The sequence below is a fragment of the Lynx canadensis genome, chromosome B1 (genome assembly GCF_007474595.2).
Source record: "Lynx canadensis isolate LIC74 chromosome B1, mLynCan4.pri.v2, whole genome shotgun sequence".
NCBI classification, from domain to species: Eukaryota; Metazoa; Chordata; class Mammalia; order Carnivora; family Felidae; genus Lynx; species Lynx canadensis.
In genome coordinates this window covers 109,970,483-110,114,661 of record NC_044306.2, presented here as the reverse complement: position 1 = coordinate 110,114,661, position 144,179 = coordinate 109,970,483, and the positions used below count along the sequence as shown (strand labels likewise).

The 144,179-nt window shown below is 37.4% G+C and overlaps 1 protein-coding gene and 1 pseudogene across 1 annotated transcript; both read right to left on the bottom strand.

The window, feature by feature from the left end:
* Positions 1–37,473: 37,473 nt before the first annotated feature.
* Positions 37,474–124,493, bottom strand: ARSJ (arylsulfatase family member J). The gene is made up of 2 exons (XM_030313179.2): positions 123,133–124,493; positions 37,474–39,576 (listed from the first exon to the last, which is right to left on the bottom strand). Exons 1-2 carry the CDS (start codon positions 123,528–123,530, stop codon positions 38,151–38,153), a joined length of 1,824 nt encoding a protein of 607 aa, XP_030169039.1. The 5' UTR covers positions 123,531–124,493; the 3' UTR covers positions 37,474–38,150.
* Positions 124,494–126,928: 2,435 nt separating this feature from the next.
* On the bottom strand, positions 126,929–127,279 carry LOC116738040 (annotated as a pseudogene).
* Positions 127,280–144,179: the final 16,900 nt, after the last annotated feature.

Sequence of the window (144,179 nt, the reverse complement as noted above, 5' to 3'; positions counted from 1 at the left end):
GGCTTCTGTGTTTTATTGATGTTCATTCTGTCCTGTTCACTCCTTTCCATCTTATATGTATAGTTAACTAAATAATAATACACATTTATCTATTAAGTTCTTCATAAACACAAAACATTTATTACTCCTATTTTTACCCCAAATGCCTGGCACAGAGCCTGACACATAGTAAGAACTCAAATATGTATTGATTTGAGCTAACCTGGTTAATATTTGCTCATCTCTCCAGGCATATTGGTGTGCTATTGTTTAAAGTCTCAGATAAAAAATGGCCACAGGATATCTCTTAATTCTATTTTACAGCTCTTAAGTAGAGGATTTGTAAATTTGATCATGAAGATATTGAAGCAAATAGCAATAGTAGAAAAAAATGTTCTTTTCCTGCTATTATTGTGTTAAAGTAATCATGCAGTAGGAGGAAAAAGGCAGATTTATGAAAGGAAATGAAAATATTTAATATGTTCATTAATGTCTATAGAATTTAAATTGTTAACATTAAATGGAATCTGATTGTGTAAAAAGTGGAATCAGCTACTTCTTAGATGTCAAGGTTTACTAACAGCTGGTGTAGGTACCAGTACAATTTTATTCAATAGATGAATGTGAATGCATGAATGTGAAGGGAAGGTATTGCATTTTGTTCTCTATTCCATCTACCCGAGTGAAACAAGTTCCCAGAAACAGAATACCGGTGTTGAAATTAAGTCTACATGCAAGAGCTAAGTCTCCTTGTGAGCTGCTAGCTGGTTCTATCCATCCTGAGCCTATTTCCAAACCAGGCCTCTATGTCTCCTGGGGAACAGTCTCCAGAGCAGGCCCCGGGATTAGCAGCATTATGGAGACTAGACTCCCACTGTAGCTCTACCTCACACTGTTCTCTCTAGTGAGGTAGTTTTTAACTGCTATGAGCTATTCACTAATGTATTCATTTATCTACTATTTGTCAAGCCCTGTATAGTATGATTGACATTATGCTATGGACCTTAACAAATTCAAAACAATACGTAAGGCATTTTCTATGGTACTAGAGATATGATAATAAATTTACTTGCTTAGTGTTTTCCAATGGACAAGATAATGTATGCATCTAACTTTCATTAGCCAACATTGCCAGGGTAGAGGTGGCATTTTACAGATGAGGAAAGTAAGACTTAGACCATTTAAAGGATGTGTCCTAGGGGTGTCTGTGTGGCTCAGTCGGTTAAATGCCGTACTTGATTTCGGATTAGGTCTTGATCTCACAGTTCGTAGATTGAGTCCTGAATGAAGCTCTGCGCTGACAGCACGGAGCCTGCTTGGGATTCTCTCTCTCTCTGTCTCTCTCTGCCCCTCTCCTGCTTGTTCTCTCTCTCTCTCAAAATAAATAAATAAACTTAAAAAAAATTAAAAAATAAAGGATGTATGCTAGGTAGCAGGCCAGCTGGTGCCAAATATGCGTTCAAATTCAGGTAGCCTAACTGTATTTAGAGCATGTTTTCTGTACACAAGGCACAGAACCTAGCAATAGCTGGTGCTCAATAATATCCATTGATTTGAAAACAAGAACACAATTACTAAAATTTGAGGATGTTTATAACACTGAGTGAATGTTACAAAATAAATGTGTCTCTGGATCCCAGCTATGGAATTTGAGATCTGTAACATGGCAAGATAGTCTATCAGGCCTCAGAAAAGGAATATGGGGAAAGTGTCTGTGGGCCAACGGTGTCCTTACAAGTCTTTGCTTTGTTTTAACACTTAAAAAAAAAAATGCAGTTAGTTGAGTTAAAAATATAGTTAGTCCCCTTATCACTTATCATCTTTTGTTGCTACTTTTTCTTCCTTTTGTTCACATGTTATTTTGCCTACTTTCCTTGATAATTTTTGGTCTTAGTTCCAAAAGGAAAGAGAATTAACATTTAAAAAAAAATAGGGGCGCCTGGGTGGCGCAGTCGGTTAAGCGTCCGACTTCAGCCAGGTCACGATCTCGCGGTCCGTGAGTTCAAGCTCCGCGTTAGGCTCTGGGCTGACGGCTCAGAGCCTGGAGCCTGTTTCCGATTCTGTGTCTCCCTCTCTCTCTGCCCCTCCCCCGTTCATGCTCTGTCTCTCTCTGTCCCAAAAATAAATAAACGTTGAAAAAAAAAAATTAAAAAAAAAAAAAAAAGAAGATGCAAGATGTAAAATTTCTTCAGATGCTTCTTACCTCAGTGGCTATCCATGTCTTGTGTGAAGAAATCAGGTCTGTGGGAGACCATGTTCTTAAGTATTTTTGATTGGATGAGCTATTCACAATATAGACATTTAAGAAAGTAATAGTGTTAAATGCAACACATATATTTGCATTACACAAAGTTTAAAATTAAAATTTCTCTAGTTTAGTTTTAGTCTTAGGTTTTGAAATGTCATTTTCCCTGGAGAGGTAGAAATGGCATCTTGAAGGGAAATTACTTCACAGAAGCTATGTAACTTAATTGGATTTAGTCCTAATAATGTGTGACATGAAAAGGTTAATTTGAAACGTTGAGAAGCAGTGAATTCCTTGGATGATTTACCAAATATTAGCTTTACTTTACAAATTATTGTGCCATACTGTCTTTCTTGCCCAAGGGTCATCTGGTACTGAAGCTCAGGCTGTTGGGGATAAAATAATGAAAGGAAACAATTTCACATAAAAAGGAACAAAATTCCACATTCAAATGCCTGTTAAACATAAATTAAACTGCTATTTTGCATATTTTTTCATTACTTTCTGGTTTTAGTATATACCCTCTGTTTCAGAGCATTTTTAAAATTCAATGCCCTGAACATACATACTTTAGTTAGTAATCCGATAAAAACCAGAATAATTAGATTTAACATGCTAAGAACACTTTTAACTTGCTTTTTTCATTGTAGTGAATTCTTTTTTGATTTAGCTTTTTGGATTATTCCTACATGTGGTTTTGAAATACTTCCTTTAGTACATTTAGCCATATATTCTGGAGCCAATAAAATAAACTGAGAAATGTTGAATACTCCTGGTCAGAATTTAGATATGTTTTAGTGGTATTAAAATAAAATAAAATAACTACCTTTGATGTTAGACTTATTAGAATTGTTACACAATTCACCAGTTATCTTCCCAGTAGTAAGTCATCTCAAAATTAAAATAGTTTCAAGGCCAAAACTTCAATATCATTATATTAATTAATTCACCTGTCAAATACTGATTAAATAAATCTTAGGTAGTCACAAAAGCACACAGTTTTATACTGATTATCAGCATAAAACTCTACTAATAGCTACAGTGAATATTAGCAGTACCAGATAGGAGACTGTAGATACATATGTACATAATATTATATACATAGATTTAGCAGTATCAGATGGGTTAGTGCTTTCTGTATTGCAAGAATTTTCTTCAGAATATTCACAAATTCAAACCAATTTCTTTAACAAAATACATTCCTTCACAACTATTTAAAATAGTAAAGAATGTGAGCTCTTGACTCCTGTGAAGTACAAAGGGAAAATAGTTACAGGTTTCAGAGACTCAGCTCTTACCTGGAAAAGCCGAGATGATGGATTGCTTAGAGCAATAACACACCGGTATTATTATTAGTTAGTGAGCCTGCAAAATGTAAACACAGGCTTCAACTCTGCCATCTGTGTAATTATGGGCAGCTCCATTAACATAGATAAAGGGGGCATAACACTGTAATAATTATGTTTAATAATGCTTTTTAGTTATAGAATGATCACCATTGAAGACCATAGCAGCATCTACCGAGTGATAAAGAAAGATGGAAACCAGAAGCTCTGAGAATGCATAAGAAAAAGATGAAACTGAAATGTGCTCAGAAATACTTTTCATACTGACCTTGTAAACCACAATATGGTTTATATTTCTTCTCAGAACTGTAGCGTTTCCAAAAGGCAGTTCTATCGCCATTGGAATCACCTACTATGCAGGTGACCTCGTAAGGCAGCATCAGCTGATGGAATGTCTGGCTTTGTTCACTTAGAGATGTTTTAAAATTTCACCAGTTTGGGTGAACTTTGCCATCCTTTAGCAACTACTTCTCTCCTGTTCACATTTTCCTAGATTAAATGAGGCTAAAGACTTTAAAAATAGGTGCTTTTTTTCTCATCTGGTTTGGATTGACTGTGTAAAGTGAAAAACAATTTAAGCATGCATTATACATGCATTTGGCTACTAATGTGTGAAGCAAAGGCTTCATCTTTTATTTATAATTTGTTGTGATGAAAGGCCTGATTCAAAATACAAATATAGCCACAGAGCCACTGTTCAAAAATGATATCTGATTTTTTATGACATTTTGTTTCTATAAAAGAGGGCTGGTGTCATTTAAGAAATCTTCTTTTTCCTTTTTTTACATACTGAAGCCTAGGGAAAAATCTATTTCGTTTAATGGTCAACCTTAGTTATTATTTATATTCTTTTTGACTGTCTATGCTCCCTCTGGTGGATAATATTACATAAGAAAATTTTCCATTTATTTACCCTTTTATCTCCTCTAGGCCCTATATATCCAACACAGTAATATTATACCTGACTAATCTAAAACTCTGCACCTAAGTGATACATTCTATCATGTTCCTTTTATTACACAGCACTGTAACAGTGTAGAATTTCCCCACCATAATTTTTGAAAGCTAAATGAATGATAGCACAATTAACTATGTGTTAAATATCTATAATTAATGGCAATAACAAAAAGTTTTTTATGCTCATGAGACAATTTACGTGTCATGGGCATGCCAGAGTCTTTCATTATGAATACGTAGGATATATTTGTTCCATTGTAAACAATAAAATAGTACAATTAATTTTATTATATCACCTCATTATTTTTGAGTATGCTGAAAGCACTTTGAAAATTATACAACATTTAGCCACTAGTACTAGACAAAAAAGGAAGGACCTGGCTTTTCTGTTTAACGCACTTCTTAATTTTAAATAAAGCATATTAAAAAAAAAAAACTATTGGATTTGAGCCCTAAAGTTACCAGAGTATACTTGCTCAGAATTCCACAATTTCATAAGTAAATGTCACTATTTTTAGAAAACAATGTTTTATTCCTGGTCCCCCTCTACCAACCTTGCAAAAGATTCTTCAAAAAAAGACCTCCAATATAACCTTGTTTTCGCTTGAATAGAATGAGCAAGATAACAAGCACAAATCTAAGAATTATTAGTCATAGAATAAAAGTCATTAATTATAAAATTAATCTAGAGCAGTAATTTTCATGGGATTTTCAGAGCCCAGTTCTGAAAATCCCACTCTCCCCACCTGAACACATGGACACCTGATTCGAGCACCAGGAGTCTAGAGCAGGGAGTCCATTTTTTCCTCCCTCCAGATTATTATATATACAAATTGTCAACTGGAGTTGTTAAAGACTTTGCATACATATTGAAAACTAGACATGTAAACAACAGTAAATTGCTGTCTATACTCTTCAATCTCTAAATTACATTTTGGAATTAAGCTTTTATGTTATGTTATTTTTTTAAGTTTTTATTTTTATTTATTTTGAGAAAGACAGAGACAGCACCAGTAGGGGAGGGACAGAGAGAGGGAGACAGAAACTATCAAGCAGGCTCGTGCTGCCAGCACAGAGTCCAGTGCAGAGCTCAAACTCACTAAACCGTGATATCATGACCTGAGCCAAGACCAAGAGTTGGGTTTAACCGACTGAGGTGCCCCTGGGATTAAGATTTCAAATGATGAATGCATTTACACAACCCTAGATGTTACTTGACAATGAAGGCAAAATATTTGATATATTCTGCCCATTATTCTCCATATTGATCAACCCAAATATTGATCAGCTTAAACTTTGCATCCAGCCCTGAAAGCCTTAGTTTCATTTAGGTCACTATTCCACTATTTCTCTTCCCATTCCCATAATTAACCCATTGCTGAACATAACAAAGAGAAGTTGTTCTGAATTTGTTTTTAAGAATTTCCTGTGATTAGAGAGGTGTGATGATCCTGCATGTAAGCAGTAGAAAAAAAGAGTTCTTGATAAAGCCTCCAGGCTTCCTGCTACTTTTTCACTGCCCAATTGTTCCCTATAATGAGTCCCTTCAGTTCAGCTGTACTCCTAATATTTTTGTTGTACAAAATCATAACACTTTGGCTGGAGGTTGATAAAGTTCAGTGGATGGAAATATCGTGCATCTAAATGAACATATTCTTCTTAGCTCATTTTCCATCGGTATGTCTCGGGCTACATATTTCAACATTCATTTCTCCATTCATCAGATATTTCATGATTATCTAATCTTTGAGACTCTGTGCTGGGATTACAAAGACCAAAAAAAAAAAAAAAAAAAAAAAGGCAGGGGGAGTGGACAGGGAGATTTTCCTCATGAAAAGTCTGAATAGTGATATGGGAGGCATAATTACAATGGGATTAGAACTTCAAACAAGCATGGGCTTCTGAAGTTGGAAAATGACCTAACTGTAGCACAGATTAGCATCCAGAAAAGGGCAACTCACTAAATATTAGTTGAATGAATAAATATATCATGATACTTTTCTGGAATTCTAGCCAATGTATATAAGACATTAAGTTGAAAAAGTAATACTTTTTTTTTTTTTTTTTGCAGTGACTGATACAATAATGTTTACTTGCTGGCGATATAGTATATACCAAGAATACTCAAGAAAATAATTTGAGGATGCTTAGTATGCAAAGAATAACTCATTAAGGAGATCAGGTATGTGAAAGATTTGAAAACCAACAGCTTTCCAGTATGATAATGATCACTTACAAGATATAATGAAAGAAAAATACATCATCCCAAATAGTAACAAAATACTATCAAGGGACATACCTTAAGAAGAAATATCATAATTCACATCAATTAAATTATAAAACTTTACTGGAAAAATGTTCTGATGTGTAGAGACATAAAATTTTTCTTATAAGAATATTTTAAAGATGTCAGTTCTTCCCAGATTAATTTATATACTTTTGTTCTAGGTGAAAATAACAGCAGGATCATTTTAGGACCTTGAAATAAAGATTTAAATATTTATTTGGAATGATAAAAAACTGAGAGAAGCTAATTTTTTTTCTTTTTTCTTTTTAAGAGAGGAAAAATTGAAAACTAAAAAAAAATTTGTCTAGATTTTTAACATGTATTACAAAACTAGAAATAAAGTCATTTATTACTTTAAGAATCAATAGATAAAAAACAAAGAATTGATAAATAATTTAATCAGACCATAGTACATATGTGTGTTGTGAGTATATGTACATACAACAATATATGATATTTTAGGATTTACATATACATATGGATATGGATGGATAAATTCTTCAGTATATGGTGTTGAGAAATGGCCTTTCTTTGGGGGGGAAGTATTAACTTAAACTTTCTCATTGCATCATATACAAAGTAAAACCCAAGTGAATCAAAAGTTAAGCATAAAAAATTCTAAATAGTATAATTTAAAAGAAAATTTAAATATTTAACATATCCAGATGAGGAAGGAATATCTAAGGATATTATGCAAAAGAAAATACAAATAAAATAATTGATAAATTTCAAAGTAAAAAGTTGTAAAGCTGTTGTATGAGAAAAACATCCAAAAGGCAAATGGGAAACTAGGAAAATATAATAAATTATATCAAGAAATTAACATGCTTTGTTATACAAAGACTTTTAATGATAAATGAAAAACATTTTCGTTCCAATAGAAAAACTGGAAAGGATGTGGGCAATTCCTACCTGAAACTATACAAATGGCCAATAAATATACTTTATAAAATATCAAACTCATTAATAAAAAATTCAAGTAAAAATAAGTTGTCATAAGTTTTTAAATTTAATTTTTTTTTTTTTTTTGAGAGAGAGTAAGTGCATGCAAGAAGGGCAGAGAGAGAGGGAGAGAGAGAGAGAATCCCAAACAGGTTCCACACAGTCATTACAGAGCACAATGTGGGGCTTGAACTCACGAACTATAAGATCATGACCTGAGCTGAGACGAACAGTCAGTTAACTTTTCTGACTGAGCCATCCAGGTGCCCCTGTCGTAAGTTTTTTAAATGCTGAAATACATAATGGTGCTGAATATATGCTTAGACTGTTTTATATGCTGCTGGTCACAGTCTAAATGGAAATAACATTTCTTGCAAACAGTTTCTATATTTATTCAAATACCTTTATTTTACATGATTTAATGGGGAAAAATATAAACAGCCTAGATATCCAATTATAAGGGAATGTATATATAACTTTCTGGCATCTATATAATGGAACATTATACCATTAGTAAGAAATTAGCTTTTAAAAAAGAGCATTTATTATTATTTTCTGAATCAGAAGTAACAATAATATTATGGAAAATCAGAAAATACTGAAAAAAATAACAACAAAAAAAGATTACCTGTAGCCAAACTACACACAGAAAACTTTGTGTGCAATTTTTTTCTAGCTTTACTTAAACTGTATATACCATATATTTAACTTTGAATCAATCTTTTTAAAAATTATTTTACCTGAGGTGATTGTGTGTGTGAGTGTGGGTGTGTTTGTGTGTGTGTGTGTGTTGCAGAGAAAGCAAGAGTAACAGCTAGAGAGAATGAGAAAGCTAGAAGGGAGGGGGGAGAGAGAGAGAGAATGAGAATTCCTTGAAAAAAAAGATTTTAGGAGACACATTGTTGACTTATTGCCCTTTGACCTACTACAGTTTTATTTTAAGTTTATTTATGTATTTATTTATTTAATCTCTATACCCAATGTGGGGCTTGAACTCATAACCCTGAGATAAAGAGTCACATGCTCTTTTGACTAAGCCAGCCAGGCAACCCTACTACAGCTTTTTTAAAAATAGTAACTGGGGGCACCTGGGTGACTCAGTTAGTTGAGTTTAGGCTTAGGTCATGGTCTCGTGTGGGTTTGAGCCCTGCGTTGGGCTCTGTGCTGACAGCTCAGAGCCTGGAGCCTGCTTCAGATTCTGTGTCTCCCTCTCTCTGCCCCTCCCCCACTCACATTCTGTCTCTGTCTCTCTAAAAAAAATGAATAAACTTAAATTTTTTTTTAAATAGTGACTGAAATAGGAGTACCTACATGTCATGGATTATTTGCAATGATGGCCACTAACAATTCCTTCCCTCTATATGTATGCCCCTCCTTCCATCAAGAGCCCCAAAATTTTCTTCTACCCTTAAATCTGGACTGGTTCTATGATTTGCTTTGGCCAGTAGACTGTGTGAAAGTAATGTTTGACTTCTGGACCTAGGTCTCAATAAACTTTGCAGCTTCTGTTTCTTCATTCTTTTGGAAGCTAGCCATCATGTAGAGAATTCCAAATGTCCTGGGGCGCCTGGGTGGCTCAGTCGGTTGGGCGTCCAACTTCAGCTCAAGTCATGATCTCGTGGTCCTTGAGTTCAAGCCCAGCGTCAGGCTCTGTGCTGACAGCTCAGAGCCTGGAGCCTGTTTCAGATTCTGTGTCTCCCTCTCTCTCTGACCTTCCCCCATTCATGCTCTGTCTCTCTCTGTCTCAAAAATGAATAAACGTTAAAAAAAAAAAAAATAAGAATTCCAAATGTCTAACTAGGAAAAGTTTATGGGGAGAGACAGAAGGGTCCTGGAGGAATTATAAAGAGAAGAGAGGCCAAGTCAATCCCCAGTCATTCTAGCCACCCCAGCTGAGTGACAAATTTCTAGATGAGGCCATCTTGGAAACTTTCTAGCCCCAGTGGAGTTGTCCCAGATAAGATCACTCAGAGCAGGGACTAGCTCTCCCTATGGAAACTCATCATATGGCAGTTGTCTGCCATTGTGTTGGTGTTGTAGCCTTTATATATTGGGATGATTTGTTATGCAGTAGTAAGTTAATTGAAATGCTATATGAAACAGATCTAGCTAATGGTGAGAGAGGCTTCTGAGACACAAAGCCTGTGGGCATGTCCCTCTTTCTTTTCCCTTTTCTTGTTCTTTCCTGACACGTGGCAGCTACAGATGTGGCAGCCACCATATGACGGCAAGGTGACAAACATGAGGATGAAGTTCTGTGTACTAGGAACGGCAAGAGCAACTATGCCTGTCTCACATCTGCCTATCCCTGGAATTCTTGTAGGTGGATAAGCACTTACATGTTTTGAATGCTAAGCTTATTTGTTAGGTTTGCTGTCCCTTCCAGCTGAATGTAATTCATCCTGACTCTGCAGAGTTTTAAATTTTTGGTAAAATTTCAAGACATAAAAAAATTACTTATTATATAATTGTATGTGGCAGAATCAGGTTTCAAACATGATTGTCTTAACAATAAGAAAATTCTATCATCTATCTATCTATCTATCTATCTATCTATCATCTACCTATTATCTATGTATCTACCTATCTATCCATCTATCCATGCCTCTATGTCTATCCATCCATCAGTTATTTATCACGAATGAATAAATGAATAAAAATTGAAATGCAATGCATCAAATGTCACTTACAACTTTTGTAATTAGTGGTGCATTCACTTAATCACTTAATTCAACTCACTGAGCGTTGTTTTCTCCAGCCATAAAACAGAACCAAGCAGTGTATCTATTTTGCAGTGTTGTTGGGAGGTAGAGAGAATGTATGTAAGATGCTTAGATTTGTGCTCATTCTAAATAAGTGCTGAAGAAATGTCAGCTAGAATTGTTTCTATTAAGTTTTCATTTTTATTTATATATGTTTTGCTTCTTTAATTTTCTACAATGAGAATAGTTGGTTTTATAATCAGAGAACAAAACAAAGCAAAAAGAGTCATGTAGACAAATCTCTGGATGGTACTTATACAGTATTAAGCTCCAAAACAAATAGAAAGTTCTATGGAGCAGAGGTTGAGTTTCAAAGTTTTGTGGCTTAGAAATAAGGTCTGCTAGAATCATTTAATCCACTACCTGAAATATTTATTGGTATTATCTAAATATTTTGTTTAATATCGAATGCAAAAATGAATCTTTATGGCTACATGGATCTTTATGTTATGCTCCTCTACCTATCCTTGACTAAACTGGTGTACTTGCAAATTGCCACAAAACCCCACCCAGTAAAGCCTGTAATGTTTCTAGATGGGTGGTTCACAAAACATCAAGTTGAACTTGTCTGAGATTTTTCTGAACATATGGCAAAGAGGTGGGAGCTAACACTTTTAGTTACTTATACTCACTGGATTTGCCTAGACTGATATTTCTGGAACTTTAATATTACTCAAAATAAAGTAGAGAAAACAGCACAAGGAATTTGATTATTTCTGACTGGTGGTTGATCCCCAGTGTTGATGGAAATCTGGCAATTATACCAGGAGAGACTGATGGCTTTGGATGCTTGGATTTTAAGTGATTTCATCACTCGAAGGTGGATGTTCCAATTTCAGGTCTGCTACTGTCTGGCTTCCTATTATTATCACATTGTCCTGGTTTTTTTTAATGTGTAAAATGGGGTTATAATGCCAAACTTTTCCTTGTTTCTCTCTCTTTCAGGGTATTTCAGGTTTTGAAATTCTTTAAGGTGAAGTAACAGTGCATATATCCAGATAAAATAATAATATGTAACTAAGAAAATCACTGCAGAGGAAATACTGAAATGAGAAATAAAATGAAACTAGAAGGGAGTAGTAAAATGTTTGCCAAGAGATACTGTGCAATGGTTGGATATGAGCCATGATTTTGACTCTGTGTTCTCTAGCATCCAACAAAAAAGAAAAACAATATGGGTTACACAATTCAGAGGGTCAATAAGGTAGAGCTGACCATATCAATAGCCATACGAAACCAAAAACAAAAGAGTTGCTCTAGGGACACTATGCTCCTGGGAACTTCTTAACAGTTTCGTAAAGTAATTTCTTTTTTTTTCTTTTCTTTCTCTTTCTTTCTTTCTTTCTTTCTTTCTCTTTCTTTCTTTCTTTCTTTCTTTCCTTCCTTCCTTCCTTCCTTCCTTCCATTCTTTCTATTCTTTCTTTCCTTCCATTCTTTCTCTTTCTTTCTTTCTTTCTTTCTTTCTTTCTTTCTTTCTTTCTTTCTGTGTGAGAGAGAGTCAGAGAAAGAGAGGGAGAGAGAGAATCCTAAACAGACTCCACCCTCAGTTGGGAGCCAGACTCGGGGCTTGATCTCACGACCGTGAGATCATGACTTGAGCCAAAATCAAGAGGCGGATGCTTAACCAACTGAGCCACTCAGGGGTCCCCTTGGGGCAATTTCTTATAAAAATTCCTCAAAATAGACCAATGAGAGAACATCAAAGTATAGTTTTTGTATGATCAATCTAGATAGTACAAGAACACTACAAATTCAGCTACAAGTTTTCTGATGATCTGATTTCATCCAGGGATTCACACTGAAGCACTTCAAGAGACATGGAAGGATTGCACAACTTTTAAGCAGTCTTCAGTCAGTCATGTTTCTTTCAAATGAGCCTTTGTTAGGAACTGAATTGCAGTTGCATGTGTTGCCAGTTACATTTCAAATTAATTGCCAGTTAAGTTTCAGTGGAGCTGGCAAGCAGAATGACATTCTCCTGTGACAGAGGAGCCTAACAAGGTAGATGCCAGAGCAGAATCCCCCTACCTCTTCATGCAGGTGGGCTGGGCCAGGATTCTCCTCTTGAACAGGAGCCATGAAATGAGGTTGTTCAACAAAACAGAAAAAAAAAATTAAAATAAAATAATAAGTGGAAAAACAGACATTTAAAGTAGACAAAGTCTAAAAACAAAAGAAGCAGAAATAGAATATAATTTTAGGGTAAGAGAATTTATTCCAAGGACAAAATATTAACTTCAAAATCTAGAAAAATCAATTGAGAAAACTAAATAAACTTGAAAATAAACAGATTCAAGATAAGGAGCTAGGTCTAAAAAGTAAAAAGTTAAGAGAGATTATCAAGACTAAAAGAAGTTTTTAAGTATATAAAATAAAGTTAAATTTTTATTAAAAATGTAAAGATAAAATTTTAAGTTAAAGGAAAATAAGAGCCAGAAAATCTAAAATATAAAAACAAAATAGAAAAAAAAAATTGGGACTACACATCATATAAGTTATTAGCAAAATAAGTTTTAGGTCAGTGTTGAGGTGATGAACCACAAAAATCAATTTGTAGTAAAGGCAGAAAACTAACCCATGCAATAGGTGGAGTAGGAAGAGTGCCTCATAAGGAAAAGTTTTAATTGCAGGTGACTTAAGAGTCAACTCATGGGAAGGGCTCCTGGGTGGCTCCGCAGGTTGAATTCCTGGTTCCTAAGTGTGAGCCCCACCCACATTCAGCTAGGAGCCCTCTTCAGACCCTCTGTCTCCCTCTCTGCCCCTCCCCCACTTGCACTCTCTCTCAAAAAAAAAAAAAAATTAAAAAAAAAAAAGAGCTCATGAGGAAGGATGTCTTTCCTCAAAGAGCAGAGCTACGCAAATTCCTTAGCCTGTTTTTAGTAAAGGACCTCACTTCTGTTAGAAACTTTCACAATTATAAACAAAATTGGGACAAACATTTGTGTATCTATATCTCTACACTTGTTTTCTTTTTTATAATTTTTTAAGGAAAAAATTCTGAAAGTTTAGGTGACTAAAGAATATACACATTAAAATTTTTTTTTCATGATATATAATGTCAACTTGTCCTCCTGCGGCTGGTAGCAATTTATAGTTAAACAGTGCAAAAACTATCTTTTTTACTTCCACTTTGTCTAACCCTGGTATTACCACACTGTTTACTTTGCTAATCTGAAAGTTGAAAAATATCTTGTTTTAAATTGTGCATCTTTGATTGTCATTGAGATTGAACCAAATTCTTCTGAAAGGAAAATTTGTTTATTGAGAACTCTTTCTTCTGTCAGCTCATCTTGATATAAATAGACTAGAATACTATAATTCTCACAAGGCAGAAAACTTAATTGGCAAATGACTTTAGAATAGACACTAACTACAAAACGTGTTTGTTCATATCCCTTTTGTTAAACAGGCCTTTCCCGAGCTTCCTGCTTACTAGTTAGCTCTCAAATCTGGCTTGATTCCCAAGAAAATGGAAATAATGATTAATTAATGACAATAGTTGCTTGTCATTCCCAACATTATTTGGTAAAAAAAAAAAAAAAAAAAAGTGCTGAAATGACTCTTAGGAGCTTTCAGGTAGTTTAATTAAAATAAGAAATCAAACAATAAATTAAACCAAAACTGCCCTGTGGAACACTCAAGAATAGTTGTCTCATAACAGAGCTGTCTTATCAACTTTTTGTATTTTTTAGTATTATCTGAACTTGAAATTAAAATAAAGTAACATAAAATTAATGTGATATTTAAATTGCAGAAATATCCTATGTAATTCAAATTTCATTTATTTCCTGAATACAGTTTACGGACTACATTATTTATATCATTACTACATTACTACACTATTATATCATTATTTAATGTGTATGGAATCTTCATTGGTTGGCTTTTAAAAATGTTTTCTTACTGCCCATTTAGAAGATATTGAATATTCAGAAGATAGAGTCAATGGCTTCTATGTTCTAAGGTGAGTGAACAGGAAAATTCCATCTGCTTATTAAGAAATATTGACATCTTTTACAAAAATAGTTTCAATATTGAAAAGGAAGACAGATGTTCTCATATTTTAAAATGAGATTTCAGATGGCAACGTATGAAACTACAGGAAAGGACTTAAATTTCTCAGGGAAAATAAAAATTACAAAACATTTAGTCAAAAAATTCAAGTAGATTACACTTTCATGGCAATTGCTCAAAATGTAAATCAAGGATAAATCAAAGACTTTACTTTCAGCAAAATATTTCACTGTTGGAGCAGAGAAACCCATCCCAGGATCAAATGCCTGAAATAATGAATTAATGTGAAAATGTTTTAAAAATCATTGCTGATGTGGGAGTAAATTAAGAAAAACCATCAGAGGGCAAAATCAACAACAGCAAAAAATACCCCACATATCCAGAACTGTGAGCAAGCACTGAACTCAGTGTTTGCCTGGAGAGCACCTGCTGGTTGCTAGTAACCTTGAGCCTGGATTTTTTTTTTTAATTTTATGTTTGTTTATTTATTTATTTTGAGAGAGAGAGAGAGAGAGCGCGCACGAGTGCTCACAAGTAGGGAAGCAGCAGAGAGAAGAGACAGAATCCCAAGCGGGCCCTGCGCCATCAGCGCAGAGCCTGACGTGGGGCTCAAACTCAGGAACTTCGAGATCATGACCTGAGCTGAGATCAAGAATCAGACGCTTAACTGACTAAGCCACCCAGGTGCCCCAAATCCGGTGTACCCACACAGGCTGGAGGCAAACCATGGGCCTGAATTTCATAGAAGTCTGAGTCAGAGATAACCTCAAAAACCTGAGAGCCTAGTCCCCAGAGGACAATACCCTCAGTGATCGAACTGGAGAGGAAATCCTCTTACAGAGGAAGATGTCAAGAATACTTGCCCATCTAGCCTTGGGTGTTATATTTGTTTGTTTGCTTGTTTTAATATTTTATAATACTTCATCATCTTGGAGTCTTGCTGATCCCACAGACTTCCCATCCCAGAGCTACCTAATTCCTAGAGCAAATGACTTGCCCATGAGCATGCCTTTCATACGCAAGTCAATTAATCCTGAGTCCATAACCTCAACCACCTCTTTTATGTAACTGTCACACACCAAACCAAGATTCCCCCCGCCTTAAACGACCCCAAGACCAGGTATTCAACAATGAGGGACCACCCTTATAGTTCAGTGCCCACCAAAATGATTCAAACTATGTAATCTTAAGCTTGCTCAACCTGCCTACCCAGTCTTACTCCTTCCTTCTTGTAAAAATCAGGATAAAGCCTCTGCTCATGCTTTTCCCTTGCTCTTTCTGCTTCCTCACCAACCCTGGTGACTCCCCACATGGCTCTGTGTGGCACAGCATGGCCCATTCTCTGGGGAATTATCAGTAATAAAGTCCTTCTTCAAGGCAATGATCTCCATGTCTGTCATCTTACCATACCTGATTAAAATAAACCCTAAGTACACATTAAAACACATTAGCTTTGCATGGAACAGAATTAAAAACAAATATAAAAACGACAAAAATCTTTTAAGAGTTTCTAACCAGAACATTTAACATACATGGATCTGGAGCATGAATTCACACTACTGTGTGGCTTTAAAACCCAAGCCAATAATTAACTTAAAATGGTTCTGGATTTTTAGTGGCCCCAAGAGCCTGACAAAAGAAAACACAGATGTGCTATATGGAAAGGAACTTTAAAAACAGCTTTCAAACATTTCTCAGAGTTCCAATCAATATCACCTCCCAATGAAATGTCATTAAAAACATGAAGAAATAAGACATAAGCAAAGTTACCCCCCCAAAAAAAACCAAAAACCTTATGAACCTTAAACAACCTGATTGATGGATAACACATTACACAGTTGAAGAAAAAATTACTCAATGGAAGGTTGATGCAAAGAAATTATCCAGGATCAGCAAGGAGAGCAAAGGACATGAAAATATGAAAGAGAGGACAGAGGGAAGAATTCTCAGATACTCCTAATGATAGTTTCAAAAAAATAAAGTACAAAGGATGGTGAAAATGATATATTTAAAGAGATAATTGCCATTTCAGACTTTATGAAAGCACCAATACACCAGTATCAAATTTAGAAAAAATGAATCCAGGGGCTCCTGTGTGGCTCAGTGTGTTAAGCTTCCAAATTCGCTTCAGGTCATGATCTTGCAGTTCGAATCATGAGTTTGAGCCCCACATAGGGCTCTGTGCTGACAGCTCAGAGCCTGGAGCCTGCTTTGGATTCTGTGTCCTCTCTCTCTGTCCCTCCCCTATTTGCATTCTTTCTCTCTCTCTCTCAAAAATAAACATTTAAAAAAATAAAAAGAAAATTCAATGAATCCCAAGGAGGTAAATAAAAACAAATACACCCCTACACACAGGGAAATGAAAACATTAATGAAAAGAGTTATTGAAAGCATCAGAAAGTAGAACTGAGTAATCACAAAGGAAGAACAATTAGATTAAAATTAGATTTCTCAACAGCTGAAAATGAAACCAGAAAACAATGTAATAATATATTCTAAGTACTAAAAGAAAATAATTGTTGCCGTAGAATTATATATTAAACAGAACTTTCTTTCACAAAGGAGATGTACATAGGTATTTCACATAAGAAAAAGAATACAAGAGACTGGTTATTGATAGTCTTATCTATTTTAGAATGTAAATCTTGCAATCAGTTTAAGCTCTCCTTTCCCCAGAGTCCAGTCTAGTGGCTTGGGACTTGTGCTTAATGGTGGGAATGGAGCAAACTCTCTCACGACCTTGTCCTTTTTCAAGCTCTTAGTCCTCTCGTGTGGAGGCAGAGAGGGAAAAGACTCAAAATGTCTTTCCATGTGCAACTATGGATAATTGGCCGATGTTTATTAGTTGAAAATGCTCTTCTATGCTCTTTGCTATGGTTATTTGTTCTTCCCTTTCTGTCAGTTGTAGCTACTTCTCTGTGGTAGGCATCCAAATGTTTGTTTTCTAATGGGCAGGTGTTCATTGGTTCTATGAAGAGCCCTAATGGATTCTTGCCCTTTATGGCGCCATGGCTTGGAAGAGTCAGCTGAGGCTGAACCACTAACTATGCCCATTTTGGCTGTGGGGATTTCACTTTATTACCTCTTGCAATTGGGGTTACTGTTCTAGTTGGTAGCTCTCTTGAAGAGTACTAGCAAAATCACTCAGTTTCTAACTTACACCCATTGTGCTTGTGGGAAACAGATATCCTTGCCAAACCATATGGTGGGAATACAGACAGTGCCCTCCCTGTAAGTTGTCTCTCCTCATCTCTCTTGCCTCTCTCTTCTCTTATCAGTAGCTTTCAGTTTAGGGCAGCAAGTACCCTGCTGGTTCTGTAGCTTAGAAAATTTTACCAAGGATGATCAGTAGTTGCAACGTAGTGGAAGAGGTGGTGGTTCTGACATCCTCAACCATGGAGGATCAGAAAGAATATTTTGAATGTTCTTCCTCACCTACAGGAGGAGTATGGGAAGCTGCTCCACAAACTCTCATTCTCTTCACAGATGACTTCTAGCCTTCCTTCTTCGTGTATAGTTTAGGGGAAGTGGAGACGTGGATGGTTCCAGCTGTGTTGAAATAGTGCCTTTCAGAAATCCTCTCTTCAGAGTGGTTGGTCCCACAGCTGGTAGTTTTTGATTTTGGAATTTGAAATTACTTGATATCAGAATGTGCTTCTGGGCACCAATTCTGGGAAAACAAGAAAATACACTTGCGTTACTTGGTGTCAGACTATATAGACCCTTAGGCATTAATTCTCCGACAGTAAGAAAGTTTTCCATTGGTACGCTACCGCATCAGGTTATAATATAATTTATCATCAAAGATAAAAATTGACCTCTGCATAAATGTTACCCAAACACCATTGAAGACCATTGAATTCTCTACACTATATGTAAAAAGTAATGTTTGTAATAAAACAATCAAGTTTTAAAATATGGACAACTGTGGTTGTTGGAGACAACATCAAACCGTAAATAGCATTAGAAATAAACAATGAAGGTAAAGTATGTAAAATATAGGTATGAATAGCAAAGGCTAACTTTGGTTAGCCTAATTGTCCAAAATGAATAGTACATAGAGCCACTCAACATGAGAACTTTAGGGGGCTAATTTCCTATATAAATTCAATTTCATAATTTTGAAACTTATTCTGAGTCCTAAACTACATTGGACTTGGAAGAAAAATTCATTCTCTATTCTCATTTCCATTCCATTTCTCAATCAGCTTAGTAAAATGATAATATAATTTTTGAGTGACTATGCAAAATATTTTAATCTAGTCTTCTAAAAATTAGTACAAGAAAAAGGCAAGTTCTTTTCACACAGAATATTCAGTTAAAAGTATAAGTTAGTGAAAAACTACTTCAAGTCCTTGCCTTCTCATCTGATGGCCAAATATTAGTGGGATTTGTTTTCTATTTGATGTTTATTTCTTTAAGAACTCTTACTGATTTCATACTAACAGTTAATTTCAGGTTTTGTCCTTCAAGAATGACATATCATTGAACTATTCAAATCCCTGTCACATCCAACATCTTTAAAAACCATTACAGTTTTGTTTTTTTTTTTTTAGAAAACAATCAAACAAAAAATATAAAGAATCCTACCTTAGAAGTATACAATAATCTGGGGCACTTGCGTGGCTCAGTGGATTGAGTATCTACTTTGGCTCAGGTCGAGATCTTATGATTCCTGGGCCTACACCAGGCTCTGTGCTGACAGCTCAGAGCCTGGAACCTGCTTCAGATTCTGTGTCTCCCTCTGCCCCTCCCCTGCTCGTGCTCTGTCTCTGTCTCTCAAAAATAAATAAACATTAAAAAAAAATCCTTAAAAAAAAGTATGACAATAATCTTATCCATTGATAAACTAATTAATAAGCAAAAAAGTAGTTATAATAAAATGAAGATAGATTTTGATGTAATGCTCAGCATATACCTATGAATGAATTTAACAATACTGTAGTTGATGTAAATAAGAGAAACATCAGCTCTTGGAAACACAGCTAAAGTTTATGAATCAACTCTTGTCTGATGCAATACCTTAAGCTCTTGAGGGAGATTTGATCACAAACATCTGCATCATACAAATGGCTGCCATCTGAATGAAATTTGGTAATAACAGTCTGTCCCTAAAGTTTCCATATGACATTAAAACAAAGGGCAATACTTTTCATAAATCCACAAAGCCACATCCTGAAAAAAGATGTAATTTTTAAAGGTTTTACTTTATGGAGTATACATTCAGGATGTATTTCTGGAACTTCATTTTGGAAATATCCATTACATTATATATTATTCAAATGAAAACATACATGAAAATTCTTTCAAGTTAGTTTAAGCTTTCCCATTTCCACTGGATATTTGGCCAGATAATTGATGTGATGGAAGCCTAGATTTTAACCAGTAGGAGGTGGTTAAAACACAAGGGCTTAATTGTTCTTATTGTGAGATGTGAATTATAGTCACAAAAGTTTGGATTGTCTTCTGAGATCTTGGTTCCTTCATTTACCAGTTCTGTTTTTTGTTTTTGTTTTTGTTTTTAAGTAATGAATTGATTAGTATAAGAAAGTATAGGCCCCCTGACCTCTTTCCCAGGTCACCTATTTCAAAGTCCTATCATTCATAGAAAGGAACTAACTCCAGTTAAAGTTCCTGAAGTTGCATTGTTCAGTTTTTAATATACAAGAGGAAAAAGCAGAATTCTTTATTGGCAAACATTATTGTTACCGATTGTCCATTCTTTTCTAGCAAACTCCAGTAGTTGCATATGATTTGTTTCATTATGCTAAGAAAAATCAGTTAAAAATTTCACTTTTGTAAGCTATTTTACCCTTTCCAATTTCCCTACTTTTGAAAAAGCTAAAATAGCAAACCTTTATGTTATTTGTGAACATACTTCTCTAATCCAATATTCAATGTGCATTAATAATGTAAGCAGATGCTTCTTGGGTCTTCTGGTGTCACCCTTTCTGCTTCTTGTAATCACATGGGATAGTCTAATGTATGATCTAACGTCGACATATGGCTTCTAATATTCTTCCCTAAAAGTAATGAGGGCTCCTTGAAGTATAGCTGACTCCACTTCAAATCAGGAAAATAAGAATGGACTTAGAAAATATCTTGATGTTATCAAAAATAAAAATGCTTTCAGAAATATCTGAGGTAGTATGAAAAAAGATAAAGAGGCTAGTTTGTGAGAGGGCTTACAGGGGCCCATTATATCGATTTTAACATTAAAAAGGAGAAAAAATGATGGCAGTCAATTTGAACATGTTAGTATCTTAAAGGAGACATGATTTCGTGATGAAACTAAAAGTACGCAAGTTAAAAAGTGATTGTAATGCTCATGTAGGTTTCCAGTATAGGTTTTTAAAATATAGATTTTAAAGTTTCTGTCTCTTCATTTTTTCTAATGGAGATGAAATATTTGAGAGAAACATATGTAAAAGATGGAAAAAATCTTGTTTTTAATGTGGTGAAATGTATTTGAATTAATTAATAAAAATGAATGTCAGTGAATCAAAGGAAAGATCAACACCTTGTGAAAAACAGGCAAAATTAGAAGGGGGAAACTGCAGAATGCTTACATTTTAATCACACAAAAGTGAGGCCAGACAAGGATGCAGAGGGAATTTGACAAGGTAGTGTAGGTTTTAAGGAAACAATTGTGCATTTAGGTTGCCCTTGGCAACAGGAGTGTCTTATTATGCTAAGACATATTGACTATGAAGTAAATCATAATTAGAGTGGCCCTATCTCCCTTGGAGATAGGTTTGGAAAAGAATTTGGGACAGGTTTATGCCATTGACAAAAGATGAAGGCATAAGAGAGAAAATTTGAGTGATGTTCTAAAGAGAGAAGTTGAGCCCAGTTAGTATACCCACTGGGAAGGAACATGGGACTGGAGAACAGCTGGAGCTCATTTTTCTGGGTGCCTAAGGAAGGTGGCTTTGGACCCAAAGTGTTGTAGCAGTTTGGGCTGTGGGCAAATCTCCTGGCTGTCATTAACTCACAGAGTCTGAATATGTCCCTCCCATTTACTGATTCCCCTTCTGTTATATTTCTTTCAATAACAGGAAACACAGGTAGACTTCTGTGTCTGCCATATTCCACTGAAGGCAGCATTAATTGCTAGAAAGTTCTTGCTTATATTGACCTGACATTTACCTCTCTAATTTCATCTGTTGACCTAGGTTTGCTTTAAAGTCACCTAAGGCAGTTTAAAAAACATTTTATTTTTGGGGCGCCTGGGTGGCGCAGTCGGTTGAGCGTCCGACTTCAGCCAGGTCACGATCTCGCGGTCCGTGAGTTCGAGCCCCGCGTCGGGCTCTGGGCTGATGGCTCAGAGCCTGGAGCCTGTTTCCAATTCTGTGTCTTCCTCTCTCTCTGCCCCTCCCCCGTTCATGCTCTGTCTCTCTCTGTCCCAAAAATAAATAAACGTTGAAAAAAAAAATTAAAAAAAAAAAAAAAAAAATTTTATTTTTTTTATTTTAAATTATTTTTTTTACGTTTATTTATTTTTGAGACAGAGAGAGAGCATGAACGGGAGAGGGTCAGAGAGAGAGGGAGACACAGAATCTGAAACAGGCTCCAGGCTCTGAGCTGTCAGCACAGAGCCCGATGCGGGGCTCGAACTCACGGACTGCGAGATCATGACCTGAGCCGAAGTCGGATGCCCAACTGACTGAGCCACCCAGGCGCCCCTAAAAAACATTTTAATCTATTCCCGAGCTTTAATTAAACTTAAGCTAATTCCTCTTACGTGTTTAACAATGATATATGTTTAAAGATACTTCTTAGTAATTATACCTCTATTATTAACCATAATAAATCATAGTATATGTCTATTATCAGTAGTAATAGTAATATTGCATTATTATTTGTAATTATGCACACATCACTTTATATTTTTATAAACAAATAACAATAGCAGCATCCCCTGGCTGTGAATCTTTCCAGAAGAGGAGGTGTGAGGTATTGAGAGAAGATTGGTTGAACTCATCATTTGATTGATTTCAGGCTTTTTATCGTTTGTTGCTGTTAACCACCTACAGCCAAAGGATGATGTGAGACTCAGTTGAGACTGAAAAGTCATGTGTCAAGCTCAAGGGAATCAGTGGCATCTAGTTTCAAACATTATGATTTGTGAAAAATCAATTTCGCCTTTTGCTGTCTTGCTTTGATTTAGTCCAACTTTCTTTTTGTAGAAAAATAAGTACAACGTGGCTGGTTGAAGAGAACAATTTTCCTACAAAGTTCTCATTTTTCTTATCTTGGAAGAAAGGAATAAATAAAAGATCTGGATTTAAGTGGTAAATTTTTTTTTTCTCTGTAGAGGATATACACCTAGCAATACGAAGCCTCTAGCTACCTATTTTTCTTCCACTTCTATATCAAGTTTGGTTGTCTGGCTCAGAGAAATATCAATATTGGTTGTCTCGCCCAGAGAAAGCGGGTAAAAGGAAATGAAATGAAGTTATTGATATTTTTATAAAACAGTCACTCTCTCTTTTTTCACACACAATTATAGGAAGTTCATTCAGGAATACTGTTCATTTTTGACTCCTGGAGAATTTTAAAAATGACACATGCTGTGAATGTGAGGTGAGAATGGAGTGAATGGATATAGTCCGGCAAATTTGACCCTATTGCTCATTATTTATAAGGTACACTTGTATCTTCAAGTATACTTCAAGGTTCTCAAAAGAGAGAGTAAATAGTAACAATAATAGCACATTTCCTAAGATAAAGAGATGTTAGTACATTTGAACAATAGTTGAAATCCATGTGTTTAAATTCCTTCATTCCTTAAAGTTGAGATAATAAATAGACTTTGGAAGTCAGATTTCAGAAATGTATATTTTGCATGTAAATAGTGTACATGATACTTTTTAGTATGAGAGAAAAGGCAAGCAATGACAGGAAAATGTCCAAGGATCTACTTGGCAGTATTTCATGAGCAATGTACAGCATCCAAATCAGCTAATGAAATGCTTCAGCTCAGTAACTGGCTGCTTACAAAGACATTTTAAGATAAATGTCAAGAGAAAGATGCTGTAAAGGGCAAATAAATTATGGAGTAAATTAGCATTAACAAGTTATGAGAAAATTAGAACATTTTCATTTTGACAAAAAAAAAAAAAACCCAAGATATATGTAAGAATTGTAAAGGAAACAGAATAATTCATGGTAGAAAAAATTGGTCAAATGATGTTTAGAGGGAAAAGGAGGAATATAATGTGTTAATAACCTGAAGTTTATTGCAACTATAACTTTGTTTTTAATAGAAATGGGTCAAATTTAGAGATTGAATTAGGTAGCTCATAAAATAGCTATTGTTTTGTTAATTTATCAGTGAACCTAAGACAATTTAGAATAATTCAAAGTATATTTTGCTAAAATTATCCTACAACCCAGCATAAGTTCAGTAATTGACAAGTTCATCAATGCTGAAGGTTAGTAGAATATAATTTAATAAACTTTCTTGCTTGAACAGATTAATGCAGTTTAATAGAAAATGGTGATTCATTTTATTGTTCAGAAGTATTTAAAATTAAATCATACATCAATTTTATTTACAAAATGATCATATACATAAAAATATTGACAATTCAGGCAAACAGAAAATGATACGAATACTAATAATTCACAATCGAATCCACTTAAAATTAATTAACATCCTGTCAGTACACATGCCTTTCTCCACCAGGAAATATAACAAGACAAATTTTTGAGTTGCAAATACATTTTCTTATTTAACAGCCAATAATAGTTGTAATTAGTTCTGGGAACCATAATCAAGCAAACATGTGATTATAATTAAACATACAAATAGATAAACAAAGATACTTAAGAATCTGGTAACAGTAAATAAAGTTCTCTATTGTTGAAATATGATCATTTTATTTGACTGTAGGTAAAATACAAATTTGAGGCCAATAGTCTTTTTCACTTTTAGATTAGGATGGAACATAGGTGGCTATTTGGAACAATTGATCCTCATATGACAATTTGCTCAAAGACTGAAAGATAGGTGCACAGAACTAACAGGAGTTGATGTTGAATCCCAACAAGTAAGTTTCTTTAGTTTTTTTGTTGTTATTGTTTATTCATTTTTTGAGAGAGAGAGAGAGAGAGTGTGTGTGTGTGTGTGTGTGTGTGTGTGTGTGTGTGTGCAAGTGCTAGAGGAACAGAGAGAAGGGGACAGAGGATCTGAAGGGAGCTCTGTGCTGACAGAGGACCCTGATGTGGGCTAGAAGTCACGACACTGGGATCAGGACCTGAGTTGAAGGAGGACGTTCAAACGATTGAGCCACCCAGGTGCCCCAAGTTTCTTCAGTTTTAAACAGGTTATATTTCCTGAAAGGTGGAGAAGGAAAGGTAAATGTGAGGAAGAGAAAAGAGCCAAAGAGGAGTGGGGGATAGACAAACAGGCAGAGGAAGTGGGGGTGGGGTGGAGTGGAGCAGGGCTGGGAAATGCAACAGTCACTGAAAACATGAGAACAATAGAGGGGGATTCAAGGGGAATTAACATCTTCTCAGTAGAGTATCATTTAATCAGAGAGCCATATGCATGGCTCTTTATTTCAAATTTCTATTTAGTAGTAATTTTGATTAGAATTGAATTTGATCTGTGATTATTAAACATGAATCAGTTGAGAATAAAGTACATATATGGATACAATTGCACTTGTCACTCAATATGATTCTTCACATTGCCCTAGTTTTATGACTTAATTTTAAAGGATTTGGATTTGAATAATTAAAAATAATAAAATTAGTTACCGCTTCAATCAGTTGAAAGAAACCTGTTAGCACGACACCTGGTGGCAGTCATCTATAATGTAACAGGTGTGATCTTTATTTAGGTCCCACTTAATCTCTGCATGCTGGTTAACACGGTAAAAAAAAAAAGTGATCAAAATATTCAGTGAGTATATTAGGCCTTTTTTTGTTGTTGTTCTGCATTCAGTGTTAAATGTATACCACGGTGTGCAAGACAAGTTTCATCCCTGGATTTGAGTAAATATCTGGGAGTAGAATTGCTGTGTCATAGGTAGGGTGAGTACAGTAGACAAGCCTATTATATATACCTATTAGAGGGAAAGAAAGAGAGAGAGCAGATATATGTAGTAGACTCTACATATATAGTGGACTTTGGTAGTGGTGGGATTGGTGAGAAGTACAACAAATACATAAAAGTACACAAACCATAAGAGTAGCTTAATAAATTTGTAGAAAGTGAACATACTCCCATAAGCAGCATCAAGTTAAAAAATATTAATGGAACCCCAGAAACTCTACTTATGCCCCTTCCAGTAATCAACCAACACGCCCCCCTCGATGAAATATCATTTCATAATATGGATGCGACATTGATTTAATCAGAAAAATATATCTTGGTCTTCCTTCAAGCTTATGAATGGAGCTCCTCAAACCCTTATTTTTTCCAAAGTGATAAAAGCCATAAGAACATCTTGTGTTGTAATATCTAGTTCTTGTCCCTGGCTTCTGAAATAGCTCCAGAGCCATAAGGTGAAAGGAGCATTGCTTGTGGTTCATAATAGGTCCCTCTCAACCACACCTGAATTTATGCTAATGAGGTGATTTTTGGAAAGCGCCTAAGGATTAGGGCTGGTTGGGTGTTGGGGGACCCAACCATATTATTAGTGGAACTTTCAGCCCCACCTCCCTACCTCTAGGGAGAGGTGATGGGTTGGAAGTTTACTTAATCACTAATGGCCAATGATTTAATCCATCATGTTTATGTAATAAAGCCTACATTAAAAAACAAAAATCAAATAAAAAATACCTAACCTACAGGACTCAGAGAGCTTCTGGGATGCTGAACACGTGAAGGTGCTGGAGGTATGGTTTACCCAGAGAAAGCATGCAAGCTTCATGCCCTTCCCCACACTCTGCCCTCTGAGTATCTTTTCTGTGTGGCTGTTTTTGAATTGCTCTCTTTTATAGTAAACCAGTAATCTAGTAAGAAAATTGTTTTCCCGAGTTCTGTAAGCTATTCCAGTAAAGTATCAAAACTCTAAGAGGGAGTCATGGGGATCCCCCATTGTTTGCCCCCAGTCAGTAGTACAGGAGGCCTGGATCTGATTAGAGTCAGAAGTGGGGGAAGGGCAGTCCTGTGGGAGAGAGCCCTCAGCCTGTGGAATCTGTGCTAACTCCAGGCAGTTTGTGTCAGACCTGAGTTAAATTGGAGGATACCCAGTTGGTGTTCGCCAATTGCTTGGTGTGGAAAATCCCACATATCTGGTGTCAGAAGCATTGGTAAGAGTAGAAGAAGGGAAGTGTTCTCTTTTTGTGGGTATACCATAATTTATTCATTCTATTGTTGATGGATATTTAGGGTGTTTAGTGTTGACCTACTATAAATAATGTTATATCCCTTTGTATGACTTTTGATGACCATATATAAACATTTCTCTTGGGTATATACCCAGGAGTGAGATTTCTGGGTCATAAGGATATATATGTGTTCAACTTTCATTGATATGATCAAAGCTTTTTCTAACACAGTTGCATAAATGTATACTCCCATGAACACTCTCACCTCATTGTTCTAGATATTCACCAACATTTGGTTTTGTCTTTTTCATTTTAGCCTTTTTTGTGGGTGTGTAATGGTATAGAATTATGATTTTGTATTTCCCTAATGCCTAACGATTTTGAGCACACTTTTAAATCTTTATTGGCTATTTGAGTGTGTCATCTTTTGTGAGGGACCTTTTCTTTTTTCTTATTGAGCTCATTATCTATTCTGGATACTGATCTTTTGTTAAGTTATATTTGTTATAAATAATCCTCCTGATGTATGTCTTGCATTTAATAGCTTTATTGAGGAATAATTCACATACCCACAATTTGTCCATGGTAAGTGTGATGTAGGCAGGCCAGCTCCGAGGACCCAGAGGGGGTCCCACAGGACCAGCCAAGGGGGTCCTTGGCTTCTCACAGGATAGAAATCCAAAGTGGAGCTGAGAGGAAGTGAAAGCAGAGTTTATTGAAGATACAGGGAGAGCAGATAGAGCATCCGGGACACTTGGAAAGGACAGACTCTGTCTTTGCTTGTTGTCTGGGGTTTTTAATGAGGATGGCAGTCTGGTGTACGTGTCCTCCCGGGAACTGGTCAAAACAAGGTGTTCTCCGTGTCACTTATGCCCTGGAGCCAGTGTTGCAGGATTTTTATCTCAATACCCGGGATTCCTGGTCTTGCCACTTTGAAGATTGAAGACATGGCCATAAAATAAAAAGAGCAGCAGGCAAAAGTTTATTAGAGTATACATTAGAAAGGAGGAATAGTAGGAAAGGTCTCTTTATAGAGAGAGGACATTCAAAAGTGAACGCCCACCAACAACAGCCAAGGTCCTTGTTTTATAAAGTTCTGGCAGCCACATACACCCCCTCTTCCTTCCCCCTTGTTCCTTCTCAGGTTCTATCTTTATTGACTGGATAACTCTAGGTTCTGGGTTGTCCATTCCTGATTGGCTCATTTCCATCATATGAGGGGTGGTCTATGGCCATACTTAGGTCTTTTGTCAAATTCCTGAGGGAAAACTGAGGGGGGGGGAAGGTGGGGTAGGTTACATTCTTAAGAGGAACCTTACCCTGAGGGGGTTTGCTGCGGTCAGACACTCCCAGCATTGTTGCAAAATATGTCTTTTTCCCCACCCAGGGACCTCCAGACCTATCCTCTCCCACTCTGCCTATTGTATCCTATTTTTTCCTATCACACCAGGGGTCTTCGTGTCAAGGTGTCTGTAGTGAGTGGTCTTGGAAAAATGGCCTGGTCCAGTCACTCCTGAGATGCTATCTATTGTGCTGGAAGACTCCAAAGAAATCATGAATTCCTTGGCCTTTATAAGGAGACACATTAAAGCATGTGTAAGGCAGGGATGCAGGTCCTAGGAGGAAGAGACGCGGCAAAAAAAGTCTTTCATGGGGTCCCTTTAGTTTCCCCATCTCAAGTATACAGTTCAGTGATTTAAAAAAAAATTTTTTTTAATGTTTATTTATTTGAGAGAGAGAGAGAGAGGGAAGGAGAGGCAGGAGAGGCACAGAGAGAGAGAGAAAGGGAGACACAGAATCCGAAGCAGGCTCCAGGCTCTGAGCTGTCAGCACAGAGCCCGATGCGGGGCTCGAACCCACAAACCGTGAGATCATGACCTGAACTGAAGTCAGACACTTAACCGACTGAGGCACCCAGGGGCCCCACTGAGTTTTAGTACATTATGAGTTGTGAAATTATCCCCACAATTCAACTTCTTTATTACAATTTTTCAGTTTAATTTTTAAAAATACAAGAGACATTTATTTAAAGTAGTACATTTGCAGCTCAAATATTTCTAAATTGTACATTTCAGGTCTACCCAACTTCTTAAAAATATTTGAGGAGAGCTGCAACCACAGATTTCAGCTCCATGATTATTCCTTTGCCCATTCCTCCCTCTCTTTGCCAAGTGACTTCTTTCAGATAGGGTTCAAGATAGAATTTACCCTGTTCATATTTTGTCCACTGTTCTTTCCTTTATTATTATTACTTAAAAAAAATTTTAATGTTCTTTTATTTTTGAGAGAGAGAGAGAGAGTGAGCGGGGGACAGGCAGGGAGAGAGGGAGACACAGAATCCAAAGCAGGCTCCAGGCTCTGAGCTGTCAGCACAGAGCCTGAACCCATGAACCGCCAGATCATGACCTGAGCTGAAGTCAGACACTTAAATGACTGATCCACCCAGACTCCCCTTATTATTATTACTTTTAACGTTTATTCATTTTAGAGAGACAGAGAGAGACAGAGCACGAGTGGGGGAGGGGCAGAGAGAGAAACAGAATCCGAAGCAGGTTCCAGGCTCTGAGCTGTCAGCACAGAGCCTGACATGGGGCCTGAATCCAGGAACCATGAGATCAGGACCTGAGCCAAAGTCGGATGCTCAACTGACTGAGCCACCCAGGTGCCCCTGTCCACTGCTCTTTAGGTAAAATCTGCTTGCTGCCTTGCATTCGGGTCCACTGTTCTCTTAATGCGAAACACCTGTTGTTATACAGGTTCTCAGGAAGCCTTATGGCCTCTTTCACATCATCATGCTCACATATGGTAACACAACCCCAGTTTATTAAACCCTGCAGCACTGTAACACCATTTTCATATACCCCCCAGCCACCGGCTTGATGCTGCAACAGCAGCCCTGCTCCCCATTTTGACCCAAGACCCCACAATTCAGTTTAAAATCCTTCCCTCACCCCAGAAGATTCCCTTCTACCTAGTTGTGGTCAATCCTGCTCCAACATTCAGACACAGGAAACCACTGACCCTTGTCAAGAAGTGGATATTTTCATGGTTCTGCAGGGTTAGAGCTTTCTGAGAAAACGTTACTGGCACCTGAGTTAAAGGACAAGCCTGGAAGTTAAAGGGAATTAGATAGACCTTGAACCATCTGTTCTCATTCAAAGGGTATTAAACTTACCTCTTCCAGAGCCAAATGCTTCACCTTCTGTGGTGCTGACTTCCCTCTCCCTTTTGGAGAGAATTTATTTACATTTACATTCCAAAGGGCTGTAAAGACTGTGCAGCAAGGGTTTCTCTCTTTTCTCCAGAGGGGAGGAGGGAAGGGGAGATAATCCTATTTCTACATAAAACCCCGATTCTTAATCTCAGGTTTCCTGAGATACAACTCCTGGACATGGGGTCCCAACCATGTGGCTATTACTAGGTCACCTCTGAGAAATTGGTGGTGCCATTGTGGTAAATAATAACAATGACTCTGATCTCTGCTCCAGCAAATTCATGGTTTCTTTCAGGACAGTGATGAACAAATATAGACAGCAACAATGTATCAATTTTGCTGACAAGGATGAGATCCCATTTGAAACATAGTTTTCTGGAAGAGACACAGGAGACCCTCATAGGCTGACTCATGGGATTTGAGAGATATCAAAAGAAACTGTAGCTGACAGGTTGAAAGGATTGGAAGACCTTGTTGGCTGAGGACTGGGAGGTAAGATTGGAACTAGCAGCCCAAATAGTGCCGTGGGCTTTTTTTCTCTCTTACAGGCAAGGGAAGAAAGGGCCCAGGAATCCTTAAAATTGCTCTGTGGGTGGGTTGACAATGTTAGACGTTTCTGCTGCTTTCTCCTCCAGGTTAGATGAGAAAGAAGAGGAATATTCCCAAAGTTGGTCCTTGGGTAGGCCAAAAACAGTAGAAATTATTTTGTTTATTGCTCTCTCCCTCAGTGGGAGGAGAAAGCATTAATTAGTTACCAAAACTGAAGCAAGGTTTGGGGCACAGCGGCTGCTAAGGTGCTCAGATCTGAAGGGAGATGCATCTCACTTATTCCTATGCAAACACTTTGCTTCCTCCACATCCCTCACTCCCCTTCTGCTATGATCTCTGCTGCCTAAAGGTTTAAGGGTAGGCTCAGGACTTCCTGTCTCCAGGGGATGGGGGTAGCTACACACTCATCTCTTTAAGCTGGGGACTTTTAGGAGGGGAAGAATTAAGATGTTAATCATCTGTTGGACACAGGTGTCTATGTGCCTAGTTCTGTGGCAGGAAATGGGAGTCAGGGATGGATAATAAAGGTGCTAAAAGTGTAAAATGGGGAGCCATGGTTGTACGTAAGAGGACAGAAAGAAACAGCCCAACCACAGCCCAGATGCTCAGAAGTGCGCAGGCATTGAGCCAAAGAAAGAAATAAGGGCGAAACCTCTCCACTTATCCACTTACCTAGTCTAACTGTCACTGCAGCCACTTCTTCCAGCTGGGAAATAATAGCTTATCTTGGCAGCTGTCACTGTAGTTTTTGAAATGCTAAGTTAACTCTTAGGGCTTTAAGCAAAACCTGAAGAAAAGAAAAACAAATTTAATAAAAGACTGTATATTTTATTTGTACATGTACTTGGGCACCTTCACGAGAAAATGAAGACCCAAAGCAGTAGCTGGAGCTGAATGCTATGTGCTAGGTTGGACAAAGGGTAAGAAATCGTGAGAACGTGACAAAACACAGGGGTTTGGGCTAGGGCAGTTAATTGTGGAAAAGTGACTAGAAAGATGAGGATCAGTTTAACAAGTTTGTACAGAATTCTCCCAGCCTCCACTCCCCTTCTCTGGTGACGAAAATGTTTTCCTTCCTTCTGGTACAGGGAGGGCACTTTTCACATGGGAGTTTTATCTCCTGCTTTCTAGAAGAAAATGGAAGGCCGGAGGGCCCTTCTTGCATCTGCTGCTTTTAATGTGACTTTAACTCACTCAAAATAATCAGTATGCCAATGCAGCAAATTTTGGGGTAACATACGCTGAAACCCGAAATTTTGTTGCCGAATTAAGTCTGACTGCAGAGTAGAAATTAACATGGATGTTATATGCTTGTAATTTCCTACCTCCCAGGGGCTAGAGTGGATTGATACTCAAATCATGAAAAGCTACAAATAAAGAAATGTTAGTGGGACATGTATTAGAATGAGTCTCCATGACTGATGAATTATGTTACCATTCTTGCTGAAAAGGATCCTCTGGAAGGTCTGGTGAAGAAGACATGAGAAATTACAGTTTCACATGCTATATAAAATTAAGGTTTTGTTTTTGTTAACCTTAATTATATAAAAAAAATTCTCATAGTTGTTTAGGATTCAGAAGTTCAGTCGAAAGTATCTGCCAGTCATTCACAACTCTGAAGGCTGAAGAACATTAATTCTTTAAAGTATTGTTTCTCGAGAGATTAATATGTCATATTGAAAATTGGTTGTGGATTTTTATTCTGAAAGACGGATTTTACTTTTATTTGATTAAGAAGATGCTCCCCACTTAAAATTATCAGCTAAAGAATTCCTGCAAAGAGTGAATACGTAGACATTTCTATTAAGCCTATGTTATTTTCTCGTTCTTTTTCAGTTTGGGGGATTAATTTTACACAACATTGCATAAGCCAATTGACCAAGAACATTATAGGATTGCAGCAAACTTGAGAGAAAGGAAATCTCAAGTCAGAGACATGAAATGGAAGGTTAGGTAATATTTGTCTGCCTAACTCCCAAGGACATTTTGGCATCCTGTGTTTAATAATCCCATATCTAGCCAATAAATCAATAGACTTCATAGGGATGCTACAATCTAGCTTAAGAAAAATATATCTTTAAAGAAGAATTCCTGGGAGCCTGGTGGCGCAGTCAGTTAAGCAGCTGAATTCAGCTTAGGTCACGATCACACGGTTCATGAGTTCGAGTGCCGCATCCGGTAAACTTGAGCCCCTCATCCAGTTAGCACTAGTCCTCCATGTGGTGAACATGAGCCCTGCTTTAGGTGAACATGAGCCCCGCTTCAGGTGAGTCCCATTTTTCTCTCTCTCTGCCCCTCGCTCACTTGCACCCTTTCTCAAAAAAAAAAAAAAAAAAAAGTCCTGCTCTGCCAAATTGGAGAGCTTTGTAATGGAATACCCAAGGATATGAGCTATAGTCCATGTGGCTTCATAATTCTATGAAGACACAGGCTTGTTTGCTATATATATTTTTTCTTTCATAATTTGCTACAAAAAATTATTCACGATTTAAGCTCCCACCTCTCCTTTCTGAAAACTCTCATTTTAACTAATGTATCTATAATATTCAAAGTGTGTTAGAATAATAGTGTTCTGCCCTGTTAGGTAATAAAGATTATGTAGATAAAATTTGCTCTCAATTTTGTGTGACTTTTGCTTGGTTTTTGCTGTAATACTCTGTTTTTATAACTGTACGTTATTAGAGTTACTTTTTTTATAGTGCTGGAAATGTCTGTATTTCACATCACTACTATTATTATAAGAAAAGGTATTAGGGAGGATTAGTTCTATTTTCAGCAGTGAAAGCTCTCTATAAAGAAATGCAAAACGGAAACCTAAGCAAATGTAGCTGAACATATGGATATATGTGATTATTTTATTTATTCATTCAAAAGATATATATTGAATGCTGACTATGAGGTGGACATTGTTTTATATACGGGTGGTACAGATGTAAATAGAGCAGACATAAACCACTTTTCTTAAGAAGCTTATACTCTAGTGGGAAGAAACAGAGAATAAAGAAAATATGTTAGTAAAATATGAAATATGTTAAAGAGTGATAAGTGCTACAGAAAGAGATTAGGAAGAAGGGTGGGGGAGATGAGGATGTTTGGTTAGTTGATTTATGGCTGTGTCTCCTAGGAGATGTACATGACCTGAAGGCAGGGGCTCTGTCTGATGATGCTTGTCATCATACCCTCGCAGGTATCATTACATGTGGCACTTGGCAAATCTTGAAAGAATGGGTGGGTAAACTCAGCATTGAGTGAACCCTCCCCTTATCTTGATCTACTTTTTTTTCTTCACATCACTTTATATAATACAGCAATCCCAAGACCCCAGGTGGATGCCTGAAACCACAGATAATGTCTAACCCTATATTCTACGTTTTTTGCTATACATACATACCTATGATAAAACTTAATTTATAAATGAAACACAGAGATTAACAGCAATCTGTAATAACAAAATAGAACAATTATAACAGTAACTGTAATAAAAGTTGTGTGAATAAGGGTCTCTCTCTCAAATATCTTACTGTATTTTACTCAGCCTTCTTGTGATGACGTGAGATGAAAAAATCCCAAAGTGATGAAATGAAGTGAGGTGAATGACCTGAGCATTGGGATGGCAAACCATTGACCTGATGATACGGAAGAAGAAGTATCATCTGCTTCCGGGCTGCAGTGGACCGTGAGTAAATGAAACCGTGGAAAGCAAAACTGAGGCTAAGGAGGGGTGGGGGGTGGAGGGAGGGGATTTTGTGTATAAGTTTTGTTCATTATTTATTGTCTGCCTAACTTGGCAAGAGCATAACCTGCACAAAGGTAAGAATTTTTACCTGACAGAATTTTACCTGACAGGTAGTAGGATATGATAAATATTTGTTGCATGAACGTGCACATTTGGATAAGTGATTTTCCCTAAGAGGGAACAATGAAGTTATTAGCTTATGACATAAGAATTTTGTTTGCTTCTTTTGCAAAGCCAACTTACTTCTGCCAACAACACATATTCTGATAGCTACTGACAAATTCACAATTTGCTCAAGCACCTTATGAATTAAATGCTAAAGAAGCTAATCCTGATGCCAAACTCATGTACCTTGGAATATCAAATGCCAAAATACATTAACTGTATACTTATTCAGTGGTCAATGGCATGCCGTTTTCTCTATTTCTGAAGATCTTCAAAAAGATTTTCAAGAAACTGTAACAGTCGCTCAATTTTTTGAAAAGTGAGGTAAGAGTATGTAAATATACATGAAACATCTCCTTTAGTAGACTGGACAGATGTGGGGTGGAAGTTTTCACTGGAAAGGTACCACAAGGTTTTGTTGCTTTGTTGCTTTTTTATTCCAATAAAATGTTTATATCCTTTCTCATCCAAGGCACATAGCCATAGCCACAAAGTATTTTCTGACAAAGCTAGTGGGAAACAGGACTTTCTTTTGTTCTCCTAATGAAAGGATCAGAGGTTTTTTTAATTTGTTTTTAATGTTTATTTATTTTGAGAGAGAGACAGAGCATGAATGGGGAAGGGGCAGAGAGACAGGGAGACACAGAATCTGAAGCAGGCTCCAGGCTCTGAGCTGTCAGCACAGAGCCTGAGGAGGGGCTCAAACTCACAAACCATGAAATCATGACCAGAGCCTAAGTTGGATGCTTCACAGACTGAGCCACCCAGGGGCCCCGGGATCAGAGGCTTTAAAGAGTTGCAATTTACAGTTGGAAGAGCCACAGATGGCCCTAGAAATTCAACCTGAGAATCGCAGTTTAGGAGATTGACACCTGAGACTAAATACCCAGTATTAACAGAGTTTGAATGATTAGGACATGAAAGTCAAGTGTACAGTATTTTCCTTCCTGGACATCTTGAAATACCTAGTGATTTGCTGACAGCATTTTGGAAAGATTTTTGTTCATTATTTATAGATGACTATTAGACTTTAGCTCCTTAAGGGCAAGACAGACTTCCTTAAATCAGTCTACCTAAGCACCAGGTGCAGCGAACACTAGCAACATTTGTGAAGCCATTTCTAGATAGAAGACTATGGGCTAATTTATTTTCATTGAGAAAGTTATGGTCATTAATAGAGAACTTAAAATCACATCATATTATGTAATCCTTAGTGGCTTCATGTGAGTTAATTTTCATAATCTTAATTGCCTCCTTTTTCTAGAAGATTCTATGTTTACACTCATAATTTTCAAAGTCTGTTCCACACTTTGCCTAGTGCTGTGCAATGTGCTATTGACAAGAGTTTTATGGTGAAATAAATTAGAAAATCATGAATAAAAACTTCCATCTGTTAGAGATTTATGAGGCAAATCAGGATTTTAAGAACTCTTAAGAAAGGCAGCATTAAAGAGACCTTTTTAACTTTGTTTAACTCAGCATTTCCTGAACTTACCCTCAAAACTATTTTCTAATGATAACTCTATTTTTTGAGTTATAAGACATCAACTGTTGTAAATCATATCATTATTTGATGTACCACTAAGAAAGGAAAACACTGACAATATGCCTTTGATTTCTAAGACTCATTTAATATATAGTCTATAAAACACAAGCTCAGGAAATAGTTCTTTATCCTACATAAAACATATACTCTAGAAGTAAAATACTAAAATTATTTTTTTATCATTTTGGTTAGTAATTTCAGTAACAGTCTAAATGTTCTTTTATTGATTTCCATAAATTGTGAAAGGCAGTCCCTTGAATTCTGATACAAATGTATTTAATGGTATGCTGCCATACCACTGCATACATTTTGTTATCACAGTTGTAACTTCTTTCTGTGATTTTTGAAGTGTTGACTATGAGGCTTAGAGGCCCTTGTATTAGGGGAAGTCACTTTAAGGAAAACTCTAGGGCAGACAGAGGAGCCACATCAATCTAGGCCCATTGATGACCCATGATAAATTTTATTACAAACCATGCTCTCCTTTTTTTTTTCTTTAAGTTTATTTACTTATTTTTGAGAGAGAGAGAGAGAGGGAGAGCAGGAGCAGGGGAGGGGCAGAGAGAGAGGGAGAGACAGCGAATCCCAGCAGGCTCTGCATGCTCAGCACAGAGCCCAGTATGGGGCTCAGTACAGGGCTCGGTACAGGCTAGAACTCACAAGCTGTGAGATCATGACCTGAGGTGAGTCGAAGGCTTAACCACCAACTGAGCCACCCAGGTGTCCAAGATCATGCTCCTTTAATCCTCCTCATGGTATTCACACATGTGAGTTCCAAACCAGATTTTTAATTATTCCAGGTAGGATCCATATCTTCATTTCTCTCTGTCTCCCCAGTGTGTCCACTTTATATAAGAGTAGGATCATTATAAATGTTATTTATTAACAAAAGGACATTTTTGTCTATGAAATAGCCAAGTGGAAACATCTCCTATTTGAAAAAATCCATATTATTTACTATGGTAGTTAGCAAATCATACCTACAATTGCCTATTTGTAAAGATGTTTGTTGTTAAGATGAAGAATATAATTTCATCTAGAAATTAGATCAGAAAAGCCACAATAAAGTTTCTAGTGCCATAAAAGAAGTCATTTTAATAATAAAGACACATAAATAAGGTGTTTATTATGATAGACAATAAAGTTGTCTTTCAACCCTGTACAACACTGAATTCCAAGTAATTTGTAAGGAATATATTCATCTTTTTACATTCAAATAATGGCTGAACAATGATGATTATCATTTTTGCTGAATAATTTTCTTTTTATCTTTTACGAATTCACCCAGTATTACAGTAATTTATAGTACTACAGTGCTTGGTAATATTGAAGATATGAAATAAAATTCTTCTAACAGTATTTAGAAAATAAAAATAAAATAATTAAAAGTTATTTGTATAACTTTTTTGTGAAAACAAAATAATTAATTTTTTTTTCTGTAAAAATAAATTACATACTTTACGTTGAAACGTCATTCTATTAAAGTGTTTAGAAAATAGTTACATTCACGTTTTGGCAGTGTGCTCAAACATTCTTATATGCCATTCCCTCATGCATGACAGAATGAGGTGCAAGCTGTTTACATGGGAGCAACAGCTTATTTTCACAGGAAAGGAAATGATACGTGAAATGGAATTAACTTCAAAAACCAAGTATCATAAGACAGAGATACAATAATTCACGAAGAAAACGTATCTTTCAAGGCCTTTCAGGTGATGCAACCTTTGACTGTACTTTATCAAAGGTAGTTTTTAATCATGCTACCCTGTAACTTCCATCAAATTAGCATGTCCGTTGATCGCAGTTTTAAAGCATAGTGTCTGGTCAGTTGACGAAAGCACAACAGTTGCACTGATTAAGGACCATTTTTGTAAAGGAGCAAAAGAAATTAGCATCTCCATTCTCCTCTAAGTGTGGCTTGCAAGGGTAGCACCTTTGGCACAACACAGAACCGTCTTCCACATGACGACCAGGTGGCAGCAGTCTCTGGAGTGGCACAACATGAAAACAGGGCTGCTACTTCCGGCAGTAAAATTATTGAGCCAAATTTGCTGGTCTCTCTAGAAAACAGCTAAAAGACTAAGACCGACTTAAGTTTAACCAGACAGGAAAAAAATTCGTAATTATCTAAGATAATGGCAAACGCCTGAATGGCAATTTGGAAATGAACCTGCTTTCGGCTGTTTCTTCTTTTTCTTACTTTTCTTCTGCTTTTTCTCACTTTTCTTCTGCTTTTTCTCAGCCTTATTTTTGCTCGGCTTCTTTTTCTTGTTTTCCTCTTTATACCATGGTCCCCAGACTCCTCCGTTGAGCCGAGGATTACTCCTAGGGTCTTTGGGAGGGTACCTGACAGGCACTGCGGTTTTATTGAACTGTGAGAGCCTCCGTAGGAGCTGTTTCACGATTCCAGGATACCTAGTAGATAGGTCCACCCTCTCATATGGGTCAGCCGTGATGTTGAAAAGCCATATGCTTTTGCCAGTTGACAACGTAATTCGTTCATTGTGCCACCGGTTTGGCCCCAGGTTGCTGAAAGACTGAGGGGGAACCCAGTCACTGTAGCCAGGGTTTCCTGTAAGCAGTTTCCAGTGCTGCACCCTGATGGCTGACTGGATTGCAGTGTTCCAGATCCCATAGCCTGCTGCCCAGGAGCCATTTTTTGCCTTGGTATAAATGGGGTCGATGTTGTGCAAAATATCCACCCGGGGTGAACGAAGGCCTTCGCTTATGGTTTCCCAGACATCATAGCCATCCAGTTGAGTGTCCTCATCAATCTGTCCTTCAGCCAGTGAAATAAGAGTGGGGTACCAGTCAGTGATGTGCACAAGCTCCTTACACACTGTTCCCTTGTTTTTCAGAAGTGGACTATGCACAAAGCCAACGGCTCGAATGCCCCCTTCCCAGTATGTTCCTTTGCTACCTCTGAGAGGCCAGTTACTTCCTCCTGCTGTGGGTTGGCCGCCATTATCTGAAGAGTAGATGATAATGCTGTTGTTATAGAAACCGTATGTCTTCAGAGCCAGGGTCACATTGTTGATTGCTTCATCTAAGCAGGAAAGCATGGCAGCGTACCTCCGCCTATTTATGTTGATAATGGATCTGTAATGTTCAAAATACCTGCCAGGAGCTTGCAGTGGTGAGTGAACAGCTTGGTAGGCAATATATAAAAATATAGGCTTTCTGGGATCATGGGAAGCTAAGATTTGCTGAACTCTTTGAGTGTACATCTGTGTGGAGTATAGGCCATTGTCATAGTCCCAGGCAGCATTGTCATTTTCATATAAGTCATAGCCACACATCCCAGGACTGTCACATTTGTAGTGTGTATAGTAATCACCACTTCCCAAGAGGGAACCAAAAAAGGTATCAAATCCTCTCTTGGTGGGCATACATTCTTTTCTGTAAAAACCCAAGTGCCATTTTCCAACCATATGTGTCGAATATCCAACCTCCTTCAGCTTCTGAGGTAGGGTTGCATTGTCCAGAGGTAAGCAGTTGGGTTGGGTAGGTCTTATGATAGAATGTTGAAGTCCGGTGTGTATCTGATACCTTGATAAGAGTAAAAAATTTTGTCAGTGCAGGATAAAAGAGATATTATAAAGATTCTTAAACTAAACAATGCTCTTGTGAAGAGAAACTTCACCCCAAATAAAATATGACCAATTCAGTATTTCTACTGCTGATTCAAGTCTTACCCTAGTTAGTTTCATATATAACATTTGAAATACATTTCACTCTAAATCGGTACTTTTGAAACTGAGATTTCACCACTTACCTCAAAGTGTCTTTAAAATTCTTCTAACAGTATTAATCTGAATAAACTTTAATCTCTTAACTAATTATGTAATGTTGAAAACTAATGTGATAAGGGAAAGGATATGAATGTACATAGAGTATTATTATTATTATTATTATTATTATTAGTCTAGAGAACTCACATTAGCTCCCAAATCATTTCCTGAGATCTCTAATTCAAGCTAATTCTGAAGTACTAAAAATACATGCAAAAGTTATACAAAAGTCTCCTGTTTGATTGTCACAAAAATATTTTATAATTAGTCCCCAGCCTGCTAGATCTCTGTAAAGAGAAAGAATTTTTTCTGGCTCACAATACATTATTGCTGAAAAACCATCTTAGGGTAAGTATTTTAGCTAATGCTAAGGAAGGATTACATTTTCCCCCAAACAGCAGGAAATGAGTTCTTTCATGTATTTTCCACAGTGTCTCTCTTTTTAAAAAAGTTGCATTCACTTACAATGTAGTCTAGGAAAACAAGGTAACCCTTTCTATACATTAAAATTAAATGAACGTTAGTTTCTGGCATTGTTCTTTTTCCCAAAGATATTTTGCCAAGGATTTTTTTTTTTTTTTTCAGAGAATGGTTATTATCACATAGTGTATGAATTTTCACTTGGGTCAAGATGTGCCTATCAGTTAATGACATTTAAAAGTGATTGATTCCATAGTTATTATATAAGTTCAAAAGGACTTTTAAAATAGAAAATATAGAAATTCTGAGAAAATGAAGGTTGTAGAAGGTTTTAAAGTAAATGTGAAAATATTCTTGGAATCAAGTTACAAAGAGTAATACTGAGATCAAAAGTAAAAGTTTTTACAATGGATTTAACCAGAAAGGCCAACATGTCATACATACCTTGGGTGAGTACTTCAATTTATTTAAATCTACAAATGAAAGGTTAATGTAACTGTGAGTTCTTTTGAAGTATCAATTGTAGTCACATGCTTTTGGTTTTGTAGGGTCTATAGGGATATTTGGTCACTAAGGCAAGGCAACATTCACATGGGCCCTGTCTGCTCTGCTGATCATTTAGCTGTCAAAGTTTCACAATTATCACAATTGTAAGAATTTAAAATGTAATCAATTCTCAAAGAAATAAGCATTTCAAAAGCATTATTTAGCACCAAAGTCAGACAGTATTGTTACTATCCTTGGTAACTTTTTAAAATACTATTTTATGTATATTGTTCTGGTTATTTTAAGTTTGTATCTTTTGAGAGAGAGAGTGCGTGTGTGAGTGCGTGCAAGCAGGGGAGGGCCTTTCAGAGAGGGAGAGAATGAGAATCCCAAGCAAGCTCTGCACTGTCAGCTCAGAACCCAGTTCTGGGTTGGGCTTGAACTCATGAAACAAACCGTGAGATGGATCATGAGCCAAAACCAAGAGTCAGACGCTTAATGAACTAAGAAACCCAGGTGCCCCTCCTTGATAATTGTTGATGATCTAGTTCAAGATCCAAAACATTCACTTGTGAAACTATTGATTTTGTGACAAGGACATGACAAATTGGTAACACCTATCATCATAAGCATTGAGTAAATTTAAAAACTGAAAAATCTGTATGGGCAAGCATTTTGATGAATTATTAACTAAATAATTCTATGCAGAAAATGTACTTGGCCAGAGCATCTATTCAATTCATTGAATGGCTAACCAATTCAATCTTTCTAATCAAACTGGGCATTCTCTCAGCTAGTACTAAAAGCAAAACTAATTGAGCCTTTTGAAAAGCAGGAAGTACAGAAAATGTTTACACAAAAAATAGTAGGAAAGAAGAGGTGTGCTTCTTTCAGGAGAGGGTATAGTGTTAGCAGATAAGTGAGAGAGGTCAGAATTATTAACTGTGTGGTTTCTGTCTTCCCCACAGCCTAGAACAGTTTTCATATGGGAAAATCCAGAACCAACAACAAAAAGATTAGGCAGCGGCTCATAACAGAAGAGATATTTTCAGGACAGACTCTTATTAAATGAACTTGAGACTGAGGCCAAATTGGTGGAGTTTCAGGTAGAATCTGGGGCATGGGTTAGGGGTACAGTTTGGGGGTCAGACAGTGTTGGGTTTGAGTTTGCTCCACTGCTTATTAGCTGTGTAGCTTTGGGCAGTACTTAACCACTCTGATCCTCAGTTACCTCCTCTGTAAAATAGAGATAATAATACATATTGTGTTGCTGTGGCATTGAAGACAGCATAGAGTCTGGTAAGGAGAATGTGTCAGCAAATGATTGGTTTTGCTATTATTACATCAGAGTTCTGAGTTACTATGTTACACATTTGTGTAAAGTTTTATAATGTATAGGCTTTCTTTCACATGTATTATTGCATTTAGTCCTCATTGCAACAGTAAGAAGTAGGATGCTTTTATGTTAACTTTAAACATTTTTTAAAAGTTTATTTATTTTGAGAGAGAGAGAGAGAGAACAGGAGGGGTAGAGAGACAGGGAGAGAGAGAGAGAGAGAAAGAGAGAGAGAGAGAGAGAGAGAGAGAATCCCAAGTAGGCTCCACACTATCAGCACAGAGCTCGACATGGGGCTTGATCCCAGGACCTATGAGACCACAACCGGAGCTGAAATGAAGAGCCAGATGCTTGACAGACTGAGCCACCCAGGTGCCCCTTATGTTTATTTTACAGACAAGAGAATAGAGATGTAGAGATGAGCCCAATTCCTCCAACCTGCTCCTCCAAGCTGTGAAATGAATTCCTGAATGACAGAGCTTAAGCTGATGCTCTTTCTATTCTCTTACAGAGTTAATAGCAGTACTTCTTGAAAACTCAAGGAGCAGAGGAAAGATGGCATCAGTCTTGAGAAGCAAATCGGTTCTAACTTTCTAATGAAAGATGGGGAGGATTTTTGTAAACCAAATAGTGAGGCTTATCGTGATCCCAGAAAAAAATTGAGAATAATTTTTTAAGGGGATGCCTCGTGAGCATGTAAAAAAAAAAAACAAAAACAAAAAACAAAACAAAACAAAACAAAAACAAATTAGGTGGAGCCAAAAAGAAAAGTCTTGCTAAGTTAGCTTCATTTTCTTTTTTAAAAAAAGATCAGTATTAGGTAAACAGCTTAGGAAAATGACAGGCATTTCAAAAATCTGCTCATGATTCTTTTCTTATAAAATAATGAAAAAAAATAACTGTATGGTAACATTGTATATTCACCAGAATAATAATAATATTACACATTCACACCAATCAAGGCATACAGAAAATTTTCATTTATATTATTTCTCTGGCTTCTACAACTCTGTGGACTAGGCAGGGGTAATCCATTTATTACTTTCATCTAATAACAACGAAGACAAAAACACTGAAACTCAGAGTAATTTAGTATAATTGAGTGGTTTGCCAGGCTTTACAGCTGTAAATCTTGAGGTTCTACTCTGGAATCCAGATTTTTTGGCTTTAGAGACTTTTCCATGGTACACAAACAGATTACTGAACAGCTAGACCTATTTAAAGTTTGGGTTAATTCATTTGCATTAATCTTCAGTATTTATTAGTTCAGTTAAGCAATATGTTGAGTGTAGAATGTGTGCCAGGGACTAAGCTTTTGTTTTGTTTTGTCCACTACCTTCCCATCCCCAAAGCTTTGACATCCCTAAGTGAGCTCTAGGTAAAGATCGTACCAGCGACGGGGGTGAGTTCAAGGCATGAGCTCCTTGAACCTTGGGGTCAGGTGGGGCTTGAGACAGTGCTTTCAGTCATGGAGAACACCACTGAATGGTAATAAATTATTTTCTTTAAGGAAGGAGATGGTTGGAATCTAGGGAAGAATCTTTGGCAAAATAGTGACTTTAAGTTGGCAGCAGCAACTAGCTTGATTATCAATCAGATAATTCTTCAAAATACACTACAAAATAGTATATTAATTAATGTAACTGATTAATTGGTCGAAGACTGCTGATCTGGAAAGTAGTCTTGAGCAGTACAACAAGGCTCTTTCCTTGGCTTCAATGCATTGGTCATTATTATCCATTGATTATTATAATCCATGTTATATCCATATCCGTTATCATCCATTATTGCTATGACTTGAATAAGAAACAGAAGAAATGCTTATTATCTAGGTGGAATAGTCAATATTATAAGTGGCATAATCAAGATTCAAAGTAATCTAAATGAGCTGAAATGTTGAAACAAAGACGATGATATACAGATCAAAAGTTAAGGAAGGGCTCAAAGAGTGAGGGGAATATGTCAAAAAGATGCAGAATCCTGAATGAAGGGGCTCTTGCTGGCCAAATCTGGGATAATGTGAGCATCAAAATAGATAGTGATAGTAAAGAATTATACCAATGAATCAAATAGGAAGCCCTGAGTCCATACTAATAAAAAGAAATAAGTAAATAATAAAAGGTTGCTATGGAATGGGATGACATAGTCTACATAATAATTACAAACCACGTAATCAAAGAGTAACTGTACAGTGAAAGCACCTGATAAACACCATATAAATCAAGAGATTAAAGTTAACATCTCAGTAATTGGGACAAATCAACATCTTGTGCCTGCAGACAGGATGCAATGAGAGGAGAACAGCATTGTTTCTGCAGTGTGCCAGCTTAAGATGCATAAGGTGAATCTAGTCCCGAGTAAACAACAGGCAAACCCAAACTGAGGGATATTCTACAAAATAATGGCTGAAAATATTAGAAAAGTGCCAATATAATGTAAGTCAAAGAGATGGTTCAGGAGAAAATGTTATTTTTGTTGTACATGTGCAGTACTTGACTTTTTCTATGAGAGTGTTTCAAAATTAAAAAAAAAAACTGTAAGGAAATCTAATTGGGATAAGTGGAAAGCACTACATGTTAAAAAACAATCATTTACATGATCATTATAGATCTGGGAAGTTGTATATACCAGACTATGAATTTGATAAAAAAGCAAATATGTAAAGAGCTAAAATGCTAATAAGATCTTACATTATATAAGGGCAGTGTGCAAATTCTAAGAAGTAATATTCCTACTCTGTTAATCAGAACACATCTGGAATAGAGTATTCAATATTTAAGCATGTTCTCCCCAAATATATGTACATTTTTAAATTTATAAATTACACACATCCACTGCTATACCAACTTATGAACATTATAAAGCATACACAATAGAAATTTTAAAAAAAGAAGTAGATAAAAATAAATAGACTTTCTGGTATTTGTTCTTGTATCCTAATGAATCACCCTGTGTTTCCCTAGGGTGTACGTATTCCAATCTGGAGACCACTGGTACAGAAGGTAGATTGGTAAAAGATGAGAACTAAAACAGGGATTAGTTAGGACGCTGTTACAATAGTTTAGGTCAAAGATGATGGTGGCTTGGACTACCACCTAGTGGCAATAAAAATGGAAGTAAGTGGATAAATCCAATGTATAATTTGAATTTAGAACTGATAAGACTAAATCAGTGAAGGGAGGGAAAGGAAAAGGAAAAAAAAAAAAAACAAGGACTTTCAGATATGTGGCTGCTATTTTGGTAGATGGCGGATGGACCAGTTGATCTCTGTTTTGTTCCAAAGTATACAATTAGGACTAATGAATAACATTACAAAAAGGCAGATGGCAAAAATAACAACAACAAACAAACAAAAAACCCAACTAAGAAAAAAAAAAGAAATGAAAAACAAAATAGACTAGATGATCGTCTGTCAGGGATTGTGTAAAAGATATATCTGAATTGGAAAAGGAGTACTAGTTACCTTTAAGGTTCCTTCTAACTTTAAGAATTTATGGACCAAGGATGATAGGTCAATGTTTCCTCAAAGAACCCCATGCAATCTCAGAGCAGATTCACAAAAACAAGTTTATAATGTTACATACAAGTATTTGATAAAGAAGTTTCCACAATGCATCATATATATATAACATCTTTCTTTGATTAATATAAAGTTAGCTTAAAAAATAGGTTTTTCACATAGCATTTTCTGAATGCAATGATCATGACTAAGAAAAACTAATTTTGAAATTCAGTCTATTTTTTTTTTATTACCATCTGGCTACCATGTGAAGAAAATTCCATATGAACAATAGTAAACCTAGAGTTGATGTCAAATCTGTTGAAATCAATAGCCATCATTCTCACTTTCCTGCCAGCTTAAAAGACAAAAGCTAAGTGGGCTTTTCAGCTTGGTGTTAGAACGTGTAAAGACTTCTGTAATCTTTTTAAATATTCATTTATGTCACTGGGTTCTGGTAGTGGCAGTGGTTTTGAATTCTCTTTTGTCTAGGGAAGTCTAATGTAATATTATTGTTTTAATCCAATTACATAGTTAATGTACCCTTATAAATGTAAAACACTCATAAGGGTAAAATATGAATCATCACAGTTCCACACAGACTCTAAAGTGTAGGATTGTTACAGAATATGAAGTTAGCCGATAGTGTAGGAAAAATTGATATTTTGAAGGGAAGGAACCAAGTATAAGAGACTATAGTTTATGAATCAAATGTCACTTAGATATTTATAAGTTAGAAAAATATAACTAATTTTCCATATTCTGCAAGGTATTCCTTTACCACTTCCTTCCAAAAGACTCTTTTACCTCCAAGACTGTTGTTCTATTTATAGGACTTAATTTCATCTTTTAGTTAATTATGTCTTCTGACAAAGGTTGTACGTGGGAGAGAGGTATCATAATAAGTTTTTCATCTCATGAATGAATGAATTTCATTGGATATTCATTCATGAGATGAACAACTAGACATAGTTTAGAATGAATTACTTATTCAACATTCAATGATTGAGAGCAATGATTCCTGCCCTCAAAGAACTCAGTGAGCCTTCTTGCTCAACTATAGACCCCAACAGTTAAAAGCAGAAATAGACAAGACTGCTTAACTCATGCTCTAACTAAAACCCATTGTGCTTATTTCTTATCACACTTTCTTGAGGCATTGATGTAGGTGTTTTGCAATGAATGGAAAATTCCAAATGCCAGGCCAGAAAAGCTCTGATAGCAATGGAATGCCTAGAAGACCACACATCCCCTTCCCCACCCAGGTTCATGGACTAAACACATATCCAGTCCCATCCATGATCAATCTCTGCCTGCTCTTTTGCACGTGCCCCCACCCCCATCCTCTCCTCATAAAACTTCAGGTGTCCATATTGCCAGTGGAGAGGCTGGTTGTTCAGTGGAGAGGTTGGTTGTTTTTGTAAAAAAAAATTTAATGGTTTTTTTATTCGTTTTTGAGAGACAGAGCAGGGGAGGGGCAGAGAGAGAGAGGGAGACACAGAATCCGAAGCAGGCTCCAGGCTGTCAGCTGTCAGCACAGAGCCCAATGTAGGGCTCAAACCCATGAACCACAAGATCATGACCTGAGCTGATGTCGTACACTTAACTGACTGAGCCACCCAGGTGCCCCATGTTGGTTAAGGCTTGAACCTGCCACCTCCCCTAGCTGCCTTCACCCAAAATAAATTTACCTCCTTCTCTTTTCTAAAATTCCTCCCTTGAATTTACTGGCTTCTCTTGTGACGAGTTTATCTGAGTTTGTTGGGCAACAGTGTTGGCAAACATAGCCAGGAGCTCTGCTTTTGATTTGTTGGGATTCCTCAGGATGGAGCAGTTGGCTGTGGCAGCTTGCCAGGGCTTCCCCTTTGTTTCCTGAGTTAGAGGCTATGATAGATCTTTAGGTAACAAGTCTAGTGTCTGAGACAGACAACAATTAGAGGACTATTGTGACAGGGATAAATACTACAACAAAGACAACCAGAGCATTCTCTGAGTACTCATATTAGGCTCAGGAAATGCTCTCAGAGGTGGTCATGTTTGATCTGAGGGCATTGATGGTCTATCTAGGTGAATGTGAGGGAAAGGCAGATATTTGCAACACTTGGAACAATATGGACAAAACACAGAGTCACAAGGGAACATGAATCGAATCTGAGGTGATTCTTGAGGGAAGAACAGCCATCTAGGTGAAGAGCTGACATGAAGGCAAAGAGTTTTTCAGTAAGAGGAGCAGAATGTTCAAATGCACAAAGGGAGAGAATTTGGCCCTCTGTGGATCAACAGTTTAGAATATGAGAACAGAGATTCAGACACACCTTGGTGGAAGATGACACTACAGAGGTAAGTAGGTGCGAGTTACAGAGAGCTGTATTACAGCACACAGCTGTACAAAGATTTTTGTACTTAATGTGAGGCTCACAGAAAACCAAAGAAATACTTTTGAGAAGAGTAATATATAATAAAAGTCTGCATTAGAAAACTCACTCTGGTTGTAGTGTGAAGGGTAGATTGGAGTAAAACATGACAAAGTTAGGTAGGTTTGCCCTAGTGTAAGAGATAAATGCTGACAACTGAAATGGAGATGGGTGACAGTGGGGATGCAAAGAAGATTCTAAGGAGGCACATCTGAGAAGGCTACAGGCTATGGAGAATGTGGGAGAGGGGATGGTAAGAGTGAGTCCCAAGTGTCTGGGCTGGGCAGTGGGGTGAAAGGAGTTTTCCTGCATGAAGCTAAGAAATCTAAGAACAGGAATGAATGGGAAGATGGTGAGTTCTGTTCTGTGTTTAGTCGGAAGCACCTATAAGATATGCAGTCGGAGGTGTATAGGACGAAATTATTCCAAGATTTGCGACTCATTAACATATAGGTGGTGGTAATTCATGGGAGCACATGACACCATTTAAAGACAAGATGAGATTGGGGCACCTGGGTGGTTCAGTCGGTTAAGCATCTGACTTTGGATCAGGTCATGATCTCACGGTTCATGAGTTTGAGCCCCGCATCAGGCTCTGTGCTGACAGCTCAGTGTCTGCAGCCTGCTTCAGATTCTATGTCTCACTCTTTCTCTGCCCCTTCCATGCTCAGGTGCTCTCTCTCTCTCTCTCTCTCTCTCTCTCAAAAATAAACAAATATTAATTTTTTTTTTTAAATACAAGATGGGACAGGACACCAAGATGACCCAGTCAGTTAAGCATTCTACTCTTGGTTTTGTATCAGGTCATGATTTCACGGTTTGTGGATTCAAGACCCATGTCAGGTTCTGAGTTGACAGCATGGTGTGGAGTCTGCTTGGGACTCTCTCTCTCTCTCTCTCTCTCTCTCTCTCTCTCTCCCTCCCCCACTCACAACCATGTGTGCTCTCTCTCTCAAAATAAATAAATAAACCTAAAAGAAATAAATAAAGACAAAATGGGGACTGAGGGCCAAAGACAGAGCCCAGGAAATGCCACTATTCCGAAGAAAAACAAGCAGCACAGGGAAAGAGTTTGAGATGAAACAGCTGCTGTGTGCACTAGAGTAGTCAAGGGCAGTTTTAGAGTTGACTGCATCACATACTGCAGAGAAGCCAAGAAAAGTGAGAATTGAAAAGCACCAACGAAACTTGGGAATAAGCCTGTATGATCTTGTAGGGGCCAAGGGCAGACTGCCACCTCCCCCACAACTCCCTGGATGTACCAGGAAGAGAGCTATTAACACAGGTTCCTTTTTACCTAAGAAACTCAATGGCATAATAGGGCAACCTTTGTTTTCCAAACATCTCCCTTCTCCTTCCTACGAATAAACTTCCTTCCCTTTGTATCCCCAAAGGCTTACCCCTCTTCTTAGCTCAAATAAACCTCATATTGCCTGACTCTCTTTGGAAGTTCATGTCCATGTGGATCCCGGTAAGTATGAAACTAAATTTGATTTTCTCCTGTTAATCTGTCTTCTGTCAATTTGATTCTTAAGTCTAGAATAGAAGGATCTTGAAGGGCAGAGGAAATTCTTTCTCTTTAACAACCTATTAAACTATATTTTAGTAGAAATCCAGATTTTAGTTGGTTGAGTCCTGAATGGAAAGTGAACACTGTGAAAATATTAATTTTCCACTAAGGTAGAGCTGGAAGGCTAGAAGCGGGAGCTATACCATTCAACATCAATTACAGGAAGAATTGTCAATTATAGACCCCATCAAAAGAATCTTAACAGGTAAGAATGATCAGTTACAGGTCCCAACAGGAAAAGATGTATACTGCATCTGCTTTAAGAAATTGAGGACCCCTGCAACTCAGCCAATGAAAAACCATCATCACTTTGAACTCTTGTTTTTTCTCCAATGGACCTTAGTTAAAAACAACCCTCCCAACTTCCTCCTTCTCCATAAAATAGTCTTCTTCTCCTTAGTCTGTTGGACTTGGCTATGGCTTTGCTGTAGCTTGTAGGTCCTGAATTATAATTCTCTACCATTCCTGAAGAAACCCATTTTGTTGATAAAATAACTGCTTTTTTTTTTAGGTTGACAAAATGTGTAGATGCTGAGTATAAAATATTTCATGATACATGAATGGAAAAAGAAAAAAAAAAAAGAATAGGGTGAGGCTCCAAGTGCTGATGTGGAGAAATGCTTATGATGTATTATTGAGTAAAAGAACATCTGGCACTGCCAGAGTACCTACTGTATTATTACATTTTTATAACAAAAAAATGTGTAAATTCCCCAAAGGCAGGAACTGTTCGCTGCTGTTATCTCCTAAAACAATACCTGGCTCATAATATGACATCAATAAATATTTGTTGAATGAATAAATGAATGAGAATGAGTGTGTATTCATAGAAAGAGAAAGAGAAAGAAAAAAAATGTAAAGATATACACCAAAGAGTTAGACATCATTATTTCCAGGGAGATAATAATAATTGTAAGAGAAGAGGAAGCTTGCATTTCCTGATATATAAATTTATATAGAATTTATATACATTATGTAAATACCATTTATAATTTCTATATATTATATAAAATACTGTAAATGAAACTTAGGTGAATGGGTGTCAAAAACTTAGCTTACTCTACTCAGACTAATTACATATGGCACTAATGTTTAATTTAAAATAAAAAAAGAAATCTAAATTCAAACAAAGAAAATGTTCATCTCATCAAAGAGGGTTCTTCTATTAGGGACATCTACTCAGGAGACCACATTTAGACCAGAAGAAAGCAGACGGAATGAACTAAATAAATTATGTAAGTATCCCTTCGAAGCTAGAGAAAATGCTCCCTTTAGGCAAAAATAAATAAATCAATAAATAACTTGTCAGGTAACTTAAAATTCCTGGTTCTGAATGGTCTTTCCTTGTCATGAGAGCCTGTTGTTCATTCCTGCAATTGCCTTGCTCATCCACAATATGTTAACATTTACAACATCAAAGATTTTGCTACGCTGAATACAGTTGTCCTGGTCTCATTAGAAACATGGCTGCAAAACACATGTTTAGTGATTTCTTTCTGGAAATTTCCCTTTTAATCTTGAAATTGGTGTCCATCTCGTCAGTGCAGATGAAAGAATGAACGCTTGAGGTCATATCGCCCCAGGCACCACTGGACTGACCAACGAACCTGTAGGAATGCGACTCTACTAGCTTATAGGTATGAATCAGCACTACCCTAGAGATAGAATCACCGACTGTACCTAATTAAAAGAATAAAGATATTTTTCAGGTTTCAAGTCTCTTGGGATGGAGAAGACCTCCAGGGAATCAGACAAAGCGGCACCAGAGCACCTGCTACCCTGGGCCTTCAATCAATGGTGTCCACCTTTTAGGAAACCCCTTCCCCAAATTTTGTCTTTAAAACCCCTCACTTGCAAACAATCAGGGAGTTTGGGACTTTAGAGTATTAGCTCCCTAATCTCCTGGGGCACCACACCAAATATTGCCTGTCTTTCTTTACTGCAAAAGGTGGATACTAGTTTTTATTGGCTTGCTGCATATCAGGTGAATAAACTTTTGTTTCCTTCAGTTATAGACTCTTCTATAGTGTGTGTGAATTCTTGGTAGTTTCCACCAAAGGTCAATTTAGTTCCCAACTAGAGGGTCTTCTCCCCGATTCTTTTTTTCCATGTTGTCTTTCTTTTTGGAATTATTCCTTTTGAAGACCATACTTTCTACTCCCTTAAAAAAATTAATACATAAGTAAAAGATTACCAAACATCTGTCTAAATGAATATTCACTTATATAATTAGTATGTTCCTTTTCGGTAAAATTATTTACAGAATAAAATTTAAGAGGCAACTCCAGAGGTTTATTTACAGTTATTTAATTTTTAAAAAGTTAACATTTATTAATTTTTGAGAGTGAGAGAGACAGAGTGTGAGTGGGAAGGGGCAGAGAGAGTGGGAGACACTGAATAAGAAGGCTCCAGGCTCCGAGCTGTCAGCACAGAACCCGACATGGGGCTCGAACTCACAGACGGTGAGATCATGACCTGAGCTGAAGTCAGATGCTTAACGGATTGAGCTACCCAGGTGCCCCTACAATTATTTAATTTGTAGAGACTATTTTAAGGTCACATATATTTCACAAAGCACAGTGTAACTATAGTGTGAAAATAAAATTTTCTATTTCTTTTTGCTATTCTCTTTACTACCACAGAGTATTATTAAGTCATTTTTTTTAAGTGCAACTTTTAATCTCTATTTCAAACAGAAAATGCATGCACAGGTGTGGACCAGAGATTTCTTAAATGTTGAACCACATTTCATGTTACCAACTTTGCCCTAGAGACAGGGTGCGTTAAGGAAAATACACTTAACTAATATCCTTTGATATTAGAATTCTCAAAGATATCGATTCCTTAGAAAAAATTTAAATCCTTTCAATTATTTTGAAAATATGATCTCTCATTTTCTTCTGTATGCATTAGTCTATCATTAATTATTATTCTTCTAGAAATAGGACTGCCATATTTAAGTCCAACATTTTCTTTGTAGTTCTAACTTTGAAGAGAGAAAAATTATGAAGAGCTTAACATTTATGTTCACCACGTGGCTTTTCTAGGAATTAGCTCAACAAAAAAGTGGTAACTTCTTGCATTCTTAAACAGAATTACTTCCTTTTAGCCATGGTTAGGAATTATCTTTCAAATAACTGATTATCTTTGAACCTGAAATTATCCCCACATAGGTGAAAGTATTTCATGTCAAACTCATGTGGAACTCATCAGTGTCTTAGCTGCAAGCCAGGTGAAAATAAACTGAAAGTAAAGATGGCTTAGCAGGGAATAGATAATTGTTATATAATATAATTGTTGGGGAATGTGATCAAAAAGACATTCGTCAATTGACTCATGAGCTGGACTGGGCACTGGGGGGCTCCTCACCCCCTCCTCTGTCCCGGGAATGTGGGTTCCATTTGCCTTTCCTGCTCCCAGAAGCTGCTCCAAGGACATAGCCTTGAGATGGTCCTGTGATGTTGAAAACACCTGTGTAGTATATAGGGTATATATAGGTGACCGAACCCAGTTAGGACCTCTTTATAAGCTTTTAAGATTTGGAGAGCTGGTGTGGGGATCCATTCATCTTGTTGCCATCCAAGATAAGTCTTTAGGTAAGTTCCTTTTGCTACTGTTAAAAATGCCACCACACACACACAAAAAAGCCACCTACAAATTTGGAGTGGATGATTTTTTCTTAGGTCTTTCCCTGTTTTCCATGGATGGGGCTGGTCTCCGATTACACCAGGAAATCTACAGCAAAGGCTCTGAACATAATTCTTCAAAGCCAGTAGGTTTACTAACACTTTCAGTTGATTACCATTTGTTTTTAAAGGATGTTTATAATTCTACGCTACAAAGCAGTTTTACTAAAGAAAAACGCAATTATTGAATAAAAGCTCCATCAATTGATATGGCCAAATTCTCAAGGTTGGAGCCATGCATTTTCATGCAGGCACCATTAGACTTAGAACAGAGAACCAACTGTCATGTATTAGATAATTTTTTCTCTAAAAGCTGCATTCATGGACTTCTGTCTGTAACTTTGCCCTTTTATTGGTTTCTCTCTAAATTCTAACACTGATTACTATTGATTCTGTCCTGAATACAGATATTAAACTATATTGAGTAGCTTAGGATTTATTATTAAAATGGCAGTATTAATAAGCAATTAGTGCAGATAAGGACGTGGAATTGATATTTTACGTTGTAGAAGACTGAACTTTATACATAGCTTTAAATGAGAGTAAGAAAATTAGCAAATTAAAATGGACCCTTTGCGCTGATAATTATTATACTCTTTCATCTACCACATGTATAACAGGATGGTTATAATAGCTGTCTTAATTTTAAAGTTTGTTTTATTTATTTTGAGAGAAGGAGAGTGTGCACAGACACGCTCACAAAGGCGAGCAGGGGAGGGGTGGAAGGAGAAGGTGAGAAAGAATCCCAAACTGTCCCCTTGCTGTCAGCACAGAGCCCAATGCAGGGCTCAATCCCATGAACCGTGGGATCATGACCTGAGGTAACACCAAAAGTCCAAGAGTTGGATGCTTAACCAACTGAGACACCTAGTCACCCCTGTTACTGTCTTAATTTTATATTACAATTATTTTCATTCAACTTTCTCCTTTATGTAGAAAAATGCTCAGAATATTTGTCATATTATTCTTAAGAAGATTTAGTGTGTTTGAAATGTTTCACAGTGATAATAAAAATCATTTTTGAAACTAGAAAAAAAAGGAAAAATAAATATACTCTGAAGATCTCTAATAGCTAAAACCTATTGCCTTGAAATATATCCGAGGGAAGGAGATTCTCCCCACTCTGCCTTATAATCAGAACACCTTTATCAGAGTTAACTATCATCTCTCTTGCTACATAGGCTAGTCAGCCCTCTTTTTTTTTTTTTCCAGGAAAGTTATCCAAAAATTACAAGTAAAAAGTAATCATTATACAGGCACATTATTTTCCTCAGGAGAGAGCTCACTGCTTACAGACTAAAAAAAGGCACTAACTGGAAAGTTCCCAATATTTAAGGCACATGTGATCTGGCAATAATCCTCTTTATTTTCTCCAAAAGTTTTGCCCTGGTAGTCAGGGTTGGGTCTACAGCCCAAGGTCTCATACCCATCTCCTGGGTAGTAAGTGGGAGAATGTGTACTTTATATTTGTTAGAAATCAGGTTGGTGGAGGGATCAGTAGATGGCATAGTTTATCTTTGGACATTCTGCCCAATGACTTGACATATTAGGATGTTTTCTAGGATGTACTGTGGAAACAATCCAGCCTATGTGGTGGTACTGAGAAAAGCCTACAGTTTTAGGAATCACAATGGCTGGATTTGAAATCCTCCTCCTTACTGGCTGTGTAACCTTGAGCCAACCACTTATTTTTTTTTTCCCCGTTAACAGTTTTATTTTTTTTTTATGAAATTTATTGACAAATTGGTCTCCATACAACACCCAGTGCTCATCCCAAAAGGTGCCCTCCTCAATACCCATCACCCACCCTCCCCTCCCTCCCACCCCCCATCAACCCTCAGTTTGTTCTCAGTTTTTAACAGTCTCTTATGCTTTGGCTCTCTCCCACTCTAACCTCTTTTTTTTTTTTTCCTTCCCCTCCCCCATGGGTTCCTGTTAAGTTTCTCAGGATCCACATAAGAGTGAAACCATATGGTATCTGTCTTTCTCTGTATGGCTTATTTCACTTAGCATTACACTCTCCAGTTCCATCCACGTTGCTACAAAGGGCCATATTTCATTTTTTCTCATTGCCACATAGTATTCCATTGTGTATATAAACCACAATTTCTTTATCCATTCATCAGTTGATGGACATTTAGGCTCTTTCCATAATTTGGCTATTGTTGAGAGTGCTGCTATGAACATTGGGGTACAAGTGCCCCTATGCATCAGTACTCCTGTATCCCTTGGATAAATTCCTAGCAGTGCTATTGCTGGGTCATAGGGTAGGTCTATTTTTAATTTTCCGAGGAACCTCCACACTGCTTTCCAGAGCGGCTGCACCAATTTGCATTCCCACCAACAGTGCAAGAGGGTTCCCGTTTCTCCACATCCTCTCCAGCATCTATAGTCTCCTGATTTGTTCATTTTGGCCACTCTGACTGGCGTGAGGTGATACCTGAGTGTGGTTTTGATTTGTATTTCCCTGATAAGGAGCGACGCTGAACATCTTTTCATGTGCCTGTTGGCCATCTGGATGTCTTCTTTAGAGAAGTGTCTATTCATGTTTTCTGCCCATTTCTTCACTGGGTTATTTGTTTTTCGGGTGTGGAGTTTGGTGAGCTCTTTATAGATTTTAGATACTAGCCCTTTGTCCGATATGTCATTTGCAAATATCTTTTCCCATTCCGTTGGTTGCCTTTTAGTTTTGTTGGTTGTTTCCTTTGCTGTGCAGAAGCTTTTTATCTTCATAAGGTCCCAGTAATTCACTTTTGCTTTTAATTCCCTTGCCTTTGGGGATGTGTCGAGTAAGAGATTGCTACGGCTGAGGTCAGAGAGGTCTTTTCCTGCTTTCTCCTCTAAGGTTTTGATGGTTTCCTGTCTCACATTTAGGTCCTTTATCCATTTTGAGTTTATTTTTGTAAATGGTGTGAGAAAGTGGTCTAGTTTCAACCTTCTGCATGTTGCTGTCCAGTTCTCCCAGCACCATTTGTTAAAGAGGCTGTCTTTTTTCCATTGGATGTTCTTTCCTGCTTTGCCAAAGATGAGTTGGCCATACGTTTGTGGGTCTAGTTCTGGGGTTTCTATTCTATTCCATTGGTCTGTGTGTCTGTTTTTGTGCCAATACCATGCTGTCTTGATGATGACAGCTTTGTAGTAGAGGCTAAAGTCTGGGATTGTGATGCCTCCTGCTTTGGTCTTCTTCTTCAAAATTCCTTTGGCTATTCGGGGCCTTTTGTGGTTCCATATGAATTTTAGGATTGCTTGTTCTAATTTCGAGAAGAATGCTGGTGCAATTTTGATTGGGATTGCATTGAATGTGTAGATAGCTTTGGGTAGTATTGACATTTTGACAATATTTATTTTTCCAATCCATGAGCAGGGAATGTCTTTCCATTTCTTTAAGTCTTCTTCAATTACCTTCATAAGCTTTCTATAGTTTTCAGCATACAGATCCTTTACATCTTTGGTTAGATTTATTCCTAGGTATTTTATGCTTCTTGGTGCGATTGTGAATGGGATCATTTTCTTTATTTGTCTTTCTGTTGCTTCATTGTTAGTGTATAAGAATGCAACTGATTTCTGGACATTGATTTTGTATCCTGCAACTTTGCTGAATTCATGTATCAGTTCTAGCAGACTTTTGGTGGAGTCTATCGGATTTTCCATGTATAGTATCATGTCATCTGCAAAAAGCGAAAGCTTGACTTCATCTTTGCCAATTTTGATGCCTTTGATTTCCTTTTGTTGTCTGATTGCTGATGCTAGAACTTCCAGCACTATGTTAAACAACAGCGGTGAGAGTGGGCATCCCTGTCGTGTTCCTGATCTCAGGGAAAAAGCTCTCAGTTTTTCCCCGTTGAGGATGATGTTAGCTGTGGGCTTTTCATAAATGGCTTTTATGATCTTTAAGTATGTTCCTTCTATCCCGACTTTCTCAAGGGTTTTTCTTAAGAAAGGGTGCTGGATTTTGTCAAAGGCCTTTTCTGCATCGATTGACAGGATCATATGGTTCTTCTCTTTTTTTTTGTTAATGTGATGTATCACGTTGATTGATTTGCGAATGTTGAACCAGCCCTGCATCCCAGGAATGAATCCCACTTGATCATGGTGAATAATTCTTTTTATATGCTGTTGAATTCGATTTGCTAGTATCTTATTGAGAATTTTTGCATCCATATTCATCAGGGATATTGGCCTGTAGTTCTCTTTTTTTACTGGGTCTCTGTCTGGTTTAGGAATCAAAGTAATACTGGCTTCATAGAATGAGTCTGGAAGTTTTCCTTCCCTTTCTATTTCTTGGAATAGCTTGAGAAGGATAGGTATTATCTCTGCTTTAAATGTCTGGTAGAACTCCCCTGGGAAGCCATCTGGTCCTGGACTCTTATTTGTTGGGAGATTTTTGATAACCGATTCAATTTCTTCGCCGGTGATGGGTCTGTTCAAGCTTTCTATTTCCTCCTGATTGAGTTTTGGAAGAGTGTGGGTGTTCAGGAATGTGTCCATTTCTTCCAGGTTGTCCAATTTGTTGGCATATAATTTTTCATAGTATTCCCTGATAATTGTTTGTATCTCTGAGGGATTGGTTGTAATCATTCCATTTTCATTCATGATTTTATCTATTTGGGTCATCTCCCTTTTCTTTTTGAGAAGCCTGGCTAGAGGTTTGTCAATTTTGTTTATTTTTTCAAAAAACCAACTCTTGGTTTCGTTGATCTGCTCTACAGTTTTTTTAGATTCTATATTGTTTATTTCTGCTCTGATCTTTATTATTTCTCTTCTTCTGCTGGGTTTAGGCTCCCTTTGCTCTTCTGCTTCTATTTCCTTTAGGTGTGCTGTTAGATTTTGTATTTGGGATTTTTCTTGTTTCTTGAGATAGGCCTGGATTGCAATGTATTTTCCTCTCAGGACTGCCTTCGCCGCGTCCCAAAGCGTTTGGATTGTTGTATTTTCATTTTCGTTTGTTTCCATATATTTTTTGATTTCTTCTCTAATTGCCTGGTTGACCCACTCATTCGTTAGTAGGGTGTTCTTTAACCTCCACGCTTTTGGAGGTTTTCCAGACTTTTTCCTGTGGTTGATTTCAAGCTTCATAGCATTGTGGTCTGAAAGTATGCATGGTATGATCTCAATTCTTGTAAACTTATGAAGGGCTGTTTTGTGACCCAGTATATGATCTATCTTGGAGAATGTTCCATGTGCACTCGAGAAGAAAGTATATTCTGTTGCTTTGGGATGCAGAGTTCTAAATATATCTGTCAAGTCCATCTGATCCAATGTCTCATTCAGGGCCCTTGTTTCTTTATTGACTGTGTGTCTAGATGATCTATCCATTTCTGTAAGTGGGGTGTTAAAGTCCCCTGCAATTACCACATTCTTATCAATAAGGTTGCTTCTGTTTATGAGTAATTGTTTTATATACTTGGGGGCTCCGGTATTCGGCGCATAGACATTTATAATTGTTAGCTCTTCCTGATGGATAGACCCTGTAACTATTATATAATGTCCTTCTTCATCTCTTGTTACAGCCTTTAATTTAAAGTCTAGTTTGTCTGATATAAGTATGGCTACTCCAGCTTTCTTTTGGCTTCCAGTAGCATGATAAATAGTTCTCCATCCCCTCACTCTCAATCTAAAGGTGTCCTCAGGTCTAAAATGAGTCTCTTGTAGACAGCAAATAGATGGGTCTTGTTTTTTTATCCATTCTGATACCCTATGTCTTTTGGTTGGCGCATTTAATCCGTTTACATTCAGTGTTATTATAGAAAGATACGGGTTTAGAGTCATTGTGATGTCTGTATGTTTTATGCTTGTAGTGATGTCTCTGGTACTTTGTCTCACAGGGTCCCCCTTAGGATCTCTTGTAGGGCTGGTTTAGTGGTGACAAATTCCTTCAGTTTTTGTTTGTTTGGGAAGACCTTTATCTCTCCTTCTATTCTAAATGACAGACTTGCTGGATAAAGGATTCTCGGCTGCATATTTTTGCTGTCTAGCACCCTGAAAATCTCGTGCCAATTCTTTGTGGCCTGCCAAGTTTCAAAAGAGAGATCAGTCACGAGTCTTATAGGTCTCCCTTTATATGTGAGGGCACGTTTACCCCTTGCTGCTTTCAGAATTTTCTCTTTATCCTTGTATTTTGCCAGTTTCACTATGATATGTCGTGCAGAAGATCGATTCAAGTTATGTCTGAAGGGAGTTCTCTGTGCCTCTTGGATTTCAATGCCTTTTTCCTTCCCCAGTTCAGGGAAGTTCTCAGCTATTATTTCTTCAAGTACCCCTTCAGCACCTTTCCCTCTCTCTTCCTCCTCTGGAATACCAATTATGCGTATATTATTTCTTTTTAGTGTATCACTTAGTTCTCTAATTTTCCCCTCATACTCCTGGATTTTTTTATCTCTCTTTTTCTCAGCTTCCTCTTTTTCCATAACTTTATCTTCTAGTTCACCTATTCTCTCCTCTGCCTCTTCCATCCGAGCCGTGGTGGTTTGCATTTTGTTTTGCATTTCCTTTAAAGCGTTTTTCAGCTCCTCGTGACTGTTCCTTAGTCCCTTGATCTCTGTAGCAAGAGATTCTCTGCTGTCCTGTATGCTGTTTTCCAGCCCAGCGATTAATTTTATGACTCTTATTCTAAATTCACTTTCTGTTATATTATTTAAATCCTTTTTGATCAGCTCATTAGCTGTTGTTATTTCCTGGAGATTCTTCTGAGGGGAATTCTTCCGCTTGGTCATTTTGGATAGTCCCTGGTGTGGTGAGGACCTGCAGGGCACTTCCCCTGTGCTGTGGTGTATAACTGGAGCTGGTGGGCGGGGCCGCAGTCAGTCCTGATGTCTGCCCCCAGCCCACCGCTGGGGCCACAGTCAGACTGGTGTGTGCCTTCTCTTCCCCTCTCCTAGGGGCGGGATTCACTGTGGGGTGGCGTGGCCCGTCTGGGCTACTTGCACACTGCCAGGCTTGTGATGCTGGGGATCTGGCGTATTAGCTGGGGTGGGAAGGCAAGGTGCACGGCGGGAGGGGGGGCAGGCTTAGCTCGCTTCTCCTTAGGTGATCCACTTCAGGAGGGGCCCTGTGGCAGCCGGAGGGAGTCAGATCCGCTGCCGGAGGTTTGGCTCCGCAGAAGCACAGAGTTGGGTGTTTGCGCGGAGCGAGCAATTTCCCTGGCCGGAAACGGTTCCCTTTGGGATTTTGGCTGGGGGATGGGCGGGGGAGATGGCGCTGGCGAGCGCCTTTGTTCCCCGCCAAACTGAGCTCTGTCGTCCGGGGGCTCCGCAGCTCACCCTCCCTTTGTCCTCCAGCCTTCCCGCTTTCCGAGCAGAGCTGTTAACTTATGACCTCCCAGACGCTAAGTCGCGCTTGCTGTCGGAACACAGTCCGTCAGGCCCCTCCGCTTTTGCAAGCCGGACTCGGGGGCTCTGCTTGGCTGGCAAGCCGCCCCTCCGCCCCGGCTCCCTCCCGCCAGTCCGTGGAGCGCGCACCGCCTCGCCGCCCTTCCTACCCTCTTCCGTGGGCCTCTCGTCTGCACTTGGGTCCGGTGACTCAGTTCTGCTAATCCTCTGGCGGTTTTCTGGGTTATTTAGGCAGGTGTAGGTGGAATCTAAGTGATCAGCAGGACGCGCGGTCCTAACCCTACGCCGCCATCTTCCTGCGCCCGTTAACCTTGAGCCAACCACTTAACCTGAACCTCAGTCTTCATTTGTAAAAAAGGTATTAATAATAGCAATGCATCAACTCCACAGGATTCCCCTCTCACCTTTTTGGTTAGGATTAAATGAAATGAAATACTTAAAGCATACTGTAAACTGCGAAATTTTATACATATGCTAGTTATACCAATTATTATGACATCTTGTCTCTTCTTGTGCCCTTCCTTTGCATCGTCTCTTCAACACCATGTCCTCTTCCTCCACTGCCCTACTGTATACAAGTGATGTAACCAAAACCAAACCAAAACAAACATGTGATTCCATTGCTTGGAACTAATGAACTAGTATCTTGCCCATTCCCTTTCTTCCTGGCAGTCAGATTGGAATATGCAATTATCAGACTGAAGTTTTGCCCATGGAGTTGCTTACCCCCGACTCCTTTTATTTACAAAATATGTCAATTCCTGTAAATGTCTATGAGGAATGCAAAAAATAATAATTCACATTGCTCTATAAGGAGACCCAAGTTATTGCCAATTACTTAGCCTTATTTTTATGCAATGAATATTCTGAATGGAGTCAGTTTGTGAAAAGAACAGGTGTTGAGTCTATAAGAATATTTATGGTATGCTGAGTTGTAATGTCTTATAAACAAAAACCAACTGATCTAGTTGTCTGAGTCATAACTTCCAGTATTATTTTAATATATGCATCTTGATATATTTCAGGAGTAGAGATAAACTTATTCCCCTAAATTCTCTTGAGTGTTTTAATATTAATGTTTATTTTATCTATCAGAGGGAAGATTTGATAGATAAATCTCAGCTGGGATACACTATTCAATTTTTTTCTTATTTTTCATACCATAACTCATATCATAACTCCTTCTAAAATACTATGCAAATGCTGCATGTATGACCTTGATAAAGCATACCCATTATTAAGCATAGTTTTCTCAGCTGACTCTATTCTGGAAAGCTTCCAGAAAGTACCCTTAAGATTGGCTGCACTAAAAATTGTTATTTATGGTACTGCTTCTGCTAGTGCTCACCACTATTATATAATTTGTGTTATAACATCCCGAATTGTTATCCCTATGTTCTTGAGATTTTGCAATCCTAGAGAGTTATGTAAATCCTGAAAAGCGATGTCTAGCTTTCTTTTACTAGGATCCCAAACACAGATTCCTAAAATTAATTTAAGGTATTTTTATTAGCAATATAAGGGAAAGTGCACACAAAAGTGCAATGATTAGTAAAAATTATATTCATAAGCTGTGTTAATGTAGTTCTTCGATATCATATTCAGAAAAATACTGTATTAGAAACAAGTTACCAAAAATAGATCGCTCTATTGCAATAGGCAATATAATTGGAGGCATACTAATACTAAAAGATTAATAAGTGATTTTGGCCTACTAAAGGAGGGCTGTTATCTCCCTTTGTAATTAACCAATGTATTATTAGTGTTCAATATGTCATATGCTTACCAGTAACTTTGAAATTCTATTACTTATCCTTGTCATTAGATTTATTTCATTTTGAATTTACTATCCTGTGAAACAATAGAGCTGAGCAGTAACACGGAATATTCATTTCAGAGGTTCTCTAAGCCTCAGTTTCATTATTTGCATAATATGAGGTTAATAATAGCACCTTCCTCAATGAGTTATCAAGACAATTAAATGAGTTAATAGATCTAAAGTGCTTAGAACAGTGGCTAACAAACAGAAGCACAATAGGAAAAATTAGAGTGCAATGACATTATTAGAATTTTGGCAGATTTAATACATTTTTCCAACTAATTGGTTGTCTGACCTCACCTAATGGTAAGTAAGACTCCCTAAGAAACTACAATTTGTCAAATTTTGGTGTTGTATCAAAGAAGAATACCCACATTTACCTGAAAACACTACTCAAATACATCTCCTTTTTCCAACTATATGCCTCCATGAAGCTAATTTTCTTCATGTACTTCAATAGTAATAATGTATACCAATGACAACCTACTTATCTTCTATTAAGCTAGCCATTAAACAGATTAGCGAATGTAAAAAATAGTGCTAATCTTCTCATTATTATTTTTTAGGAGAATATAGTTCTACAGTAGTCCTTCCTTATCTGCAGTTTTGCTTTCTGTGGTTTCATGTATTTCATTTAATCCTAATCAACCATGGTCCAAGCAGATGATCTTCTTGATATATTGTCAGGTCAATAGCAGCCTGACACTACATTGGAATGCCTGCATCATTCGCCTCACTTCATGTTGTCACACAGGCATTTTAGCATCTCACATTATCACAAGAAGAGTAAATGTAGTACAATAAGATATTCTGAGGGAAAGAGACCATATTCACATAACATTTTTAAAGTATATTGTTATAATTGTTTTATTTTATGATTAGTTGCTGTTAATCTCTTAGAGTGCCTAACTTTTTATTGTTTATTTAGTTTTGAAAGAGAGAGAGAGAGAGAGAGAGAGAGAGAGAGAGAACTAGTGAGGGAAGGGCGGAGAGAGAGAGGGAGACATAGAATCTGAAGTAGGTTCCTTCAGCTCAGAGCCTGATGTGGGGCTGGAACTCAAGAACTGCAAGATCATGTCCTGATCTGAAATCAGGTGTTTAATCAACCGAGCCACCCAGGCACCCCTTAGAGTGCCTAAGTTTTAAGCTTATCATAGGCATGTATATGTAGGAAAAACATAGGATATATAGGGTTTGGGACTTTCTGCAGTTTCAGGTATCCACCTGGAGGTCTTGGATCATATCCCCTGTGGATAGGGGTTACTACTGTACTCATAAAAAGATCTTATTTATGTTAACATGTAATTGGTTTGTTATTATTTTTAAATAAATTAATAAGAAAAATATTTTTTTAATTCTCAGCTTTAATTTCTATTATGGTAAAAAACAACACTTTTAACTCCTATAAATAAAAGTTCTTCGACATTCTTAGTGATTTTTAAGAATGCAAGCAGGTCCTGAGGACAAAAATTTGACAAAACACTGATGTCATAAAATTCTTTATTCTATGGTTAAAATTTTCTGAAAGGACACATAAATCATTATCAAAGCTAAATAACAAATATTTTTATGAAGCAATATTTTGCAATAAAAAAGAACATGAGATTAGGTATAAAATTTCCAATACTGAATCCATTATTAACTCTGTAGCAAGATGAAACAAATATTTTTTAGTAAGCCAACTCTGGCAAAATGCACATTACTGGTGAAAATTTTCCAGGTTGCTTCCTTCAGCTTCTAGAGTAGTTGGCTTTGGTTTTTAGAAAAAGTTAAAAATAAATACATAAAAAGGACTATTTTTTATATGTAGGTTGCACTGAAGCTGAGAAACCTATCATCTAGTCTAGAACATGAGATTCAGCTGAGACCAAAGGCTGTAGAAAGAGGTGACCATGAGACTTTGAGCTACTAGTAATTAACAGAAGTCCTTGGAACACTACTGGACTTCAGTAAGATGTATGTTAGGAGTTGAAATCAATTTTATGTAAGTGAAATTGCAAAGGAAAGTGTAAAGTCGAGTGATAACAAATTGGCAGTGCCTTTGATAAATCAATTCTGTATGTATCTACATGTGCTCTGCAAAATGGAATAATACTTCCCACACAGGGTTACTAAACAGATTAAAATGTGTTAATGCAAATGAAATATCTATATAAATTATAATGTACCAAACAAATGGTTATTGTTGACATTGTTAAAATAACTAGTGGAGCCCTGGATCTGTCATTCTTCAGGTCATTCTCCATGATTTGGATCTATCCAAATCTATCTATCCTATCAACTTACCCCTCCTGAACCTAACTTTCCTAATCTGTATGAGGTGGGGGGCATGTTTGAGGTATGTGGACTTTGGGAAGGGATGGTTTGTGAGACGGAGAGCCAGAGAAATGGCAGAGACCATTTGCTATGCAACATGTCCCTGGATTTTCAGAAAAGTTAGTCATGCCTCAGAAAAGCATTGAGGATCTTGTGGAGACAGGAGAAAGGCAGAGATTCATGGTTCAAAGTGACAAAAAGAGGAATCTGGAATATGGGCAGATGCTGAGAAATGCAAAGGAAGAATGGGAATGGCTTTCTTTAGTCCTGACTACAGAAGTAAGCTGTGGATTGTAGTTAACTAAATCTCTACCAATCTACAATGGTCAGACTCATACACTTGCCTTTCTCTTCTGGTTGTTGTGAAAGTTAAAATAAGATAATGTGTATAAATTCCTCTTTATTTTTTTTTAATGCTTATTTATTTGGGGGGGGAGGGGCATAGAGAGAGAGAGAAGAATCTAAAGCAGGTTCCAGGGTCTGAGCTGTCAGCACAGAGCCCAATGTGGGGCTCAAACCCAAGAACTGCAAGATCATGACCTGAGCTGATATTGGATCCTTAACTGACTGATTCACCCAGGTGCCCCTAAACTTCCTCTTTAAAGAATGAAATATTATGAAAGGTTAGTTATCATTATTAAGTACCAGGAGCAAGATGGTCCTGTAGATCCCTCCCATAGAGATAATCTGGGTATTGAAATAGTTTCATATCTAACAGGAATCATGCTCTGTAAAATTAATATGCTCAAGATTTATTAGTGATTTCTACTAGGAACAAGAAACACACTATTTCTATAAAAACGAAGCACTTCCTTTTGTGTATTGAACACAGTGCTCTACCCTGCTTTGAGTTTTAATAAAAGAGAAAGCAGCTTGATATTCCTTTGTATAAAGCCAACAGCTAGTTTCTAAGAGTTAGAAAATTTAATGCTACCATTGGGCCAAAGGTTGTAACTATTCTCTAGTTCTTGTAGCAGGCTAGTTTCAGTGTGGATCAAAAGGCTTCCTTGGAATATTTATGTTTGCGTGAGTGTTCAAATATCATAAAATATTCTCTAGAAAAGTGTTCAGTAGCTATTAGGTACAAATGAACAGGCCTAAAGCATACATTCATAGCACTGAGCAGCAAACATAAAAATTACCCAGGATCACTTCAAAACATATCTGTACACTGTGATCTATTCGTATATTTGCAGAAACAGGTCCAAATCACCACAGGTAATACACTCAAAGAAACACACAAACCAGTATCAGGAAAAACTGTAAAGTAAACCTTCTTATGTAAAATAAAAAGTCTATAATTTGGGAGCCTCCAGTCCTTTCAGTTCTGGCATTCCAGGAATCAGTAACTTTTATTGGCAATTAAAAGCTGAAAGATGAGGGCGCCTGGGTGGCTCAGTTGGTTAAGCGTCTGACTTCAGCTCAGGTCATGACCTCACAGCTCATGAGTTCGAGCCCTGTGTCGGGCTCTGTGCTTACAGCTGAGCCTGAAGCCTGCTTTAGATTCTGTGTCTCCCTCTCTCTCTCTGTCCTTCACCCACTCACATTCTGTCTCTCGAAAATATATAAACATTAAAAAAAAAAAAAGGAAAGCTGAAAGACTGACTGAATTCTCCTAAAATGAAACTTTTTTTTTAAAGAGAAAAATCGTAAAGAATCCAGAGGCAATATGTCTCTTCAGAGGCTGACTGAAGAGTGGCCCATACTTAAATAAAAGTCCATGAAGGGTCATGACTTAATGACAATTGACCTGTTTTGACTCTCTACTCTGGGAAGTCAATCTGGTAAGTATTTAATGTGCATTATCACATTTTAGTATAAAAATGAAGTTTTAGAATTTTTAAATAACCTGGAGGTCCAAGATAATGACAAATGTCACATTTATATTTTTCAACAATTTAATCTGGGCTCCTGACAAGGTCTTGATGGTATTAGATTAAAAGCAATGGCACCAATCATGACACACTGGAGTGAATGGGAATGAAATGGGATGGCTGGACTGTGTCGGCACTGTATGGAGTTGAATGAGATTCATCAAACAAAGAAAGAACAGAATGCTGCTAACAATTCTCTGAAATAGATATACAGATACACATTTTAAATGACCATAGCTGTGAAACCAGTGGGAAACTAGAGTGTAGGAAGAAAAATTATAAGCTTTAAACTTTGAGTCAGCTCTGGTTAAAATGAAAAGAAACTATAGGAAACCATGGTATTTGATGACAAGTCTTGAGAGAAAAGAATCTTGTTGACACACATGCTCAGCAACTTCCATAAACTGCAGAGTATTACTCATTCTACCAACATAAGGAAGAACAGAAAGAGCCAGGCTGTTAGGAGACTGGAGGGTGGGAGGTGTGTGCAACAGATTTAGGTAAGATTCTTTTAGTTTATACATACTCTTTTTCTTCTTATCTTGAATGACAATTCTGTGTACTGTTTGTTGAGGAGGGGCAAGAGGCTCTCAGAATTATTCACCTGAAACTGTAAAACACGTTTAGTCTACCAGGAATGTAACTTTTAACCAAGAGCTGGGTTAACCATAAGGCTGGTTAAATAGGTTTGTTTATATCCAGGATATAAATGAAGCCACCATCTCAGTGATTATTAACCCCTAATTCTAGGAATGATCTCACCAGTCTTGTGTTAATTAAACTTTCCAAATGGCATCGCTTCTCTTCTTAGTCAGAAAACTATAGGCACTTTCTATTTTGCAAACTACTAAAATGAAGGGTGCACTTAGTAGTCTCTAACCCAAAGGCAACATAAAATTTCATCTTTCAAACAGCCGCATGCAGGCAGAGTTGTGCCTGCAACACCAGGAATGGGGTACCTTGGTGAAACTTCAGGTGGACAATGAGTCTGAACAAATAGGCAAATATCAATGAATTCTCACATAGTCCTAAGAATAAACCAAGTAACAACAATCATGCTCGTACAACACGAACAGGGCAGATTTTTTTTTCTTGTGATTCATCTTCTCCATTTAAGTGGGAAAGAGAACAACATCAACATCAAGTTTGTGAGGAAAGTAATGTCTACGACAGGAAAGATCACTTAAAAAATGCAGGAATATCCGTCCCTACTTCTCTGCTTAAATAAAACATCATGCCTTAGTTAAAGATGTTATGTTAGGAAAGTACTGAGCTGAAATCCATGGTGCGAAGTTAAAAACCAAACCAAATCAAATATTGTTATTGAGTTTTAAATGGTTTCAATTACTAAGAGTTTGTAAGCAATGAAGAAATGTAATTTAACATTTAATTTTTGTATTTGAAATGTAAACAGGATTATTAACAAATATTCCAGCTCTTTTATGATTAGTTATTGTTCAATGTTTAATTAAGGTATGTGTAATATTATCCTATCAGCTCTAATGCTAAGCTTTTTTCCCCTAATATATAAATATACTAGATATGTTCTCTAATTATTTGATGGAAGTTATGGTGGCTTCAACTCCTATCAATCACTGTTGTATTTTCACTATGGATAAAATGGTAACATTTAAAGCAATCTTCTTACTTTTATTCATACATTATAGAAACAAAAAGTAGCATTTAGAATAATTAGCATCAAAGAGTTTTAGAATACCATGAAATAATATAACATTAACTTAGAGTGCTCTATCTGGTGATTTATTGAACATGTCAATTTTGTTTGATTTTAGAAAAGCAATCTGCTTTAATACTAGTCAAATTCCTTTCCAGTGTACTCCATGGAACAATGCGGTTTGTTGTACTTCATACAAAAGTGCTCAGTGAACTATGGGATAATTAATTTTATATGTCAACTCAGGTAGGCCATGGTACCCAGATATTTGTCCAAACATTATTCTAGATACTTCTGTGAAAATATTTTTTAGGTGACATTATCATTTAAATCTGACCTTCTCTGAAGAAAAGAGAATTTTCCCAGTATTCTGCCTTTGGACTTGAAATGTAGCATCAACTATTCCCTAGGTTTCTAGCCTAATAACTTATCTTGCAGATTTTGGACTTGCCAGCCTCTGCAGTCCTTTAAAATAAATCTCTCTCATTCTCTCCATGCTCATAATACACCCCTCCACACACCCCTCCCTGTGCATTTAGGTTCCTTATATGTAAGAAGATAATAAAAGTAGAATTTACCTCTAGGGTTATTTTGATAATTAAGTATTATAATGTATGTAAAGTACTTGGCATCTTGTAAGCATTCAATAATTTTAGATTTTATTGTATTATTACTATAATCCCAAATCCTAAAATGCACATTTTTCATAACTTAACAATTCCCAAACTGTGAAGCATTTTATAACTGACTTACATATTTTATGTGGTTTTATATAATATATTGGGTTCTCCACTATTAATGGGATATTATAATCAATAAAATATGAAATATATTCCCAGAGCAATGCATATGTCTAAAATTTGCATATCAAAGTGGTACAAAATTCTAAAAAAGAACCATAAGAAATAAATTAGGCAGGAACATTGAGATGAATAGCTTGGAAAAAAGATAATTTGTTTTATTTTATGTCATAAGTATAAAACTTCAAATCTATGTCTCTTCCTTCACATTATGAAGGCTTTCCAGCAAATATTTACTTTTGCATGTCTAAAGGTAGACGAAAAGACCCATAGCTCTTTAGTCTTCTTTAGCTCTATAACTTCTTCCTTCCCTCCTTATTTCTCCCTCCCTCCCTTCTCCAACAATGTGCTACTCAAACAAAAGTAAAGAAGACACAGTGCTTTATCTAAAGGAGTTTATAGCCAAAAAATAAAAGATAAATGTCCTGGTGATTTCAATTCAGTGTGTTAAGTGCTCACATAGGGGTGATGATAATGTGATATGGGGACTCGAATGTTGCAGTTCAAGAAAGTTCAAGGAAATGTTCCCTGGAAAATATTTAAGCAGAGACCAGAATGTAGAAAGGAAAGGTGAAGAAGGGTGGTAAAGAATCTTTCAGACAGAGGCTAAATGATGTGAACAAGCACAGTGGTGGACTCTTACGTAGTTCAGTATGGTAGGCAAGAGCGAGGGTTGAAAGTGTGGGTAAGGGTCTTGTGTGGTAAAAGCTTAGGTAAAACTAGCTCACTGGGATGTCTGTTGCTATGACTTTGCCAGTAGAACTCTATAGTTTTCAAGATATTTTAGCTTTCAGGTTACAGCAAGGAGATAGTACATTTACTAAGAAATGTGGAACCACAAAGTTCTGAAAAATGGAATCTGGAAGAGATAGACATGAAGCCGTGGGGCTGTCCTTAAAATGCAGGACGAGGCAATGAGTTGCACCAGAAAGGGTGCTGTGAAATGAGGCAATGGAGCCCATATATGAGGGAGAGAAATACTGAAATAGAAAATGGGAGCTCTAGAAGCCACCGTCATATACATCTTTTTTTTTTTTTTTTTTTTTTTTTTTTTTTTTTTTTTTTTTTTTTTTTAACGATGTCAAGGCAATCAGAGGAAGTTTCACAGAATGAGGATAGCTTCACTGCAAAGTGTGGGTTTCTGTGAAGGGGTGTGTGAGAGCAGTAACTTCACAAACTCAGAAGGGAAAAAAAAATAACATGAGCCCTGTGAGAATTAAACAAAATTAACATGTTAGGCAAGAATTTTGGTATATGTAAGTCATTTGGTGGTGACATCCACTGTTAATTTTACCAATGGTCTTAGCACCTATATAAAAAGGAATGAATGTGTTTAACTCAGAATGAGGGCCAATGATTTGCAATTTATCCAAAAAAATTAAGTCAGAGGGGCAGTCTTTATTTTTGTGTCTCTGAGACTGCTGTCATTTGAGTGCCTTGTTTATTGGACTCTTCAATCTGTCCGTTCCTGAGACAAGTTTATCTCTACAGCAAAGATACAAGTACTTGGTTAGTGGTTTCCAAATTGGATGTATCCACCTCAGGGAAGATGCAAGGCAGAAAGAAAATCAGATTAAAAACACTATTTACAAGTATTTTATCATTCTTATAAAATGTCTGTTAGGGGGGTGTTATTTCTTATAAGGCACATTAAATATTATTTGTATATATAATACATGATTAAATAAATGTGCATAAATTGGGGCAACTGTTATAAAAGCAATTTAGAAACCATAAAACATTAGAATCCTAAGCATGTCCACCAGTTCTAGGTTCACAAACCAGTTTTTGCTTATAATTTGGCTTCCATTCAAGCAGAGAACGAATGCAGCAGTCATGCCAACACAAGATTATTCTACAACACATGACAATTTGTATTTTAAGAGAATAAATGCTCAACTCGGTATATGTATTTATCTTGTGATCCTGGCTATTAAGAATCTAATAATGATCTAATATTCTAAGAAAATGGTTCATTTTCAGTGCAGTGGCTGAAAACTTAAATACCACTCTCTGAATCCTGGAAACTTAGAAGTTAAATATCATCCAATTAAGTATCAACAATTAAGCATTGCTTTATAATTTGATTTTTCAATATGGTCCACACATGTTTCTAAGTCTGCTAACTGTAGCCAATAGAAGTATAAATAAATATGCATAAAAATAAAGACTAATGGCTCAGCCTCCTCTGCTTTGGCCCAAATTCAACATTTTGAGCAAGAAAAAAAGAATAAGTATGAATTTTTCCTCTTGATTAACAACTTTACACTCCTTTTGGACCTACCATGATCCAAGATTAAGTAAAAAGAAGAGGAGAAAATAATTAATGAGATAACCAAAGCAAAAAGGTAGAGGAGAAGGCCAATTGAGCTATGAAAGGAGTAGCCATTGTTCCCACCTGCTTAGAAGAAACGAAAACTACCCTCAAGAAAGATTAGATGTGTTCTCTCCTGCCCCATCCCTGATTTTATTATGCTACTGAATTTTGTTTAAAGTAAATGTCTCCAAGAAAGTATTTTTACTTAGTCATGATTAAAAATAATATTTAGATTATTTTGGAATGGAGAATGTTTTTCCTTTGAGGAAGTTTTGCATGCAAGCAAGAACTTATGTCAAGAGGCTCAAAGGATTTTCAAGTAAAAAAGTAGTACTTAGAAGAAAAAAAATAAATAAAAATTAGAATCAAATTGAAAAGCAGGAAGTATCTTTATCTAGGAGAAATTAAAATGCAATTTAATATCTGAATCAAAACAGACTGAAATGTAAAGATGGGGGCAATGAGATTATTAATCTTAATCAGGAAAGAGTCATGAGATTAATAAGAAACCAAGAAACAAAGACAGGAACTGAACGTTACAGCCTCAAAAATGGCAATGAAGAGAATTTGCTAGAAAGTCAGAAAAGGATTGCTTCTCAGCCTTTTGGCTAAGATCAAGTGAAAGTCAGAAAAAAAAGGTGCAAGAAATGAAAGAAAAGGTAAATAGTTCAGAGGTGGAAGCAATTTGCAATTACTTAGTTGGCAATTATCTGATTTTTATTCTTAAGCAGGGATTTAAGAGTGTAAAAGTATTTTTTTAAGCTTTTGTTTTTTTTAAGCAATCTCCACACCTAATGTGGGACTTGAATCTACAACCGAGATCAAGGGCCTCATGTTCCACTGACTGAGCCAGCCAAGCTCCCCATAGTATAAACACATTTTTAAAATAATTAAATCTGCTGCGTGGACCAGAAAATTGGCTAGCCCAGAGAATTAAGTCCCTGTCATAACCACAATAAAGCTAAATATTATTGGTGAAGCTTAGACTCTGGGGAACGGAAGGAGAATACAGGGAAAATAAATCATATTATGTGAAACTCCAGATTTTCCCAAGAAGTCAATGTCAAAACATATGTGAATTCTTGGAACCACAGTATCAGCCTAGATCTGGCAAAACTCATAAAAGACATTCCCTAAAGAGCCTTTTCCTTTATAAGCTAAGAATCAGCTTAGGCTAAATTTCTACAGAATATCATCAATTTGTAAATGATCTAAAGCAGAATTTTCTAGCAAAAAGTTAGACTCTATTCTTACTCACACTCTACCTTTCTACTCATGAACCTCAAACATCATTTGTTAAACATGCTTATTTCCCAACAGTATATTCTCAGTTCTGCAGGCCAGAGGCAAGACTCTCCACCACAACACTGACAGGTCCCCATCACTCTCCTGCTCAGCCCTAATCCTATTTGGTCACAACCCCAGGTGAAACCTGCATCTCTTATGTCTCAGTCTCTAATTTCCATCAGGCCCTATATATTCATCTTTCTGTTCCCATCCCTGACTCCTCCCCAGGACACTGACCCCTCTGGAGCTCTCAGCCAGTCATTAGCATAGTCCCCTTGATCTTCAATCTCCTCTTGATGTGACCTTTATCTTTTGGTTTCTTTCCACTCAAAACAGGCTCTCTTCTGAACACACTCCATCTCCTATAACCCTCTCAAGTGGCGGCTCTTCTCTCTTTGACACCTTTCCACCCTGGGCCTGGAAGTGGGGCAAATAACCCACTTGCATTTCATTACCAATTCTAAACAATTCTCTTTCTCCTCCCTGTAACCCCAACTCTGAACCCCATGTTATCAGACTATAGAATCTACTGCATCTCATTTTTCTAGCATCCCCTCTCCATATATTCTTCCCTTTCAGTTCTTGAAGAATTTGGCTCTTAGTTTACCATAAAGCATTCTTCAGTTCTGCTTCAATATCCACACAAATGATTCTTCCAATGCCTTGGACTCTTGGTTACTTGACTTCCTTTCCTCCCATGATCTTTTTTTTCCTAGCTACCAACTCCAGTGATCATGCCCTAGAAGATCTTCTCACTACCATTTATGGAAACCCCAATTTTAAGCACCTCATTCTCTAATCACTGATGCCAACTTTTTTCCTGCTCATTCCTTCTAATATCCTAGTTAATAAAATATTTGTCCTCTTTGAGACTAAGAATCCACTTATTATACTTTCCACTACCTCTATACCTAATTGCCTAGTTTAAATTCCACACACCATAATTATAATTACCTCCTTACACATGTGTACCACTCTCTTTCCTTCTTTCTAACTTTATCATACTCTTTCAGTGAAACTCTAATTCTGCTTAAATCCCACTCACTGCCTAACCCATTTCCAGAGAAAAACCTGAAATGATGTGTACTGGTCTTACTTTGAAGTCATGATTACTAACCTCAAATGGGCCCTGATGCTGGCCCCTAGTCCCACTTTATTTTCCTCATTCATTGCCTCTCAGTTTTCTAGATATATATTTCATACCACACTCTTATCCTCAGGTCTCTAACAGCTCTTCCCTCATGCTCCCTCTTTCTGGTAAAGGAATTACCGATTTCACAAAGGAAACAGAATCACTCAGATTCTATTCTAATTTCCACAAGTTACCCAATCCAATCTACAACCTCCTTGCTTTTGTGTTCATAACACTCTGTCTTCCTTACTATGTTCATGGCTAATTCCAATCCCTCATCTTGCACACTGGATCTCATCCTCTCTCGCCTACTCAAGAGCATCTTTCTATATTCAACATCAGCAAATTTTGCCTTTCTGCTGAACCATTCTCGTCAGCTTACATATGTTGTTGCTCTTATTTATTCCATCTTACAAACACCTTCTCTTGACCCTATGTCCCTTTTCAGGTACTGCCCTGTTTTTCTCTTCACTTTTACACCAAAACTCATTGAAATACTTGTCAATACTTGTTGTCCACAACCAGTTTTCTCCCATCCTCTTTTGAACATATTCTAATAGGTTTTTCTATCTACCATTCTACTACAAGATCACCATTGACCTCCATGTTGTTAAATCCAATGATCAATGTTCAGTCTTCCTCTCACTGAATCCATTAGTAGCTTTTGACAAAGTTGATCATTGGCCTCTTCTTTACACACTTCCTTCACTTGGCTTCCAGAACACACTCTCTTGCTTTTCCTCTTAACTCACTGGCTGCTTATTTTTAGTATCCTTTTGACTCTACCTCATTCACTGACCTCTTAACTCTAGAGTGCTTGGGTTTATCTTTGGATTCCATAAGTCTCATGGCTTTCATGTATATCTTCAGATATAATCTCTATTCCAAAACTCAGTTTCTTGTATCTAATTGTTTGCCTGACAATTCCACTTTAATGTCTAAAATGTGCCTCATGCTTAATAAGGCCCAAGTTAAATTTATCTCCCTCCTTGAAAGAAGTATTAATATGGTTCAAAATAATAATATGAAATTGTGGATTATAAAATTGGGGTTTATATTTTGCTGTACTGGAAAATGATCTGGTCTAAGAAAGTAACAGCAAAGAAAACCAGTTTTCTTGCAACCTGATTTAGGAATTCCCTATGTCCTTATTTTGACAGCTTGTTCAACTATTCCTCTGCTTTCCCATTTATCCTAAGTGTATACCATGATTCTCAAATTTCCCCTAATATAGTAATTAATAGTGTTTGCCTTTTTGAAAGTCTCTCTTAAAACTTAAAATGCATTTTAAACATTCTTTCAAAACTTAAGTAATTAACTAAGGATACTAACTGAGGGGATTAAATGTCAAATAACACCAAATCCTTAGAGAAGGTGTTGTCCATTATATCCTCAACCATAAATTTTAATGCAAAATAAATGCAAAACATGATGTTCTAACCTGTAAAAAATATTGTGATCATATGAGCAAGCACTCTGACTTCATATGACATTTCCCTCATTTGTGTAATAAACATACTGAGCAACTTCTAAGTGTAGGGAACAACTTTTGATGTCCTGAAGAATGCCAAGATATATAAGAAATAGCTAAGTAAGGAGGATAAGACATCTATAGCAACACATACAAGACAGAAATTCTTTAGATGTTCTGAAGAGGAGGAAACTAATTCCGGAAGGGTGGGCAGAAAGATGAGGGAAGGGTTCATATGTCACAGCTTATGATTTATTGGAGCGTAGAATCTGAGTCTTACCATCCTGGTTTTCCATTTTGTACAGCACATTGAAATAAAGGTGTCACTTTAAAGATTATTAAATGAGGGGTGCCTGGGTGGCTTAGTTGGTTAGGCATCCGACTTCAGCTCAGATCATGATCTCGTGGTTCCTGGGTTCAGGCCCTGACAGCTCAGAGCCTGGAGCCTGCTTCAGATTCTGTCTTCCTCTCTCTCTGCCCATCCCCTTCTCTCTCTCTCTCTCTCTCTCTCTCTCTCAAAAATAAACATTAAAAATTAAAAATTATTGAATTAATGAAGGAATTAATACATGAATGAATTTTGTGTGCTTGTACGTTCATGAATCAGATTGACATTCAAAAGAAAGAGAACGAATGTATCTGCTACCTTTAAAAAGAGGATATTTACATGGTAGAAGTAGACAGAAGTAGACCAGATGCATTCCAACGGGGGTTCTGGTTTAGTCAGTAAAACAAATTTGAAGAATATTTGAAAACACATCCACAACTTCCATTAGGTTGCTGCTTTACACACTTCACACACAGACACCTTAATTTGTAATTTCCTGTGTACATAATGCCAACATAATAAATAAATAAACTGTATGAATGTGTGTGAGTAAAGGTTGCATTTAAATCTCTACTAAATCAACCTGTTTAGAATAATCTGACATTATCTTAATCACTGGTTTCTTACTTGTCCTCTACTCCCTGTTTACTAGAACCAGTATGTAAAGATCCAAGCAGGGGAAGGCCTTTTCTGACTTCTTTATTACAGTTGGTGCACTGCACAGTGCCTGATGCATACTATCACTGAAATAGTACATATTATGAGTATTTTAATGTAAAGTCATGGGGGAGTGGAGAAGGGAATAAAGTTAACCATTACAAATGAGGAAAGTTAACTGGTGCAGCTGCTCTGGAAAACAGTGTGCAGGTTTCTCAAAAATTAAAAATAGAACTCCTCACGACCCAGCAATAGGACTACTAGGAATTTATCCAAAGGATACAGGAGTGCTGATTCATAGGGGCACATGTACCCCAATGTTTATAGCAGCACTTTCAACAATAGCTAAATTATGGAAAGAGCCTAAATGTCTATCAACTGATGAATGGATAAAGATGTGGTTTATATATACAATGGAATACTACTTGGCAATGAGAAAGAATGAAATCCTGCCATTTGCAACTATGTGGATGAAACTGGAAGGTATTATGCTAAGTGAAGTAAGTCAGTTAGAGAAAGACAGATATGATATGTTTTCACTCATATGTGGAAACTGAGAATCTTAACAGAAGACCATGGGGGAAGGGAAGGAGAAAAAATAGTTTCAAACAGAGAGGGAGGCAAACCATAAGAGACTCTTAAATACAGAGTATAAACTGAGGGTTGATGGGGGTGGGGCGGGGGAGAGGGGAAAATGGGTGATGGGCATTGAGGAGGGCATTTGTTGGGACAAAAAAATATGCGATGGCCTCATCACTAACAACTGATACTTGTTTAATATTGACAGTTTATTATTAGGCAGATGCTATATAGGATTTATATACTAAATATTAGGCAAAGAATATAAAAAAAGTATACTGTTTTTAACACCTGTTCATAAAATAAAGACAATAATATTATCATCCCCACTATAATCCATAAACAGAATAACACTTTTTGCATTAAAAACAAAGAATTACTTAGAGAATGTTACTAGATAAAGACAAATTTTTAATAGCTAGAATCAGAAACAGTGGTCTAATTTTTAAAAAATATTTTGGTTTTGGGATGCCTGGGTGGCTCAGTCAGTTGAAAGTCCAACTCTTGACTTCGGCTCAGGTCATGATCTCACGGTTTGTGAGTTTGAGCCCCACGTCAGGTTCTGTGCTGACAGCATGCAGCCTGCTTAAGATTCTATCTCTCCCTGTCTCTTTGCCCCTCCCCTGCTCTCGCTCTCTCTCAAAATAAATAAACTTTAAAAATATGTTAGTTTCTTCTTTTTATACTACATTGAAACTTTCTAACCACAAAAGTCATTCTTCAAATTTTATTTATTTATTTAATTTATTGAGTTTTAAGTTTTTATTTAAATTCCAGTTAGCAAATAGCGTAACATTAGTTTCAGGAGTGATTCACCACTTACATACAACACCCAGTGGTCATCACACTTGTATTAAAAAAATTTTTTTTTAAGCTAGCATGGATTCTTTTAGAATCAGAATCAAACTCACTGTAAATTTTCATTAATCTAACAATAATTACAGGGCATCTGGGCGGCTCAGTAGGTTAATTGTCTGACTTTGACTCGGGTCATGATCTCACAGTCTGTGAGTTTGAGCCCTGCGTCAGGCTCTGTGATGACAGTTCAGAGCCTGGAACCTGCTTCAGATTCTGTCTCCCTCTCTGCCCCTCCCCCACTGGTGCGCGTGCTCTCTCTCTCTCTCTCTGTGTCTCTCTCTCTCTCTCTCTCAAAAATAAATAAACATTAAAATAAATAAATAAATAAATAAAATTAGAAAGGCACGGTTATTAAGCATAGAGGTGAGGATATTTTATTAGCTCAAATACCAAACCATTTTTATTTTGTAGCTCATAATAGCAGAATAATAATGAAGCAAAATAGGGGCACCTGGGTAGCTCCATTGGTTGAGTATCTGCCTCTTGATTTTGTCTCAGGTCATGATCCTAGGGTCGTGGGACACTCAGCATTAGCCAGATTAAAATTCTCTTTCTCTTTCCCTCTGCCCTTCTCCCCTGCTCATGCCCTGTCTATAATAATAATAATAATAATAATAATAATAATAAAGCAAAATAAAAAACACTTCTAAGAATTTGATTATTTCAAATAAAATATTAATGTATCTTTAATATCTTCTGTTCATATGTTCATGCTACCACTTTTAGTTATATTGCATTGAAGTCTGTGAACACAAGAATATTACTGAATCTAAATACACCAAAACCTTAGTGAGAAGTAGGTCACACTGGATTAAAGTAACAGGAAAACGCTGAATGCCTAGAAAATGGTGATGAAGACAGAAGACCTAGAAAACGAGGTGGAGGGGCATCTGGGTGGTACAGCTGGTTGAACCTCTGACTTCAGCTCAAGTCAGGATCTCACAGTTCACTGCTGTTAGCACAGAACCCCCTTTGGATTGCCCCCTCGCACCACCACCACTCCTCCCCTACTCTCTCTCTCTCTCTCCCTCAAAATTGAAAAAACATTTTTTTAAAAAGGAGGTGGAGTTACCAAAGATAGATTTCACCTACTTTATTTTTTTTTAAGTGTATTTATTTTGAGAGAGAGAGAGAGAAAGAGAGAGCACATGCACACAAGTAGTGAAGGGGCAGAGAGAGAAAGGGAGAGAAAGAATCCCAAGGAGGATCTGTGCTGTCAGTGCAGAGCCTGACATGGGGCTCAATTTCATGAACCATGAGATCATGACCTGAGCTGAAATCAAGAGTTGGACACCCAACCGACTGAGCCACCCAGGCACTGCTCACCCACTTTAAAACTTGGCCTAAAATTTACTCTAAGAGTTGCACTGAAGAATAAATTTAAAATGGATTATAAACTTGAATAAGATAATTTTTTAATGTTAAATGTAAATATTTTGACAGATGGCATGCATGTTTCTTAAATCTTGGGATATATGTGTAAAGCAGATTACTCTTGGGGCGCCTGGGTTGGCTCAGTCAATTAAGCGTCCAACTTTGGCTCAGGTCATGATCTTGCAGTTCATGAGTTCGAGCCCCACCTTGAGCTCTGTGCTGACAGCTCAGAGCCTGGAGCCTGCTTTGGATCCTGTGTCTCCCTCTCATACTGCCCCTCCCCTGCACGCTCTCTCTCAAAAATTAATAAACGTTTAAAAAATTAAGAAGAAATAACTTAAAGCAGATTATTCTTAGAATAAGATTCTTAGGGATTCCTTACACAACTGATTTCCTTATTCTCTTCTAGCTTCTACAATGCCTTCCTGAAGTAAACCTACAGGTTACAGGGACAAAAATAGCCTTCCAGGTGAGTAGTCCTTGAGGGTTTATCAACAGAAAATAACTATATAGCTCTTTCCACTCGGTTCCATATCTGAATCCTGTGCTCGTCACAGAGCCACGAACACTTTAACAGCTCATAAATATTTCTATAAAGAATGAATGACTTCTTTCTAGATGTAAATGTGATGTACACAGCAACATATGAACACACCCCCTATTCTGAAAATAAGATACACTAGTTAAGAGTTTCTAGGGACTCTTAAAGTTGTAAAATAAAACAAACACTTCTCAGTTACATGAATAAGCAAGCCAAAGTGGCTTGCTTTTTGGCATCTCAGAAATTTGAAAGAATATTGGAGTCACTTCCTTTGTGTTCATGTTTTGATTCAGTGAATGTTTACTTGGTTCCTACCATATGGAAGAAACCATATGGTAGGAAGAAAATCTACTAGGAATGTAACAGGACAGTGCAAAGATGAGAAGGCATGGCCTATATGCCCTCAAATGACTTGCAACAAACTAAAGTATCTGATATTGGTATGTTTCCCAGAAGCCCTCACATAATCATAATTCAAGATAGATATGTTGCTAACCATTATAAAATGTAACTTAATTCAAATTAAAAACATAAATATCTAATGTGTAAAGCATCATAACTCTATGGTGAAAAGGAAAATAATATTCCATTTCCACTTTCAATTAAATTAGAATCTAGATGCAGCAATAATTCATGTATATAAATGGCTGTGTAGGAAGACAAAAGGTTAAATTAATATTGCCAAGTTGAAACTGCATCAATTCAAAAACAAGAATGCTCAAAATCTTTTCATTAATTACTTTAGCACAATTCGGAAGTGATGCTATTATTATTGTACATTAGAAGTTAGAGGTTTAGAGAGATAAGGAATGTGTGATGATAGATCATGGTTCCCAAAAGTGGAATTACAGGGATGGTGGTGGCAGCAGATTGGAGAAAGTGTCAAGGACATAACCTCCCTGAAATATGACTAAACAGAAGGAGGAAAAATGGATACCAGTTACAAGGAGGCTTAGTAGGTAAATGTGTTGAATTTGAAGAGCAGAAGAACTGTCCAATTATGTTGGAATGGAAGCGATGAGTAGTAAGCAAGAAATGCAAAGAAAGATCAGATCATGGGATTACTTGAAGACCTAGTCAAACCATGGTAATAGCCAATGAATTCACATGTCCACCTTTTCTTTTTGCTTCCTAGGCTTTTCTGCTCAAATTAATTTATCAGACAGCTTTCAATTCAATATTTTATAAACAAATCCCAGTGATCTAAACTTGCTGCTAAAAAATCAGTTACCTGAAAAGTACATAAAGTATAGATATCTCAGAATGAGGCCCTTGAAATTATGGCTGTAAGTTTTCACAGACCCAAGTAACTAGTATCCACTTCTTCACTGTTCCAAGTATACCCAAGCAATATTACTCCTGAGACTTTACTTGATATAAATTTTTGTTTTGGAACCACTTCCATATTTAAAGGTCCATTTCAAATGCCGCCTCTGCCATAAGGCTTTCCTCTTGACTCTGAGCCACAAAGTAAGCACAATCAACAATGACTAGGGAATGTTCTTAGATTTTGGCAAGCAGTGGATATAAGTGATATTTGCAGATCTTCATTTTAATTTGGCATATACACAATGCACAATCTGCTAGAATTTTGGAACTTTTTCTTAAAATGGAAAAGTCACAAGAATATGAAAAAAATGTACCACATGTTTACTTAAATAGCACCCAAGCCGTATGTTCAGTCATAGCCTAGAATAATTAACTGGTGCAGCTAATAAATACATGTGAGGAAAATATCTTGCCTAATGAGTCAGAAGTTTACCTAGATACTAAAGAACAATAACTAGGAGTACAAGGCATCTTTCTACTAAGAATCACAAAATATTCATCCATAAATGTAGGCTTTGAATATCTTTGGTGGATCCTCACACATGTCTTGAAACCCCAACAGGGTTTATCGGGAGGCCACTGACTTCTTTTGACCAACATTTATCACTATGGGTCTAGAGTTGCTCAGATACTTTTTAAAACTTGACAGAGAGGAGTCAGCATCTGGCATAGGCTCCAATTTCAACTTTCCCTGCTCTTATTCCTATCCTGGGGCTCCCATGATCCTGAATCCGTGCTTCATACCTTAGCTCGCATCCAAGTACCTACCAAAGCCCTATGCAGGAGTCTCTTCTGCCCTTATGCTCTACTGTATCAGATCTATTATTGTCCTGAGCACCATTCCATCATGTTCTCTCACATTAACGTAACAGTTTAGATTCCTAAACAGAGCAGAAATTCCTCCATAAATACCACAAACATATTTTACTGGGGTTTACCTATGCTTTAACAAATATTAATTGAACACCACTTTGGGACAGGCACTAGAGTATACATGAACCCTAGCTCTACTCTCTCCACAGGGGAGTTGAATAATAAACAAACCAGCTGCAAATAAGAAAATTCAAGTAGTAATCTGCTATGGAAAAAAATTAAAAGAAGCAAATGGTGGAGTGACTAAAGAAAGGTACATCAGAGGGGTGCCTGGGTGGTTTAATCAGTTAAATGTCTGACTGTGGCTCAGGTCACGATCTCGCAGTTTGAGTTGGAGTCCTATGTTGGGCTCTGTGCTGATAGGTAGGAGCCTGGAGCCTGCTTTGGATTCTGTGTCTGCTCCTCCCCTGCTCTCTCTCTCTTTCTCTCTAAAAAATAAATAAACGTTAAAAAAAAAAAAAAAAAAAAGGAAAAGTACATTAGGTGGGGGGGCAAAGGAAGTATTCTTTGAGGCTGTAGGTTTTAGACACCTGAATCACAAGATGAAGCCCAGTGAAGATATGGGTAAAAGTCATTCAAGCAGAAGGAATGGTAAATGTAAGGGCCCTGAGCTGGGAATCAGAGAGATGTGTCCATGAACAGAGAGAAAGATAGTGTGGCTGGAGCACAGTGGAATAGCAAAGATGGCAGGTAAGGAGGCCATGGAGGTAGAGGTCAGACTGTGTTGGGTCTTGTAGGCCATGTCATGAAAATTTTATTTTACTCTAACTGAAATGGTAAAGCCATTGGAAAGCTTTAAGCAGAAAAGTAATATGATCCAATTTAAGTTTTTCAAAATCTTTCTGCTGACTTATAGAGAATGTAATTTTGGTGACCAAAGACAAAACAATATAAATGCTGCTGTCCTAGTCCAGGCAAGTGATGTTTGTGGCTTAGAACCAGGAGACTCAGAGAAGTGATATATAGGAAATGATTTGCTCATAGATCTGACAGGGCTAGACAAGAGATGTGTATATGTGTGTGTTTGTATATGTATATATCTGTGTGGCTCTATGTATTTGGGAAGGGACAGATGGATAAGCAGAAGCCAAGATGATTTCTAGGATTTGGAATTACATAATTGTGTGAACAAGGGCAAACGTAGAAGAAGACAGAAAGAAATCAACAGCTCTGTCTGAGCTTGAGTTTGAGAGTCTTAAAAGTTTGAGACTCATTAGGTAGATGAGGTCTCATAAAATGGCCTCATGGTTTAAAAGTTGTCTAGTTACAAAAAGGGATCTATTACCTAAAAAAAAGTCGTCAAGATCAGTATGTCCAATAAAATTATATACATTGTGAACGAAATATTTCTCAAGACCTGGAAAAGGGTGAAGGAGATTTCTGAATGTCCTTTTCAGGTCCATGATGGGGGGTAAAGTCTTCTACCAGATTCCCTGGGAATTGTCAATTCTATAGGAATGTGAGTCTTATTATTGACTTGGCTACTTTACAACTCTGTAGGGGTTAGAAGTTAAGTGTTAGAAAACTGAGGGTAATACAAATGATTCTCATTTGTAGCAATGCAAATGAATTTTGTCTGGTAGAGAAATAACTGATCTCTGCCCTATAGAAAAGATGACCCCTAACACTGTATTTCATTACACCATGAAAATTAACTAGTCTTGCATTTACTAACAAATTCACTTCAGCATTCATGACTGCATATATATCATTCTTCAAATTCTCATTTAAATTAATATTGACATCTTAATGGGTCTCTCCTTAATGAATTTAATAAATCTTTGACATGTTTATTTTATATTTGAATGACAGAAGTATTTTTATATTTTGAAATTACATGTTAACAAGAATAACAACAGTGCATTAAAAATCAAAGGGGCATTTTTAAAATCCGAATAGAAAGTGATTTGCTGTGATTAGTTCTTTGATGGTCTCTCTTCAAATGTCCATTTCTGACAATTAAAGAGCAGATAACAGAAATTGGTAAACTTTGAATAGTTAGACTTATAATTGACTCGTAGAGATATGGGTAATATCATAATTGTGTTTGAAATATATGTAATTATTCCTAAGATACTCATATTCTAGGAGAATTTTTTTTGTCATTCATTCAAAACAGGCATCATGAACAACTATGAGAAAACAAGTTTTGGCATCATAAATCCCATTTGTCCATTTCAATATTAAAATTCTTAATGCAGTTTACCTTTATGCATGACATTTATATAAATAAGTAAAAACAACTATTGTTTAGAAGTAGCTGTATTTTGCCCATTCTTTGATTTCTTCTTACTCTCTTCCTAATGAAAATAAAAATAATTCTACCTAGAAATTTCCACACATATCCTTTTCTGATTTGAACCAATAATTAAAAAAAATTATGTTTATTTATTTTTTGAGAGAGAGAGAGACAGTGCGAGTGGGGAAGGGGCAGAGAGCGAGGGAGACACAGAATCTCAAACAGGTTCCAGGCTTGAAGCTATCAGCACAGAGCCTTACACAGGGCTTGAACTCACCAACCACAAGATCATGACCTGAACCGAAGTTGGACTTTTAACCTACTGAGCCACCCAGGTGCCCCTGAACCAATAATCTTGATTGTTGGGAGAGGATACTGCGGACTTAAAAATGTCAATCTGTTTCTGGGTTGCAGGCAAAGTGATCTGAGAAAACAATTTCACACAAAGTACTTTCCTTCCACTCTTTAAATTCCATGCCCGCCTCCTCCCCCACCCCACTAATTATCACTTTTCCCCCTTGGTCTAAATATAATGTGCCTGGTGGTTACTGTGATGAGTAACTTAAAATAAAGGAAGTGTAGGTCACTTCTGTGTTCCCCAGGTTGGATAAAAGGAAATAAATAAAAAGCGAGCCAGAATTTACTCCTTCACTCTTCTAGATATCCTTTTCATCAATTTCTTATCTGTCTTCTTTATAGTACTTTCTTAGAACTAGGAACAATAGGGACTGTACTCCAAAATTAAAGTGAAAACAAATCTTAAATGTATCCACCATCTTTTAATGACTTGCAAATCATTATGCATAAATACAATGAGGCAGACACACATGGAAGTTCCACACAGAGAAGACTCCTTTGCACATCAAGTGGCACTTTTAGGAGCATAAAAAAAGTACCTGAAAGAAAAGAATGTTGAGATATTAGAGATAATTTAAATATGTTATATTTCACAGTGGATCCACATCCCAAATTTTGCACATGGTCTCCACCAAACATTTTAGAGTAAAAAGGAAATCCAGAAAGGCTGCATTATATGTACACATAATATATACACTCACCCATGCACATACACATGCCAGTAAACATGATTTATATATTTAATATGCCAAATTCTTCAAGTGGATACATTTGTATTTTGCCTTGACCTTAATAATAGCAATAATAATGCATTTATAATATTTTATATTTTATGTAAATCATATTATTTATTTTCATATACATTATTACAATTGAGCTCAGAGGTTAGCCCATGAGGAAAAAATGTAGCATGAAAATTATTTTAATGATTTGAATTATAGCTGTTTTGTTTTCCTGTACAATGGTTTCTAGGTTATTTTCTTTTCCAAAACATAGTTATGATTTTTTTAATTATAGAAAATTTATTAATATTGTAATAACAGTTAAAAGTTACTTATGCAATTTAAAATTTAATATAATTAGGGGTGCCTAGGTGGCTCAGTTGGTTAAGCATCTGATTTCAGCTCAGGTCATGATCTCACGGTTTGTGATTTCAAGCCCCACATTCGGCTCTGTGCTGACAGCTTGGAGCCTGGAGCCTGCTTCAGATTCTGTGTCTCCCTCTCTCTCTCTGCCCCTTCCCCACATGTGCTCTCTCTCTCTCTCTCTCAAAAATAAATAAACATTAAAAATAATAAAAGTTAATATAATTAAATTTTCATATATAAGAGATGAGACATCAGCAAAATGAGTGGTATTAACATTTGATGATTATACACTAAAAGAAACTGATGACTATCACTTCTCCATAAACTATGTGGAAAGCATTTGATTTTTATTTTTGTCAATAAGATATTTTGACATATATCCAAAATTTTCAAATTTTGATGTTTAGGTAATTTCACTATGATTTACAGGTGAAAAATAGGTTTTACTTTACCCAGTAGAGAATAAAGTGCCTTCCAGTTAAATAAAGAAATTATACAAACTGTGTTTTACAAGTTACTTAATAAATTTTACTTTTTTGCATTCGATCATTTAGCTTGAGATACTTTGTACTTTCTTTAGAGAAGTGTAATATGATAAAACATATGACCAAATATATCTGGATATAGAGTATTTTCTTTAAGTAAAGTACTTGGAAAGTAAGTCTTTAAACTTTGTATCTGATGAAAATATATTAAAATATAATATATTGAATATCTTAAGCTGAAGGAGTTTGAGAAAACAGCAGAAGCATGAAGCACCCCTTCCTAAAAAGCAGGAGATAAACCTTCCATGTGAAAGTTTCTCTCCCTGTACCAGGAGGAAGAAAGGCATCCTAATCACCAGAGACGAGGAATCTAGGGCTAAGAAAGCTGTGTAAAGAAACCTTGTTACTTGTTCACCATTCTTCACAAATTTATTATTTCTTTGTGTAAAAAGTATTAAAAGCTTTTTGCTCTGGTTACTTCCTTGGGTCTTGTGAAGGAAAGCTTCCATGTACATGTAAAACTTCAATAGAATTTGAATGCTTTTCTCTTGTTAATCTGTCTTACGTCAGCTTACTTCTGAGACAGAGTCATAGATCCAAAGAGGGCGGAGGAGAACTTTTCCTTTCCTACAGAAAAAATAAGCTTGTGAGTCATTTATGGCTTCCCTCTACTGTCTTATCTATATGAGCCCGGGTAAGGAATTGTCGACATTTATATTCTTTCATAACTACAGATCGGTAAACACAAATCGTTTACAATCACCAAGAAATTTAAACCAGGAAAGACTTTAAAAATTATTACTCTTTTCTTCAGAAACCCCCTTATAGTTAACAAAGATTTGGGCATTCCTTCGAACCCTAAAGCTATATGAAATGTCATATTTTATACCATGTAGGCAGTTTTATTTATTTTAAAACCAAACACTTATACTTTAGTATTCTCTGATAACAGTTGCAAGCATGCTGCATTCTAGCATTTTTTCCAAGCATGTTGTTAATGTTATCCTTAGACCCTTGTTTTTCATTGTGCTTTACGGATTTTTTCTATCTATGTCTAGGCAATCATATATTAGAACCACATTCTAAGGCACACACAAAAATTAAAGCACATACCGGAAAACACAACAGTTCTATCACCACAGAAGCACAAAGAGTACACTACAGTTCTTCATCACAGATGAGCTGGATTTAGCCATTCCACATCCTCTCCTAGGCTTCTTAGATGTTATTTGGCTTTGCTCTTAGAATTTCCTTTTCTTTCTTTCTTTCTTTCTTTCTTTCTTTCTTTCCTTTCCTTTCCTTTCCTTTCCTTTTCTTTTTTTCTTTCTCTCTTTCTTTTAAAACTTTTATTTTTAAATAATCTCTGTACCCAACACAGGGCTCAAACTCACAACCCAAGGTCAAGAGTTTTACATGCTCTACTGGCTGAGCAAGCCAGGCACCCTTGCTCTTGGAATTTTCTCTATCTCTTCATTGCAACACATGCTCAAAGAGTTTCTTAAAGTCCATCTTTAAGAAATGTGCTACCTCACCAATAGCACGTTTTTTTCTGTCTAGAATTGAAGATTCAGTGATACCAGAGACCATCATTTCCCTTTCTGCTTGACTTTCATCAAAGGAAGAAAAGGAAGTGCATGGATGGAAGTTAAGGAAGCACACACTAGAATCTGTCATTTCTTTCTTCTTTTTTTAAAAAAAAATTTTTAAATGTTTATTTATTTTTGAGAGAGGCAGAACATGAGTTGGGGAGGAGCAGAGAGAGAGAGGAGACACAGAATCTGAAGCAGGCTCAAGGCTCTGCACTGTCGGCAGAGAGCCCAACGCAGGGCTTGAACCCACAAGCCGCAAGACCATGACCTGAGCCAAAGTCAGACGCTTAATCGACTGAGCCACCCAGGTGCCCCTAGAATCTGCCATTTCTGAATGAAACTCAAGATCTGCACAAACTGAACAATACTGGTATTCAACAGCCCCCACCTTTATTGCACAGGCATTTACTGATGGTCCATTCACTATCCAACTGAAAAATAGATAGCAATGGAAAAATCTGAGTGTTATTGAGGATCTACCCCATGCCAGTCCTTGTGCTAAGGGGTTTTACCTCCTTCTTCTTGTTTTCTCCTCATAATTACCCCATGGGATACATATATCAGTGTCATTTTAAACATGGAGAAATGGAGGCATGAAGAGATGAAGCTGATGGTCTCATCACTAATAAGACACTTTTGCAATCTACACTCTGCTCCATATATACCGTATTAGCTCCTGACACCATCAGGCAACCCTGCACAGCAGAAGTAGATTCTTGTTACGAAGGTTCACAGCCTCTCTTCCACTTGATGTTAAAGACTCTTTGGAGGAAAGAAAAGAGAGGTGTGGAGATTTTTTTTTTCCCTAGGTTTTCCCAACTTTTAATCTGGGAATGGAGTCAGACACTGTAAATGCCAAGACTCTAAGGACCCAGAGTAACACATGCTATATGATGCAAACTACATGGTTTCTCAGGCCATAAAAATAAGTTCTAGTAAAATGTACTGAAAAGTCATTACATATGAGTAGCAATATTGGGCCATCTGAACGGAGAAACCTGCTTCTGAAGGAGCAGCTTCTCCATTTCCCTCCCTTGGAAGAGATTTCAGCTGTCTAGAGCTGCCGTGAAGGAAACCCATCACAAAGGAGGAAGGACATTTCTGTTCTACACCCCCTCCCATTCTTTTTATGCTCCCCCAAAGCTGCTTCCCACTGTACCCTCATGGTTGCCTTACTGCCAGCTGGTGAAGGGGAAGCAATTCCTAGTACAGCAGAGGTGGGAGACAGCAGCCAGTTGAACCCTGGACCCGGCAGTGTGGTTTGGCAAGAAGGAAACAACTCAAGAGAAACATAGGAATGGGACACTTGATCGTTCTGCTGAGACACACCATGAGACAACTGTGAGATAAATCCTGAAAGAAAGAGAGAAAAAGAGGGAGGAACGGAGAGAAGGAAAGAGAGCGAGAACTGATTTTGCTTCAAAAGGGCTGCAAATTCTGAAGTTATATAAATTCTGCTTGGTTCTGTAATATGAATATCGAAACATTGCACATAAGCTCCTTAGGCTTATGATAAAGTGTGTTCTTTATTTTCATAGTCGCCAAATATAAAGCTCTACCTATTAAGAGACTATGCTTTTCTGATTATACCGTAACTGGGGATAGGAATGGGAGTTATTTTCTCTGGAGTCTGTTCTGAGACAGCATCTTACTCTTTTTTTTTAAATTTTTTTCAATGTTTATTTTTATTTTTGAGACAGACAGAGCATGAAGGGGGGAGGGTCAGAGAGAGAGGGAGACACAGAATCTGAAGCAGGCTCCAGGCTCTGAGCTGTCAGCACAGAGCCTGACGCGGGGCTCAAACTCACGGACCGTGAGATCATGACCTGAGCCGAAGTCGGACGCTTAACCGACTGAGCCACCCAGGCGCCCCAGCATCTTACTCTTAAAGAAATCTGCATACAGTTGAAACACTGGCATACTGCTTTGGCCATGATATCCTGTAATTCTGTTTATGACGCTGCCTTGTCCAACTTTGTACAAGTTTGGGAGGAGGGATTGGAGAGCAAAAGAAAACAAATGAAGGTTTCTGTATTTGAAGACAGAAATGTAAAAAGAGAGAAAGGAAACAGAATCATAAAAGTTAAAGATTTACAAGAAAGGCATTAGACACCCCAAACAGTAAAGCTATAAAGAGGCATACTTGTTTCTTAGTCCTACGGGTTTTTCTAGAACACTTCCAGTGCAGGGAGTTCAATTTCTCACCAGACAGCTCATTTTGTTTCTGAAGAGTTTGCTAATAGAAGGTTCTTATTTGGATTGATCCAGCCTCTACTTGTCTGGAATCTTAATAAACGCAGCATCTCCTCTACATTACAGTTCTCCTAATACGTGAAGACAGCTACCATGTTTCTGAGTCATCTCAGCTATTTCAGCCAATCCTCACGCCCTGCAGTTGCCAGATCTCCTTGGCACATGCTTCAGTTTGTCAGTGTCCCTCTTAAAATCTGGCACTTTAAACTGAACATCCTACGCCAGATGCGGTATGAAGAGTGCAAAATTCAATGGGACTATTCCTTTCCTTGATCTGAACTCTACACTTTATTAGGACTCACGTTAGCTTATTTGGCAGTCATCACACTGTTGGCACAGGGTGCGCCTGCCGGCAGCTAAAGCCTTATGTTACCGGTTTTTTGTTGTTCTTTTTTTTTTTTTCTTTCACTTATACTTTTCTTAAGCCAGGTTTCCTGCATCTGTAGCAGAACGGTTTAATTTGTGAATCGGCACAGAGAATTTTCCATTTCTTGATGTTTTCTCTCATTCTTCCTGCCATTTAGAGACCCAGAAGATATTTGATTTTGTCATGCAACACGTTAGCTATTCCTCCTGTTAATTTTGGCAATAGATGTCTTCATGTGAATCACATGTTAAAGATTTTGAGGGGACAGCGCTAACTCAGTTCAAAGCCTTATAAAATGTTACTGGAGACCTGCCCTCAGGCTAACTTTTGATTTAGTACTCAGTTCACTTTGAATGGCTCATTCAACTTTTTACTTACCACTCAATCTAATTTTTTTGTTTATTAAAAAGGATTGCATTTTCTATGAGCTTTGCTGAAACTGAGATAGAGTATATCCATAACTTCCCCTGATATTGGCATGCTAAAAGAAAAGTAAATGATATTTTGGGGGCATGATTTCTTCTCAATGAATCTAAGGTAGATTCTAATGATCACTGATTCCTTTACTAACTTACTGAATAACAATCATTTCCTAGTCAAGTAGAATTTTTTTTTATCAGGGCGCTATAATCAACTAACTGGTCTTTTGTTGTTGTTGTTGACACTGAGATCCTACACATCTTCAATATTGTGACACCTTCTCTTTTCAGGAGTCTTCTATGGCTGCTTTTCAGTTTTTCACACACATGTTAATGTTTAAAATATGGAATGTAATTTAACCCACTGTGGCTTCTCAATTCAGCTGACTGTTCTTACAGTGTTTTAACCCAGGTAAACAAATGCTTCAGCACAAGGATAAACCACCAAATGAGATAGTGTGGAAAGCAATCACTAGAGGGCAATAAAGGGCTAAGAAATAGTTACTAAAGTGAGTGACAGCTGGTTAGAAGGACCAAGAGACCTATAGGCTAGAGAAGGCCAGCCCTCTGCAGGAGAGGCAAATCTCTTAGGCTTATCCAAAAATTCCAGTTTAGATAACGGTTCACATAAGAACTGGGATAGAACTGGGACACAATCAAGAGGGATCGGCCAGTCAGCAATCAGCTGGAGGACACAGCAATGACATTTTTAGGAGGTTTGATATCAGTGTCAGAAAATAGCTTTGACACTGGGAGTCTTGGTATCATTGTAGACGTCTATCTTGAAAGCTAAGATCAAAATAGCATGGATTCAGGGGTGCCTGGGTGGCTCAGTTGGTTGAACATCCAACTCTTGATTTCGGCTCAGGTCATGATCTCACAGTTCAGAGATCAAGTCTGCTGTGTTGGGTTCTGTGCTGACAGTGCAGAGCCTGCTTGGGATTCTCTCCCTCTCTCTTTGTCCCTCCCTGAGTCCTGCACACGCATGTGCATTCTCTCTCAAAAAAAAAAAAAAAGAAAGAAAAGAAAAAAGAGAGAAAGACAATACAAAAGAAGAGAAAAGAAAAGAAAAGAAAAGAAAAGAAAAGAAAAGAAAAGAAAGAAGTAGCACATATTTAGCAATAATAGCTACAATTTATTGAGTACTATATATCTAGCAATAAGCCAACAATATATCTCTCATTCTTGGAACAACCTTTGGAAAATAACAGCGTCCCTGCTTTATAAAAAGGAAACTAAGGATTAAGAAACTTAAGTGACAGACCCAGTATCTAGAGTGAGGTCTGTTCAGGGTTGTTCTTTCTATGCTCAAAGATTATAGGGTATCCTGATTCAGTAAATTAGAACTCTGGGAAGATGGCGTGGAAAAAGCTTGTGACAACTGGCTTTAAAGTCTTGGCCATCTCTCTTAAAATTTGTGGAGAGTAGACACATCTCATTTACTTCTTAAGCTACTATTTCCTAATAATCATATTTCATCAATCCTTCAGTTTGAAGTTCATTCTGCTTTTTAAAAAGGATGCAAACAAAATACATTCCATTTCCTTTAATTTTTTTATTTTATTTGTTTTATTTTTTTGAAAGAGAAAGAACACACACAATCGAGCGTGAATGGTAGTGGGGGCAGAGAGACAGGGAGAGAATCTTAAGCAGGCTCCACGCTCAGCAAGGAACCAACGCGGGACTCAATCTTGTGACTCTGGGATCATGACGAGCCAAAATCAAGAGTTGGATGCTTATGGAGCCACCTAAGAACCCCTCAATTTTCGTTAAAGTCTTGAGACAACTCTCTCCCTCCCCTGACCATGCTCTCTCTCTCTCTCTCAAAATTAAACATTAAAAAAATTTTTTCTTTAAGTCTTGAGACAAATATATACTTTGTAAACATAACATATGGCTTTTTTTGTTCAGTATGATGGATTTAAGACCAATGTCATGCAGTGAAAATCCTTAGCAATAATTTGAATTTCAAACAAGAACTGCACCTTTTTGCCCCCAATACTGGCCATACATATGTGGCACCAGATCAGCCTAGTGAAAATGCTAACTAATTAATTAAGGGAGAAAATATTCTAAAGGGTAAGGAAAAAAAAAAAAAGATTTTCAATTTTGGTATCTGTAAAATAAAAAAAAAAATGATCAGTGCTAGCACAAGAAAAGAATTTTAAAAATGCTGAATGTTAAATCAGTCAGATAAAGTGCTCTGGGGAAAAAAAAGGATCAGAAAGTTAGCAGAAGCCAATAAGGTCACTGATATCAAAGATGTATGACATAAGTCTGAATAAAATTGTTTCAAGAAATGTGAGATTCAAAAAGGCAACATTTCTAAATATATTAGAAGCATTCTAGAATGTGGTATAGGCCTAAGTGAGTATGGTTCTTTATAGCTTTATTGTTCTGGGTTTCTGATAGCTTTCTCAGACAAGAAGTAATTAAAATAATATATTACCACCAAAATCTATTTTAGGTCTCTGAAGGGATGCCCTCTGGTTTCCTGGAGTCACTGACATCCCATTAGATATGCAAATATATCCAATACATAGTGACTCTAGGGAAATCTATTAGCCACGGTGCCCCTCCTCTTTGCCTCCCTCCTTCCCAGTGTATATATAAAATATTCTTGGCAATTAACACAGAATTTTCATTAAAATTAATATATAACGTTTCCATAGTAGCTTTCTCTGATCTTTAAAAAAATATAATCCGCAAGGAGTATGACATAGAACAAAATTTTAGGCATATGTTATTGTTTATGTTTTCATTCTTTACGAAGATACATGTTTTAAATACTTGTAAAAGAAAATAAATGAAACGTTTATTTCAAATTCTGCCTCAAACAAAATACCTAGGAAGCACTGCTTCCAAAACTAAAATATCTCCCTTCATTTCATTTAGAGTTAAACATAGATTGTACTTTAGAAGTCCACATCTATCTCCTTTAACGCTCTTTGCACAAACTGTTCCTGGGACAAAGATTTCTGCAGTTATTATAGGCATTTTTTGATGTATGGGTATTGCCAATAGGTGGGAATTTATCTCATAGCAGCGAGACAGATGAAGCCAGATCACACTGGGCAGTGAGCCACCAAAGGCCCACTTGCTGAAAATAGAGCCATGCCTTTTAAATTTGCACTGTTTCCAAGAGGTCTATGGGTATTCAACCCCCAAAACCCAGGAGCCAGATGTCTGGAACCTCTTAGGAATGATTTCCAATTTGTTGTAATGCAGTAATGCTTCCCCTTTGCTATTGTCTGTGCATTTATCTGTCTTGTGTTATTTTGGTCCCATTCTTTACCCCGACAAACAGAGCTGTGTTCTTTTTTATTCCTCTTCTCAATTTCATGACTGTTTTCTTTAGCATATGTGAGCACACAGCATCTGTTTCTGAGTCTATGCCAGATGGATGAACTTAATTATTGGAGAAATCTGAGGAAAGGGAGATCAAGGTACTTTTAACACAGGAAGGAGATAATGGAAGGGTAGAACCAAAATCCAGAGACACTCGTCGGAAACACAGTAAACCGCTTCTCAAAGTTTTGCCAGATCCAGTGACGCTGGATACATCTTGCTTGAGAAAGTCTTTGAGCAGTGGGTAGATGCAGGATACTTATCTCTCCCTCCCCCACATTCTCATTAGAGCCTATCAAAATAAGTAGTCAGACTGCTTACTATCAACATATTAACTCAACCAATTCATCAACTTCTTTTAGGTCCTAAATCTACATGGACTCGTGGTAATCTAAATGATTACATAATTAAACAGGAAATTCCAGAAAAGACTATCAACAGAATTACTAAATTAAATTACTTGGAAGCCCAGGTTCCATGCCATCCTGCAGGGGTTGTGTCATAGTTTTTATTATAACAGAAAGCACAAGAATGCAGTCTGTTTGGTATTTTCAAGCACTATGGGTACAGCTTGATTAAATACTATGAAAATAATAATGGCTAACATCTGTATAGTGCTTTCTTGTCTACACATTGCTTTGTTTAACCTTGATAAGCATTGTCATCCTCATTTATAGATGAGGAAACTGAGGCTTAAGGAAGAAGGCTTAAGGAAGTCATTATGATTCCATAGCAAAAGACAGTATTTTTAGCCATAATTTTTGATTCTAAAATGAGTTTTTTAATTCCAAATCTAGTGTGAGCTCTACTATGGTATGCTGCCTCTCTTTGAAACATTTTAACAAATTCTCCATTGCGGAGACAATAATGTGATTATACTTTCTAATGGTACTTTTAGAAATTGCTGTCTTTTAGTATGTTCCAACTATAGGTGCTATGGTCTAATAATTCATGAAGATAATATTTCTGAGCCATTCATACTATGGAAACAGTGTTTTTAAGATTTTTTTTAATGTTTATTTATTTTTGAGAGAGAGAGAGAGATTGAGCAAGCAGGAGTTGGGGGAAGGGCAGAGAGAGGGAGACTCAGAATCCGAAGCAGGTTCCAGGCTCTGGGGTGTCAGCACAGAGCCCCATGTGGGGCTGGAACTCACTCACCGCGAGATCATGACCTGAGCTGAAGTCAGATGCTTAACCAGCTGAGCCACCCAGGAGGCCCTGGAATCAGTGTTTTTAAACTGAAAATTTTTAAGTATTATTAAAATTTATTAAACAGTTCTACTTGGTTCCACTGGTGACAAAATATTTTTTCTATGTATTGAATTTTGCAGTTTGGGTAGACAATAGCCATAGAAAAAGGCTACAACCTCACTGAGGGATCCTCATGGGTACGGACACATGCTCTACACAAGTGGGCCAACAAATCATGAAAAATGTAATGCCTCAGGACACAGAACACTGACTTAAAACAAAATGTGTTAACGTAAAGTTTCAAGGCACACTAACTTTGATCACTGTTAATTAAGGTGCTGTCCCAATTATCAGTGTTTCTAGACTAAAGATAAGGGTTATATATTCATTTAGATGAGGGAAAAATAGATGCCATGTGTTTAATTATATGATATAATTGCCATAGCAGTTAACATGTTTTCATGTTAAGCATGTTTGAACTCACACTTCAAAAAAAAAAATTAAAAAATGAAATGTTTCTGTAGTAAAATATTCAAGAAAAGTTGAAGACAGTTGTCTCAAACTTTAAAGCAAGTATAGTTCACTCTAGTTTGGGGCTAAATGTGAAAATATTTGGTTGAAATAGGGACTAGGTTTGTAAAGTACTGAGTAGCTAAAATAAGAATGCTATTTTTTAATCATTTGCAAATGACAATTCAATAATTTTTAAAAATATTTTCTTAAGTTTATTTATTTGAGAGGGAGAGGGAGAGAGAACAGGGGAGGGGCAGAGAGAGAGAGAGAGAGAGAGAGAGAGAGAGTCTCAAGGAGGCTCCATGCTGTCGGTGCAGAGACCCACACGGGGCTCGAACTCACAAACCATGAGATCGTGACCTGAGCTGAAATCAAGAGTCTCACACTTAACGGACTGAGCCGCCCAGATACGCCAATAATTCAATAATTTTAACAGAAACAAAGAGTACAATTAACAAGTCTCTTTATAGATTTTGATCTTGTCCAGAGGCCAAAATAAATGTACTCTTCAGTCCTTATCAACCCCATGATGGTAGTGCACAGCTGCCTTCATGAAAGGTCTGTAAATGACCTAAGAGCTGCCTTTTTATGATGTTGCCCTAACTTTACCAAATTCTTCCACTAATGCACTGGGATCAGGGGCAGGGCCCCATATTCACCAGCTGGCCAGTGTTAGATGCATAATCTATGGAGGCTCCTGGAGCCTGCAATGACCCATGGTGGTGTTCCCTGCACTTAAATACTTGGGTTAGGCTCCAGGCAGCAGTGGGGAAGCCTGCCTTGGAAACATGGGGAGTCAGACTGCATTTGTGCAGGTGTATGAGTCTACATTTTACAGTAGGGTTTAAGGGGCAAAATTCACTTCTGTGGACCAGCTCCCCTTGACCTAGCCCAAAATGCAAGTAGAGAAAGCAAATTCTACTCTATCCTGGGAGACACGCTATCCTTTACTCTAGGAGGCTGTGGCCCTCTGCCTCAGATAGCCTGACTGAAGTACTGATAGCTACAAAAAAGTCCTTTTGGAACCTAAATTAGATCATGTCACACTTCTGCTCAAAACCTTTCAGAGGCATCTCCTCACTCATAGGTTAAGTTTCAGAGTCTCTACCATGAGCTGCAAGACAGACTCCATCTCTGTTCTCATTTCCCACCATGCTCTGCTCATTGACTCCACACCAGCATACTGCCCACTTCTCAAACATGCCAAGCCGGCTCCAATCCCAGGACCTTTGCTACTGTTGTTTCCTCCACCTATACCAATTGCTTCCTTTCATTCAGGTTGCAAATGTGTCCTCTTCACAGACACCTTTCCAGAGTGCCCTATAGAAATAGGGCAATTCCTCTCATTCTCTTTTTCCTGAAGTTGCTTTATTTTTCTTCATAGTATCTACCACTTCTTGGCATTGTATCATCATTTTATCAATGTAAGCATTAGGTACAAGAGTACCATTTTATAGGTTAAAAAAGCCCAAATATCAAGAACTTAATGTAGTAGATATACATGCAAGCTTTTTATCTTCACTGATAAATTTTTCCTCTATGTGAAAATATTTCATGTAAGTTATATGCAATGCTGATTGGATTATTCTGTTTTATCTATTCTAATCTACACTGTTTAAGTCAGGAGATGAGCTAGTGCCACAAATCTTTTGTGTGTGTGTGTCATAAAAATGCAGTTATTATACATAAACTATAATACAAATTTATCGTTATAGAACATTATATAATTTATGAAAACTAGTTTGCTAAAATTTACTTCACATCAAGCTCTTATTCCATGTGTAACCCAATCATGATGAAACAGAAAAACACTCCACAAAAACAAAAGCTCAAGGAAATCAAGGCCAAGGAATGAATTAAGGCATTTATAAGTTATGAAAATGACAGCTTGTAAGTATTCCAATTCCACTGAATATGGGGAAGGACAGAAGAAGCCTAACTGGAATTTAAAATCGGTTATAAAGGAAAACTTTCCTACCCATGTGGCTGAAAGTAACCATGACTTTTTTAAATCAAAGGAGGTTTTGGAATTTTTTTCCCTAGATTTTTTTTTTTTTTGAATGAAAAATTTTCCCTTTTGGGGATTGTTCAGCTATGACGTAACTCCAAACTAACATAAGTAAATGGACTGTATCCAAATGTACCACAGAAGGAAATAAAACTTATTTTCTAATTATTCTAGGATAATAATACATATTACTTATGAGAAGACAAAGGAGATGATTCAACCTCTGCTTATTATATACTAATTTTAATTGGAAAATTAATATATTAAGGAAATATAGCAAATAATTTATGATATTTAATTTCTATTTACATAATTTATAATATATAAAATTAATAGGTTCAATCAGGAAGGACAAAACAATTTTATAAATGTAAAAGATTTGATTTGAAAATTATGGTAGAGGTATAAGGCAACTGTTTTCCACAGGATATATTACTAGTCAAACCTGACTGGATATAAAATATCTAAAAAATATACAGCATGTATTTATGCTTCTTTGACGATTGTACTCAAATGGTAGTTGTTTGGTTTACATTCTGATAATAATTTCTTTTTCCCTTTCTATTCTTTGTCTTTATATTTCTAACTGACTTGACATAAGCTGTACTTTAAGCAGCTAGAACCAAGATATAAACTATTACCAAGTATTCATTGAATTCCATATGTTTACCAAGACTAGATGAATAGTAGATGGGGCAAGTTAATAAAATAGACATGTATTGAAATATAATTTTTCAAACCAGCACTGGGGAAGTTGAATATTTATCCAGCTATATGCCCAAGCTAAAAAAAATAATACAGTATTTAATTTCTTTGTCTAAAAATATAAGAATAATACTGGGGATAGAACTTGTACGGATTTTGAAAGAAAGTAAGGCAAAGCCTTCTTTATGAAAACATAGATTTAGAATAAAAAATTAATATTCAAATAATTCATAATAATAAAGGAGGCTCTGGGATGGCTGGGTGGCTCAGTCAATTAAGTGTCTGACTCTAGATTTCGGCTTAGGTCATGACCTCATGGTTCATGAGATTGAGTCCCAGTGCTAACAGTGCACAGAGCCTGCTTGGGATTCCCTCTCTCCTTCTCTCTCAATGCCCCTCCCCTGCTTGTGCTCACTCACTCTCTCTCTCTCAAAATAAATAAACATTTTAAAAAACTTAAAAAAAATAATAAAGAAGCCTCCCCTTCTTACAGGATGTGATTAATATATTGTTCCCTTAGAATACAAAGAGTTAATTAGTCATTTAAAAGAAAAAATAAAGAGAAGGGGCTGTAAGATGTTAAAAGTGAAAATACTAAGAAATATTACAAATATGTTAGAAATCAGTAGGAACACACATTCACTTAATATTTATTGACTGTTTACTATAGGCCATGTAATGCTAGGTACAGGCTGAATTTCAACTTATAAGACAAGGCCTATGCCTCTGACGAGCTCAGAGTGCAATGGAGAATACGGCAATGAGTGCTATAGTACCGGTAAGTATAAATAAAATCTACGAATAAAAAAAAGAGAAACCCGTCTACAGGAATAAGCAAAGGAAGTAAAATTGGACTTGAGTTCTGAAGGATAAATCACATATAAACAGAATGAGAAAGGAGTGAAGAACACCTCAAAAGGGATGGCTTGTGGAAAGGCAAAGAGATATGTAGAAGAGGTAAGTTCATGGAATGGTGACATATCAGTGTTCACAGATTACAGGGTACTTGGAAGGGCAGTGAGAAATTAGACCAGAAAGAGTGAGGGACTGGTTTGTAAAGGCTCTTTTATGCCAAAGTGCGGGCTCCACATTGTCAAGAGCACTATCTTATAGGTTATTCACAAAGATAATTCCAGTGGCTTATGGAAGGGAAAGTGATGGAAAGAAGAGACAGGTGGTAGTGGACCATTTCACAGGCAATTGCAATTGTACAGGCAAGATGTATGCTGTGAATTAGAGAATCATTTTACTTTAGAATAATTACTGTCTTAGTAGTTGTGGGCAGATCGTGAATATGAAATGTTTTGATGCAAAGCTAGATTTGGGGAGGAGGGTCTTGAGGAAGATTTCATTACATAGTAAGTTAATAGCAATAAAGGCTTCAATGTGATGTCTGATGCCTTGGGATAGTGACGGTTCTTTTATATTTAGCTCTCCAAAAGGTATTACCACAATTTCATTTACATATCTTTATTAACATCCTTAAACACTAGGGGTTTCTTCTTTATAAAAAAGTTAAGGGGCCCCCCGGGTGAGCATCCAACTTTGGCTCAGGTCATGATCTTGTAGACCGTGGGTTCCAGCCCCAGGTCGGGCTCTGCACTGACAGCTCAGAGCCTGGAGCCTGCTTCAGATTCTGTCTGCCTCTCTCTCTCCCCCTCCCCCACTCTTGCTCCCTCTCTCTCTGTTTCAAAAATAAAATAAAACATTAAAAAACGTTTTAAAAAGTTAATTTCAGAGACCTCTCTGAAGAAAAGTGAATACAAAAACAAATCCTTCATAAGTGCAAAACTAATAAGCAATACATTTTATTGGAAAAATAAAATCTAAAATTAAGTGGACTAGCCATTTATTTGAGAATAGCAATGGGTCTTTAAAGTTCTTCTGCAACAAATGTGACTATTAGTTTCATTGAGAAGGAAAATTTTAAATTAATCTTTCCAGGATAGAACACTGAAAAAACAAAACCCAACAACTCCAAACCTTCTCTCTACTGTTGAGCACACAACTATGAACACAAATGCACAACATATGTTTCCATAGTTCACGGCCACTGATTTATTTGTATATTAAACACAGTGGTTTCCATCTCTTGTGTTTCTTACATAAATAAATAAATAAATAAATAAACAGTAACTTACAAGAAGGACTCCCAATCACATGTGAGAAAAAAACTTAGAAGTCAGAATTTCATTTATAAGGCTTGTATCTTTTAATTTTAGGATGCAATGGAAGTCTTAAAACTTTCATGGATAAATAACAAAATCAGTCAACACACAGACTTCCTAAGACATCCTTTCTGGATAATATCTTCTAAGTTAGCATTCAGTGATTACCATTCTATGTTCCATGCTAAGATGATCAAGGAAAACACTTCATATTGAGTGACATACACAAGTGCAGCAAATCTTTTTAAATATGCATGTTGTTTTGGGAACCTTTTTAAAAGGAACGGTAAGCCAGCATATGGAAAGTTATAAATGGAGCCCAAGTCCACCTGGAATCTAATTAGAGATGCCTTCCAGCTGTTGCCACTGCCTGGAGCCTCTATTTCCTCTTACTCTTTCCTTCCAAAATACCATGGAAAAGAAACTGAACAACAGTTCTCCTGAGGCAACGTGAAGAGTGAGGTGGTTTGGTGAAAAAAGAGATGAAAATCAGCTACTTTATTGAATGTCCCTGTACATAAAGCATTAATCTATGAAAATCCAGGGAGAGAGTTATAGAGGCAAAATTAGCGTTAAAAAAATTATGCACATAACCAGTAGCGCAGTGTTATCAATGCTATGACTAAAGATAGAATGCAGTCTAAGGTTTCCCTGTGTGTAGAGAAATTAAGAAATCCATTCATTATTTTTCTTTTCATACTATATTCCCCAAACCAGAAACCTGTGATAATTATAGAACCTCTATAAACTGTTCACTTTGACAGATATCAGACCCTACCTCATAGATTGCATATATTTTTTCTCAATGGATGTTAACCTGAATATTTTATTGTTGGCTATTATATATATATATATATATAATATATTATATGTATATAATATTATATATATATAATATATATAATTATATATGTATATATATAATGTATACATAACAGAGCTTAAGGCTCTCTCTCTATATATAATGTATGCATAACAGAGCTTAAGGCAAGGAGGATTTGGAGAAAGACAGACATTGGTCTGGACCTTCTAGGACAAATAAGATTGCAAAGAGGCTAAGAGAAGAGGGTAATTGTGATAAAAATTTACCGCTTGCATTTGTTTAAAGATTTACTTTCCCTTTATTTTCCTCTATTTTCTGCTAATTCCCCTTTATTTTCTGCTATACCTTCACCAACATCTTCAAGCACATATCTTGAAAATACCCTCTCTTTGACCCTGCTGCTTTTTAAATCACCAGAACACTTCCCTCTTGCCTTTGTTTCAAAGTCAAACTCCTCTCACAGTTTCCACCAGTCTCTCCATTTCTACTTCTACTCCACTGGCTCTTTTGGTAACCCTGTCAGAATCAAAGCCATTTGTGGTTTTAGTTGTTGTTGGTTTGTTTGTTTTTTGGTGGGGGGGGGGGAGGGTGATAAAAATGTCTTCCTTCTTAAAATAGCAACTTAAAAGCACTATAAAATTTTTTAATGATAACTAAAACTGTCTAAAAAGAACATTCCTTTTCAGGCAAATGTTAAACTAAGTAATCAGCTTCACATTGCTGTAGACAGCTTTGTGAGTGGCTCACACAGAACATAAACTTCTTAAGTCAACAGCACACTGAGAGGGGAAATAATTTCTGTTCACCCTCAGTCCAGTGTTCTGTTAACAGCTCTACTTCTAAATATGCATGACATTTCCTTTAAAAAAAAAGTCTTCTGTTTCATGTTTCAAATGCACAGACTAATTCTGATCTAGTGAATTGATTCTCTAATATTGAATCATTCTGGCAAAACATGAGTCAGTGATAAAGCTTTCTGAGACAGCTAGCTATTAAAATATTAGGCACATATGTGAACCTGTGAACAACTTCACAGTCTCAAAAGGGACAGAATTTTAGCTTTTATGAGAGACCAGGGTAATAGAGAAACAGCACTTTACTATTTTCACATCTTATCTTTTCTGAATTTCAACATTTACTAGAAGAACCTCAGTTTGCTATCATTTTTTATTTTTACAGGGTTTATAATGATCATGTGTGGAATTTAAAAAAAAATTTACAAACACTTCCTATGTTTCGGTTTATATTTATTTACCATGTTTTTATTTTAATCATCATTTTTTAGACCATTTGGCAACTACAGTGGGATGACAATGATGTGGGATTAACTGTGTCACCAGAATGTCTTTATATGGTTGCATATAATCAAAAGTCATTTGGTTTCTGAAAAACAGAATGCAAATACAAAGACAAGTAGCGCAGTTTAAAGTCAGAATATTCACAACCTTGTATTTTGATTAATGTCTACTTTGGTTAACGTTAGGTAATCTACCTGCCACCCAAAGAGAACTTTCCTGAAAGTCTTCCAGTTTTTCCTCATTTCATTTCAAGCTATGTTCATTTGGGAATTCAGTAATGTCCATTCTATCGCTGATTATCTCTTGAAATTTTGTTCTTTTTTTCCAATCTTATTGTTATTATTATGTCTTTCCAGCTTCTCATTTCTTACCTAGAAAGTTTCCTACTGATTTCCCTGCTACAGAAAGAGAGATGATAACAAGGTAGTGGAGTCAGAGTCAGCATTTTATAGACTATGCATAGAAGGAGGACACATTTTAAGTGTTAGTTCTCAATAACTGTTGCGCAACAGGCTTACCTATGACTTAGTTATAGAATAATAGTCTCCTTGTACTCTCTTTTGCTCTCTTGGGCTATTGAAATGGTATTTGATGACAAGAAAAAAAACCTGAAAGTCTGATATTACCTAGGATGTCTTCTCCACTGTACAGATATTGTTTTTTCATTATTATTTTCCACATGCATCCATGTCCCTGTATTTGAATATTAACATCTTTCATGCCTCTGCATTGTAGCATTACAATACCTTAAGATTATTAGTAACAGCCTCATCGTTAAAAACTATGATCAATTCTTTAAAAGAATCATGACAAACATCATGATTTGTAAAAGAAAATATGTTGTAATCAAAGCATTTACTTATAAAAGATGTATTTAAGAGATTGGCAGCTTTTTGTTGCTGCTGCTATGTCATTATTTTTACATTTTGTAACTTGATGCCTATATTCTCTATCCTTTTTTTTTAAGTTTATTTATTTTGAGAGAGAGAGAGAGAAAGCAAGTGGAGGGGCAGAGGGGCAGAGAGAGAGGGGCAGAGAGAGAACCCCAAGCAGGCTCCCCATTGCAAGCACAGAGCCTGATGTGGGGCTCGAACTAGTAAACCATGAGACCATGACCTGAGCCAAAGTTGAATGCTTAACCAACTAAGCCACCCAGGTGCTCCCTATATTCTCTATTCTTGAGATTGACTGCATTGTCAACAAACTATTTATTTGTAGCATTAAGTCAGTAATGTGTCTGTAATGTATCTTCCCTGACCTGTTAGAAAATCACTCACAGAGTAAATAAAATATGCCTAAGTGTTTCAAACCATGACCCAGGAACCCTGAAGATTGGGCAAAGAGGCCCTGAGCCTGCCTTACAAGGAAGAGTTTGAGGCTAGGAACCTCCACCAGACTCTCTACTTTCTCATCTGTTTCATATATATTTTCCATCAAGACTTGAGTAAAAAGTTCCACAACAGAAAAAGGGTTTGTAAGTCACAGAACAAGTTTCAGGCCCAACACAGAAATAAATCAATTTACATGTGGCAGAGAAACCTGTGGACTGGCCAGCTCCTTGAGGTCAAACAGAAGCCCTGGGACAAAGCAAGGACTGTATGGCTCCTGCATAGACAGCCAGAAGCATGATACCCTAGCCCCACTCCAGGGGCCCAGAAAGACCTCAGCACTTGGGAAGTGAGGTAACCCTTAGAGGACAGGACAACATGGCTTCACTAAAGTTTCCACAAAGATTTAAAATTAAGGGATTTTGAGAAGAAATTTGAGATGGTAAAACATTCTTGAGATTCAGTGTTCTTCAAAAAATAATTTTGAAAATTTCTTTTGCATCGGGATACAATTTTTTTTACAGTTCTTGTGCTTAAAAATCCAAGAAAGGGAAAGTTTGGGCTCACTGTTATATGAGATGGAAGGTGGACCTTGTGATCACAATATGAGGTGGGTAGGTGAGGTGAATAAATGCCCTGAAACAAATATTCATCTCATTAAAGCTTGTTTCGGGATCTGCACAGTGTATCCCAGAAAACAACACAGAAACCAGCATTAGTGACACAACTTACCCAAGGTGGTTCATAAATTGTCTAGAGAACACTTTTACTAATTCGGAGAACAAAAAGAAGAGATTGCCAATGTGGAAAAGTTTGTTTATATAAGTGTTTTCTAAAAATAAAAGCAGATGTTCTATTTTTAGCCATTTTTAAACTAAGGAACAAAATGGGCACAGCTCAAATTTAAAAAGAAAGTTCTTAACAGAAGTAGATCCTTAAACATTATAACTCTATAAATACAGGTGCAGAACCAACCACCAACTACCACTCAGACTCTTTAGCCTTGATATGAATCCAAGAGAAAGGGAGGGGTGTGTGTGTGTGTGTGTGTGTGTGTACACACTTGGTATTTAATCTGTCTCAAGTAGCAGCATTTTCAGAGTAATAGCAATAGAGAGGAATGTTGAGTTTATACATTGGTTGTTCTTGTCTGTTTCCTTTTTTCAGCAACCATCTGAGCAATTCTAATAATGTGTAGTGTTTGTGTCTACATGTCTGAGGAGGTGAAGTGATGGGATTGGTGAATTCGCCTAGTCAATGCTATTCTGGGTGACTTGGGGACCAAACAAGCCCCTGTTCTTGCTCTGACACAGCTGCCTTCTCCACATTCACCCATACTCTTTGTCTTTCCTTTGAAATATTAGTGAGTGGTTGAGCCAGAACTCAAATACAGACTTTTTTATTTTTTATTTTTTTTATGAAATTTATTGTCAAATTGGTTTCCATACAATACCTAGTGCTCATCCCAACAGGTCCCCTCCTCAATGCCCATCACCCACTTTCCCCTCCCCCACCCACCCCCCATCTCAGTTTTTAAGAGTCTCTTATGGTTCGCTTCCTTCCCTCTCTGTAACTTTTTCCCCCCTTCCCCTCCCCCCCGGTCTTCTGTTGAGTTTCTCAGAATCCACATATGAGTGAAAACATATGGTATCTGTCTTTCTCTGCCTGACTTATTTCACTTAGCGTAACACTTTCCACTTCCATCCACGTTACTACAAATGGCCAGATTTCATTCTTTCTCATTGCCAAGTAGTATTCCATTGTATATATAAATCACATCTTCTTTATCCATTCGTCAGTTGATGGACATTTAGGCTCTTTCCATAATTTGGCTATTGTTGAGAGTGCTGCTATGAACATTGGGGTACAAGTGCCCCTATGCATCAGCACTCCTGTATCCCTTAGGTAAATTCCTAGCAGTGCTATTGCTGGGTCATAGGGTAGGTCTATTTTTAATTTTTTGAGGAACCTCCACACTTTTCCAGAGAAGCTGCACCAATTTTCATTCCCACTAACAGTGCAAGAGGGTTCTCATTTCTCCACATCCCCTCCAGCATCTATAGTCTCCTGATTTGTTCATTTTAGCCACCCTCACCGGTATGAGGTGGTATCTCAGTGTGGTTTTGATTTGTATTTCCCTGATGATGAGTGATGTTGAGCATCTTTTCATATGCCTGTTGGCCATGTGAATATCTTCTTTAGAAAAGTGTCTATTCATGTCTTCTGCCCATTTCTTCACTGGACTATTTGTTTTTCGGGTGTGGAGTTTGGTGAGCTCTTTGTAGATTTTAGATACTAGCCCTTTGTCCGATATGTCATTTGCAAATATCTTTTCCCATTCTGTTGGTTGCCTTTTAGTTTTGTTGATTGTTTCCTTTGCTGTGCAGAAGCTTTTCATCTTCATGAGGTCCCAATAGTTCATTTTTGCTTCTAATTCCTTTGCCTTTGGACATGTGTCAAGTAAGAAATTGCTGCGGCTGAGGTCAGAGAGATTTTTTCCTGCTTTCTCCTCTAGGGTTTTTTTTTCAACGTTTATTTATTTTTGGGACAGAGAGAGACAGAGCATGAACGGGGGAGAGGCAGAGAGACAGGGAGACACAGAATCGGAAACAGGCTCCAGGCTCTGAGCCATCAGCCCAGAGCCCGACGCGGGGCTCGAACTCACGGACCGCGAGATCGTGACCTGGCTGAAGTCGGACGCTTAACCGACTGCTCCACCCAGCCGCCCCTCTCCTCTAGGGTTTTGATGGTTTCCTGTCTCACATTCAGGTCCTTCATCCATTTTGACTTTATCTTTGTGAATGGTGTAAGAAAGTGGTCTAATTTCATTCTTCTGCATGTTGCTGTCCAGTTTTCCCAGCACCACTTGCTGAAGAGACCGTCTTTATTCCATTGGATATTCTTTCCTGCTTTGTCAAAGATTAGTTGGCCATACTTTTGTGGGTCCAATTCTGGAGTCTCTATTCTGTTCCATTGATCTATGTGTCTGTTTTTGTGCCAATATCATGCCGTCTTGATGATTACAGCTTTGTAGTAGAGGCTAAAGCCTGGGCTTGTGATGTCTCCCACTTTGGTCTTCTTCTTCAATATTACTTTGGCTCTTTGGGGTCTTTTGTGGTTCCATACAAACTTTAGGATTGCTTGTTCTAGCTTGGAGAAGAATGCTGGTGCAATTTTGATTGGGGTTGCATTGAATGTGTAGATTGCTTTGGGTAGTATTGACATTTTGACAATATTTATTCTTCCAACCATGAGCACGGAATGTTTTTCCATTTCTTTATATCTTCTTCAATTTCCTTCATAAGCTTTCTATAGTTTTCAGCATACAGATCTTTTACATCTTTGGTCAGGTTTATTCCTAGGTATTTTATGCTTCTTGGTGCAATTGTGAATGGGATCAGTTTCTTTGTCTTTCTGTTGCTTCATTATTAGTGTATAAGAATGCAACTGGTTTCTGTACATTGATTTTGTATTCTGCGACTTTGCTGAATTCATGTATCCGTTCTAGCAGACTTCTGGTGGAGTCTATTGGGTTTTCCATGTATAGTATCATGTCATCTGCAAAAGGTGAAAGTGTGACTTCATCTTTGCCAATTTTGATGCCTTTAATTTCCTTTGGTTGTCTGATTGCTGATGCTAGCACTTCCAACACTATGTTAAATAACAGCGGTGAGAGTGGGCATCCCTGTCGTGTTCTCGATCTCAGGGAGAAAGCTCTCAGTTTTTCCCCATTGAGGATGGTATTAGCTGTGGGCTTTTCATAAATGGCTTTTATGGTGTTTAAGTATGTTCCTTCTATCCTGACTTTCTCGAGGGTTTTTATTAAGAAAGGATGCTGAATTTTGTCAAATGCTTTTTCTGCATCGATTGACAGGATCATATGGTTCTTAACTTTTCTTTTATTAATGTGATGTATCACATTGATTGATTTGTGAATATTGAACCATCCCTGCATCCCAGGAATGAATCCCACTTGATCATGGTGAATAATTATTTTTATATGCTGTTGAATTCGATTTGCTAGTATCTTGTTGAGAATTTTTGCATCCATATTCATCAGGGATATTGGCCTGTAGTTCTCTTTTTTTGCTGTGTCTCTGTCTGGTTTGGTCAAATACAGGTCTTTTAACCCCACCTACTATGTTCTTTTCCCTCCACTGTACTACTCAATGAAAAAATATATATGTTATAGCACTCCCTCAAACTATAAAAACTCAGAGAGGCAGAAAAGAAGGGAGAAACAAAGGCTCTAATTTATTGGTGGGCTTTGAAGTGTAAAATGTAATTGCCAAAGGCATTCCTGTAATTTGTAATGGGTAGTAACTTTACCTTCTTGAGGGAACACACTTTTTTTTCCCTGCTGATAGCAGAATGAATGACCTTGAAGTTGTCCTTGACTCTTTTTTCTTCCTAACCCATCTGTAGTCCATAAAAGAATTTTATGTGGAACATACTCAGAATCCACTGCTTTCCATCACCCATCTCCACAGCCCACAATCTCTCTACAGGCTAACAGATGATCTCTTTACCAGGTATTCCTGCTGCAAACCTTACCTCCACAATCTATCCTCAACAAAAGCACAAAAGCAATTCAGTTAAAACTAAGCTAGGTTAGGTCACCCCTCTTCTCTAAGCCTTTCAGTAGCTCCCATTTTGCTCAGAGTGGAAGTCTTTTTCCTGTCCTGGTCTTCACTGCACTACACAGTCTGGCTCCTTTAATGACCTTGACCCCACTTCCTCCTACTCTTCCCTGTTCTCCCTGATTGATCTAGGTAGATGAGTTCTTAATGGAACCTGAACAAAGGTGTTCCTACCACAGGGCTTACGCATTTACTGTTGTGTCTGCCCAGAGCATCAATATACAAGACTCCCTCCTTCACTTCATTTCTTAATGAAGCCTTCTGTGACCTCCATAATATTGCCCTCTTAACTCCCATCCCCTTTCTTGCTACATTTTCCTTCACAGAGCATATCATCCTCTGGTATACTATATATTTTACTTACTTGTTTCTCCTTGCACTAAAATATATATGTCACAAGAACAGGGATTTTTGTAGGGTGTGTTGAATGATATGTTTCCCAGTGCCTAGAACAGTAGCTGGCAAAGAGTAGGTGCTCAATATTGAATGAATGAATGAATGATGAACGAATCTCAGGGAAATAAAAACAAGAAGCTCAATTAAGTTAAGGGTGATTACCTCAGGAACCATTAACTGGTAATGGAAACTTCATGAAAGCTTACACGTGAGTGTGATGAAGTAGTCAAAGTATAGTTTTCTCCTCTACAGAACTTCTAAGGGTTTACATTTAATCTTGGGAGACTCCTTTGTAAGACTAAGAAATATTAACATTCCCTTTCCTCATAGATTTGTGGTGAGGCTTAACATTTGTCTTAAAAAGAAAACCTTAAGTTTAAATCATTTATTTATTTTGTTTTGTTATTTTGGCATCTGTGATCATTCAGAGCCACATCAGAAAAGAGATCTGAGAAGTTCTATTGTTAAAACCAAATCACTGAATTATTTTAGGAAATGTGAGACTACTGAACCAAATGGTCCGATTTCATTTAAAGGTAAATGATGACAGTGAATTCTTCAGCTAATTCAGACTAGCTACAACACTTTTAAGAATTAGGATATACCTGAACTCATCCTGAAACTGAGGCAAATTAGATAAAATTCTTAATTTACTGATTTAAAGAAGACCTCAAAATAAACGTCCATTTTCTCTAAGTCGGCATTGTGGTAGAAAGGTTCTAAAAGAGAACAATGTGCTAAAATATCTTTATTTCCTAGCACTTTTAATTTCATGATTCAGTTCTCAGAAATTCATTTGCTTTTGCTCTTGTGCCAGTTGCTTTGCCCAAAATTGGAATCTTTTTATCATCCACTTTGTGGGAGAGCAGAAGCGCATTAATAGAGAAGCTGTCTCTTCCAAGAGCCAGATCTATGTGACCTGAAACAAGCCTTCAACTGTAGAGGATGTAAAGAAAGCCTCAAGAATTAACTGTGCTTGCTAGTCAGATGGTATTTAAACAGGCTTTTGCATATAGTGGGTGCTAAATAGTGGCAAAAAAGAAAGAAGTAAAGATGGCAATAAACAGGGGCGCCTGGGTGGACCAGTTGGTTACGTGTCCAACTTCGGCTCAGGTCATGATCTCATGGTTCGTGGGTTCCAGGCCCACTTCAGCCTCTGTGCTAACAGCTCGAAGCCTGGAGCCTGTGTCTACCTCTCTCTTTGCCCCTCCCCTGCTTGTGCTCTGTCTCTCAAAAATAAATAAACGTTTTAAAAAAAAAAAAAGATGGCAATGAAATGTCATGGAGCCTTAGGAGACCAAAACTGTATCGCAGTGTCACTCAGCACTCATTGTGGTCTCCAGACTAGCAACTTCACCATCACCAGGCAGTTTATTGGAAATGAGGAATCTCAGGCCCCACCCAGGACCTTCTGAAACAAAATTTCTGGGAAACGCCCAGAGGAATGAATGTTTTAACAAGTTCTCCAGGTGATCCTTATGCACCACACTATTACATACATCTTACAGTTCTAAGTATCTAATTGTTAATATTTAAGAGGTTAGAGTCAACAATACATATGAAAAAAATCCTTAAAACTTTTCAAAGTCAAATTAAACAAAACATTTTATAGGGACTAAACAACTATTACTTCAAAACACAGTAACAAAAATAGAGCTGGAATCAGATGGTTAAGCATCAGACTCTTGATTTCGGCTCAGGTCATTATCTCACAGTTTGTGGGTTTGAGTCCCATGTCGGGCTCTGCGCTGACAATGTGGAGCTTGCTTGGGATTATCTCTGTCTTCTCTCTGCCCCTCAAAATTTAAAAATTCTTGAGGTCTTCTGATCCAAGATTATGGCAAGTCTTTTTATAAATTTGTAATAAATTAAAATTATAGATATTTTATAGAGTACATTAATATTATGGTTTAGAGTATTCATTATTGCTTCTGTTGTCTCAATGGAATTTTGAAGTAAGGCAATGAGCTGATTAGAGGATATTGGCAATTTGAGCAGATGGGAAATTTTGAAATGGTAGTCCTAAAGACTGGAACACATACTAGAGGGAGTTAAGAAGATCGCTGTGCATTTTTGAGTGCCTATTTTCAATTTGTGGTGATAAATTTATTTATTTATTTTTTTTTTAATTTTTTTTTCAACGTTTATTTATTTTTGGGACAGAGAGATACAGAGCATGAACGGGGGAGGGGCAGAGAGAGAGGGAGACACAGCATCGGAAACAGGCTCCAGGCTCTGAGCCATCAGCCCAGAGCCCGACGCGGGGCTCGAACTCACGGACCGCGAGATCGTGACCTGGCTGAAGTCGGACGCTTAACCGACTGCGCCACCCAGGCGCCCCTGTGGTGATAAATTTAATCAAGTATTGGTCGCCACTCATGTTCCTGCTGCTATGCCTACCTGTTCGCTGGACCTTACTGGACACTGAATGCTGCCAAATCATGCTCACAAAGCCTTTTTAGACACTGCATGGGACAATCCAGTACTCCCATAGCGTCCAGTCAGTTTCCTCAGCCTCCTTCTTACCCAGGTCTGATTACCTTACCCTCTCCAATCCAGCCTGACACCAACCAAGTATTGAGAAAGCACATCAGTATATCTCCTCAGCAAGGGGGCAATGACCTAGTGATTATTTTCTGGCTTGTCTCCCTACTAGGCCCAGGTGGTTGGTAGATTGGTGTTGGTGTTATGATAGAGATGCACTATTATTGATTCTATTTGGTCAGTGGAGAAAAGAGTCTCATTCATTGTCATAAAATGAAGGAAAAAACATTATGTGTGATATCCATCTGCAATTCTAAGAATTCTATCACTGTGTTGCTGCCATATCACATACCCAAGAAAAGGTTTATAAAGCCTACATAAGGTAAACCCAAAGGGTTCCTGAGTATTGTCATATAATTTGTGGTAAGGCTCTACACATCCCTACTTTGGAAAAAATTTAAAAGAGTAGTTGAGAATTTGGAAAGATTTTTCCTTTTCTGTTCAAAATAAATGCCCCATAGAATTCAGCTAAACCTAAAACTAGAATGTATGAAGCATCTATTATATGTCAGGCAATACTTTATGATCTTTCACCAACAAGGTCTCATTTAATATGATAACCAAACCAGAAATTAATGGTCTGTTAGCTCTTATTATGCTCATTTGATGAGGAAACTCGGAGGCATGCAGTAACCTATCTAAAGTTTTACTGTAAGTGGGAATTAGTATTTAGACCCAGGTCTTCAACCCTATGCCTACTGATCTTTCCACATAGCAAACTGCTTCTCAAATAACTTCCACTTAACATGGCTGCTTTCTCTGAATATAATAGTTTAAAGTTATACTTGAACAATTGTTAAAGGTTGTTAACAATCTGAATATTTATGTCTACCTAATTCTATTAAATGGAGTATCAAATCTCAGTTGATCAGCAATGGTGATATGGATGTTGACAATTTTTTTAAATGTTTATTTCTTTATTTTGAGAGAGAGAGAAGGAGAGAGAGAGAGGGAGGGAGGGAGGAGCAGAGACAGAGGGAAAGATTCCCGAGCAGACTCTGGGCTGCACAGAGCTCAACGTGGGGCTTGATCCCATGAACCGTGAGATCATGACCTAGGCCGAAATCGAGAGTCAGATGCTTAACTGACTGAGCCACCCAGGCGCCTCCAGATGTTGACAATTTTTAAATCAAAATATTCCTTTAGGGCACCTGGGTGGTTTAGTAGGTTAAGCGACCGACTTTGTCTCAGGTCATGATCTCATGGTTTGTGGGTTCAAGCCCTGCATGGGGCTCTGTGCTGACAGAATGGAGCCTGCTTGGGATTTTCTCTCTCTCCCTCTCTCTCTGCCCCTCCCCTGCTCATATGTGTGTGTGCACTCTCTTGCTCTCTCACTCTCTCTCTCTCTCTCTCTCTCAAAATAAATAAATAAACTTTAAAAACAAAACAAATTCCTTTAAAATTTTAAGTCATTGTACTAATCAATGAAAAATATGGAAGCTCCTAAAATTCAGAATAAACTCAAGTATGTGACTCATATACACTTACCATATTTTTGATATTTCTCATTAAGAGCTTTTCACTTGATTCAGTACAATTATTGAATAAATATTTATTGAAAGTCTGATTATCAACACTAATTATCTGTTGGATAGCTTAAAGTTGTCCAGCATGAAGGTGATAACCAAGATAATCAAGGTTTATATACATAAATATATAGAACATATATAGATGGGTTTCTATGTGGCAGACTCTATTCTATGTGTTCTTCCTACACAATCCCACTTAAGCCTCACAATAAACCCTTTGAGTAGGTATTATAATTATGATGACCATCTTCCCATGAGAAAACTGAGGCACATATAGCTTAAGTTACATGGCTGATGTCTTACAGGATCCTTGCTTTTAATCACTAGGGTATGTATTTTTAAAAAATAGACTATGTGGTAAGAAGTGTACAGTTTAGTGTGCTGTTGTACATTTTGGAACTTGAAGGAAACAGGTAAATAAAATAATTGGAATTTATTATAAAAATAGAGAGGAAACGTTGCAGAAACAGAAGAATGCACTTGATTCTGCCTGGTGTGGGGTAAAGAAATGATCAGAAAAGGATTGGAGAGGAGATGAAGGTAGCAGAGGGTCTGGAAAGATGCAGTAGCATTTTCCCAGAGGAGAGTGAGGAATATTCCATGCTTAGATGGAAAAAGGAGGATTTGGGGCATAGCCCTTGTGGGTAAGTGTAAGTACCCTGGCAGTGATAACCCAAAGAAGGTATAAATGGGAATGTGTTGGCAGATTGCACCAGAACCATATCAGATGCTATTTTAAAAGTCCTTATATAGAATGCTTAGGAATTGGGCTTTAGTCTACAGATAATGGCAGCTTCTAAAGGATTGTAAGCAGGGGAGTGGTATGATTTCGACTGTGTTGAAATTTCACTCACGTCCTAGTGTTAGAGTCAGATGCTGCAGGCAATATAATCATTTCGGAGGTGACTGAAATAGTGGCCATAGAGCATATAAAATTCCAATTCCCGCGAAGCCAAGAGCAATGTCTTAATTCAAAACCATTGCATACCTACTGAGTGGTAGTCTCAAGGGTGAACTGGCATTCAAAACTGAATGAGATATGTTGATGATATTCAATAAAAAAGTTATTGTTGACTGAAGGAATTTGAAGTAATCTTTCCATTTCTCTATGTCCATTACTTCTCATTTAGTGTTGTAGTCTTAACTTATTGTTTAAATATGCATCTGCTTTCAGTTGTCATGAGCTTAGCAGTATTCCATCAGATTTTGCCAAGCATGATGATAACAACACACAAAATCTCCAAGTGCAGAAGCTTTAAAAAATATATACCCCTAGTCACCTTCCCGAACATCTCATAACTAATAATATTACGTGAAAAATGTTGGTGGATAAAATGTATAAAGTTTAAAGCATATGGTATTTAATTTTAACTCTGCACTGCTAGATAGAAATTGGAAAAGAGATACGACTCTTCTACAGAAAACTTTTAAAAAGACCAAATTGTTCTTTTAAAGTTTGTACGTAATTAAAAATTATGGAGAGGTAGCTCCAAATTTAAAAGACTTTTTACTTAAAAACTATATAAACTTAAAAGTTTTCAAAATGTTTTCACATGTTACCTCATTTGATCAATGGAATAACCTTTGAGATTAGTAATATAAATGATATCATTATTCCTATATTACAGATGTAACCATGGAGTCTCAGAAAGACTAAACTACTTATTAAAGGTCACAGTCAGGAACTTGTTCATTGAATCAGCACTGTAATTCATATTTCCTCACTATAAATTCTATGTTATTTCTTCTCTATCACATTGCCTGTCAGAAGGAAATAATCATTTATTCATTAATTCATGTATTAATTCATTCATTTTTCACACATATGCTTATTGTCTATTAGTACAAAGCACTGTGAGATTTACAGAGATTATAAATCAGGGTCTGTTCTGGGGACTGACTGGCAAGGGAGGTACGAGATTCAGTGACAGCTATGAACATAATGAGACAGTAATAGAAAGAATTATGAAAGGTAATCACTGGAATAAATTATTTCTGGCTAAGGAATCATGGAAAGCTGCACAGGAAAGATGGTATTTTAGGTGAGTCTGAGTGGCTGACATTTGGGCAAAGAGAGATAGGGTATGAATTCCAAGAAGTGAAAACAGTATGTGCGAAAGAAAGAAGAAAGTGAACTATGTAACGTGCTCAAGAAACTGAATCATTCTCTTTGCTGGGGTTGAGTGTGAAGGTTGAGAGAGGAAAATAAGGCTAAACACTTTTTTAAAGACTTGACTAAGGTGCTTACAATTTTCATATAGTGCAGAATGATGTGATGAAAACAGCAAGGGTCTTGTTGAAACCACACAAGTACAGGTTCACATACAGGCCCTACCACTTAGTGGCTGTGTGATCATGATCAATTTAGGTAATTTCTCTAAAACTTTCATATATCATCCATGAAAGGAAGACATTTGTTAAATATTTCATAAATATTTTTCAATAAAAATATTTTACCTTCAGGGTAGCCATGAAGATCAAATGACAGGATGTTTGAAAAATGACTAGTATGATAAGGTTGTCAGTAAGACTTAATTTCTCTTCTTATTCTTTGGTAGTCAGTGGTGAGGCAGGAAGGGTGTTTGCTGAGGCTGGTGATGTAATGAGAGTCATGTTTGAGTAAAGCAAATATGCTGGGTGAATTAGAAGAGAGAGGAAGTAAATGAGGTAAAAAGTCTTTTTTTGCAATGGAGCACACGGGAATGCATGTCTCAATAAAGTAACACTACTGGGAATATTTACTATCTACAATGATAGAAGGACATTGCAACACACAATAATTGTATCAAGGTGAAATATGGAAAAAGATCATAGTGAAATTAATTCTGGAATATTGCTATAGGAAAAATATGAATGAAATCAAGCTTTGAAATAAAAGAGGCTTTCATACTGAGCTCACGTTAGAAGCAGGGGCTCTATGTCTTTTGCTTCTCTCACCTTTGATCTCTCTCAAAGAGGTCATTTGGATGAAACAAAATGTTCTCAATTCTCTACACCTGGATAAATTTCCACCTTTCAGAGCAGCCATTCAGGAAACTCACCAGGATCACCTGAATAGAGATTCATTTCAAAGGAAATCTTTTTAAAAAGCCTCATTTAAAATTAGGGACTTGGATTACAAGAGTGTGCCAATAGCTTACTAGACCATGATTCCATTGTCAGAAAAACCCATATGATCAAATAGGAAGAGGGAGCTATTTGTTGAATTGTCTCCTCTATTGAGCTGTTCTTTTTGAAATGGATATGTGAGGTTTTAAAGCCACCCTCTCCATTTGTTGTTACATTCATTTGCCAAAGCCCAAGTGAACCTTGGAAAAAAATTGTTTCTTCTAAACTTTTAACCATAAACATTTCTCTAAATGTTTATGCATTAACTAAATATTTATGCATGTAATAAGTGAACTCTTAGTAACTGATATTTATTGTGTACTCTGAGTGTGTAGAACCCTACTTAAAACTAGGCTTTGGATAAAAGAAGTAGATGGGAGAGAAAGCATGCATGACTCTTGATGTTATGTTTACAATACAAGTAGAGGGAAAATGTGTACCCGCATGCCTATGAAATGGAATAATTGAACCCTACTCCCCTTAGCTTCCTTGAATATTTCTCCTATGAGAGTGGCTGAAAGAGTTCAATTACTTTTTCAAGGTTTTCAACACCAGAACAATTGTTAATTGATAATTGATTTTTTTAATTTATTTATTTTGAGAGAGAGCATGCATGCGAGCAGGGGAGGGGCAGAGAGAGAGGAAGAGAGAGAATCCTAAGCCTGCTCTTTACTGTCAGCCTGACATAGGGCTTGAACCCACGCACCATGAGAGATTATGACCTGAGCCAAAATCAAGTCAGACACTCAACCGACTGAGCCACCCAGGAGGCCCATTAATTGATAATTTCATATCTACAAACAATACGTTATAAACTCCCAACAGACATGGTCCCCTGCTTCCACTGCCCATTGCAGTCTACAGAGGAAGTCTACATGGATCCTATCTTCCTGGACCAAATGAGGCCCCCAGGGCTCCTGACTATGTGCCTGATTATGGCTGCAGTAGTTGGCAATGAAGGGCCAGGAGTCCCCAGCTCAGTCACTCTCCAGGATGAGGCTATAATTAAAACTGAACACTAATTTCCTAGGAGATCTTCTGGGGAAAAAAAACCAACGTGCTTTTCAGCACCATCTGTGTTTTCACTATAACTCCAATCTTCTCAATGTATCATTCTTCACTTGGGTTTGAATCTCCATGTATCTCTGTACATCCTCTACTCTGATTCAATCAATCCCTCTCCTCTCCTCTCTAACCCTAGCCAAGAAGCCTTCTGTTACTGAAAGTATGCCATTAGCAAAATTCAATATGACCTCCCCTCTTTCCTGGACATTCTCTCCACCTTCTTGCTTTAGTTGATTGCTGGGTATCCCTGACATCCTCTCAACTTGGAGCTGTTCTTTTACCCATACCCCAATTATCACAGAGCCTGAAACAGGGGCGGGTGTCCTCTTAGCTCCTCACTGACACTTCCAGGCAATTTTGGCTCTTGTCTCCTTCTAAAAGTTCAACTCCTTTGAAAACCAAGGCAACAGATTATAGACTCACTATCTTCCCTGTCTGACTTCTTTACCCAGTGCCAGGCCCTGCCCCTTACCTCTCAGTCATAAATGATTACAGCACTTGGTTCACTGTCCTGTTGAATATTACTTCTCTCATTGTTGTTAATGGTTTCAATATCCACTGAAGTGATCCATCCAATACCTTGCCCTTCTAACACCTTGCCTTCCTCATTTCCAAACATTTTTTCTTCAGTCTCACCTTAGTATCCATCCCCCTGTCATTTCCCCAAACTGTGCTACTCACACAACTTTGATCCCAAGCATACACTTCTCCAACTACCATTATCTATCTTGCTTTTCAACTTTATAAGAGTGTCTCACTTGACCCCAGCCAGATAGCAAATTCATCGACCCTGGCACTTTTCTAGAGAACATAATTCCCTCCTAGTCTTCCCCTTTTCCTTGCCAAGTTTAGAGTCCATGATACCACTCTATTCATTTAGCAAAGCTCCAAATCTAGTTAAATCTACCTCTTCAATGGCGATTCTTCTGCACACAAGCACCTGGCCATGGCACGAGAAAAACAGACAATAACTAGTTTCTGTTTAAAGTTATGACCACAAATCTCAAGTGGGCTCAGCTGAGTGCCCCATATTTGTACAGCATTTCTCTACTTAATTCACTTTCTCATTCTCCTGGAAGAATATTTTCTATTTCTGTCTTTAAACCTCCAGATCTTTATTCTTAGCTAATGACCTCATTTGTTATTTCACTTAGAAAGTAGTATAATTCAGAAAAGAACTACTTCATATTCCAAAACCAAGTCTTCCATGCTATTTGCATCTGTACACCCATATTTTCCCTTCTTTCATATTACAATGAATGAACTGGTAAAGAAGGACTAAGGCAATTTTGAAGGAGAACAAGTAGGAGAACTTAATTCCAGATATCAATATTATAAAGCTACAGTAGTTAAGAATGTAGTATTGGCAAAGGATAGACAAAGAGACTAATGGAACATAATAGAGTCCAGAAATAAGACCCAATGTCTACATTTATCTGATTTATATAAAAGTGATTTTCAACAAATAGTGTGGGCCAAATGGAGGTACACATGGAAACAAACCTTGAATCTTGACGTATACCATAACAGAAATTTAATTTCAAATAATTATAGATCTAAATATAAAAATAGGACAATAAAACTTTTAGGAAAAAAAAAAGCATTGTCATGACCTTGGTTTAGTCAAAGATACCTTAAATAGGACATAAAAAGAAAAAGATTACTAATTAGACTACAATAAAATTAAAACCTTCTGTTTGTTAAAAGACACTATTAAGAGTGAAAAAGCAAGCCACAGAGTGGAAGAAGACATCTGCAGTGCAAATATCTGACAAAGTCGTCCAAGTCCCTGCTCCGCTGTGTCGGGTATACTTGGGTCCAAGCTCGAACTTGCAAATGAACCCTCATGTGTTTGCATCGGAAAACAAAACAAAACAAAACAAAAAAAACCCTAAATATCTGACAAAGAAACAAATATATTAATAACTACTACAAAGAAAAGCAATCACCTAATGAGAAAATAGGAAAAGACTAAATAGACACTTCTTAAAAGGGAATATTCAAGTAGTCCATAAAAATACAAAAAGATGCTCAACTTCATTAGCCAATAGAGAAATGCAAATTTAATCCATACTGTTATACCAGTGCATAACAATCAGAATAACTAAAACAAAAAAGACAGTATCAAATGTTGACAAAGATGTGAAGCAAATAGAACTCTCCATACATTGTTGAGAGTATGTATTGCTAAGAGTATAAACTGGTGGAATCACTTTGGGAAACTGTTGGGCAGTATTGATAGAAAACAAATACACACATTCCCATAACCCAGCAATCCTACAACTGCATAGATATTCAAGAGAAACGTATACATATGTTCACCAGCAAACACCTACAGATATGTTTATGAAAACACTATTCATAACGGCTCAACACAAAACCACCCTAATGTCTGTCAACAGTAAACTGGATGAATAAATTGTAGTATATTTATACAAAAGAACACTGTTCAGTAGTGAAGATGAATGAATTATGTCTACAGGCAACAACACAGAAAGGTTTTACAGTCACAATGTAAAGAGAAAGAAGCCAGACATGAAAGAGTACATTGTCTATAATTCCATTAAGATACAGTTAAACATAGGCAACAATTAACCTGAGGTGTTAGAAGTCAGGAGAGTGATTACCCTCCGCAATAGGGAGGGCTTGTTTTAAAATGAAATAAATTTATCAATATCCTATTACAAATACACATTTGAGTTACCTTTGCATTTATAAAAATGCTCATCTTGGTATTTCAAGTAGAAAAATGAATAACAAAATAAATAAAAAAACAAAATTATTGCTAAAGACATAAATTCGGTTAAGATGGCCAATTTTTCCTACTTTAAAGTCTACATAAAATGCATGTCTAAATTTTGCAAAACTTTTCCTTTTCTGAAGACGTCACTATATTCTAAGAAGAAATGATGTCATTTATCCACGTCTATGTGTAAAACTGTGAAAAACAAAACAAAAGGTGGGAAAATTACTTTGAAATAAATCAAATGTAGGCAGCTACTTTCTCAACCAACCTTTGTATCATGAGGCCAACTTCGAACACATACAAGGCTGTTTCTCAAAGCCCCATGTACAGAACCCCTGCGTTACTATCTCTCTTGAAATCTTTTGCCATAACTATATAAAAAGAAGATAATAACAGCAACTATCTCATAGTGTTATAAAGGTTAAACAAGATAAAAATGCATTCTCCTGGAACACTTAATTTGTATTAATAGTGTTAACATCACAATAACCTGAGGTGTTGGTTAAATCACTATTGATTTCTGGGCTCAACCCCCTACATACTGAAGTAGAATTGCGTTGTGCCTGGAAATCTCCATTTTATCTAGCATTTTGAGTGATTATTTTTGTTGATTTAAATTTGAAGACCACTATTCAAAGATTAAGGTCCACTTCCTACTTGTTCCACAGATCTTCAATACAGGGATCCGCACACAGCTAGTGCTTACTGACAGTCTGAATGATATTCAACATTGCCAGACGAGTATAATATAAATGATTAAAGGAATCTGGAATTTGTTACAGATTTGTGTAGTATAAGGGAATAGATTTTTACATTTTGACGCGAGTAGGTTTGTTAATATTAAAAGTAGTCTCAGTTTCAATCATTTTAACTTTCTTTACAAATGCAAAGATATTTGAATCCTCTTATATTTTACATAACCCATTTTTTCTTAAAATAATTCAGTCCATTTAGATTTTTATTGTTTTTTTGTTTTGTTTTTGTTTTGTTTTGTTTTGTTGTACTTTAGAAGATCCAGAGAGTATTGTCATGTGCTCCTGAAGAGGACAAATGACCATATTCCCTGGGCACTGCACTATTCACATTAGGCCCATAGCTGGGCTTCTAGAACTACTTTCTTTCTTACATCTCATTCATTTACAGGAAAGTTCCAGTCTAAAAAGAGAACTGTAAATGAAAATGTCTTCAACTGTTTAATTCAAATAAAAATTTAAATAGAATTACAGTAGCTATTTAAACTTTTTGTCTATAAAGCACTTACACAATTTGTTGCACTGAATAGAAAATCTTAATAGGAGACAAAATCTTTTCATAAGATGTTTGATTGCATTGAAAGAACAAGAGAGTCACCCTTTGACAAAGAGATAAATTAGCCACACAGCAGTGAGCGCAGCATAATGTAGAGTCATAGAATCACTATGTTGTACGCCTGAATCAAATGCAACATTGTGTAACATGTTCAATTTAAAAAAGAGAAAAAAAAGCTAGGAATTATTTCCAGTTTCATTTCTGTTTCATGTTATTGGGTAAACATAAAGATTAAAAGATAAAACCTAGATATTTTATCAGTACAAGATAATGTTTAGGAACTAAATGTTCTTATTTGGTGAAAAGCCTTAAAGCATATGCTCTATTGTGAAAGATAAATTCATATAATTCATTTACATATTTTCAACTACCATTGGCTATCTGAGTAAATCTAAATTCTATAAATTAATTGAAGAAGTTCAGTGAGATTTTAAGACACATTTAATTCATAAACCAAATATATGAGTGGTTGGGATTAGACATGAAGAACTTGACCTGCAGGCCGCCAGATGGACTTATTTTCCAGCCAAAATCTGCTACTTTATAAATATCAAATGCCCTTGACTTTCTGACGCCACAATTAACCTTTAAAATTACTCTGAAGTACAGTGAGACTCTTTTTTTTTTTTCAATCTCTCTCTCTCAAGAAAGGAAAGGATAGGATTTTTTCTTTTCTTTTTTTGGCAATGATGCTAAGTTCTGACAGTTTGCTAAGCAGTGGAAATCATGCTGTAAGCAAAAGTCTCTGCAAGACAGAGATTCTTACAAAACAGTCTTTATGTTTCCAACGGATACTGGCTACTTTTATAGGATTCAATTCCAACAACAACTTCACTGAAGCAGGGTTCCCTGAGACTGAAATCACAGGACACATATACTGAGCCACTAAGGATTCCCCACTATCTTTGTCCAGTGGTAGCTTGACCTCCAGACCTCCTAGTCTATCTCTGTTCCACACGCTGACTTTGGCCATCCAAATCAATAGCAATAACCTATATTCTAGTAGGATAGAATGAAAATATGGAAATGAGTGAACACCTTAAGTAGAAGGTTTACCTGTTGAGCAAAGCGACAATATTAAAAACGCTTTACTTAAGCATCCAAATAACTTGATTTTTCTTAGAGTTAACCAGAAAATTCCCAGACCTGTGAGAGCAGCAGAAAACTTCAGATGAAATTTGACTCCTGTTGAACATTTATCATTGAATTTCCCTGCGTTTTGAGAATGGCCTTGGTAATTGCACATGACCGTCTTTAGTGATCCAGTAAGACAAAATTACCAAAGACCCAAAAAGAGTCATTTGTACACTGATTTTCTATCGCCTTCCATCTATTTCCTTGACCTCTTTTCTGGCCATGAGGACCTGTGGCTTTGATTATTCAATTCTAGATTTAAGAACAAATCGAGAGTTGCAGAAACGTTTTAGTCTGTCTTTCTTATCAGTGATGGTGACTGGGAATTCTGTTGTGATATGTGAAACAAATCTGAGCATGCTCAAAAGTCAAAATGGATTTGGAAAAGGAGACCCCTTCTGGAGACATCTGGTTGGTAGGTGAGACTTCAAAATGTCCTGATCTTGTTTAAAAACCTGGAGGGCACTTCACAGCAGGCTCTGAGAGTAAGCAGAGTAATGAGCCTAGACTAGTGACAAGCTGTTCAAGATCACTAACAGGGAATCCATTTTAATACTAACATAAATCAATACCACATTTCATTCATTCATTTTCTCGTTCCCCATATTTTCTGTTACTCTTTAAATTAGGAGCGGGGTCTTAGTTAAATGCTTAAGATTTCTGCAAGGCATAAATACATGAAGCAGTAACACTTACTTTCCAGTAATAAACTGACTCCTGGACGGTGTGCAAATAGGCTGGACATAGTAGTTCTCCAGTTTAACTCCTTCGGCAGCAAGCTTGTCAAGAGTGGGAGTCTTTATCTCCGAGCCGTGGTAACCCACATCTCTAAATCCCTGATCATCCGCTAGGATGAAAATGAGATGGGGTTGGGAGGTGGCAGATGTGCTGGGCTCTGGCCTCTCTCCAGACTGAGCTCTCAAGGCCCCTTCCTCCTCCTCCTCCAAGCCCTGGCCCCAGGACAGGTAACCGTAGGTGAGGAGGCTGAGGACCCAGAAGGCTGCCAGCGCCCCCATGGCTAGCATCTTTCCGGGCCAAACCCAGGCCGGCGGAGTCGGCGGAGGCGGGGGCCCCGCACACCCCCTGGGGGCCATTCACTTGGGTCCCGGCTGAGACTCCACTCGAAGAACCACGCACCCGGTGCGGCCGCCGACGCACACATGCACGCGGGAGAGGGGTAGATCGCACAGGCGGTGGACGGTCCCCACCTGGAAAGAAGTCCTGCGCTCCTCTCGGCTGTCACCACATCCAACAGCTTCAACCTTCTACAAGTGATGGGACGTCGGACAAACAAGGAGTTGCTCTTTTCCGTCGGATTTGACTCCCTCCTCCTCCTCGGTCCCCTGAGTAGCTTCCACACACAAAAAAAGTGAAGGCTTCCACCCGAAAGATCTCGGGACAAAAAGTCTAGCAAGGAATCACCTTGAGTAGGGACCTTTTGTGGCCAGAGCGCCCTTGACGTTGAGGAGCGAGGTTCTGGCAGCCGCGCGCGCACACAGGTCGGGGGACCGGCGGTCCGGCGGTCCCCTCACCTGGAAGGCACTGGGGGGGGGGGCAGGGAGGGGGAAGGAGGAGGGTTGAGCAGCCGCGCCGCGCTCTTACCCTGACAGATAAACGGCTGCCTGAAGTAGACCGACTTCCTGACCACTTTCTCCACTTTTCCAGGGCTCTCTATTTCTCCCGGTCCTCTCCAAAGCGTTTGCCAGTCTCCCCGACACTAGGCGGCGAAGTAAGGGGGAATAAAAGCCCAGTTTCCTGATCTCTTTCCACGGCTCACCACCCTCTTTCTGCAGGAACTTCGGGCACCAAGTCCTCCGGGCCTCTGGAGCGCGGAGGGAGCGAAGCGGGGTTCCTGCCCCGGTGGCCACTCCACTTCGAGCCCACTTGGTCTCCGCGGAGTGGGTGCACCCGGCCGAGGCGCTGCAAGATGGGTGCGTTGTGTCAGCTAACTTACTTAGTTTTGGCACTGGGATTTCGTGGCTGCCTCCTCCCTCTTTTTTGTCCAGTGAATCACAGAACGGTACTTTCTGCTTTAGCTCCTCCAGGAAGAGGGGGAGGGGTAAGGTTGGTTTAGAGGTTCGGGCTCTCCTTTTTCCCTTCCGGGAGGAGGAGGGAGGGGAGGCTTTGCGGGAGAGAGAGAAAACTGCGCGCTCCTCCTCGATCCCTGCGGGATCCAGGATCCGGGATCCGCCAGGGCTAACGCTTCTCTGGGTTTCGCCGGCTGCCCTCCATCATCGGGAGAGGGGAAAATCCGCGGCGGCGCGGATCCGGAGGGGGGAAGCGGGCGCTTCTTGTTGTTGGTCTGTAAATGAAGAGCTCTCTCCCCCATCCCGAAGTCTGCGCTTGCAAACTTTTTCTAGCTTCAGGAGGGAGTGAGAGAGGAAGAGCAGGAGAAACAACAAACTGCGTAGCATACCCTTTTTTCTATTCTTCTAGTTTTCCTTTACTACTCCCTTCTGCCCCCCCCTCCTCCCCATTTTTCCTACTCCTTTTATCCCCGCCTCTTTTTTTTTTTTTTTTTTTTTTTTTTCCAGCAGCCTCGACTACAAGTTTTTAAATTGAATTTCCTTTCCCTGTTGCTGGCCTTTCCAGCCTGACTTCCTCATTAGCTTTTCCCCACGTGAAGATACTGAAATTGCCCCCTTATTCTTACCTCTTCCCAAACTTACCCACAGGGCGTCTCCAGCCAAGAATGTGGGGCGGAAGAGGAGTTACACATTTCACCCTCAAGAACGGAGAGCCCAGTCTGTACTCCTGCAGTAAAGAAACCACAGTTTCCTATCTAATAATTCAGGGAACTTCATCACTTTTTAAAAACTATGTGGAGTGAAAGTATTGTAAAAGCTTGTGCTGACGGGGAAGATATGCATGCTTGTACTAGAATTATGGGGTTTTAAAGCTATGCTCAGTCAGGAAAAGGATTTAGGGTATGTATTGAGAGAGAAGGCAACAGATGCCAAGAGCCACTGAGACATGTTTTTCTTTCTCCAAATTTATTCAACGGTTCTTTCTTGAATACCTACTATGGGCTGACACATGAAAAGTCAGATTCTCCCAAATGCCTGAGCATAAATCTAGGTTTCACTTAGCCAATTTATTTTTAATTCTTTCCTATTGCTAAAGTTCCTATTTAGTTTCTAGGCAAAACATTTGTAAATGGAAACTTAGCACCTTTGAAACTTGCAGTGTGCTCCATACAGTTAATGTTACTAACATGTAGCCTTCTGCTAGTCTATTTTCTTTCCTGAGACCATTCTGATTAGTCTGTGGAGAGATGAGCAGTGTTAGAAACCTGTGAGAAATATGATCTTAGCAATTCGGTAAGTTAAATCACCAAATATGTAATGAGTGAACGGAATATTGGGACATTGGTAAGCACTAAGGTAAGGCTTCCAGCTCCGTGGGTCTAACGAGATGCTTGAACGCCAGCAGACATTTCAGATGGGTTAGCCACGTTTAGTTGGAGTGGTCAGTGACATAGAACAAGAAGTATCCATGTTACTATGCAAGAAACAGGGTCCTTTTTTTTTTAATGTCTACTTATTATTTTTTTTTAATTTTTTTTAACGTTTATTTATTTTTGGGACAGAGAGAGACAGAGCATGAACGGGGGAGGGGCAGAGAGAGAGGGAGACACAGAATCGGAAACAGGCTCCAAGCTCTGAGCCATCAGCCCAGAGCCCGACGCGGGGCTCGAACTCACGGACCGCGAGATCGTGACCTGGCTGAAGTCGGACGCTTAACCGACTGCGCCACCCAGGCGCCCCAATGTCTACTTATTTTTGAGAGAGAGAGAGTGTGAGCAGGGGAGCGGCAGAGAGAGAGGGAGACATAGAATCTGAAGCAGGCTCCAGGCTCTGAGTTGTCAGCACAGAACCCGATGTGGGGATTAAACTCATGAGCTGTGAGATCATGACCTGAGCCGAAGTTGGAAACTTAACAAACTGAGCCATCCAGACGCCCCAAAAGAGGGTCCTTTTCAGTTCAGGTTTCAAGCAAAAGAAAGAGTAAATAATAATATGATGATGATGTTAACAGTCATGGAATACCTACCACGTGCTGTATTTAATGATTATATATATATGTTTATACATAAATATACACACATATGCAGTATAGTATTTATATAATGCTTTATATGCTTTATCTCTTCTCCTTATCCACCAATTTTATGAGGTATTCTTCCATGGAACAAATATCTGAGGAGCTGGGCCAATGCTAGAAGCTGGGAAAGTAATGGTCAGCTAAATCAGGCACAGTGTTCTTGTGGAGTTTACACTGATGGAAAGAGATTAACAGATCATCCCCAAACTCCAAAGGTTTGGAGTTTATTCTGAAATATTCTGAAGAAAAGGAACAAAATTAGAAGAAATTTTAAAACAAAGAAATCTGACTTAGACTGGGTGTGTTAGTGGGTGGGGTGGTACAGGGATGTGACCTGTAAACTGAAGGAGCTGTTATTTTGTTATCCACACCCGCTTTGGTTTTAAGAGTTCAGCTTTTTATTGAACAGATTGCAGAAGAAGTTTAGTCAAAAAGCCCATGTCATCATCAGATTCCTCGGATTCTTCTTTCTTTGCTTCCACTTTCTTCTCCTCAGCCTGAGCCTCCTGCTGGTGGAGCGCCAGCTGCTGGGGCAGGTCCACCAGCCCATACACTGCAGGTGAGACTCCTGATGTTGACATTGGCCAAAGCCTTTGCAAACAAGCCCAGCCAGAAAGGTTCAACATTTACAACCGCTGCTTTAATGAGGGCATTGATCTTATCCTCCGTGACCCGTCACCTCATCGTTGTGCAGGATGAGGGCCGAGTAGAAGCAGGCAAGCTCCCAGACCGAGGCCATGGTGCAGGTGGGTGCTGAGTGGGTGCTGCCAGGATCTGTGCTAGTCACAGGGTGAAGTGAGGGCCTCACCCTATTCTGGCCGTAGCTTCCTTAGAAGAATGGAGCACGTTAGCAGCAGCTGAGGAAAAGCTGTCTATCCCCCTTTTACAGGAAATTTAGACTTGCAAATCTGTCTGACTTCAAAATCCATGTTTTTCAAAAGATAATCTTCCCACAAGTAGGCATTAAGGTCTTTTCCAGCCACACAGCACAGAGAGAACACAGCTGCCAGAGTTGGAGAATTCTAATCTTTACACAAGGCATGCATGCTCTCCACATTCAAGATAGAAGGGCAGAATTCTGGCCCTAAAAATGCCATTTTGGAATAAACAGTACTATATTAGGGGAGACTAAGAACTATTTGCAATTAGTAGTAAGAGCCAAGAAACAAGAATAGTCATGCTACGGCAGACCAAATGAGATGTGACTCAGAGGGAAAATCCATTGTTTGGGTGCCCTAGCCAAAGTGGGAAATGGGTAATGGTTATTCCCACATCCATAAGGAATACCTTCAGAATGAAATCAGAGGCTATTGAATGCACTATACATTATTGTACATATACTGGTATTATAAGCACAGAAACTTCACATTTCTCATTATAGGATTGGGTTTCATACACTCTAAGCAGTAGTTTTAGCGTCCTCATGAAATCCCAGGTTAAAGACCCTCTATAACTGAACTGTTTTTTTCTGACTTTAGAGCCAGGATTTTTGGTGTTCAGGCATCAGCTTCACTAATGGAACCACATCATAAATTTATTTCGGCCCAGATATAGTCACATTACACAGTCCTATAGTTATGGAATGGCATTATAAAAATTGAAGGTACCATTTGATTTAGTAAAGGGAGAGAGAAAGAGAGAGAGAGAAAATAGAAGTGCTTAGAGATGAAATTAGCATGGACTGATTATTCAGGTGAGGCTTACTCAGGAGGTAGGACTAAAGCTATGCCTGAAAGGACCAACAAAATTAAAATTTGGGAGAGAAGAGAAGAAGTTAAGGGAAAGGCATTTCAGGTAAAAGGAAAGAGAAAACCAACTGGCTGAGATATGTTTGGACTGGGAGAGTATGGGAAGTAATATTAGGAAGTTCAGATCACCCCATATATTGGAAAGCTTTGAAAAAGTATGAAGGGTTGGAACTTGATTTGGGGGCATTAAAAGTGATGAGGCCCTTTGAGCAGGACATAACATGAAAAAATACTTTAGTAGATCATATTAAAGTCCTTTCTGGGATGGATTAACAGACATAAAGGCTACAAAGAAATTGGTTCAGTCAATAAAAATTTGAAGAGTTAAATTTTGCCCTGAGAGCACTGAGTATATTAAAGTTTTCTTGGTTAGAACAAGACATGATGAAAATATAGGAAAAGATATCCCGGAATATTTTTGGAGAGAGATCTGAGGGAGCAAAGACTAGAATCACACAACTGCCACAGTGTGAAATTTCCACAGCAATATATTCCTTAGGTTAAACAACTATGCTATGACTACATCATTTGATGGGAGAATGACATTCATTAAAAATTTAGAAAGAAGTATTTAATCAACTAAGAGAAAAACAAGGGAAAAAGGAATCAGGGACCCAATATAGGACCTTCTTTGATTGAATAATGGAAAAAGAAAAGAAATAATAGAACACATTGGCAGGAAGGTCACCAATAGAGCGAGAGATCAGAGTAAGGCACCACAGTGTAGCCTGGGGCTCCTTAGGAGACAGACCAAGAGTAGTGGATGCCAATGGGTGGAGGGTAGAATGAAGGAGTGGATATGAGGAGCCTATCAGTAGAGAAGCTAAGAAAATCACAGACAGGCACTAAAATGGGTATTGCACAATATTTCTTTGAAACCATAAAGACATTTCTCACAGCCCCCAATATGCATGGAGAGAAATGCCCTAACTTTCTACTGCATACACCTAGTCAAGTTATTGCTGTTGTTATTGTTTTTGCTTAGCAAAAGAACATGCCTGCTACCCTATTCCCCTTTCTTGGATAGGTATTTATTTTCAACTAAACATGTATATAGATGCTTAAAAGATACAGCTAATTTTATTTATTTATTTACTTACTTACTTACTTTTGTGAGAGTGAGAGAGAGAACATGAGTGGAGGAGAGGGGCAGAGGGAGACAGAGAAAGAATCTTAAGCAGGCTCCATGCTCAGCACAGAGCTGATGCAGGGCTTGATCCCACAACCCTGGAATCATGACATGAGCCAAACCCAAGGGTGAAGCTCAACTGACTGAGCCACCCAGGCGCTCCACAGCTAAATTTTTAATTGTAGGTTTAAAAAGTTGTGAATATAGTCACCCCAAGGATTTATAGACTATGAAAAAGATTTAAAACTCAGTTCCTGCTTGATTGGGTTTATACATACGTTAAGTACTTAAAAATGAAGGAATACTCAAGTTTAAATTTTTGCACGGTCTAAAGGAAACATTTGTTCTAATATAGTCATTTTGATATGCATTCTATATAATAAACTCCTTATTCATCTGCATTAGACTATGGAACTGGGGCTTCTGGGTGGCTCCATTGGTTAAGTGTCCCACCTCTCTTAATCTTGACTCAGAGGGTTAGTGACATGGAGCCACATTGAGCTCTGTGCTAATGTCGGGAAGCCTGATTGGGATACCTCCTCTCTCTCTGCCCCTCCTTTGCATTCTCTCTTCTCTCTCTCTCTCTCTCTGTCAAAAGAAATAAACTTAAGAAATAAAAAGACTACGGAACTAAAGTTACTTTGAGTCATTGTCACAAGAAACAAGAGCTCTCTGATTAGAGAGAGAGCACAATTGCTGATTAAGTAATTGTTAAGTAAGGATCACTTACTGTCCTTTCTTGGAAAGTCTGTTGAAATAAGCTGTAATGACATGATTTGAGTAATATGAGTGACACTAAAGTTTCAACCATGTATAAACATTGCTACCCAAGAGTGACAAGGTTTTTGACTTTAGAAACTCAGAAGATCTGAACTGCCAAAGAAGAGATCTTTTTTTTTTTCAAATGTGTGAAAGTAGACATTTAAACAAAATTTTTACAGTGAGAAACCTGGTAATTTCAACAATTTTAAAATCTGTTCTTACTGCTTAAATTGTAAGTCAAATTCTGTATTATTTACGTAGCAATTTTCTATTTAGAATATCAATTTCTAAACCTGACTGGTCATTAGACTCCTTTAGGGATTTTTTAAATAAGGAAATTCCCAGCTCCACCCAAGATACAAATCAAAATATCCAGAGTTTGGGAATATTTATGTTAAGAAAAGCTCTCCAGCTGATTCTGGTGTGGATAGAGTTTTGAAAAACACTGACTTAGAAGCTACAGCATCAAAAAATTTTAATAGGGTTGCTTAATGGGTGAGTTTGGTGCCATCTATCAAATGTAATAAGGGGAACACAGCTGAAAAATGGGTGGATAAATGTAGAGTCTGAACATCTGAGGGAACAGTCAGTTTCTGTAAGAGGGCAGGAAGAATTAAAGTTGGGGTATAGCCAAGCCACCAGGACCAAGAAAAAAGGGAAAGGCATTAAAGCTTAAGTGGGTGAATGACAGGGGCAATAGCGTGGGCAGGCACTGCTGAGTTCACATGTACTGAAGGGAAAGACTGGAAGGAAAAACTAAGTTCTAAAGCCAGCTCTTCCATAGTGATATCTTTCAGCAGGATTTGTAGTATTCTTCCGGTTGCATGGGCCAAAGGTCTAAGGTGCTGACCTCCTGAGATCGAAATGTGCTGGTGTCTGGTCTCAAGGAGTCTAGATAGCTGTGAAATCTAGAGTCAAGGTTACTAAGTAAAAGTAAGTGCCTGATCTGGCATCCAGAAAATAGCACATTCCCAATTGGGGATTGTATGAATTTATAAAAGTCATATGAATTAAAGACTATAAGAACCACATAAATCAGAAGAACAAAAATTATATCAATTTATATGATATTCAGTGGTGAAACCAAGAGAAGTTAGTGATTGGAGAATAAAAATAAGGGGAATAAATGATTATGCCCAATTTCTGGTTTGAGGAAATTGCCTGAATGGTAGTACTTATTTACTTATTTATTTATAAGTAATACAAATAAGTAAATGGCATATAAACTTAATTTATGAATGGTATATAAATTTATATGGTATATAAACTTATAAATAATTAAATGATAGTACTATTTATGTATTTATTTAATTAATTTATTTTTTTATTTTTTTAAATTTACATCCAAATTAGTTAGCATATAGTGCAACAATGATTTCAGGAGTAGATTCCTTAGTGCCCCTTACCCATTTAGCCCATCCCCCCTCCCACAACCCCTCCAGTAACCCTCAGTTTGTTCTCCATATTTATGAGTCTCTTCTGTTTCGTCCCCCTCCCTGTTTTTATATTATTTTTGTTTCCCTTCCCTTATGTTCATCTGTTTTGTGTCTTAAAGTCCTCATATGAGTGAAGTCATATGATTTTTGTCTTTCTCTGGCTGACTAATTTCACTTAGCATAATATATCCTCCAGTTCCATCCACCTAGTTGCAAATGGCAAGATTTCATTCTTTTTGATTGCTGAGTAATACTCCATTGTGTGTGTGTGTGTGTGTGTGTGTGTGTGTGTATATATATACACCACATCTTCTTTATCCATTCATCCATCGATGGACGTTTGGGCTCTTTCCATACTTTGACTATTGTTGATAGTGCTGCTATAAACATGGGGATGCATGTGTCCCTTCGAAACAGCACACCTGTATCCTGTGGATAAATGCCTCGTTGTGCAATTGCTGGGTCATAGGGTAGTTCTATTTTTAGTTTTTTGAGGAACCTCCATAATGTTTTCCAGAATGGCTGCACCAGCTTGCATTCCCACCAACAATGCCAAAGAGAGCCTCTTTCTCCACATCCTTGCCAACATCTATTGTTGCCTGAGTTAATGTTAGCCATTCTGACAGGTGTAAGGTGGTATCTCATTGTGTTTTGATTTGTATTTCCCTGACGATGAGTGATGTTGAGCATTTTTTCATGTGTCGGTTGGCCATGTGGATGTCTTCTTTGGAGAAGTGTCTATTCATGTTTTTTGCCTATTTCTTCACTGGATTATTTGTTTTTTGGGTGTTGAGTTTGATAAGTTCTGTATAGATTTTGGATACTAACCCTTTATCTGATATGTCTTTTGCAAAAATCTTCTCCCATTCTGTCAGTTGCGTTTTAGTTTTGCTGATTGTTTCCTTCACTCTGCAAAAGTTTTTATTTTGATGAGGTCCCAGGATTTCATTTTTGCTTTTGTTTCCCTTGTCGCTGGAGACGTGTTGAGTAAGAAGTTGCTGCAGGCAGGATCAAAGAGGTTTTTGCCTGCTTTCTCCTCGAGAATTTTGATGGCTTCCTGTCTTACGTTGAGATCTTTCATCCATTTTGAATTTATTTTTATGTATGGTGTAAGAAAGTGGTCCAGGTTCATTCTTCTGCATGTCGCTGTCCAGTTTTCCCAGCATCATTTGCTGAAGAGACTGTCTTTATTCCACTGGATATTCTTGCCTGCTTTGTCAAAGATTAGTTGTCCATACGTTTGTGGGTCCATTTCTGGGTCGTCTATTCTGTTCCATTGATCTGAGTGTCTGTTCTTGTGCCAGTACCATACTGTCTTGATGATTACAGCTTTGTAATGTAGCTTGAAGTCTGGGATTGTGATGCCTCTTGCTTTGGTTTTCTTTTTCAGGATTGCTTTGGCTATTCAGGGTCTTTTCTGGTTCCATACAAATTTTAGGATTATTTGTTCTAGCTCTGTGAAGAATGCTGGTGTTATTTTGATAGGGATTACATTGAATATGTATATTTCTTTGGGTAGTATCAACATTTTAACAATATTTGTTCTTCCTATCCAGGAGTGTGGAATCTTTTTCCACTTTTTTGTGTGTCTTCTTCAATTTCTTTCATAAGCTTTCTATAGTTTTCAGTGTATAGATATTTCACCTCTTTGGTTAGATTTATTCCTAGGTATTTTATGGTTTTTTTGTGCAACTGTAAATGGGATCGAGTCCTTGATTTCTTTCTGTTGCTTCATTGTTGGTGTATAGGAATGCAACCAATTCCTTTGCGTTGACTTTATATCCTGCAACTTTGCTGACTTCATGAATCAATTCTAGCAGTTTCTTTGGTGGAATCTTTTGGGTTTTCCATATAGACTATCATGTCATCTGCGAAGAGTGAAAGTTTGACCTCCTCCTGGCCGATTTGGATGCCTTTTATTTCTTTGTGTTGTCTTATTGCAGAGGCTAAGACTTCCAATACTGTTGAATAACAATGGCAAGAGTGGACATCCCTGTCTTGTTCCTGACCTTAGGGGGAAAGCTCTCAGTTTTTCCCCATTGAGGATGACATTAGAGTTGGGTTGTTCGTATATGGCTTTTATGATCTCTATGCTCCTTCTATCCCTACTTTCTTGAGGGTTTTTATCAAGAAAGGATGCTATATTTTGTCAAATGCTTTCTCTGCATCTATTGAGAGGATCATATGTCCTTTTTTTTATTGATGTGCTGAATCACGTTAATTGTTTTGCGGATATTGAACCAGCCCTGCATCCCAGGTATAAATCCTACTCGGTCGTGGTGAATGATTTTTAATGTATTGTTGGATCCGGTTGGGTAATATCTTGTTGAGGATTTCTGCATCCATGTTCATCAGGGAAACTGATCTATAGTTCTCCTTTTTAATGAGGTCTCTGTCTGGTTTTGGAATCAAGGTAATGCTGGTTTCATAGAAAGAGTTTGGAAGTTTTCCTTCCACGTCTATTTTTTGGAACAGCTTCAAGAGAATAGGTGTTAACTCTTCCTTAAATGTTTGGTAGAATTCCCCTGGAAAGCCATCTGGACCTGGACTCTTGTTTTTTGGCAGATTTTTTATTACTAATTCGATTTTGCTTACTGGTTATGGGTCTGTTCAAATTTTATATTTCTTCCTGTTTCAGTTTTGGTAGTATATATATTTCTAGGAATTTTTCCATTTCTTCCAGATTGTCCATTTTATTCGCATATAATTACTCAAAATATTCTCTTCTTATTGCTTTGATTTCTGCCATATTGGTTGTGATCTCTCCTCTTTCATTCTTGATTTTATTTATCTGGTCCTTTCCATTTTCTTTTTGATCAAACTGGCTAGTGGTTGATCAATTTTGTTAATTGTTTTAAAAAACCAGCTTCTAGTTTCATTGATCTGTTCTACTGTTTTTTTTTTTGGTTTTGATAGCATTAATTTCTGCTCTAATCTTTATTATTTCCTGTCTTCTGCTAGTTTTGGGTTTTTTTGCTGTTCTTTTTCCAGCTCCCTAAGGCGTAAGTTTAGGTTGTGTATCTGAGATCTTTCTTCCTTCTTTAGGAAGGCCTGGTTTGCTATATATTTTCCTCTTATGACCACCTTTGCTGTGTCCCAGAGGTTTGGGGTTGTGGTGTTATCATTTTCATTGACGTCCATGAACTTTTTAATTTCCTCGTTAACCTCTTGGGTAGCCCATTCATTCTTTAGTAGGATGTTCTTCAGTCTCCAAGTATTTGTTACCTTTCCAAACTTTTTCTTGTGGTTGATTTAGAGTTTCATAGCGTTGTAGTCTGAAAATATGCACAGTGTGATCTCGATCTTTTTGTACTTACTTAGGACTGATTTGTATCCCAGTATATGGTCTATTCTAGAAAACGTTCCATGTGCACTGGAGAAGAATGTGTATTCTGCTGTGTTAGGATGAAATATTTTGAATATATCTGTTAAGTCCATCTGGTCCACTGTGCATTCAAAGCCATTGTTTCCTTGTTGATTTTTTGATTAGATGATCTGTCCATTTCTGTGAGTGGAGTGTTGAAGTCTCCTACTATTATTGTATTACTATCGATGATTTTCTTTACGTTTGTGATTAATTGATTTATACATTTGGGTGCTCTCGCATTTGGTGCATAAATGTTTACAATTGTTAGGTCTTCCTGGTTGATAGACCCCTTGATTATGACATAATGCCCTTGTGCATCTCTTGATACAGTCTTTATTTTAAAGTCTAAATTTTCTGATATATGTATGGCTACTCCAGCTTTCTTTTGTTGACCATTAGCATGATAGATGGTTCTCCATCCCCTTATTTTCAATCTGAAGGTGTATCTAGGTCTAAAGTGGGTCTCTTGTAAACAACATATAGATGGATCTTGTTTTCTTATACATTCTGTTACCCTATGTCTTTCGACTGGAGCATTGAGTCCATTGATGTTTAGAGTGAGTACTGAAAGATATGAATTTATTGCCATTATGATGCTTATAGAGTTAGAGTTTCTGGTAGTGTTCTCTGGTCCTTTCTAATCTTTGTTGATTTTGCTATTTATTTATTCATATATATATTTTTTCATCTTTTCTCCCCTCAAAGAGTCCCCCTTAAAATTTCTTGCAGGGCTGGTTTAGTGGTCACAAACTCCTTTAATTTTTGTTTGTCTAGGAAACTTTTTATCTCTCCTTCTATTTTGAATGACAGCCTTGCTGGATAAAGAATTCTTGGCTGCATATTTTTCTGATTCAGCACACTGAATATATCCTGCCACTCCTTTCTGGCCTGCCAAGTTTCTATGGATAGGTCTGCTGCAAATCTGATCTGTCTTCCCTTGTAGGTTAGGGACTTTTTTTTCCCTTGCTGCAGTCATGACTCTCTCCTTGCCTGAGTATTTTGTGAATTTGACTATGATATGCCTTGTTGATGGTTGGTTTTTGTTGAATCTAATGGGGGTCCTCTGTGCTTCCTGGATTTTGATGTCTGTGTCTTTCCCCAGGTTAGGAAAGTTTTCCGCTATGATTTGTTCACATAACCCTTCTACCCCTATTTCTCTCTCTTCCTCTTCTGGGACCCCTATGATTCTGATGTTGTTCCTTTTTAAAGAGTCGCTGATTTCTCTAATTCTTAAATCATGCTCCTTTGCCTTAATCTCGCTCTTTTTTTTTCTGCTTTGTTATTCTCTATAAGTTTGTCCTCTATATCACTGATTCTCTGTTCTGCCTCATCCATCCTTACCGCCGCTGCATCCATCCACGATTGCAGCTCAGTTATAGCATTTTTAATTTCATTCTGGCTATTTTTTACTTCTTTTATCTCTGCAGAAAGGTATTCTAATCTATTTTCGACTCCAGCTAGTATTCTTATTATCGTGATTCTAAATTCTGGTTCAGACATCTTGCTTGTATCTCTGTTGGTTAAATCCCTGGCTATCGTTTCTTTGTGCTCTTTCTTTTGGGATGAATTCCTTCGTTTTGTCATTTTAAAGGGAGAAAAGGAATTAATGAGGTAGAAAAATTAAAATTAAAAAAGTATTAAAATTAAAAAAATATTGAAATTAAAAACACACACACCCACAAAAATCAAATAAATGATGCTAGATCCTAGGTGTGTTTTGGTCTTGGTGTTGAAAGTGGTTTGACAGATTAGAGAAAAAAAAGGGGGGGGGGAGAGGCAATCGTTTGAGAATTTGAAAAAATGAATACACTGAAGTAGACTAAAATGAGATGATGGGAGTAAAATAGAATTTGAAAAAATATACACAAAAGTAAAGAATATAGTAGAAAAAAATAAGGAAAATATTTGTAATAAAAATTAAAAATAAAAATGAATTTTTCTTTTTCTGTATTCAAGAAAAAGGAAAGAAACAAAAAAAATTTAAAAAAGGAAATTGTTTGAAAATTTGAAAAAGTAAATACACTGTAGTAGACTAAAATAAAATGATGGAAGTAAAATAGAATTTGAAAAAAATTTACACAAAAGTAAAAAATATAGTAATAAAAATTAAAGAATAATGTTTTTAATAAAAATTGAAAATAAAAATGAATTTTTTCTCTTTCTGTATTCAAGAAAAAGAAAAGTGTAAAAGAGAAAAAAGAAAAGAAAGAAAATTGAATAGATGGACCTGCTGACAGATTGAAGTAGTACTGAAATTATTTTGTTTTCCCCTAGAAGTCAGACTATGTAGTGCTTTATAGTGCATAAACTAAGCAGGCAGTGAGACTTGTGTTCTTGAAGATCAAGGTTGGCCCAGTTGGGCCAGGCTCGGTGTAACGGCTCCGCTCTCCACTAGATGGCGCTGCTAGCCTACTGGGGTGGAGTGTTATGGCACCCATAGGTGCCATGCGTATGTGCATGTGCGGGAATGGTGAAAATGGCGCCACCCAGTTACCCAGTCTCTAGTATCAGAACTCTGTTCTCCCGGATCAGCAATTGTGCACCCGTCCTCTATCTTCAGCTTTCGTCCACTCCCCACTTTTTCACTGTCTGTGACCAGGCCCCAGGCAGTACCTCTCTCCTGAGTTTTGTCTCAGATGTGGCTGTTTTCCCCAGCCCCTTACTTCTGAAAGACTGTGGCCTTGACCCATTCCGCCCCTCTGTGGGAGGGTCTCACTGAGCAATGGCCAAATGAGCAATGACTGAATGTCGGCTGCACCCAGAAACCCTTGCTGGACCCTGCTGCTGCCGGTGCCCCAAGACTGAGGCCAGGTGCCAGCCCGCCCCAGAACAAGTTCGTGAGATAGTATACCAGCAGCTTTTCAGGGATTATGGAAAATCACAACACACATCTGGCACCAGGCTTCACCCTTAACGACCTTGTTCCAGCACCAGCAAATGTGGCCATTTTCTGGGGTCTGCTGGGACCAGGTGGCTTCAACAGTCTCTACCAAATATCCTGCCAGCAGTGGAACAGCTTTTCCCCATGTGGCCCGAAAACCTCCTGGACCCCACTCTTGTCCTGGGGATTCGCCCTCCCCACCACAGCACTGCCAGGTATCAAGCTGCAGAGTTGCAGACTTTGCCTCCCTTTTTTGTTGTTTTGTTTTGTGTTTTTTTTGTTTTGTTTGTTTTTTTTTCAATATATGAAATTTATTGTCAAACTGGTTTCCATAAGCCTCCCCTTCTTTACAGTCTTAATGGGATTTAAACTCTCTCCTTTCTCCTTTCTCCTTTCTACCTTTTTAGTTTAGTCCCTCTGGCTGTTTCCAATTTTCCACTTTCTCTCCAGCTGCTTTTGGGGAGGGGTGCTTTTCCCGCATTCTCCCCACCACCACCCCCCCCCCCCGTCTCTGTCCTATCAGCTCGAAAAAGCAAGAAGCTCTCCAAGTTCACCTCTCCGTGCCAGGTACCTGCTGAATTCTGTGGTTCAGGTTGTGCAGGTTGTTGTGTTAATCCTCCAATCAGTTTTCTAGGTATAGGATGGTTTAGTGTTGGTCTGGCTGTATTTCAAGGACGCGAGACACACAAAGGACTTCCATGCTGTTCCGCCATCTTGGCTCCTTCCCTCTCCTCTTTACTTATTTTAAAATTTTAAAAACATTTATTTATTTTTGAGAGAGAGAGACAGAGAGAGTGCAAGCATGTTCATGCGAGTAGGGGAGGAGCAGAGAGAGGGAGACAGAGGATTGGAAGAAAGCTCTGTGCTTTGAGCCCAGAATGGTTGGAACTCAGGAACCATGAGATCATGACCTGAGCCAAAGTCAGATGTTTAACCGACTGAGCCACCCAGATGCCCTGGTAGTACCATTTATAATGGTAGGAGTCATGAAAGGACTAGCAAGTTTGAGGAATAGATGGAAAAAAAATTACTCTGGTGTTATTGAACTTGAGATCTCTGAAAGATCCCAATAGAGGAGTGCAGTAGATAGGCAGATATATGGGTCTGGACCTCAGGATATAAAACACAGAAGAGAAAATTGTATTCACAGGTAGATAGGGTGGATAAAATTTCCCAAGGGAAGATAGGAGATAAGAGGTGAGAAAGGGGACTAGGACAGAACTATTTTAAGGATAGGGAAGATGAAATGGAGCCCACAATGTAACCAAGATGTAGCAAGAGGAATAAAACTGCAACAATGGCAACTTTTATTAAACATTACTCCATAATGGGATGGTTCCGGCACTAAACTATGTGCTTTTTCACATACTATCCCAGCGCTCTTCACAACCTATGCAGATAGATGCTATTATTACCATTTTACATGTGAATAAAACAAGCTTAAGTTACATCAGATGGTTGTACAAAGAGATGGAAAACAAGAGAAAGATATCATAAGAGAACAGAATATCAAATAGCCAAGGACCTAACTAACACACCAAGAAGTAAGAAAGGCCAATAAAGTCAAGAGTGAAAAGGACAGTGAACTGGGGAACACAGTAGGTGCTAATGCATTGGAATAAGGTCTCTGCAAATAACTTACTAAAGCTTTTTTCTTTCTCTGAATTTACCAACAGTGACAATGATAGAACTCTATTGTATTGAAGTATTGATGAACAGAGTAGGTTTGTAAGGAAAAAAGGATTTTAGCTCAAAATCTGTTCAAAGAAACTGACAATCATCAAAACATATAAATGTTAGAATAAACTCGATGAGATGTGTAAAGTCCTTATAAAGAAAAGTACATATTTATATATTGGGAGTTGAAAATATTTAAATAGATGATTTTGAATAAGCTTTTTTCTGAACTAAGGACTCAGTGTTATAAAGATGATCAAAAACATGCACTATGGTGCATGTACTATGGTGCATAATTAGTGCTAGTCCACTTGCTAGCCAGTAACTTACTGAGCCTCTCCTTGCCTCATTTTTCTCATCTGTAAAATATGGATAATAATAACACCTACTTCATAGTGTGGCATGTTACTTATCTATCACCAAACAACACTACTTAACAAACTACCCAAAGCTCAATGGCTTAAAGCAACAGTAATGTACTCTTACAGATTTGAGCATTCACTGGGCCAGCTCTGCTCCAGCTGTTTCTCATCTCTTCCTAGGATCAGTGGGATGGACATATGTTCTTCTCAGGGCATAGCTGAAGCTCAAGAGAGAAAGCCCAACCAAGCAAGCACATATCAACACTCCATTTATCTGCTTATAACTCACTAGCCAATGCAAATTTTATGACTACACCCAGAGTCAAAGGGTGGGAAATGCATTCTTCCTAGGATGAGGCTACCAAAAAGTTGTTGATGCAGGATGAGGTGATGAAATGGGGCCAATAATTAAATTGACCACAGTTGTTGTTAGAATTAAATGAGTTAATACTGGAAAGCACATATGCTTTATAATTTATAATAGAACAGCATTTGGTCCATTGCAAGCAGTATTTTTTAAAAATGTTTTAATGTTTATTTATTTTTGAGAGAGATAGAGAGAAAGCATGAGCAGGGGGGAGGCAGAGAGAGAGGGAGACACAGAATCCAAAAGGCTCCAGGCTCTGAGCTGTCAGCACAGAGCCCGACATGGGGCTCGAACACACGTGACATCATGACCTGAGCCACCCATCTGCCCCATTGTAAGCAGTATTAATGCTTTTTTTAATTTGTTTTTCCTATTATAATTATTCCTAAATTAATTTATATTTTAATGTCATTCCCATCAAAACCTCAGTCCAATGATAATTAAAAACTCAGCGTAAGGTAATATTTTAAAGAAGAGTAACATAGATGAAACAAGCTGTGCCCCAAAATTGACATGAGGTAACCACTTTTAAGCTATCCCCTATCACTGGGAAAAGTCTAATGCTATAGCAATCATTATAAAGAATAAAAAGCCTCTGCACTGTTACTTAATACACTGTCTTATAACAATATAACTCTGAGGCTCATTCCACTGTTGGTTTGAAAGCTCCTAGTTTGCGAACTATTCTTATATGCATGATAAACTCTTATCAAATGACATAAAGGTCCCACCCAACCATAGATAGAACATATTACTATATAGCAATAACTTAATGCTGATTAGTGAAAGAAAGGAGAAACCAAAAACTGATCCGATCCTATAGGAAAACAATATGTGAAAATAAACTTTTTGAAATAAAAGAAAGTAAGTAAGCATTTAGAATGATGGACAGAGTAATAGGATAACTATATAACCACACTAGGAAGATCAATCCGTATTTTATAGCACATAACAAGAGAAGGGCATAACTGGTTGAAGTTGGAGAGCTAAATAAAAAAAGAAAAAGAAAAAGAAAGCCTGACAGAAAATTTAAATGACTATATTAAATACATGTGGGGAAACTACTCTATTTTTGGTTTTTAAATGATAAAGCGATTTCAATGATAGATGATTATAAAATACTTATAGCAGACTATTAAATCAGAAGTTTTAACTGAGGCACCAAGATTCAAAGCTGTGATTTTCCAAAAAGGTGTGTGCCAGAACAAGATGCCAATTTTCAAAGGAGATTATTGAAAACCAGTTTGACAACTCTTAACATTCTTACACATACAAAGGTATTAAAAGGGTCAGAGTATGTGGAGACTGAAGAGTATGTGTGAAGAGCCATTTTAATAAAATTATTGGTATGCTCTGAGAACTCTAACCCTGCCTACGTGAGGCTGAGGAGGGAGGTGCTGACAGGAGCTCCTAAGAGTCAAGTGCATGAATGAAAGCAGGCCTTGAATCGTCTTTGGTCCTGTTCCGGAAGGTCTCCTGCAAGCTTAATCAGATAAAATATTTATCTTATTTGTAAGGAAAGGAATATAAACTAAAGCAAATTATCATAATTTTTATACCTATTAAACTAGTGAAAAGAATGGTATGTAATATGTAGTACTAATAAGATTGGAATGATACCGTGCTCTGTTGAGAGCATTGTTTTATTTTTGTTTTATTTTTTTTCCGGTATATGAAATTTATTGTCAAATGGGTTTCCATACAACATCCAGTGGAGAGCATTGTTTTAATATATCTTTTTCCAAAAAACAATATAGCAATATATGTCACAGTATCACATACTTAACTATACAAATATCTCTACACATTAGCTCAGTAATACCATTTTTTGACACTTATCCTAAGAAAATAATTCAGTAGAATAAAAAAGGTGTACTAATAAAAATGGTCATAGGAGCACTAACAACAATAGAAAATACTGAAATAGTCTCAATGTTAAAAATAGGAAAGTGGGTTAAATAAATTATGAGTCATCAACTTGCTGCAATGCTATGACCACTAGAAATGATAAGTATGAATATAATAGGACATAAAATATGCATATAATGTAATGCATAGTGAAAATAAGAACATAAAATATTTTGTACACCAGAACTATATATACAAAATGTGTATGTTAAAATATAAGATATATGTTTGCATTTCTTTTTTGAAAAAGTTTTTAATGTTTTTATTTGTTTTTGAGAGAGAGAAAGAACGAGAGAGAGAGAGAGAGAGAGAGAGAGAGAGACAGTCTGCAAGCTGGGGAGGGGCAGAGAGAGAGGTACACACAGAATTCAAAGCAGGCTCCAGACTCTGAGATGTCAGCACAGAGCCTGACATGGGGCTGGAACTCACGAACCGTGAGATCATGACCTGAGCCGAAATCGCTTAACCTACTGAGCCACCCAGCCCTGTTTGCATTTCTTATATATTGCTTCAAACTAGTAAGTTTGAATAACTGAGCAGAGACATATTAAAAAGAATAGAAGGTGACAAGAAATTAAGGAAGAAAGAATAAAATTAATTGAATGGAGTAAAGTCTATTTCATAGGACACAGAGTGAGGGGAAGCCTCAGAGATATGAATCAGATGTGGCTTCATGGTCTAGCTCTTCCTTTTATCTCTTTGAGATTTAAGGCAACTCACTTAACTTTTCTGAGCCTCAATGACCTCAAGTAAAAATAAAGGGTTAGATGAAAACTATCCCTAAAATTATATCCTTTGTTTCCCTTTTTTGTTCCTTTTCTCTCCCCTTAATGAAAGAAAGTGCAGGATTTCTAGGGCATAAGCCAGCTGGATACCAGGCAAATTGATGAAGTCAGAGATTTCAAACAGAAGCCAACTAGAGGAATTTATTTCTTTTCAAAAAAATGTTACACCATCTTCTCATCGTGAGTATTCACTGTAGGCTTATATATCTTGTTTTGCTAAGAAAAAAAAAACCTCAAATTTTGTAAATACCTCACCTCCTTCCTTACTTGAAACATAAAATGATATTTGAAGACTGGGTTCAGATTTGAGTTCCGTTATTCATCATGATGCAAGCTCTTGGAGTTTCAACTGTTCTCAACTGTCAAGAAAGAAAGTAATATCTTCCCTATCTATTTTGACAGGGTCGTTCTAAGAACCAAATTAAAACAATATACATGAAAGGGTTTTGAAATCATCAACTACCATATACCTGTAGGTTCTTCATCTCTGCCTAATTTTCTTCATTTCCCTGACTTCAGAAAACCCCTAGAGCAAATGCATGACTCAGCATCCATTGAAAAGAGTATGTGGAATTTTAAACCTAAGTCAATGGTTGTGGAAAAGTCTGGTTAACTTTCCACATAAAAATAAGAGCTATGAGGGGCGCCTGGGTGGCTCAGTCAGTTGGGCATCTGACTTCGGCTCAGGTCATGATCTCCCAGTCTGTGAGTTCGAGCCCCACTCGGGCTCTGGGCTGACAGCTCAGAGCCTGGAGCCTGTTTCAGATTCTGTGTCTCCCTCTCTCTCTGACCTTCCCCCATTCATGCTCTGTCTCTCTCTGTCTCAAAAATGAATAAACGTTAAAAAAATTTTTTTTAAATAAAAAAAAATAAGAGCTACGAATATTAAGAAGTCCATAACCAGCTTAAAGTGAAAGATCATTTCAGAATCATAGCTTTCTAATAGAAGGTAAACATCCTGGCTAGGCCTACCCCTAACATTGCAGAGCTGGTGTCAAGATTAAAAATGGAGGTCTATATGCCATATATTTAAATATATGATATTTAAATATCATATAGAATAGAATGGTATGTAATATAACATATTTAAGTATATTTTAAATTTTTAAATATAATATATTTAAAAATAAATATATATTTAAATATATAAAAAGTGAGTAGATACTCCAGACCACATGAGCAAACTGCCATTAAAGCAGTCCTGTCTTGCTCTCCCC

Excerpts from the sequence above, each read along its gene's own strand:
- ARSJ (XM_030313179.2), bottom strand. The coding sequence starts at position 123,530 with ATGGCCCCCAGGGGGTGTGCGGGGCCCCCGCCTCCGCCGACTCCGCCG. Across the intron at positions 39,577-123,132 it reads AGTCAGTTTATTACTGGAAA|GTATCAGATACACACCGGAC; the intron begins GTAAGTGTTACT and ends ACTCTTATCAAG.